General features: G+C 37.7%; 2 protein-coding genes across 3 annotated transcripts; one reads left to right on the top strand and one right to left on the bottom strand.

Moving 5' to 3' along the window:
- The first annotated feature begins 562 nt into the window (after positions 1-562).
- Positions 563-30,694, top strand: LOC113050166 (lethal(2) giant larvae protein homolog 1-like). 2 transcript variants are annotated; one of them, XM_026212910.1, is made up of 24 exons: positions 700-810; positions 1,996-2,069; positions 2,203-2,300; positions 13,368-13,449; positions 13,595-13,725; positions 13,834-13,977; positions 16,810-16,972; positions 17,291-17,426; positions 18,591-18,645; positions 18,728-18,882; positions 19,200-19,417; positions 19,968-20,035; positions 20,188-20,341; positions 21,117-21,221; positions 21,510-21,802; positions 22,643-22,796; positions 22,927-23,068; positions 24,517-24,800; positions 24,895-25,159; positions 25,256-25,370; positions 26,882-26,952; positions 27,302-27,425; positions 27,506-27,607; positions 29,141-30,694. In XM_026212910.1, exons 3-23 carry the CDS (start codon positions 2,266-2,268, stop codon positions 27,582-27,584), a joined length of 2,973 nt encoding a protein of 990 aa, XP_026068695.1. In that variant the 5' UTR covers positions 700-810; positions 1,996-2,069; positions 2,203-2,265; the 3' UTR covers positions 27,585-27,607; positions 29,141-30,694. The 2 variants fall into 2 exon arrangements, with proteins under 2 accessions (XP_026068688.1, XP_026068695.1); XM_026212903.1 differs by lacking the exon at positions 1,996-2,069 and having other exon boundaries at positions 563-810.
- A 3,711-nt stretch (positions 30,695-34,405) lies between these two features.
- LOC113050158 (voltage-dependent T-type calcium channel subunit alpha-1H-like) lies at positions 34,406-119,895 on the bottom strand. Its single transcript, XM_026212890.1, has 35 exons — positions 119,572-119,895; positions 118,140-118,474; positions 83,431-83,542; positions 82,214-82,347; positions 81,770-81,867; positions 69,960-70,119; positions 68,338-68,650; positions 65,920-66,012; positions 64,139-64,922; positions 62,580-62,935; positions 56,311-56,462; positions 55,845-56,030; positions 55,516-55,633; positions 54,517-54,672; positions 52,974-53,061; positions 52,391-52,599; positions 51,539-51,916; positions 49,611-49,711; positions 49,385-49,502; positions 49,195-49,263; positions 48,924-49,108; positions 48,532-48,658; positions 48,323-48,448; positions 48,005-48,094; positions 47,719-47,911; positions 42,851-43,002; positions 42,200-42,309; positions 40,409-40,542; positions 40,242-40,312; positions 39,651-39,729; positions 39,046-39,167; positions 38,644-38,949; positions 37,848-38,016; positions 37,595-37,749; positions 34,406-37,499 (listed from the first exon to the last, which is right to left on the bottom strand). The coding sequence occupies exons 2-35, from the start codon at positions 118,448-118,450 to the stop codon at positions 36,546-36,548; spliced, it is 6,909 nt and encodes a 2,302-aa protein (XP_026068675.1). The 5' UTR covers positions 118,451-118,474; positions 119,572-119,895; the 3' UTR covers positions 34,406-36,545.
- Between the last annotated feature and the right edge of the window lie 24,284 nt (positions 119,896-144,179).

Here is a 144,179-nt window from a genome sequence, read left to right as displayed (position 1 = left end):
TTTAAGCACGTTAAGGGCCCCAAAAGCCCCCGAGACGTTGGAAAAAAATAATAATAATAATAATAATAAAAAATAATCCTAAGGAAAACAATAGGCCTCTCGCCCTTTGGGCTTGAGCCCTAATAATAACAAATAATCCTAAGGAAAACAATAGGGCTCTCGCCCTCCAGGCTTGAGCCCTAATAATAATAAACAGAGCAGATACAATAGGGTCCTCACACCATCGGTGCTCGGGCCCTAATAAACAAAGCAGATACAAGAGGGTCCTCGCACCTCGGTGCTCGGGCCCTAAAACAAAGCAGATACAAGAGGGTCCTCGCACCTCGGTGCTCGGGCCCTAATAATACTACAATAGCATGATTTGATTGGGTGGTTTCTCCATGCAATGAAATTGAATTGCTGCCAGGCAAACGTGTAAGTAAAAACTAATCCAGCGGACTCCTGATCCGTGTTTTCCACACGCATGATGTTCGTGGGCGTGGTTTGGTGAATTGGTCACAGATTCTTGGCTTCTGATTGGCTCTCTTAAGACGTGGTTCATGTGAACTTGCCCTGTGGTCAAACTGCATAAACACACAGCTGAAAACTTGCACGGCTTGAGGAGTGGATACAAAAGAATCTGGAGCTCGCATGAAGGATCACATTGTTTCTCTGCACCGATACACACCGAACGGAATTGATATCAATCTGAGACGGCGCGGGCTGATATTTCTCTGATTCGGCTTCAGGATGATGAAGTTTAGGTTCAGACGGCAGGGAAACGACCCTCATCGAGAGAAAATCAAACAGGATCTGTTTGCATTCAGTAAGGTATGTGGGATCACGTATACTGTATCGTTGGGTCTCCTCTCTATCTCTGACTGTCTCTCTCGCATGCATGCGGTTTCGAGTTGCACTGAAATCGATTAAAGAACATTTAATTCAAGCAAATGTATTCACAAATGATTTATTGTGAACGTGTTCTGTTTCAGTAATTTCCTCTTTATTACCATGCCGTTTCTAATATATCAATGTTTTACAACTTTCATGGCAATATGACAATATAAGCGCACGAAAGTTGCTTGAAACCGTTATTGCTCTATAGGGTTAGAGCACAGTTGCACTTTTATAGCATCAAGAAAAATGTGTTTGCGTGTAATATTCATCTTCATCAATGGAGCTCATTAAATCATATTGGGCGTGTTGTCTATTGTGAGTGACCTCTGAAGTTTTCTCGTGTTTGTAACTTTAACCGTTACGAACAACTGACAATTGACTGACTAATAAACATTTTCTTTATATGATGTATATATGTATAATTTCTATTTAGCTGAATGAGCATTTAATTTAGTTAAACATGAATAACTAATGTTTGTTCTTGAGCCTTGAATGCGTCCTGCAGTGGTGCTGGCAGTTGCAGAGTGAGGATTTGTAGAGCTCTCTGTAATGAGGCTGCTCTTAAATCATAATGAACATGTTACTGCTCTCCTGCCAAAAACATAGAAAGAGTTGGATCGTAGGCTTTTTACTGATGGCCAAACTCTGGCAGCATTACAGCACAATCAGACATTTCCACCCCTTCTCTTCAGTGTAAAACAAAACAGGAGGATGTGAGAGATGGTGTATTATGCATGTTTTTACAGCATTAAAGTCCTCGCTTTTGTTCATTTCTCAAATGCTGCTGATGACATTTATCCACAGATGGTTTGGGAAAAACAGAGCGGCGGTGTGAAATGAAGGTGTGTGTGTCATGTTGATGAAGCATCATGACTGTGTGTAATGTTACAGGAAGGTCCTGTTATTTATCATGTCACACTTTGAAAAGATATCTGCATCCATTGGCCAACTTCAAGCCTGGTTTGGCTTAAATTGGTGTGTTGATTTAGAGAGACGTTTTTAAAATTGCCCAAAAACACATTTCTGTAAAGGACTTTTGATAGCCTTGAAGATGAATTTGACATTGTCTGTCAGATCTACTAAATTTCCTGCCTTGTTATTTTTTGTTGTAAAAACAAGGAAATCCCCTTCCTGACAAGACTGCACTAAATAGATCTACTGCATTGTTATTGTAACATCAGGGCTCATTAGAGGTCAGTGAAGTACCAACTGGTTTCTTTTTTAAGCTCAGCAGAAAAAGAGGGATTTCAAATGTCTATATGATGTACATTACATGTGAGTTTAAGTTGTGAATGTGTGATTTCCAATTCTCTTCTTTTTACTCAGACAGTTGAACATGGATTCCCAAACCAGCCAAGTGCTTTGGCCTATGATCCCAAACTGCAGCTTATGGCCATTGGAACTAAATCAGGGGCCATCAAAATGTATCCTTTTGTGAGTGCTTTATTCAAATGGATTGAATTATTTAGTTTAATCGTTTTGCAGTACTGTTCAAATGTTTGGGGTCAGTAAAGCACAGTAAAGACGTTTACATTGGTACAACAAAAGTTGATTTCAAATAATTCCTGTGCAGAATTCTCCATTCAGCAGAGAATCTTAAGTGTATCACAGTTTCCACAAAAATATGAAGCAGCACTACTGTTATAATAACAAGAAATGCTATTCGAGCAGCAGATCAGCTGAAAATTTAGCTTTGCATCACAGGAATAAATTACACATTGATTGAAATAGAAAGTTGTTTTAAATTGCAATACTAATATTTTGAAATGTCACTGTTTTTATTGTGTTTTTGATCAAATAAATGCAGCCTTGCTGAGCAAAAAAAAGAGTTCATTCAAAAACATGAAAACATCTTAATGATCCCAAACACTTGAAAGGGTTTGTGCACATCTTCTCCGTAGTTTATCTTCCCCATTCAAATAATAATTTAAAAATTAAAAGAATGGGAATTAAGTTGAAAACATTTTTGATTAAATAAACTTAAGATTTTTAAATGAAGATTTTAACAATTTTGTAAGTACTAGCCCCTGTTTGTGTAGATTACAGTCACTATTTTGTGTGTCCAAACTTTTGTGATAACCACTGGCATTTTATGTTAACACCAGCTTCTTAAGCGTTATATTAAACTTTTTACATCCTTCATAAAATGTTGAGAAAGATTTGATCCCTTTGATTTAGATCAATGATACAATGCAGTGAGTCAATGTCCTAATTTACGGTTCACTGATTCTGATGAATTACTCTGGATGTATGACTCTGTTGTGTTGAAGACGTGAGTCATCTGCGTTTGTACACAATGTGACTCATTACATGTTGTGCTAGTCCTCTAAAACGTGGTACTTTGAAAATAAACCTTTTTAAATTGTTATAATTATAGTCGAAACTGTCCAGGCCTGAATGTTTGAGTCTGTTGTGGGTCGAAGGAATGTTTAGGAGGATACTATCAGAATAAAGTTTCGGAGACTCCTTTGGTGAGCTGTAATTATCTAGTCCTCCTGGACTGGACCGGTCAGACAGGCCAAGTATCATAGAATACATCCAACATTCTTTCACAGTCATGCTTGCTTTTTTTCTGTGATGGAAGCTGAGATACAGGCAAGATCAGTGATACTATGGTGATTGAGATGCACAGTACAGGTCTTTGAGCTTTGGGAGGCTGGTAGTGTCAGGCACAGCCCAGCTGAAAGATGCTCAATCCACAGCCTTGATGCACTCAGGGGGGGAGGGGCGCTAGCTGTGGGACGGCCTGATCTGACAACCTGCCACTCACCAGATCTGAGCGAATATCTGTCAACACTTAGAAGCTAATGCCTCGTCCATCAGACAAGACTCATGATGGAGAGAGGACAGGGACTGGTCGGTGTAAATAAAGGAGCTGTTCTGAGATTGAGTAATGAGAGGTTTGGCTTTGAAAGCATTTCCTCTGTTTGGGAGTTGAAGGGAGTGTAGGGAGTGATCAAAGTTTGATTTATAAAGTCTGACTAAATTTTTTTACAAACTATATGTCTTTTGAATAACATTTGGGAATATAGTATTAGTTTAGTGTTGGCGAATTTCTCTCTTCTGTCATTAAGAGTTCTCTTTGAGAGACTTAAAAGCTCTGTTCAGGCGTTTTCTCATTTTTTAATGAAGGAAGCTAGATGACTTGGTGTCACACTAGCTTTTTTTATGAACAATTCTGCACAATGTATTTAAACATGGTGCAGTTATGCTAAAGAATAATCAAATTAGCCAAAATATTTAATAAACCAAGGGATCCCAAAGCTTTTTATGTTAGGACCCAGCTAGAGAGCTATGATCAATCTCAAGATCCACTGAAGAAGTTTAAGAGTGAAAAATGAAGGGAAAACTAAAGTTAATTAACTTTTAACTTTAAATGTAAGTTCTTTTTTTATTATTCATATCATAAGGTTTATAGAAAGCTATGGAAATAATGATAAACCAGAAAAAAGACAACTTTGTGGTACACAGATAAAGAGAAAATATAATTTTGCTTTCTTGATGGCGCTGCAAGAGTAGCTTTATGGCTTACAGTGGGTATAGAAAAGAATCACCCCCTTTTAAAATAATCACATTTTGTTGCTTTGCTGCCTGAAAGGAAGACGGACACAGTTTTTGTTTTATCCAGCTCTGTTTACTCGGTGCAACTAAAAAAAAAATCCAAGTGAAAGCTATAATACAAACAAAACTAAACTAAAAAACAGAATCACTGAGTTGAAAAAAGGATCACCCCCTTGTGTCAGTATTTTGTTTAATCAGCTTCTGCTTTAATTATAGTCTTTTGGGATATGTCTTTACTAACTTGTGATTCTTCTCTATACCCACTGTATATTAAACTAATAAATCATTGACATGGAACTTGCAGATTATTAAGGGAGTCATATGTTGGTTCAGTAGCTGGATTTTAGTGAGTTCATTCAAATAAGGGTTCGTCAGAATGATTGCAGATCAGTGTGACTCCTGAATCTTTTTCAGTGCTTCGTTAAAGTTACTTCTATTCTAACACTTTGCGTTAACCACAAATTGAAAACCGTTGTAATTAACGTTCATGGAATCCGTGGGAGATGTGTAGCCTACTGCATTGTGAAATTAAGGTCTTTCCAGTTCTGTGAAAATATGCTGAATTGTATGCGTGTTGATTCCATGTCAGCCTGCTTACAGTATATTTCTCAAACTGCACTTCTGGCTGAAATTTATAAAGTGCAAGGGAGACTCTTTCCCCATGGGTCATGCTTAAACTTGTGCCGAATCAATAGCCAGATCCTGCTAGATGAAAAGCTAGCAAGATCTTTATGAACAACTTATAAATTGAACCCAGCATACAGTCATTCCAGTATTTTATCAGTTCCTGCGGTGTTATTTGATTAAGCTGTCAGTGCTTTCTTCATTAGTTAGAGAAAACTGGAATGCTGCTGTGGTTTGATAAGCTCCATTTTATCTGGATTGGTTCCAGCTCCAGATGTGTGGTTTGCACATCAAAGGCTGGATCAAAGCCCTGGTCATCTCGATGTCAGACGCCAGAACGGCCCAGTCTGAAGTGCGTCTGATCAAGGGTGCTGTCATCGGAGTTTGTCCAGCACAAACTTTGCAGTGTAATGTCCAGATAGATATTAGTTAGTCATTTGAGGGTTTGGGGGCAGCAATTCCTGTTTAAGAAAATAATGGAAGTAAGGTGGAAAACTGTTGTGAAATTAAGCAGCCTAATTTTTATGCCATTACTGCTACAGACTTTTTCAACATAAATTTTAAAAACCAACCATTGTTTTTTCTGAGCATATTTATCTTTTTTTTTTTTTTTTTTTCATTTGCTGATCTTTTCAAGGCTTTCGTCTTAAAGAGATGCTTACATTTGCCTTTTGTTTATTGGCCTCAGTTTGGTGAACATTGGATATAATAGGAGCCCGTCTGATCATAAATGTGTCTCCGCTGCCACCACAAATTGAGGCGCAGGGGTGGGGACTAAAGAGGAGGACAGACGTGGGGGTTTTAGCAAGGCGAAGTGGAAAGTAATGAGACTGCTGGGATAGAGGAGCTGTTGGAAGTGCCGGGTTCACTCCTGAAGAATTCATGTGGCTGTGCCATAAGTTCACCCTCTGCTGTAAGAGGACATTCCTCTGCACTTTTGTTGCTGGTCCTCATCTCAAAGACGTCTTTTGAAATGGTTTCCGGGGCCACCGCTGGAGCAGGCTTGTAATCAGGATGTGCTTCAGATTTTAGTAGCGACAGCTTTGGTGATTGACCATGTCTGTCGGGCTGAGCCATGTAACGGTCAGAAATGCTTCTGTTGTCGCTTGTGGTTGTGCTGAAATGAGGTGCAGTCATTACTATGGCATCCCCCTCATTTGCTTAGTGAGCATTAGAGCCCATTATCCTAATCTAACAGGCGCCATTTATACTTTAATAGAGATTTAACAGAGATGCATTCATTTAAATTTCCACAGTCCTCGGATTTGTATGAATCATATGGATGGCTTGTTTGTTTCAGTGTGAGAATGGCTCATTTTTAATGAAAGGTAATGAATTTGCCAGTATGTTTATTTCTTCAAACAACAGCTGTAAAGTATTAAATGGTTTGTGTGCCAGAAGGGAATTATTAGTCATGAATTTTGTGGAATCTAATTTACAAGAGGAGGAGCAGTACATCTACTTCCCAGTGTTAACTGACCCTTCGCAAAGACAAAGTTACTTTTGCTTAGTTACTGTTGCTACGTCTGACAAGCCATTGTGCACTCACGCCACACATCATCTTCTCACACAGTGAAAAATACTTTGTGGAGGAAAGAAGAAACTGGCAATGCGCTGACAGACAAGACATAGCCAGTTACTTTTATGAAACAAAGTCTCAGCTTTCAATTCTTTTATTTTTTTTAGAGATTCAAACATTGTATATATACAATTCTAATACTTTACTAATTATTATAGCACAAAATAACCGTGAATGAACATCAGAAGATATTTTTCAAATGCAGAAAGGCATCAATACGCACCACTTCAAAGTCCACTGACGTTAGGTCAGATCACCTGTCAATCAAAATATATAAACCATACCTCTTATATAGACCTGTTTATCGACACAGTCTTTTGCAATGTAGACTAATATTTGCAAACTACTCCCCTTTACCCTATGCAACTGCTGAGGTGGACAGTATGAATAATGTAAACTCTTAATATTGCATGCATGCCGAATAAATACAAGCTGCTTTCACATGTGAAACAAGCCCAGGGCTGTCACGACTAGTACCAAAACAACACTGGTGGGAGTACTAACTGACTAATCGGCATAACTCTTACTGGGTTTTTCTGCCTCCTAATTTAACTCCTTTATTTGTAATTGGTATTAATCATCTGCCAAGAATATTACTAAATGTACTCGTTCTTTCACATGCATTAATGTCTGAAGTTGCTCTCCCGTGTTTGTTATGCTGCTAATGTGCTGTGACTTTAAAAGAGCGTTATTATCCGTTATCATTATCATGGAGATAAAAAAAAATGTGTAGAACCAGTCACACACACAATGCTCGGATCAGCACTTCCGTGATATAATTCTTGGTAGATCTTCAAAATGTCAGTCATCTTTCCTATCATCGGTTGTCTTCTCAATCAAGCGATGAGTGGATCTGTATGCATTGAGTCTTATCCTAGAGCGCTAGCTACTGTATCTGTTTTCCCCTCCCAGCGGCATTACTGCAGCTCTCTGATCTGAGCCAGGAAGTTAGTCTCTTTGCCACTGCAAACACTCAAACATTTGTCTGCTCTAGAGGCATAACCTTATCACAACTTTTTAGTTTGGCAGATTGCCTTATGAAAGACTGATGCTTTTACATTTCTCATTCTCACATAGGGATGTCCTCTCTTCTGACTAAACACAGCTGAGGAAACACTCCAACGCCTCTTCATAGGTTCATTCATACAGTAACTGCTCTATCTTTTGCTGGAGCCGTTTCTTCCCAATGGTTTTAGATGGTGCTGCAGAGGGAAGCTTAAATGTCTCTTTGCATATCTTTTCTCTCATGTGTCTCAACCTAAAGCCATTAGTATTCTGTTGTGAGCCTCACGGACACACACAGGGAGCTCAAAATCAGTCCCCTTCCCCCCATGTAGTGCACTTCAGTGACCGCTAAGCTATCTATAGACCTTTGGAAGCTCAAATCGTGAAGAAGACTCATTTGAATTCTGTTTAATGCTCATTGCTGCCAAACCTTTCTACTTAAAGGGCGTCCATTTATTTGTGAATTGTGGCAAGTTACTGGACGGGAAAAGGTTTGCTTGTGGCTTCTTTTATAAGGACCTTCGCCTGTTTTGGAAATTAGCAGAACAGACGCAGGACTCTCCTCCCAGTCATCTAATCAGTTGTGACATGAACTGAAAATGACCGTGCACTATGGGTAACGCAAAGTTCACGTTTCAGTCTTTCTTACTAAAACTGCAGTTTCTAGAAATGTTTACCAGGCCAAAGTTCAGCTGGAGCTGCAGTATGTCAAAAGTTTCATCGTTTGCTTTTTTTCTTCTTCTTTTTAGAAGGAATCTCAAATTGCATTTATTGCATCTCAAATCAGATGATACTTTAAGCAGGGTTCATATGAAAACATTTGTCGTTTTGGATGTCAAAAATGGTGGATGCTACATTTTAGTGTAAACCGTATGGCTTTGGTCCATCATTCAATGACTCATTCAACAGGCATCAGTTGTAATAGATTTTTTGTTTTCTTTAGAGAAAACCCCCATAATTACTTGGGTTTGTCTATTCAATATAGGACAACGTATGTTTACGGCATTAGAATTTAGACACAATGTCTGCTGTTTGTCACTATTCAGACCGTGAAATTGCATTATCCTTTGCCAACTTGTTTTTAGCGCTTGAGTGAGTAATTGCCAAGCATTGTTGGGAGTATGTCGAGAGGAGATAGCCAGTGTAGCCCCTCCAAGAGTGTGTTTGGTTTATGTTGTGAGAGCACTCTGGGGCCCTGGAAGGGAGTTCTGATTGTTACATGAATTTGACATGTTAATACTCTTTTGTGCTAATGGAGAGGATGGAGAGTAGCTATAGTGTGGTTAAATATTTATGTTATTTGGATCATGATGAATGAAGTTATTTATTTCAGAGGTGTAGTTTCCCTTGTGAAAAAGTGTGCTTAATTGGATTGAATGTGCTCTTGTAGTGTAAAAAGAAAGTATTAAAATTGTACTACATGGAGATAAGATAATATTAATTAAATTAAAGGCCACTTAAGTGTACTTGGAGTATACTTTTCATGACCATGTTTTCTTTTTCTTTTTTCACACTTAAGTACATTGTTAAAAACTGTCCTTTGTTGGAATGTAACACTTTCCTCAACTCACATTGCAAAACATTTCACAAAACAATTTTCTCCTGACAAAATGAGATTTAAGAAAAATTCTGAATGTAAATTTATTATTAATAAAACTACATTTTAAGAGTTTAATTCGTATATACACACACCTCCAACTTGTATCGCGATTAGATTAACATCTCAACCTTCTTGAATTGTCCCATTTTAATCTATTTTCAACTGGCTCGTGGTTCATCGTTACTTCCCTAGCACTTTGCAATGGGTTTTCATTGAAAGTACCTTTTAAATAGTTAGTTTAATCTTTTGTTGTGCTTTAAAATAAGTTAATATGTTGACAAACATACTAAAGCACATGCAAAGTATTTATAAGTTGAATTGTTATTTTAAACTACATTTAAAGTTAATGTTTGGCAACGTCTTCAGCCATACAAGCCTTAGCCAAAATGACATTAAAAGTATATTTTGGTTTTCCATAGATGGGGTCAAAAGAGGCAGCTAATTTGTATTTCATATGTTTAAACCGTAATACTTTTTATTTACTTTAAGTTAAGTGTGTGAATAAAGTTTAGTTTAATTTTTTTTTTTTTGTTCTAGGAAGCTAGTCTCACAAGGGTTATGCATAAATACATTTGTCAAATAAATGTTACCCTTGTTATTCTAAACTCCTTGACATTATGTTGTAGATGAGATGTTTTTGAAAAAAAAAATCTCCTATTTGTATCTCTTAACTGAACATCTGCTCCGGTATATCGGACATCCAGATTAGCAATTTAAAAGTGAACATTTTTCGGTTTGTGTTGACTAGGATCTCTTTCTGTTTGCATTACTGTAAATTCTGTCATCTTTGGCAATAATATTGCTAATCTGGGTCAAATAAATTTGCATTGCTGAATCTTATAGCCATCTAATGGTATGTTAGACTTTCATGGTTTACTTAAATGTGTTTTTAAAATGTTTTTGAGGTGATTTGGATGCCTTCACTAGCTTGTTCTTTGTGTCTTGACAATATCAGGTTCTGTTTTGAGTGTCTGCTTGTTACTTCCAGTGGAAACCCTAGTATTCATGTGAGACATGGAGCTGAAGGAAATGAATTCTGAATGCAGAATTCGGAGCATTTCTGAAAGACCCTATGAGTGTGGATGTGAAGGTCTCTTAAATTAGATTGTGAAGCACACAAGCATGCAAGACGAGGACAGAATTTCCTGTGTGAAATGAGTTGCAATGTATCTTAAAAAAAAAATTCACCCACAAACAGGAAATCACTTTTTTTTTGGTCAACAAACAAAAACCATTCTGTGCCCTGCTCAGAGTGCAGCCTGCGTACCCACGAGACCAGACACATCAGTGCGTGGTGTGGACAAGACCTGATGGGCGATTGTGGGTCTGGATGGGTAGACACTCATGTGCAGGAGAATAAAATGATTCGTGGGACTCCTGCAAAATAGAATTATGCAAACATAAAATATCTAATAACAGCATTGCAGCATTGAGCAATGTAGCCAATCACAGACACAAATATGAAAAATCAGTCCCGTGCAGGTCTCTGGTGCAGCCATCCCGTGGTTTGAAATTTCTCCACACCATTAGCAATGCTAGTTGGAGAGTTGGCTCAAAAAGTAGAGTTTCAATCATGGTACAGTATATTGACTGTAAGGGGAGTTTTTGATGGGAGTAAAATGACAGGGCCTCTCTGTTCATGTTAATGACCTGTGGAGTAATCAGAGATGAGTGCGAGAGAATTTTACAGATGTTTTTGCTTCCCTGTTTAATTCCCACACTCAACACAGAGACCCTGCACTCCCAGCATGCTTCACACACCTTTCTGTGCTCTATGCTTGGCCCCTTCTTTGGTGATACTATTGGTACTATAATGTTATTTTTCTTTTGTAACCTCACTTTCCCTTTTCTCCCTTTTGATCATCTCCACCACTTCTTTCTCTATCTTGACCATTTTCTCTGCCCATTGTGCAGGAGCATGATGTAATCCTTGAGAACGGAGTGGAGCGGATCGAAGGGACACATCTTACTTCACTGTCATTCTGTGGATATCTCCACTGCAGATTCATTCATATTGTGTATCGCTCCATAGTTAAGAGGTTGTTGAGGTTTTTTTTAGTTCTTCTTTAGCTTAAGTGGTATAACATAGTCAAGAGTTTGATTCCCAGGGAATACAAGACCTGATAAAAGCATCTGCCGAATGCGTTGAAATGACAGAGAATTGTTTTTTTTTACCTTCATGATAATAAGAATGAAAGTCCTGTGAAAAGAAAGCTGTATTCCTTGAATGCATTTACATGTACAAAATAATTCACTAACATGACCTTTCATGTTGTCGGGTTCTTAAATAAATATAATTGGTGTTTTCCCAGCTGTTAAAAATTTCATTGTTTAGTGTTTTTTTTTTATTTGTGGCATATGAGCCCCTTCTGCAAATAACAGTTTGCCTGTTAGTGTGTGACATAATAATAGAGATGCTGCCATGGCAACCAAGGTGACTTCAGAATGGAGCAGTTCGTCTGGGGTGCCGTTTCAAGAGCCTGGGTGTGGAAGACCTCATGGGTTTGATTAGGCAGCTGCTGAATTGGCTCTGAGCGCTGTGTGTGAGGTGGTACGGTGACGTGAGGCAGTGCCACACAGTCTGAGCTTTTGTTCTGGACCCAGCAGAGCTGACGGTGTGTCCTGTGCTCCTCTCGCACCATGACTGCATCTCTTCTCATTAGTCTACCCTGCCTCACGAGCAAGTATGTAGAGAGAAGTGGCCTTTGTTCAGAATCATGATGTCCAGTCCATTTGGATCAGTAAAAACAATGACTTTGTGTCAAAATAACAGAAATGTGTGCATTAAAGTGTTGGTTTATTATTAAATATTACATTGAAATAGAAATATATGAAGAGAAAAAAACATTTTGGCTTGCAGGTTATTCCTCAAGGTCAGGGCATTGAATTGTGGAATATGGTATTTAACACAGTGTTGGTTTGTAAACTGCTCATTTTCACCAGTGTGGTGGTCATCTTGGTAAAAGCATGCTTTGCGTGCTTAAATGGTATGCCATTCCAGCCAAACTCGTGCTATTTTTATTTTATTTTATTTTTTTAAACTTATTCATTTTTTCAGATTTTTCTTTACTTTTACTTAAATGTTTTCACCAAGGCCTACAGAAGGTATTCTGAGGATGTCTCTTTCTTCCTGCAGAGTTTGGATTGTATTATGTGAATCAGATTTGACCTAGATATCCACTCTTTTGTTATGAGTGGAAGGCTGTGTAGTTTCATAATGAAAAGCAGACTATAATAGCCGTCCAGAAATCATCCGAGCAACAGTCTCTTCAAGAAAAGCACAATAGACTTTGCCAACTGCTGTTGATGTCAAACTGAAAAAGAGAAGTGGGAGTTTTCTCCTCGTTCTGGAGACATTTATAATCCGATTGAGTGTGGGCCAGTCGTTTTGATTTTATTTTGGCTCCGTTCTTAGTATTTAGTTCAGTGGGCTGTTTAATGAGCATTATATGACTGTAATTAATTCCCTCAGAGAATCCTCCATTTCATGAGTTTAAGTCATTTCTCAGTGTTCACAATCACATTTAGCTTCGATTGGCTTGATTTCCCTCAACTTGATTGCCCAAGAATGAAAGTATGGGCCTGCAAGATATTGTGATCTTTTGGAGCTAAGGTGTTGCAATGCGTGTCTTAAGTAGAACTGCAACTAATCTGTAAAATCAGTAATGAAAATAATCTAATAAATGACATTTTATGATTCGTCTCATGTTACACAAATTACCATTTAGCAAAAACCTTGTCATAACAGCAATAAAGTGATTCAACACCTGGGTTGCCATAAACTATTAAGAGAGGACACGCATGTCCCTTAAAACAGAAAAAGAGACTTTAAGAAAGTATACATTTGTTCAAGTAAATTTACTTTACTGTAAAAGCAATGTGAAGTAGTGAAGTCATTACTTTGTTGTAACATTTTAGGTTTTAAACTGCATTTATCCACCGTGTGTAGCAAGTATTTATAAAGACTCTATTGGAAGAGCATAAGAATTTATACTTGATCATTAAAAAAAAATCCACTCAATAATCAATTATGAAAGCCTAGTCCGAAGATTTTTCCATTGAGGTAGTATGTTTCCAAATCAGATGGGAACCCTTTAAAATATTCCTTGACTTGGCATTAAGATATGGTGCTCCTGGGGTGGAGATGACTGGACTTCATAAAGACATTGCTGCCGTCACTCAGATACATTTCCTCTATGGACAGGTAAGACCATGTTTCAATCATTGTAGCTTATTAGGTGTTTGTGTGTGTGTGTGTGTGTGTTATTGAAGTTGTAGAGGTCTTTTATTTTGAAAGGTACCATTTGAACAGTTGTGTCTTTAAACCGTATGAGTTTTTCTGTTTATAGGGGAGGATACTTTCTTTGTTGGATGATAACACCATTCACCTTTGGGAGATTGTGCAGAGAGAAAACCGCTCGCATTTAGCGGAGGTTCATAGCTTCAACCTGCCTGGCAGGCCAGGAATCGAGAGCACCGGGTAAGGTTTTGTTCCTTATTCTGGTTGCATTTCCCCAAGTTTGCTTAGTGATGCCCTTTATTGTCTTGTCAAACCATGACCTTTATGTTGCTTCCTTCTGTTGTGTAGTGCGACACATGTGACCGTCATGCTGTTGAAGCTGAGTTGTGATCTTCTTGCTCTGGGCACTGAAGGTGGCGGGGTGCACTTTCTGGAACTGCCCACCCTCACCTTACTGAACAAGTCTCTGTTCCAGGATGAGATCATGCAGAGGTGAGAGGTGCCCTTTATTCTTGTGATGGCAAAGCAGATTTTTCAGCATCACTACTCTGTCTTCAGTGTCACATGATCCTTCAGAAATCAATTCTTCAAGAAACATTTCTCATCATTATCTGGACACAGTTGTGCTGCTTGATATTCTCATGGAAACTGTGATACACGTTTTCGCGATTCTTCCAATAGAAAGTTCAGAAGAACAGAATTTATTTAGAAATATTGCAAAGTAAAAGTATTGTCTAGTAAAATGCTTAACCTGTCTTCTACAACAACTCTGAAAAGTATTATCTCAATGTCTCAGGGGAAAGTGAGGATTTTTTTTTCTTTTTTATAAAAGAAAGATGGCAGGGCAGACAGATTCCAAGCACTTACCTCATAAAATAAACATTTAGGGACTTTCACCCCATCATTGCATGAGGTTAAATGAAGCTGCAGCAAGACCTCTTGTTTATTTCTTTCCGTCCTTTGGCCCTGTCTGAGGTGCCTTTGTCACACTTCTCTCATACACTTTGAACTAGGAATGAATCAAACATCCTGATTGGCTGCAGGCTCTTTGGCCATTTTCGCCCCCAGCTGTGGCGGCCTGTTACTCTGAAGTAGGATATATGCAGCTTGAGCTTTAACTGTCCCACTGCCAAGGCACTGACTTCACACCGCCACAGCTAGACATTTGGGCTTCAAAAAGGCCTGGATCCTGGTGATCTTATGAGATCGTTAAGCCACTGCTGTCCATTTATCATTGCATGAATATTTATAAATATTTAATACACTTTTTGTTTAAAAGAAACCTGTTTTTCTTAATTTCTGTAATTTCTGCTGGAAATCACACTAACTATTCATCTTGCTCTTTAAAGACGTTATTTAACTCTGGGATAAATTACAGCTTTCGCAGTGTGCTCTTTTGCAGATATAGCCTGGGCGGTTAAATGTGGACTTTATCTGCTTCTGAGAGACCTCGAACTGCTCATTAACTGAGCACAATTTGGGGTAATGGGCATCCTTTCTGAGCCACTGGTAATAAGTATGTGTCAGCCAGGAAACTACTGAACAAAATGCTTTTGTACGAAGTGCCAAATCTCTTGGGCCCCAGCCGAGGAGTCGTATAAAACGGGGGATGTGAGCTTTGCACACTCATCTCTGGGAATCAGCAGGATCTGGAATGCTATAATAAACTCTGTGGCTTAGTAGAAAAAAACATTATTGTGTTTTGTGGTGATTTGTTTTTCTTTAAGACATGGGGGCATCTAGATTGACATTGTAAAGGAGTTTTAATGTCTTCAGAGTACTTCATATTATAATTATAAATGGTGTGCTTGTAAGCACGAAACCTAACATGCATCCACTGTGGTTTGGCCATCCTCTGCTAACCTCACTGAAGACTAGTTTGGAAAACTATTTTACAATATCATTCTTGTAAATTAAGTGTTCCTACATTCATGAAAAACCTGGGTATATTAAGTTTTATTATTTATTTTATAGTAATAATAATAATAATAATAATAATAATAATAATAATAATAATAGTACTTATTATTATTATTGTTATTATTATTATTATTATTATCATCATCATCATCATCATCTTCATCTTTGAAATTATTTAACATTTAAAATATTTAATTGTATTTTTTTAATCTAATTTAACATTTAAAAATGTAAAATATATGATTGATGTAATTAAATGATTGTATGGTGATGGTTGTTTTGTTTATTAATTTTATCAAAACATATGCTCCGATTTGTCTTTGTAATTGGAATTATTGCCCTATAGCCTTGTTCTGCGCATTTTCAGTTTTTATACAATTTTAATTTAAGAAATCTAAAATTGTGTGATCTTCCTTTTAACTTTGACAATGCTCAAAGTTCTGACTCTATATTTGGGAGGATTCTTGCAATTTCAATGTTGCCATACTAATTCATCATCATCATCATCATCATCATCATATACTGATTTATAATCTGCAGTATATCTTTCAGGAAGTGCAAATCTGTTTTTCTGTTTCTTCAATTTTCTTGAAAACCCCTTCTGTTGTTTGTGTGAAATGTAGTTTCTTGTGGCTGTTCTCACCCGAAGCCAAGCCACCAAACATCTACTCCAGTCCTTCTTTTCCAAGTGCCTTCCTCTTTTCCTCTTTCCCTTCATGGCCGCGTCTCATCCCGACTCTGTGGGTGTACCATGCACATTCCAGCTCTTGAATCCATGCCACCGCCACAGAGGAATCCCGGATTGTTGCTTTTGATTGGTCATCATTTATCCGGCTTTCAAACTGAATTTAAACATGTCAGCGTCTGCTCTGTTACTTTTGCATTGGAGCCATTGATTTTAAATGTTTGAGTTGTTTATTGAACTTTTGTGTTTTCTTTCCATTCACCACGTTAGACTTTACAAACATGAATCAAGAGTAATTGTTACCAAATGTTCGATACGTTGTTCTCAATGTTTAGAGCTTTTTAGTTCATCACTCATTGAACCCTGAGACCTGCACATTTTTCCATGCGAAATGCTTTTCCACACAAAATCTGCGTTTGATTCTTTTGAGAAAAAAAAAGTGCTGACTGAAGTAGAGGTTTTCTGTAACCTCTGATGTGTACTTCAGTAGCGCTCTGTGTTTAGGGAGTTAAGTAGTGTGTACTCCGATTTGGGTTTTTCACCAAATAGAAGTGCACTTGAGCGGCACTACAAAGACAATAAATCTTCCAAATGTTCCTTGGTGCAGCATACATAGTGCTTGGTTTTGTCATCTGTCTGTAGGTTTTCTGAATCTTCAGAATACCCTGAATAAAAGATTGCTATTCGTTATTCACGTGTCTGGTTATTCCCCTTTTCAGTGTTCCAGAGGAGTACAAGTGTGGAAAATCATTGGGGCCTGTGGAGTCCCTGCAGGAACATCCGCAAGACCCTGATAAAATCCTCATTGGTTACAGCAGAGGTCTGGTTGTACTCTGGGACCTCAACAGTCGGCATGTAGTCAACCTCTTCCTGGGAAAACAGGTGGGTTTGTGTGTGAGTTGGTTTGATGTTTCTTGAATGGTTTTCAACACTCTTTTGGGCTTGTGTGGTTGAAAGGCATTCAATTGAAAGAGAAACACAGACATCAGTGTTTTAAGGTCTGTAAATCTCAAATTATTGCACTGTGCACAAAGTGATCAGATCAAGAGATCCGTCCGTGATTCATAAAAACTCCATCTTTAAATCATCGGTGCTTGATGTGAGATGTCCAGATGGTTTAACTCAAACCTTTTGACTTCCTTTCATCGTCTTTGGTCCTTCTTTGATGCTGTGTTTTGTGTGGGACTGTCACTCTTGCAGCAGCTGGAGAGTTTGGTCTGGGAACGGTCCGGGAACAGCTTTGTTAGTTCCCATAGTGATGGCGGATACATGGTGTGGACTGTCAGCAGCAGCAATCCCTGCACCCTTGACCCCGTCTCATCCACAATACCATATGGTGAGCCGAAAATCATATGCCAATTACACACCCTTCGCTTTTTCTCTTTGGCTCTCACACACACAGATTGTTTGTTTACACAGTAAGCTTGTTTACATGTGCAATCATTATGGTCAAATGGTTAAGTTACATTTTCCCTTTGTCTGTCCGTGTCTCATCATACAAAATCATACAAAAGTTTGGGCTCAGATTTGTTTTTATTCAGCAAGGATTCTTTTATTCAGCAAGGATGCATTACATGGAGCAAACCGTGATAGTAAAGACGTTCATTTCAGATTTATGCATTTCTTTTGAACATTGTATAGCCCAGAGGATCCTGAAAATATATTACTATAGTTCCCACAAAAATATTAAGCAGCACAATTCTTTTCAGCACTGATAATAAGAAATGTTTCTCGTGCAGGAAATGAGGATATTAGGATGATTCCTGAAGGATCTTTTGACACCGTAGAAAAAAAGTTTTGCATTACAGGAATAATTTATTTTTTAAATATACTCAAAAAGAATATGGCTCTTTCACATTGTAAATTCAATATTTTTTTACTGCGTTATTGATCAGATAAAGCGTTTGTCGGTGTAAGTGATAAAGTAAGAAAAGTCTTACTAACTCAATTTTTTGAGGCTTATTGTTTTCTGATTAATGTAAAAACATGTTTGACAAAGCCAAGTTACAATCGCATGGTCCAGCTGTACAATTTAAATCAGACGAATGCATTTATATTTACAAAAGACTAGCTATTGTTGTATTCCGACTGAAATCAAACGTTTAACATTCTTGTAAATGCACTTCATGGTTAGGGCTGTTTTTTTTTTTTACGGAGGTATAGTAATTCCAGTAGCCATTAGCTCATAGTCGGCTGGTCATGCTGTAATGTTTGCTTAACTTGCACAATGTCAGGAAATGTTGTTCTATACCAAAGCTTTGAGTCCGTTCGACTTCTGTAATAGGCCATTAAAATCCTACTCCAGACTTATTAAAGGGACCGTAAACCTCAAATGCACCCTTCACTATTAGCTGATGGTTTGTTGACACAAACCGCTTGGAGGATCTGCAGATATTTTCCAATTTTTAACATGTCCTCTGCCAAGATTTCCGTAGTTTTGGTGGTTTCTCTTCAACTCAGTTTGTCGTTCTGTTTTCTTCATTTGCGTTATTCATCTCAGGCCCCTTTCCCTGCAAAGCCGTGAACAAGATCCTGTGGAGGACAACAGAGTCACGGTGCGTGCGGTGATGTGTGAGAAATGAAATCCCATGATGGCATGTTTTCGTTCTCTCAGGAGGGTCTCCTCTGTGTCTGCAGAGCTCCTCTAGTGTTGTTTAGTGGCGGTATGCCCAGAGCCAGCTATGGAGACAGACACTGCTTGACCATCCTCCAGGACAGCAGCCACGTCACCCTGGACTTCACCTCGCGTGTCATAGACTTCTTCACCATTCACTGCACCGATAAAGACAAGGGTGAGCAGGCCACCCATGGGTGTTTAAAGTGTTTAAAGATTTGAGACGGGTGGGTGGTTTGAACTAAAACTTAAGTTATTTTATTTCACTGTAATAATATCTGACATAATACTACCATGGGATATACATCATAATGTCCAGACCTATAGGTTTAAACTCTTACACGGGGCAATCACTAACTACCACTGTTTACCCTTGATCAGGGCACTTGGACCCTGGTTGATTCTGTGGAGCTGTTCCTGTAAAAGTGTATGCGTGTGCTAAATGTTTATTTTTATTTCCTGTGCATGGACTCTAGTTATTTTTGTGCCTCCCAGAATTTGATGACCCATCAGCGCTTGTGGTTCTTTTGGAAGAGGAGTTGGTAGTGATTGATCTTCAGATGGCTGGCTGGCCCACTGTCCCTGCTCCCTATCTGGCTCCTCTGCACTCCTCTGCCATCACCTGTTCATGTCACATCTCAAATGTGCCTCCCAAACTGTGGGAGAGAGTGATCTGTGCGGGCCAGCAGCAGTGTCCTCTGCAGAACTATGAGGTGGCGGAAAAGACTCCATACACAAACCCAAAACTAGCACCTTTTTTACACATGCGCTCTGTTGGTTTAACAGGAAATTGGGCAGAATTAAATATTTCAAAATCAACTCGCAAATTCTGGAGAATGTGTAAAATTGTGTGTTTACATTTTCGTAACTGACATATAATTGGCTTTCATGCTTTTACATGTGTATCGTCTTTCTTTCACTTCTGCAGAAAACTAAACATTTGCATTTAGTATAACATCTGTTATATGTATAACATTAACATCCATAAAACAAGCACCAACCTTCATTTTTGTTGTTACTGTTATATAAATGAATTGATTTAATATGGCACGCTCATACGGTATTTTTAGATTTTATAGCTTAGGCTTTTTTTGAAATGTATTTTATTTAACAACCACCAATAAAACACAAACCAGCATCAAAGTTCTTATTTAATGTTATTTCATTAGAGATGTAAATTTTGCCAGATGTTTTTTTTTATTTTTTCGTTGAAGTGGCCGTGCCGAGTACGCTTTTTAAAAAAATTCTTGTGTGTTTTGACAGAATTGGCCAGTATGTGGAGGGAAAAACTTAGCACCTGATCCAAAGCAGAAAGAGCTTCTGTTGACTGGGTGAGATTTTTATTTTTTATTTTTTTTGTTTACTAATTGGATATCACAATTAAGTTATTCTAACAGCTGCTTACAATTTTCTTCAATTGTTTTGATAAAGTGTCCCACAGTTGTCAGGATGATGCGTGCCTATATTTGTTTTGTTTTTTCAGTCATGAGGATGGTACAGTGCGTTTCTGGGATGCATCAGGAGTGTCGCTCAGACCGCTGTACAAGCTGAGCACAGCCAACATCTTTCAGACGGACTGCGACCACAACGACAGCCTGACGCAGGCCGGGGAGGAGGAATGGCCTCCTTTTAGAAAGGTCCGGGATTTATGGGAGATCTGATGATTTTATTTTCACTTTTAAAAACAAAGGCTTAAATCACATCATCAGAACACAGTGTTATTTTATTTTACAGTGTTGTTTTCTTTCACAACAAGGGCAGCTTTAGCAAGTTTCTTCACCTCTCCCCTTTCTTTTTTTTTTTTAATCCACCTTTTCCTCTTCATCAGCTTCTCCATGAAACACCAACTGCAGTCTGGCATGTGGCCCACTTTAGCATATGGGATTCACACTGGAGTCGATTCCTGTGCACCTTAATTAAAAGCAGACTGTCTGTCTGTTGACTAAAATGCTTTGATTACGTCTGCTGAAGATGAAGCACATTGCTGCTCTGGATGGCACTGCTGCATGCTCTTGTTTTACAATTATAATTTTTTTTTTCTCCACATAACATGCACTTTCCTCTTTTCTTTGATCTAGTCTTTGTCCGCAGCTGTTAGGCTGGGATCAGATGTTGTTGAGGGTCAATGTTTCTAGAGGGGAATGAGATTGCATTATATTGTTCATAATGTGTGTGGATCTATATAGCTGATGGTTTTTCTTTGAAGCTGTATAGATGGGATTTGATTTTCCGTTTGCATGTGGAAGATATTTTGTTTTTCTTTGTTACAGTTAGAATGGACTTTATTTGCTTGGGTTTGTTTCGGTACTATTTTTTTTTCCTCATGAAAGTGATATTGCAACTCTGATTGTTATTCTTCTTCAGTGATTCTTAAGGCTGCACAATTAGTGTTTGCTTTTCATTTATTTCCAGGTGGGCTGTTTTGATCCATATAGTGATGATCCCAGACTAGGAATCCAGAAGATCAGCATCTGTAAATACAGCGGGAAACTTGTGGTGGCTGGAACTGCCGGACAAGTAGGATCACTAGTTTTTAATGATTAATGCAAATATATTTTGAGTTCGGTAGCTAGTTAAGCAGCTTTGCTGTGTGCTGTCTACATAGGCAGGATTCTAATAACAATGAAGCCTCTAAACATTTTTACTGTGAAACACTGATTTATCCCATTACCTTTGGGAAAGCCAGTGCCATTCAAATATGGCCTAATAATGTTGTCTAGATGGGCAGCTCACTAAGTTTTCAAATGGCTATTGTCTTCACAAAAATAAATGTTAGTAAGGTTATTTCCTATACTCTGTTCACAGGTTATAGTTCTGGTTCTTAGCGATGAGAAGTCTGATCACATGATCGATGTGACCACGGTGGACCTGCTCCAGGACCGAGAGGGTTTCACGTGGAAGGGTCATGACCGGCTGCCTCCTAAGAGCGGCTCAGTAGTGTTTGCTCCTGGATTCCAGCCGGTTGTCCTGGTGCAGTGCATGCCCCCCGCGGCCGTTACTGCAGTAACCCTGCACGCAGAGTGGAACCTCATCGCCTTTGGCACCAGTCATGGCTTTGGCCTCTTTGACTACCATCGGCGAAGTCCAGTGCTGGCGAGGTAACTCACAGGGCCATCCGAAGCTGCTGTGTTCTGCTGGTTCAGGAGCACTTTTAATCAGTGGATCAAATTGAAAGAAATCGATCTCATTTGCTTTGAAGATATTTTAGTTATCTGAATCGGCTCGATTTATATATTACATAAATTCTGACCCATACTCAGAATTTGTGCTATGCATTTATCCCATCCAAAGTGCACATACACAGAGCAGTGAACACGCACCCACTGTGAACTCACACCCGGAGCAGTGGGCAGCCATTTATGCTGCCAATTTTTCTTGTGCACACACATCAAGTCAGGCGGGATTTTTAAATGAACAATTAATAATGACGAAGGTAATAAGCACACGATTATCTCAATACGCGTCTCATCTGAAGCTGCGTTTCCAACTATATGTTACAAATATTTCAGGACACAAACATATTGAAATTAAACAAGAAAATAGAAATGTATTGCATGTGAATCCAGTTAATTGTTATTACAAAATATTCTTTCACACTCTGCATCTGCCTCTTGAATGTGTTTATGATAACCAACCTAATAAAAATCCTTAATGTTATTAGCGACAACAATACTAATATAATATAATGATGTTAATTATAATACATTTTATTAAAATTATAATCCTTTATTATTAAATTAATCTAAATTGATTCATTATTATTATGTAAACTGTAATATAAAGTGAATTCAATATTTAATAAGTGATAATTAAGTGAGATAAAGTATTTTTTTATAGTAATAACTATATAAAATAACTAATAAAAATCTGACTTTTTAAAAAAAGGTTTAAATAAAAAGGTTTTTTATAAAGGTTATAAAGGTTTTTTTTTCCATTAGGTGCACTCTACACCCCAATGACTCTCTGGCTATGGAGGGTCCGCTGTCTCGAGTGAAGTCTCTGAAGAAATCCCTGCGCCAGTCCTTCAGAAGAATCCGGAAGAGCAGAGTCTCAGGAAAGAAGCGTGCTGTGGTTTATAGTCCCACTAATAAAGTGAGTGTCTGGAAATCTCACGTACATGCATTACAATCTCCCAGGTTTTTGTCGGTCCAGGCTATGATACTGTGGTTTGGGAGTCTGTTGATTATCAGTTTCCTGTAAGATGCTCATCTCGTTTCGTCAGGTGAAGGAAGCTAACGCTCAGCTGGCGGAGCATGACGCTGAGGTGACGCCGGTGCAGAGACGGATTGAGCCCCGCTCTGCAGATGACTCTCTGTCTGGAGTGGTGCGCTGCCTCTGCTTTGCTGACACTTTCCTCAGAGATGGTGAGACTTGTGGGGGAAAAGGTTTCAAATATGGCTCAGTGTGCAAGTTTGAATACTTAATTGTGTTTTGTTTTGTTTGTGTTTTTTGGCAGTTTTTGTACAACTGATGTGAAATTACGATTCAATGCTATATCAGATCCATCTGTTAAATTAAAACCAACTGGGATGTTGAAAATGTTTTCAGATATACTGAACTTTTTTTCAATAGAGATTATTTGTGAATTATTAAATGTTTTTATAGCCTTAGTTTTAAATAATTTTTTTTTGAATTATCAGTCTGATATCAGATCAGCAAAAGCAATATTTCTGTCGATCTAATCTAAATCTAATTCGAAGTTTTGTCTGTGCTGTGTGAAATGTGTGGGCTGATGTGTATATTGTTTAACCTGGCTGAAGGCTGCTACACTCGCCCACGTTTGCATGTTGAAGTGATTTATGCTGTCGCTCTATATTACGATGTCGGGGTCACAAGCGTGAGGACGCCCCGTTTCCCTTATCTTCAAATATATGACCTCGTGACTCCGACTCTTGAACAATAGTGATAAGATCGTGATTGGGGAGAGCTGAATATATATAGATAGATAGATAGATATATATAGATAGATATATAGATTTTTTTTTTTTAAGTTTTTTTTTTTTTTTAAAGTCTAAGATTATTAGTTATATTGTAAAATAATAGTTTTGTACTTTTATAGATTTTAAAAATGTTATTCATTTCTTTGATGGTAAAGGCTGAAGTAGGCTTTATTCCATATGATCCTTCAGAAACCATTCTAATATACTGATTTGGTACCAAGTAGTTTTTGTAAAAAAAAAAACTGTACAGATATGTTTTTAGTATTATTTAATGGATGGAAAGTTCAAAAAGACCAGCAAGAAGTTAAAAATGTCTTTCCTCAAAATGCCTTTTTGATCAATTTAATGTGTCCTATGAATAAGTGTTAATTTCTTAAAATGAATGACCTCAAACTTTTGAATGTTAATGCTCTTAATATAACTGATGACATGCCCATACATGCTTAGTCTGTTTAGCTTGCTCTTGCCTCTTGTTACACTGTGTTTTAGTACTTGAGTTAAATTTAATAATTTTTATTGTCCACATCAATAGTAGAGGCTGAAAGATGAATTATAAAACATAGTCCTGTAATTAAATGTTAACTTTTTTGCACTTGCCAGATGTTAAACTAAATGGTTCATAATCTGTTAACACTTGAATATTGGGATGAACATGTAAATGTTTATGCCCTGCATGTAACAGTATTATCATGTCAGTTTTTGCTTTTTAAAAAAGGATAACAAATGAGGATTTGTAAAAGTAAGACCAGATCTATGAAACTGGCATTATATCATGCATGTGTTTTGTAAATGAGTCTCTCCAGGATGTCAACGTTTATTGTTATAGATGAATGCCACCTCACTGACGGCATTGTTTTTCCTCTGCTACTCAGGAACGCATCATGGACCTACAATGTGGGCCGGCACGAACTCTGGCTCCGTGTACGCATACGCTCTGGACGTCCCCTCGCAGGAGAAGTTCTCTGAGCAGAGCGTGGAGGCGCTGCTGGGGAAGGAGATCCAGCTCATGCACCGAGCTCCAGTGGTGTCCATCGCTGTGCTGGATGGCCGAGGGAACCCTCTGCCGGAGCCGTACGAAGTCTCCAGAGATCTGGCCAAGGCCCCAGACATGCAGGGCAGCCACTCTGTTCTTATTGCTTCTGAGGAGCAGTTTAAGGTTGGGATATTTACAACATCAAACAAACAAAAAACAAAAAAACTGGATCATTAGATTTATTAGAAGTAAACAACCTTTCTTTTGCTTTCTGTAGGTTTTCACGCTGCCCAAAGTAAGCGCGAAGACCAAGTTCAAGTTGACCGCCCATGAAGGCTGTCGAGTACGAAAGGTGGCGCTGTCGAACTTCACCAGCGTCAGCTCTGAAGAGTACTCTGAGAACGCTCTTGTGTGCCTTACCAATCTGGGTGACATCCACGTGTTCAGCGTGCCAGCACTGAGACCGCAAGTACACTACGACTGCATCCGCAAGGAAGACATCAGTGGCATCGCTTCCTGCGTGTTCACCAAGACTGGACAAGGTTAGTAGTTCGTTCTCAAACAGCATGCCAATCATTTCTAGCTTTGAGCTTTTTCAAATGAATGAGATTCAACTATGTTTCCTTCAATATTATTAGGATTCTACCTGATTTCGCCCTCGGAGTACGAGCGCTTCTCGCTGTCAGCTCGTGTGATCACAGAGCCGCTGTGCCGAGTGGATGTGGAGCGCCCTCACGATCTCTCTGCTCACAGGTAAACCAGAGATTTCTCAGATCAGTTTAACAGTGGTCTTACCAGGTGCGGTGCAGAGTTTTAAGAGACTTGCCTGTCAAGTCTGAATGTGAGATTCCCGGGTATCATCACGGCCACTGCCAATTAAATGATATTTGATGTTCAATATGCAATTATGTTGAGCAGGTTTTTGGATCAGTGAGATTTTACTGATGGTGGAGCTACTCAAGCAATTTCATAAAACATCATCCTACCAGTGAAATTTATATAGTAACCTAGATTTATTAATTTTTCTTCTTTGGTTTTGGATAGTAGGAAATGTATGTTGGGGTGAAGCATTTTACATGGATTTAAAAAATTCTGTCAAAGTGACAGTTGGCAGTAGGGATGTCCAGAGCCAATCTCAAGGATTGGGATCAGGGCTGATTAAGTAATTTTTAACTGTCGATTTATTTGCCATCACGCCGGTGTCATGCAATAAGAGGTGATATGCACTTTCAGTAGTCCCCAACATCCCCATTAAAAGGAAAAAAAATCCTCAAGCGTGACACGCAATGACAGATCAGATCATACGCATTCAAGATTCAGTGTTTAGTCTATTTGCTGTGCACTTTGTGTCATCAATCCGTCTACAGTAATGACTTTTAACTGCCGTCAGACTGTCTGCGAACCCGTTGTCATAACGCGTTGCTGGTTACATCTTGCTTTGGACGACTGACGGATTAGCATTTGCAGGCCTCATGCCTTCTAACCTTATCTCGCTTTTTCCCTTTATGTTGCAACTAATCTGCTTACTGTACATATAAAACACAAGTTTATATCAGTAGTCCCATATTAATAATTGTGACCACACAAAGTCTATCATTGGTAAATGTAAACATGTTACAATGTCTTTACAGTGTGTGCATATATAGAGTGATTGTGTGTGTATACTGTATGTGTATATTTGTGTGTTTGTGTGTGTGTATATATATATATATATATATATATATATATATATATATATATATATATATATATATATATATACAACATTTATAGAATACTACATACTTAATGAATCAAAAGTGACAGTAAAGACTTTTATAATGTTACAAAATATTTATTTTTAAAATTAACGCTGCTCTTTTGCATTTTATATTCAAAGAATTCTGAAGAAATTATGGTTTCCATGAAAAAATTAAGCTGTTTTTAACATAATAATAAATGTTTCTTAAGCAGCAGTTTGCTATATTAGAATTCAGCTTTACATCACAGGAATGAATTACATTTTAAAATCATAAAAATAAAAAATTATTTTAAATTATACAATTATTATACGATGTGACGCTTTTTACTATATTATTTTTATCAAATAAATGCAGCCTTGGTAAGCAGAAGAAACAACAAAAAAGACACTTTTAAATGGTAGTGTACAGATGGGAAGTTACGGCAGATGATCATGTTGAAGAAATGAATCATGTCCCAGATATTTTGGGAGAATAATAATTCTGCATTTTCAGCACATTTCAATCTTGTTTTCGTGGTTCCAGCACGACGCTCCCACCACAGGCTAATGGAACACACAAGACACAAGCAGAGAGCAAGGCTGTTGAAACTGAAGGTAACCGTTCTGCACAAGTCTTGACAGATGGAAAATAAATGTCATTCTTCACCCAACTAGCTGAAATTACCAGCCTTTGTGCGGTTTTATTTGACTGGAAATGGGAATTTCTCAGACTGAAGTCTAATCTATGTACTTGATGTTTAATGTCTCATACAGCATACATTTTTTCTAAAAGTATGATCTCTCCCCTTTTGTGATAATACAAATCACACTGTCAAACCTCAGGAAACATGTTGTATTTCATGAAATGCACATGAAATGCAATGAGTTTGTTGCTTGGGCTGAATTTTTTTTTTTATATATCTCCTTTAAGGGGCTTGTATATATCTCCTTTATATTCTCTCAGGGCTCTTGTATGAAATGCGGAGTGCCTTGTCCTCGTCTGTCCTGGATTCTCCAAACAGCAGTGCTGACATCACTCTGGACACCACTGGCGAGCTCACCGTTGAGGACGTCAAAGACTTCTTAATGTGAGCGCTCTTTACTTCTGCATTCTGGTCTATTAGAGGCGAGTTTATTTTGGGATCCCCTCAATGTTTTGCTTCTTTAGGACTGTGGATGAAGCTGAGAATAACTTCAGGAACATCACTGAAGAAGACGGGAGGCCTTCTGGAATTCTCATCAACTGAGGCGAGCCGGCAGACAGCTGGAGGTGAGGAACATTTACAGCAGAAGCAGACTGTGGTCTGTGAAGAGCAGACAGGGGATTGGTGACTGGATGCAGGGGGAGGTGTGCCTGACTGACTGAGGACGTGCAGATCTGTTCTAGACAAAAATTAATTGGGATGTGCACTTTTTGTTGGTCTATTTAGTGTTGAGGAGGAACAAAATCTACTTTTGGTAGGCTACCACACTACATTTATCAGTAGTGTGACAATAGTTCAGTTGTTTTCAAGCAAGTAGCAGTATAGTGTAAATAGTTTTTTAAATGAATAATAAACAACATCTTACAATATCAAGAACGGCTACAGGACAATAAAACCTCCCAAAATCGGAAGGTAATTCACAATTCTACAGTAAAAATAACTTTACAGTGAACTATTAGGATAACATGTTATTTTTGCACATTTGAACCCTTTCCAGCAGTGACTATGATTTTGAGATCCAATTTTATTACACTGAAGACAATTGAAGGACTTCAAACACAACTATTAAAAAAGGTTCAAACGTTTTCTGATGCTCCAGAGGGAAACAAGATGCATTAAGAATTTTCATTAATTTGAAGATCAAGGTAAATTGTACTTAATTTGTGTTCTGGGCATACAAGTATCTTCTGTTGCTTACGAAGGGCAGAACTAAATGGAAAAAAATTGTATTTCAACAAACCAAGAAAAATTTGGACATCTTTATAGTGTTCAAAAGTTTTCACCCCCCAGCTCTTAATGCATCTTGTTTCCTTCTGGAGCATCAGTGAATGTTTGAATCTTTTTAATAGTTGTGTTTTAGTCCCTCAATTGTCCTCAGTGTGAAAAAAATGATCTCAAAATCATACAGTCACAGATTTTTCTGAAGAATAGTTTGTTTAACTGTTCAGAACAAACAAGGGACTCATGAACAACCATCACAACACCGAAAGACAGTTGTGGATCATCAGGTAACAGCACACAGTATTAAGAACAAAGGGTAATAATAAATTATAAATATATTATTTATAATTATAAAAACATCTTTTATGTACAATATCTTAAGCAGGAGTCAGGACAATACTAAATTAAAAAATGACTTAGTAAAGGATGGTTAAGGTAGGCAAAGAGACAAACCCGTGGTGCTTCCAGGCATCTTCTGTATTTTATTGCCAGAGATTTGTTTGTTGAGAGAATTCTTCCCCTTCCTCCTCCTTTGTGACTTTCTAGATGCCACAGTAGTTTCTAGTTTGCTAATTACTGATGTCAATTTATGCTTTACTTGCCAGACAAAGAGAAGGCTTAAACTAAATATATATGAAGAGCTTGACGGAATGCACTCTTGTGATTTCTGCAGTCCGTATCCTGCAAGCTGATGCTCAGTAGGACATCCGCCTCTCATCCTCCTCCTTTAAGCCCAAGGCATTGTTATCTGAACTGCTACTTAACCTCAGTCATTTTACATGCTTTATTTGCACTTTACCTCTCTGCCTCCTTGTGGACATGTTTGGCAGTGCAGAGTGCCTTAGTATTTAAGCCTTAAAGATGATGTTGTTTTTCAGGAGCAGTTATGGACTCTTCAGCTGAACTCGCTTCTTCTGATTGGGTCTTGACTGAGCTGTTTGTGACTTCGGAAGTTGCACCAAACATTGTTCATGAAGTTTGCACCAAACATTGTTCATGAAGTTTTTACAATGGGAATGTTGCATTTTTTTCCCTGTGCCAAAAGACTGAATGATTAACTCTGCTATCCTCTTTTTTTTTCCACCTTTCCTCCAGTTTCCCCTTTCCTTTTTTTTTTGCTGACATCCATTGGTTTCCATTTCAGGGGCCATAAAATGGTACATTTGAGAGGTGACTTTTAAAGGGATCGGGCAATAAAACAGCCGAGATGTTGCACAATGTCTGTACGCAGATGGGGGGCTACTTGCACTGAGCCCTGGACGTTTTTCTTCGTAGTTTGTCTTTTAACATTCCTCTTGTCACGTCATCTGCCTTCTCACTGTGTGCCGTTTCGTTTATGCTAAATCAAATCAAAATGTCTGGTTTATAATTGGCCTCCTTAGTTGATTTCCTAGAATACATAGCTGCTACTGTTCATCAATCTCTAAGGGTTTTGGGGGTTACCATCTGCACCATCTTTAGGGGGGGAATGAAGTGCCCTGCTCATATATGAAGGTATAACTGTTTGCTTTTTTTCCCTCCTGACAGCCTTTTCAACAATATCTATGATAATGTGATGGTTTGTAACTACAAATCAGGAGTCTATTGAAAAGTTCAAGTTATGGACCCTGTGGGTTTGATTCAGATATATTCCTTTCATTCAGTCATCTTTATTATTATTATTATTTTTAAATAATGTCCCTTAACCACTTGCCGTTGTAAGTAAATTCTGGCAGTTAACTGTGAAGTGTGTATTTTGAAGGAACATCACCGCAGTAATTCTAACCAGTTTGTTTTTGCTACAGTATTAACACGGTATGAACGAGCGAATGACTTTTTTTCTAATTACACAGTATTATTAAGAATAATTTTATATGGCTTATAAGGGTTGGTATTTTGTATTTTATACATATTTCACTAGCATTTATGTAACTAGGCATTTCTAGCACTGCATTTTGTGTGGCAATTATTGACAGTTGTGTAATATTACATAATATTATAAACATTTATTGTAGCTAATCGAGGGAAGGAATCAATGAGGGAACAGGACGAGTGTTGCACAGACATATCTTAATAAGACACAACTGGCTCCTTGGGTCAGATAATGCAGATGTTAGTCAGTTTGCTTTTAGAATTAAAGTATGGCATTTAAAGTAATAGCTTCTATTTACATTGTAATTACAAAGAAAACTGCACATTAATATTTTGCTTGGTATTGACACATTTTCTCCCTGCATATTCAGTTTTTTTGTTTTGTTGGTAACATGTCAGAAGGACCTCACTAATTGTAGTTGTTTAATTTTTGTTTGTATATTTGCTTTACATAACCTTTACTCTCCATCCAGAACCTATCCTGTGAACATGTATTTAATTTGCATTTTTTCTTGTGTAGAATTTTAATTTGAGAGATAGCAATGCTAATGAGATCTTAAATGTTAATAAAGTATTTACTCCACATTTTATTGCATCTTCAGTGTGGTCTGTACTCAAATTAGTAAAATCAAATGCCTGGATTTCCTGGTATTGTGTGTAGGCAAAAAAAAAAAAAAAAAAAAAAAAGATTCTACAGATTTTCTCATTCTACAGAACTGATGACTGGACCTTGCAAAAGCACTTTTTCCCCATTACTTTAATGCATAAAAATAAACCAATTTTAACTTTGTTGTACAATATTTAACTAGAACAGATTCTAAAGAATTAATTAAAAAAAAATTAATGCATTTTGGGATTGCCTTTGATGCTGTGTTAGAATTTGGCCAAAAAGAGGTATTTTAACAGTTGGTAGTATTGGGTAACTTTCTGGAACAGACTTCAAACAAGCTGTGTCTCATCTCGGAGGAGGCCACATTTGTCAGTTGCATACATCATTGAGGTGGACTTATTTAAGAAAAAAATAATATTAAAAATATTGACTCTTATTCCTTGTGAAGTGTAAAATACTGTAATTCTTTTCTTTCTTTGCAATCTAACGGTTTCTTTTCTTAATGAGACCACCTCAATGATGTACGCAGCTGACAAAATGCAACCTCCGAAAGATGCCATTTCTGAAATGAGATGCAGCCATGAAGGACTTATTCAATTTTCAGCAACTTATAAACAACCGTACGAGTTATGCTGCTACATGGAGGTCTGAAGATAACCAAGGTCAATTTAAACCGTTAACGACCTGATTTGAAAAAAAAACGCCAGATTAAATAAATAAATAATTAATTATGAATTATCTGGTGTCTGGAAAAAAACTAAAACCTGTGCTTACTCTTCTGAAGAACACAGAGAAGCTGGCAACTTTTTCCGGTCGACTGTGCTGGAAGCCCATCTCTGAATCTCCTTGCAGTAATACTGCACTCTGCAGTCACTGCTCAGATGTGAGAAAGCCTCTTGTGCTCTGGCTTCAGACGGACTGATAGCGCTCTAGAAATACCAAGGGCTTGGATTTGTACTGATCCATTAAAACCTTCTTCTTCTCTTCCAAAGTTCAGTCTGGTTCTCCCAGCTGCTGGCTTTTCACTGGACTCCCAATGGCTGCTTTAGCCGCGATCATCGAACTGAGACAGCTGGATGGCTCATCCTGAGCAAAACAAGGAAGAGCCACATGGTTAGAATCGTGTATAGAATTATACTGCACATATGAGCTGAACACAGTGACACCTCACCTTCTGATTCGGAGAGCTGCTTGTTGTGTTTAGGGCTTCCTTGACATCTGTCTCAGAAGGACATCTGTCTTGAGCAGCAGGTTCATTGGAGCGGTCAGATGTGTTAGGTTCAGTGCACGATTTCTCCCCACAATGCTGCCTTCTGCTTTAGAGAGCAGTGTCAACAGAGATTCAAGAGTTTAGTATCATTTGCTAATTGTAAAAAATGACTAGATATTATCTGCATCTACAGGGAGAAACTAGCATTTTGTTTACTGTCACTTTTCACTCTCTTTCTATTTTTTTTTTTAAGTCGTGATGAAAGATTGGTTTTAAGGAAAAGGTGGGAGTTTAAGCAGACTAAATGACTGGATTAGCCTTCAATACGAGACGTCTGTCATTTCACTGACAGGTCGAGATATTTGGACTAAAAAAATACACATATGCATGGATATATATCATTCACAATAAGATCAATAACAAGCATTTAGAAAATAGTTTGGGTGAATTTCCATTTCATAACTTTACTTAATAAAGTTTAGGTTGTGTGCTACAACTAAACCACATCTCTCTCTCTCTCTCTCTCTCTCTCTCTCTCAATTACAGTCATTTTCTCTATTAACCTCTAATCTTCTGTTTTGTTTGTCAGTAAGGGACTATCTTTGCACCTTGTTTAAGTACATAAAGCATTAAAATGTATTCACGTAGCTTGAGTGGGCACAATTCAAACTCATTTGTCTGACAGCATATGGCAGACCATGCAAATGTGCTTCTCATAAGGCATGGATTTCATAAAGGACTCTTCTGTACAGTAGATGGCGATGAGCTGAACACATCTCACCTGTCTGTCCATCTCTGGCTCGTCCCACAGTTGCTCATGTGTTCATCCTCCTGGGATATTACACACGACTCGATTTCTCCTCACATTGCTGTCTTCTACTTCAGATTGCTGTTTTTGCGCTAACTGTTGAAATATTACCGTGATGTTTTATTCCGCTAAACACACCAACGCTAATTCGAAATCATACTAAATATGTAACTAATACTGCAGTAAGCCGTTACCATTCTTGGGTAAATTTGTAGTAGTGGGATATGACATGTGACAGACACTCGCACCAATTATTTAATGTAATCATTCTACATTTGTCCTGTATTCAAAACAACAACCCGAGAACGGTGTTTTACGTTCTGACTGTCAGTATCCATAGGTATATCCACACTAGTTCCATGTGGAACATTTTCATTTGAAAGTTCAGTTTATTCCAACGTGTGCAAGTTCACCGTTGTCCAGTAGATGGCATGCTGCTACTGCGCTTGACTAGTCAGAACCCGACAACCAAAAATACTTTTTACAGCGACAGCTTTCAGAATCATCTTTGGGCATCATCATTTTAAAATTAGCTGCATCTTATAACTGAGCATTGATTATCAGGTAAGTAGTGGATAACGCCCCAAAAACCATATTCATATTTGTCGCCAAAAAAATCCAGTGTTGCTAATAAATCTAGCCTACTTGGTTATTTCATATTGCTTTGTCATAATTTTAAAATAAATACTATAGGAATATGAACAACAGATTTCGGTCACCTCACAGCGCTTTAGTGTGATTTTAGAAAGCTTTTTGCACGAGTTTTATGGGACTTGGTACTTTTTTATCTGTTGTGATGCTTGACAGCTTTCAATAGTGTGCCACTGTGCCTCATCTTACTTTACCTTCAATGATTGCAGAATAGCAATGTAAAACGAATTCTTAAAAAATTTCATTTTTTATTCCTTAGAGGGGGAAACATACTGATTCGCATTCTCGTTTATTTTAATGGCAGTTGCTTGGCTGGCGCAGGATCCCCCCAGAAGTAGATAGGCCTACATAAGTCCGAATCTGCCATCTTTAATCATGGGCTCAGTTCTGCCGCCAAGTTTAATGAATCAGCATCCTCCTGAGACATAAATACCATAATAATAATAATAATAATAATAATAATAATGACTAAACCCCTCATTAGTGACTGGGCACTTTAATTTTAAATATTTTCATTCGGCAAAATGTTGTTTACTTCAATTTTACATTTACTTCCATAAGAATACTCAGCCACTATGGAATAAATTGCAATATAATAAAACTAAAGAAACAAAGAAATATTTTGCCAGATGGTTTTACTACATTTACCTGGGTCTTCATTTGGGATCCTGATATTGCATATTTGCATACAGATTAAATGTGGGAGTCAAACATTCCTTTGTTACTGATCATATCCACTTGTTACATCATAATGTATGGAATTCTGCTTTTGAGTCCAAGTCTCTACTTGTTTCAGTTGACAGGTAATATCGATCAGATTGTGGTCATTACAATAAAAGGTAATACAATGTAAAAATATAATTGTAAATACAGTAGCTTTCCAAACACCACTTCTTTATCAGCCAAGTCATATCAAAAGCAAAAAGAAAAGGCAGTTTGCATTAATAAATAAGTTTTAGCTGCAATAACAAAAGAAAAGACAAATGACTATCATCATGGAAGCTTGAGGAAAATGCTTTGATTATTTATTGAAGGATTAAGGACATTAGGCTGCTTAATGGCAAAAGCTCATATTAAAAAATAAATAATTAAAAAACAAAAACCCAGCTAAGAATGTGATTAAGGATTAAACACTTTAAGCAGTTATATACTTCTCCATCCATACAGCTCTATCATTTTTTCAATAGCAATTTAAAAAAAACCTCTCAACAATCCTCTTGCAAAAAACATGGATCTAGGACCATAAGATACATGAAACACTACACACATTTGTCTCAAAGTCCAATATTAGATTGATGTCTGATTATGTCATCAGGTCCATACTTTCAGTTGTAATCATCCATGATTTTTTGCTTACAACTAAACCTCTTGCACTCATCTCAACATAGACTATCATAAAATATTGCATTAGACAACAAGTGGCTTTACTCATTTCTACAGAGTAATACCTTGTAATTACATCTCAGTGCAATTAGATGCAAGACTACAAATGGAAAATATCTGAAAATGTAAATATCAAAAACTTGAAAAACATCCAGATATTTGTATTTCTAAATCTCTCAATAACATGCAACTAATTTGCCCTCTCCATCTTTTGAGGTGAATCATAAATGGAGAAAAAAAATTGAATTAGCACAGCACAGAAGCTGCATCAACTATTTTAAATCTCAGGTGATACATTGTTATTACTGGATATGTAGCTATGTGAGTTATATCATTTAAAGAGCAGGATTCGCAGGCTGTGTTTACTGGTTATTTGCCAAAAACCTCATGGCTTAGTATAACTATACATAAATCACATTGATCACTTCTAAAAAAAAAATCAAAACATAACTTTGTGTTCCTTTCATTAAATAGGTGTCTTATTGTTTCACAAGGGCACAAACCAGAGGTGTCATTTCAAAGCAGAAAAGATATAAAAAAAAAAAAAAATAGATCAGACATGTACTGATATAAACTCCCTTATACCTGGAATGCACTACATGATTTTGGCCCCGATTTTCAGTCTAGAGGAAGTCGACGCTAGTTGCCGAAAGTCAGAGCCAGTCTGCAGATTTGAATTGACAGATTCCATAGAAAATCGCATAGTGTATCGCAGGCTTTAAAAGTCATGTAGTGTATTCCAGCCTTTAGTCTTTGACAGTTCTAAAGTTTGAACATCAGGAGAAACAGAACAAGGTCACATTTACATTTTAATCAGTCTGTCCTTCACATGCAACTTGTGCCATAGCCAAGGGCCACAGAATGTTAAAATAGGTTATGTCGTGGTTAAACTAGGTTATAATGTAGAGTGTAGCAGAAATCTTAATATACATTTTGAGATGAACCTGAGTATGGTAAAGGGTTGTGTATGTGAGATGCACGTTACTGGCTATGCTTGTTTAAAAAGTGTGTAACCTAACTGGGTAAACTTACAGAAACATTTATAGTGTATTGCACTCAGGCTACAGATCATTTGTAGTTTGGTTCTCATTGGATCTATATAATACGACACACCCCGTCCTCCCAATAGAAAAATAAAAATCATCTCAATATCAGTAGACCTAAACAGACTAGAATTGATCCCACAGCTATTTGATTAAAAAATGTACATTCACAAGAAGACAACAGAAGACAATTCATATTGATATGTGCAAAAACATTATAGATCTCTATAAAAAATATGTGCATATGAATAGAGCTTGTTTCTCCACTAATACAATATGTTCTCTATTTACACATTATGAGTCAATAAAATACATAACATGTACAGTTCTTATTAGTTCTTTTAATCGGTATACTCTGTCTCTACAGAAAACATTACCAATGCTCATGACAAAGAGAGGAAAGACTGACAAAAAAGATACAGATGATACATAACACTACACATCCTGAACTCAAATCAATGTGATTGAGCACTGGGATCAAAATTAGAACCACTGTTCCATTTGGAAACCTGAAATTGCATATCCCATGTTCAACACTTTGCCCGATCACAGTCTGATCAATCGCTGTTCCCTGCTAGGATCGGCTGCCATTCCTGGCTGGCTTTCATGATGATATTACATTGGAAAAGAAACAAAGAAAACTTTGGCTACAGAAAGAGGTCGATGTCCCCTGCTCAAGTAGTTGTCGCACCCTTGAGTGTGGATGGTAAAATTTGGCTAAAGTCCCTCATTGGGCTGTCCTGTTTACAGAGCTGAAGTCCGTGGACTCTTCATATCGGTTATCAAAGGGGGACGCCTGCATGCTTTCACACAAAATGCCTGCCAGACCGCCCATTGGGGTGGGGTGTGGCATTGACAGATACTCTGCACAGTGAGAGGGGTGTCGCTCTACTTTGATGAGCGGCTGGGTAGACAGCTGGTTCTCAAGCAAATCCAGAGAGTCCCGCTGCAGGGCTAGGTCATAGGATGGCGTCCTCCTCCGTAGCAACATGCTGCTCTCCGAAAGCTTTTTCATGGATGCAAGAGAAGCGGGAACCTCCGTTTCAAATGGGGGCTCGATGGAGATACATGGAGGGCTCATCTTTTTCTTACGGGGAATGTGCAACGACTGTCCACGCATCGGAACGTGCCTCTTCTCACTAAGTTCTTGACCAAACAGCCCATCATCTACTAAAGAGCAAATCTCAATCGAGTGCCTACGATGGTCATCTGTACCATAGGGTTTTTCCAGAAAACCTTCAGTGTCCTCGGTGAAGCACTTTTTTGGGTCTTCGATGCTTAAGTTGGCAGCACTGCTGCAGTTCTTCACAGGGACGGGAAGCAGCATCCCTGAGGTGGTATAAGGAGACAGGGAGTGACTTCGGGCTTCTGCCTGAACCCCTACCCACAGGCGTGCTGTACTGTTTATGTGACGGACCTCCTCGTCGTTCAGATCAGTGGATTCATACAAGGAGCCACTGGGGCTGGTGCTTCTGCTGCTGCTGGCCAGGCTGGTAGGTCGAGAAAGGATACTGTGCTGTCTATGGGGCTGTTGGAAGGTGCAGACACTGGGAGCATGTCCACATTGGGGCATCCCAGGAACATGCAGCTTGAAGCCACCTGTTGTTATCCCTGCCTGTCTGTCGGGATGGTCTTTGGAGTCAGAACTTTGCACATTGATGGAGTCATTTTTAATTGCCTCCTGAAAGAATAAACATAGGACAATGTGAACATGTGGCCTGCAAGCACTGAACAACAGTGAAGCACTAAATACAGACGGGACGAGCGAGAGTATACCTGTCTGCATAAAGTCCTGCCTATGCTGTGGGTTGGAGAGGGCATGGGAGGGGGAATCTTGGGGAGGTAGTTCAACTGGGAATGGGGAGGAACACCAGGGACCTGGAGTAGGGAATGACTTTCGCATGGCTGGGAATGGACTGAGGTGATAGAGCCTACAGGAAAGGTTAATGAAGACTTTTCATAAGTTTTTTCCCCCTTTTGAGAACAGTACTTATTAATACAGAAAGTCATGTACTCTGATTCTTTATACCTAATTCAAGGTACCCTTGACTGGTTTCCACTTCTTCTAGGGGATAAGGAGCACTGGCTGGCCTCACAGGGCGAAACATGTAGCTGTCATTTGGCAAAGAGTGCATCCTTGACACTGACATTTTCCGTGGAGAGAGCAAATTCTCTTGTGTTCTTTGTTTCCCCATATCCTGCGGAAGAGAAATGTATTCTTCTGCTTTTGTGCTTTTACCCTCACACATAAACTCACAAACCTATAAACACCTAGAGCCAAGCTTGCCAAGTTTATTCACCAGCTCACTGCAGCTGACAAAGCAAATACACTCCTTGCCTGAGCAGCCCATGAGGGGTAACAAATGTTCCTGGCCTCCCCACAGAGCCTCACTTCTCACTGTCCACATCCCCTCTGCATATTTTCTGTGTATTGTGACAACTCAGCGCCCAATAAAACACAAATGCAATTCTCTTGCCCGCAGCTAACTCGGGTTGCTCCTTATAAGAGTTAATGGTGCTCAATAAGTGCAAAACTAAACTGAGAACAAATGGTATGATGTTTCGTACACTATGACCAGTTCATAACACCACCTTCTGTTGTCAAGGACCCACAAATATGATGATCCTCTACTAAAAGAACTATAATATTTTCATGTATTAAAAAATATATTAAGTGTTACAGTATACCCTTGCACTCTGTTGCAGCCCCCTAGAGTTCCCCAGATCCAAGTTTGAAAACCTTTCAATATTCAATTACCATGCATGGCTTAACTAAAATCATTCTTTCTTTTCAACACTGTTTAATAATGATTTCTGAGATATACCTGTCCAGGTGAATCTGGGTGTGCTCCTACATAAGTTGCCCTTCCTTCTGGCCCTGAAGAACTCCCTGCTGAAACGTTGCTGTGACGCCGAGCCATTTCCATCTCCATCTCAATCTCAGCGTCCATTTCAGCATCTTCTTTGGCCTCCTTATTGCTCTCCTCCAGGTGTTTCATCAGTACGGCCACCACCACGTTAACCAGCACAAACTGAGCCATTAGCACAAAGGTGACAAAGTAGATGGGGGAAACCTTGGGGAGATAAGTGAGGCAGTGCTTGTCTTCCGGAAGGCACTCTCGCAGAGTGTCCTGCACATATGCAATGCATTAATGATTAAAACTGCACCACCAAAATACTCTAAATGCAATGAGAAAAAGAACAATGAAAAGTCTCCCCTGTAGTACCTTCATTATGCCATTCCAGTTGTCCCCCGTTGATATTCTGAATAACGTTAAAAAGGCCATTCCAAAGTTCTCAAACGTAGCATGTCTGCTTAATCCTTCACAAGGGTTATTGTCAGTGCACTCTAGATAAAAATATAGGTAAATAATATTTTGACAACAGTCATCTACTTTTTATACACAAAAAGCATAGCTAGACTATCACTGAATGTGTTGCTAAAAGTGGATATAACCTGACAGAGTTCCCTGTATTACCATTAAAGAAGCAAATGAGCTGTTACCCCCAGATATGTCTGACACAATAATTAGCACTGATTTTAAAGTTGAAGGCTAATGAAAGTAATTAGAGAGCTTTCCCTTTAAGAGAAAGCATAGTCCTGTCATTTGTGTTCCAGAGGCCTCTCACATGGATATAACTTATAAGTAGCATAGAAATGTCTTTTTGAGCCTAGAGGCTATCCTCTTGCAATTGCAAGAGCAAGAGCCATGAAGCATTTTCGGGACAAATTGAAGCATTTCTGACCAAAAATGAGAGTGGCAGCTAAGGTAGAGCAAAGCTGTGAAATGGAGCGCTCAGTATGAACAGTGAGCAGGATTGCAGCACTGACCTAGTTTCCCAAAAAGCTCCACGCCAAGTGCCGCATAAATGAAGAAGAGGAGCATAAACAGCAAACCCAGATTTCCCACCTAAAGAGAGGAAGTGCATTATCACAGTATGTTATTAAACAATCAATCACGGGGAGAAGAACTGTGTTATAGATACTTTATCTCCAACTTTTTCTCTTTCCTCCCCCTTGCCTTACATATCCACACAAAGACAAAAACAAATGCAACTGTGCAGTACATCTATATCTCTTTAAAAGCAAAATAACACAAAACAACACAACAAATTCTCGCTGTTAACTAGTTACTTATTTGCATGCATATTACTACCATATTATAGCTGTTTATTAGTACTTATAAAGCACTTATTCTGCAAAAGCATATTCTACATCCTTAATCCTTCCCAATACTCAACAACTAGCGTACTAACAGTTAATAAGCAGTAACTGGGACTTTAATAAGGCAAAAGTCATAGTTAATAGTTAGTTAATAGTGGGAATTGGACCTTAAAATCAAGTGTGACCTAAATAATTTTTTTAAAAAAAAATTATTATTATTAAACACATGAATGAATGTAAAAACACCACATTAGTTACCTGTGGTAAAGCTTGCATAACTGTGTCCAGTAGGGCTCTCATGCCTGTAGCCATCTTCAAAAGCTTCAGTACTGTGGGCAAAAGCACAAAGAGGCACAAATCAAATCCCAGGCTATTTCTAATAGAACATGCAACTTTTTTGTTAACCAGCTAGAAAACTAAAGTACCTCTGGCTATTCTCAGCACCCTCATAATGCGTATGATGGTGGGGTTGATTGGCAGCGCTGCATTCATCTTGATCTCCTCCAGAGTGATGCCCATGATAGAGAGCAGGACTATGGCTAGATCCAGCTGGTTCCATCTGCCAGCAAGTTACAACATCATACAGTTAAAATACAGCATCCAGCAACGAGCGTCGTTTAGCTAATCGGTTTTAGAACATTAGGCAAGCTGAGCAAATAAACCATACACAGATTTATGAGCGTATTGCAAACAGAACAACATAGTGTCGATTGCACCTGTACATGTGCTAATGTGGGATTAATGATAAACAACAGGGATCATGACTCCTTTTAATTTAGCTGCATTCAATGAACTGAAACTAATGATTCATCCCGTTCCCTAAGCATGATATGACATCAGACGCAACATTTTAAAACATGACTTAATCACACTGTCACGCTTAATTACAAAAGTGTTTTACAATGTGTTGGAGAAGTTAGTGAAATGGCCCTGCAATAATATATATATATAATCAAATTAAGGATTCAAATGCTTGATTACGTCCTAACCAAACGCAATGCAATATGATTCAAGCAACAAGCAATTTTTCTGTCCACACCAGATGCAACCTGGCCATGTGATGCAACAAAATCATTCAGTCAATCACTGCCAATCAGAAGAGCATATGCAAGCTCACGGTCCTGCGCTTTCAACAAATACATCTGAGTGACTGATACAGTCTTTGTTATGGAAGACAGTTGGCTTACATTGAGTTTTAACATTTATGTTTCCTTTCATTTGTTTTCAAGATTATTATTATCCATTGTCGCTTTCAGTGTGGTAATAAAGGTCACAAAAATGGTATTCAAACTCACCCTTTTTAACATTAAATTAAGCACATAATCAGTACTTCAGATTATCATTGTCATGTGCATATGTTGTTCCAGCCATGATGTCGCAAATAAAAATAGAAACCATTTCTAAAATAGAATTTACTGTCGCTCGTTGCATATCGCTTTCACGCCGGTTAGGACAAAAACTCTGATTAACATGGAAAACAGTCTGATTCCAATTTTAGCTATATTTATAATATTGCCAAAAGAAGTTAAGCATAATAGTAAGTTAGATTGACATAATCCACCTTTTAATCACTCACACCCTCATTATATTTATATTTTTGATGTACATTCTTCTCTAATTAGGCTAAATGATTTATTCTGTCTGATCTAAGTAACAGTTAGTCACGCTTTGATCTCATGTCTTTGTTGGCTTGAATAATCAATAATCAGTGCAGACCATCTCTGAATGAAGATAAAACATATATTTTGCTGTACACTAAGCTGATGGGGTTTTTAATTAACTTTATCTGGTTAAGCACTTGCAAATTACAGCATGATGCAGACATCTAAGAACACAAGTATACCCAATACACAAGAGAGTGTGAGATAAGGGACAAGGTCACCAAGAGGTTGGGGACCGACAAGATTCCCCATAGACCTTCTTAACGAGACTTTAATATCAGGATTAGAATTAGAATAAGAAGGCTAAGTTAAAAATAAATTGGTAATGAGAATGTAATGGATATAGCAAGTTTAATACCCTTATACCATCTAAAGTGCACACTAATAAACACTTGTGAATACTGCTTGAAATATGTAAACTCATAATATCAATATAAAATGGATTTTATTTCCAGAGACTTCTTCAGTGCAGTATATTGCATACAAATAATGTTAATCTTATTTACAGTGTATTTACATTTACATTAGACAGCGCCATATAGTAGGTCCCAATACCTGTCTTTGAAGAATCTCCGAAAACCAAATGCCACAAGTTTGAGCAAAGCCTCAATTATGAAGATGATGGTAAAGACATAGTTGCAGTATTTCAGTGACTCTTCAAGGTACTGTGTGAGATAGAAACAATGATTTCAGCAGTTTCCGTGCTGTACAATTTAAAGTAAAGTAGTATTTTGTCAATTAAACCACATTAAATAATGCATAAATGTATTTGCATTCTTTAAAAATATCAAACTAGGAGCCAGATTCATGAAAATCTTAAGAAAAAGTTCTTGAGATAATGTAAAATTGGTTTTGGATGTTGGTTTATGTTCATGGTTTCATGTCTTTTATGTATTTATTATTATCATTTATTTCCCATAGTCATGGTTCCTGTCATGTCATGCGTTTCCCTTGCCCTAATGTGATATAGCTATTGATTCCTTTGTTCTATGTGCTTTTAACTTTATTCTGAAGAGTTTTATTCAAATAATGTTTTGTGAATCTGGCTCCAGGTGTCATTTATAACTATTAAAACTATTTTCAGGCTGAATGTTTCACAAAAAAGTTTGTTACTGTAGTTTTCAAATGATGAAATGCAACTTTATGCAACTGTACTGTAGGTCACTAGGTTAAACAAATCAAGATTCAAAGGGTTCATAGACTCACAGGAGGCTGATTGAAATGCTCAATAGACATAGTGACCACATTGATGCAGATGATGCCGGTGATGAAGAGATCCAGGTAGTGGTTGGTACACAGTGTGTGGATGTAGAGCCGGATTGGAGAGTAATCGGCATAGTACGGTCTCTGCTGGGCCTCTGTTGATAGGGTCATACAGACAGACAGCAAAGAAGAGTCAGTGCAGGGTTAACACAAATAAGCCAAATCACTGATGCAGAGGAAAAAGGCACTGGGTGCGAGGGGACGACTGCTGCAGAGAGGACCAGTAATTTATCTCCCCAGCATTGAGATAATATTGCAACATTATTCATTCAAAGTCCTCTCATGCAACACTTGTGCCTTCATGGGTTTCAAGCATGCTGCTTTGGTGAACATGCCGTTGTAAACATGGCAGTATGTGGGAGAACATATGAAAGGACTTCTGTGAGTAGCACAAGTTACAGAGACATATTATTGAGTGTTTTTAAGGAGAGCTTAGAGGTGACTGTTTATCGATTAGTTGTAATGCGTGTGATATACTGGACATGAAAGCAACCATAAAATTTATTTGAGTTTGAATCCATCTTTCTGAGTCTGCCATAAAAGCATGTTTACAGGTAAATAACATTTGCCAAGAGAGAAGCCTTTGAGCTACTGAATATCTGAGCATGCAGCTACAGCACAACCATTACATGTAACATCTCTCCCTAGCAGACACCACACTCAAGGCCAGCATAATAGTTGCACATAATATAAAGTGCACACAGAAACAGTCTATCTTTTAATGTGATGGGATAACGGCAGGCCCAGATGGAATCTGTTGACGTTTTCAACATTTTCTAATCTGAATGAATTCTGCAGGATCTTAAAAGAGTTTTGTACTCTTAGTGAAAGTTGAAAGCTTTATTAGCATTTTGATTTTGAGGAAATCCGCTGAGCTATCCGTGCAGATTCCATGTGGGTCTGAATAAGGAACAGATCCACAGATTGGTGATTTGGATATACTGTCTACAGAAATGTATCAGAACATTATGAATTTCAGATACTTTTGTGTCCTAAAGGGTTTATGTTTTTTATGCCTCAACTATGATCATCTAAACAAATGTGAAATTAACAGTTGTGATATTTATTGCATAAAAAATATCTATTAATTGATTTGTTTAAAATGATGTTCCTCAGTTATAGTTTCACCACACCAAACGGTTTTTGTTAATTGAGTTTTCTTTTGTTAAAAGAAAAATTAAGGTAGATCTCTGTTGTAAGCATAATACTTTTCATCACAATTTTGACTAATTGTGCAAAAAATATAAAAATATTCAATGTATGTAGGATGCATAAATGCAAGCCATTAAATTAGCCTGAATAAATCCATTTGATTTCAGCCATATTAAAGGTGCCTTTTCCATCATAGAGTACTACTGAACACAATACCCAATTTGAGATGTCGTGAATTTTCATAACAATTCTCCTTTGATGTACGATAAATGTGTACACATGGCCACAGTTGAAGAAACATCTGTTTCTCCTTTTCTTCTCTGTCCTGCTTAATGCACTCTGTGTTGAGGACTGTTTATGAGACGTCCTTCGATCTATCCCAGATGAATGCATCGAGGGGATCTTTGAATAGATCCAGGGAAATAAAACTCAACTGCTATGGACTCAGTTATGAGTACTATAAGTCACAGTCACATACACGATTAATCCTTTGACTGGAGTAAAGGCTGGAGGAGTCAAGTGTGACAAACGTAGATAAAACCGTCAGCTTTTATGCTAAAGATCATTTATCAGCAAGCTTTGTCCTGGCAGGCATGGTGCTTAAACAAAGAACACACTTCTTCACATTTATTTGTTTAGTCACGTAAAATCATGGCTGGCATTCTTAGATTCCTCAAGGCTCACACAACCAGAGAGCCCTAATAGTGCAGTGTACTAAACTGATTTAGACAGACAGCCAGACCACAGGCAACTAATATTCAGTCTCTCAAATGGATATTATGATGAAACTTTCCTTGATGTTACATTACATATGTTTGAGTTCAGCATTCAAAATTAATTAATATCATACACACATCCCCCCAACACATCTTAAAAACTGTCACAGAGCAACTGCCTCCTCTCACGTCATTGTTTTCCAGCATCGTGAGGACACCACGCACTCTTTGAATTTCTTACTTCCTCTTTGGATGTAAAGTGGGTATAGAAAACATTCACCCACTTTTAAAATCACATTTTGTTGCTTTGCAGCCTGAAATGAAGACGGACACAGTTTTTGTTTTATCCAGCTGTATTTACTCAGTGCAACTTATAACATCCAAGTGAAAGATATAACACCAACATGTAAGAAAAAATCTATAATAAAAAAAGAATCATTAAAAATAACTTGTAAACCCAGTCAGGTGTAGCTAATCACCTTCTCCGTGGAACACAAAGCCATTTGACTTTCACCTGTGATCAGCTGTGGTCATTTTGATCAGCTCAGCGTGAAAAGAGCTTTCCTGGAGCATTTCAGTCCTTGGCAGTGCAGCTGAAACAAAACAAAAATCCACTATGAGTGGCAAGGCACTGTCATAAGATCTCCGGGATAAAGTTATAGATATGCACGTCAAGTCAGGAGATGGATAGAGAAAAGGCTTTATCAATTCCTAGAAGCACAGTGTAGTCTATTATTAAGAAGTGGAAGGAATTTGGTACAACACAGACCCTTCCCTGGATCAGGACATCGCTCCAAACTGGATGAAAGAGAAGGAGGACACTGAGAGGCAACAAAGAGGCCTACAGCAACTGTGAAGCAGTTGCAGGGATTTATAACAAAGAGCGGTCATTGTGTGCATGTGACAACAATATCACAAATATGGCTTGTATGGGAGGGGAGCAAGAAAAAAGGCACTCCTCAAGAAAGGCCACATGCAGTCACAGCTGAGCTTTGCCAAAACAAACCTTGAAGATTCTGAGGCAGATGAGACTAAAATGTATTTATTTGGCCTCAACTGCCGGAAATCCAATACAGCTCTCCACCCAGATAACAGCATTCCCACAGTAAAGCATGGAGGTGGTGATATCCTGTTATGGGCTGTTTCTCTTACTTGTCAGGATAGAAGGAAAAATGGATGGGGCAAAAATACTGTCTAATTCTTGAGGAAAATCTGCTGCCCTCTGCTAGAAAGTTGTCAATGGGGAGAAGGTTTGCCGTCCAATATTACAATGATCCAAAGCACACAGCAAAACTGAGCTCACAGTGGTTGAAGGAGAAAAAGTAGAATGCCCTTGCATAGTCAGAGTCCAGACTTAAACCCCATTGAAAATCTGTGGAATCATTTGAAGACTGCAGTCCAAACAGTCACCATCAAATTTAACTGAACTTCAGCAGCTCTCCAAAGAAAAGGGTAAATATTGCAAAGTCTAGATGTGCAAAGTTTTTAGAGACAGAGACATATCCCAACAGACTAAAGGCTGTAATTAAAGCAAAAGGTGGTTCAACAAAATAACGACACAAGAGGGTGATCCTTTTTCCAACTCAGTGATTTCTGACATGGTGCTATTTATTTCACTTGGATGTTATAAGTTGCACTGAGTAAATACAGCTGGATAAAACAAAAACTGTGTCCGTCTTCATTTCAGAAATGTGATTATTTTAAAAAGGGGTTATTCTTTTCTATACACACTATATGACTACTAGGGTTTTCAAATGATTAAATTTATAATGTAATAATTTATAGTAACAAATTGTGATTATTTTAAAAGGGGGGTTATTCTTTTTTTATAAGCACTATATGACTACTAGGGTTTTCAGTTGATTAAAATTATAATGTAATCATTTTTAATGATTTGCAGTTTAATTTAATGTATTTAGTGATATTTGTTTAGCAAGTCCTCAAATGAATAAATATTAAAGACATGATGTGATTGTGACAGAGGAGTGAATCCTTCAATATAAAAAGTGGCTTTAAAAGTCACTTTATTATTGATTTCATTATGATAGTACATTATTGATTTCATTTCAGTGTCACTGATCATAAGCCTGTGGTCCATAGCAATCTATTTAGCAATTGACTCTGTCTGAGATACACTATTTTTCAAAAGTTTGGGAAATGTAAGATTTTTTTTTTAAACTTTATACATTTATTCAGCAAGGATGCATTAAAGTGAACAAGTCACAGTAAAAACATTTATTACAAAAGACTTCTGTTTCAAATAAATGCTGTCCTTTTACTTTTGTAGTCACCAAGAAATCGGGAGAAAAGAATTTATCATTTTACAAAAATATTAAGCAGCACAACTGTTTTCAAAATTGACAATAAGAAATGTTTCTTGAGCAGCAAATCAGTATATTAGAATGATTTCTAAAGGATCATGGGACACTGAAGACTGGAGTAATGATGCTGAAAATGGATGGGCTTTCTGCCGCCTGTTATCAGTGTGTTTGGTTAGGTGCGTTAACTCTACCGACTCTTCTCGAGCTTGGTACTTCAACCTTGAACTGCTCTGATGGTAGGAAAACACATTAAATGAACAGTCCTAATTAGTACTAGTTCAAACCTCTTTTAACTGACCACCCTATACACAGTATTCATAGCAGGACGCTCTGCTGCTTTGGTCATGATGCTGACCCCATATGTACTGTGCAAACTTCCCCTGTTGGCTTGTCATGCAGCATTTTGTGTTGCGGGCATCTCATGCAGGAACATGCTACAGTCCATCACAATCCAAGGCTGACATCAGATCGGTGCCAAATTGTGCATAGTTTTTGAATTTCCTCAGCCTTTTGACTGCTTCTGTCTTTTTTTTAAATCTTTCTCTAGCTTTCTCTCTCAGGCTCTGGAAGCAGGCAGTGCTCAGAAAAATAGACTACCGACCAGACCCGCAATTCGCCTTACTCCTGCGCTTTTTCTCCAGCAGTCTCTGCCTCTTCTCCTCGCGCAGACGTGCCTCCTCTTCCTCCTGGTCCTGACGACACTTGTGGAAGTTCTCCACCACCACTCCCACAAACATGTTGAGCACGAAGAAGCTGACGATCAGCAGGAAAGAGATGAAGTAGAGGAGCATCCAGGGGTTGTGATTGCGCTCAGGCTGTGGGCGTGAAGGACAGGAAGATGAACGGCACATCCATCATATGACAAATTAGGAAAGTCATGTGCCAGAATGAGCAAAGCAGATCCAAACCTGCATGTCCACCCCAACAGCGTCCAACCCGTCATACATTATATTGACCCATCCGTCCTTACAGGAAAGCACGAACAGCGACATGAGAGCCTGCAGAAGAGAGACACGTGCCAGCAAAACCATCATTCATTCAGAGCAGTTACAGGGCTCGTAATGACAATCTGGGAATCATTTCAACCATATTACAGCAGAAAATGGTTTCTCGAAGTCCTATAAAAATGAAAAGGCAACATGACCTTACTTTTTCACTCAGCTGATCGCTTTATAATGCTTCAGTGTGTCCGAATCAGTGAATAACGTCAAGTGTGTGACACCTACCTGTCCCAAGTTGTCAAAGTTGTACTTTCTCCGAATCCATTTGTAGTTTGCTCGAATACAATCAAACTTATTGGTGATGTTTTTGGTGTCGCCACCTTCACAATGGTAAAACTTTCCTTTGAAGAGCTGCAATTCATAATATCGCTACTGCGTTAACTGAAAACCCCTCACATTTCTGTTGAAAAGCATGTAGCATCTGAAGCAATTACCTGAACTCCAAGAATGCCAAAGACAATAAAGAAGGCACAGCAGATGAGCACAATGTTCCCAATGGGCCTCAGGGATGTTATTAGCGTTTCCACCACTAGTTTCAGTCCAGGAGCGCGACTAATCACTCTGTTTACGTGAAAAACAACAAAAACAAAGACACAACCTATTTCAACCTGTTTGGATTCCAGGATGTAATGGTACAGTTGTCTGAGTGACCTTTAAGATTGGTAAACCTAAAAAAAAGAATTCAGGGATAACAGACTTTATTTCGCAAAGCTTTAGTAGACTCGGGAGATCACGCAACCACAAAATTAACCTTCAGTTTATTCCTTAACTGGAGCAATGACCACGTGGCCTCAGACAGGCACGTTGTGACCATTCGCTGGCTCACCTCAGCGGCCGAAGAGTTCTCAGCAGACGAAGAACCCTCAGGATGCCAAAGATTCGGTTTCCACCAGTGGAGGCCAGGGAGACCAGAATATCAATGAGAGAGACAGAGACCAGCACCCCATCCAGAACATTCCAGGTGCTCTGCAGATAACTGTGCTTCCCAGCACAGAAGCCGAGGGCCACCACCTTTAACACAAGCCACATCATGTGTGTGAGAGTGTTTTGTGGAAAGAATATTCCTTATATGGAGAGAGAAAAGGCCTAAATCATACCTTCACAGTCATTTCAGCCACAAAAATCACAGTGAAAACATAATTGGAGATACTGAGGAACATTCGCTCCTGAAATGAAAAAACAAACCAAAACGCACACAAAAGGACATGCTGTATCATACATCCAGAAAAGCATGACATCAGCGAAATTTAGATGCAAATGGCCTTGATTACACTTAAGCAAACTTACAGATGGCTGAATAGTGGGCCTTTCCAGAGCAATGGTAATGCAGTTTAAGAAGATGAATACCAATACTATATGATCAAACATCTTGTGAGAAATTAACCTTTGACACATCATTCGAAACCTAGGACAGAATTGAAAAACAAAATTGCGGTACAAAAAGGAATGTGAAACTTTAAAAAAAGGAAGGGAGTAATTGGTCAATAGTTGTCTGGAGACAGCAGATGCTTACCTGTTCTGAGGAGAGAACAGATAAAGGGACCAGTCTTCATGATCTTTACACCACTTAGGTTTATATGCTTCAAACGTCCTCTTGAGACGGAAACAGAAGCTCTATAACACACAAGAAAGAGGAACTACAGATAAATACTACAGCACTAAACATTAACTACAGCATTGTCAGGAGTTTAAAGCGTTTAGGATACTCTGCTTAAAACTTTCGGTTCAATGCTTCAAAAAAGAAGGATTTGAATGGATTCTTGTTTCAATTTGACAAAGTACCATTTTGTAAATCTAACAGCTTACATTGCAAATGTGTTTTCTGCAATATATATTTTGCACAATTGAAATCCTTTTTGTTTAAACGTCTAATTGATTTGCCAGGTACTTGGTTAGAAAGATGGATTAACTTGAAGAAATGACACCTTGAAGCAGAGCTGTAATTATGTGGATGGTAATACGATAGTGGGAAATCATTATAAAAACATTTCCAACTAACTTCCACTTGTTTACTGACACTTTTATGCAGTTTTTATGGACATTTTTACGTACTCAATTATGCAGTTTCAGTAAACACCTTGCAGCATGTTTCAAACAAATGAAACAAGCTTTTTTTGTTGTTGTTGTTGTTGTTGTTTTTACAGCTCATGTGTGAGTCCATGATGCATGTCTCAAATTTCCTTTGCAAGAAATAAAATAATTTCAGGTACAGATTACGAACACAAAAGACAACAGTGTATTTTTTTTTTTTTTTTTTTTACATTTTATTATATTTTTCCTTTAGCAGATGCTTTATTGTTTATAAGTTTTGAGTTGTCAAGTATTTTATGTTTTTAAAATAAGTATGTACTCTCCAAGGATGTATTTATTTGATCAAAAATCAAACAGTAAAAACTGTAAAAAAAAAAAATCAAATGTTTATTTTCTAAAATGAGGTCATGTCGAGCAGCAACCATCCAAACTCTCTTACTCTAAGCCTACACAAAGTGACTAAATCTGTAAATCATCGACTGGCTGCTAGAGGCAGGCTCCTAAAGGGATTCAGTCCCATAGGCTCCCCACGGTAAAATGTCCAACTTTACAGCAGAAAAAAAAAACATGCCCAAAAACATGGTACAAAAAGTGGTTTTGGTCTAGATAGCTAATTTTGCCCTTCATGACAACTGTGAGGGGGGTGAATGTTTTTAGAACGCATCCATTTAAATTATATTAAGCATTAAAGTTTTGTATAATTGAGGGCGTGGCCACTTGAGTGACAGATGGATTGCCATTGAGCTAGGTGGGTGTGGTTTCAGCAACCAGTTTCCGCCTTTTTGCCCATTTTCGATGATGGACATTACAATATAGAAATATTTTGGGAAATAAAAGCACATACATTTTGGATTCTAGTCAAAGTTTTTCACTTCATGAGACAGACAAGCTGTGTAGTTCATTATAAATAATCAGGTTTGTGTTTGCACTGAATGTTTAATCTGTATCCCCTACTATAGAGACAGACGTGTTATTAATCGTTCTCCCGAGTGATGCGCGGTGACATGCTGTCATAATTACAAAAACTCCCATCAGGAGTCCACGGGAGACTTCACAGACACTTCGACCATGTTTTTATAAAGTCTATGGTTTATGTGCATGTACCGACATAGGTTGTGCATGTTGTTTGTATGTAGGCCTGTATTGTAGCCCTGTTGTTTCTGTTTATTTCACAGCACTTGAAACTTAATTTCAAGACGAGGTCTCTTGTGTGAGAAGATATCATCACACTGACACCAATAAAGGTCACACCAAGAAAAACAATTACTGCCTTCAGACTGAAGTGCTGAATCAATTACAGCATGCCAATTAGTTTCCTCACAAGACAAACCCCTGGGAAGACATTAAAAAAAAAAAAAGGTCAGCATTGCCTGACTGTAACGAACAACACTGGATTAAGCCATGACTTACATCATCCATGTCTTCCTCTGCAATGGAGTCTTGTTTGCTGAGGTTGGTGGACAGGTCAGTGGGCAGGTGCAGGCTTCTTCCATTGCAGTCATGGTAGTCTCCCAGTGAGCTGAAGCTGGGGGTTTGGGGCAGTTCAGGGATATCTAGAGAGCTGGGATGCTGCAGTGAGCCCCCACTGATACTAGCCAGCTTCTCCCCCTCCAAATCCTCATCCTCAAAGCTGCCTCTGCCCTCCCCAGACAGCAGAGACTCCCTCTCCCCAGACGTGTCCTTCCTTTTCAAACTCGGCGCCCGTCCTAAGCTGTTCCAGCTTGACCTGCGGCTGCCCCAGTTACTCCCTGAGCCACGGGGGTGGCATGGAGATCTTCTTGGGCTAGTCTGGGATAGTAAAGGAAAATACATTGTCCTAGTGAGATGTTGCATGTTACACATATTTTGCTTATTACTGCAATTAAGTACAACAGTCAGGGACAATTCTAGCCTTTCATTAGTACTGGGGCACATCGAAGAGTGTCCCTATATTTTGATCATCTTTTGATAATGTTTTGCAATTAAATTGACTTCACCTGAGGTACAGTGTTGTTTACAAGCTGTACGCACAAAAAATGCTGCCTTGTCAATATATTTACAAGACTTTTGTCAAGCTCAAAATATTGTAAAATGTTAAATATCATTAATTTTTAATGAATAAATATCATACATATGACATTTCACAACCTGAGCTATGTCATAAAGTGATAAAAGATGACCTCGCTTCCTTTTTAATCAACTACTGTATGCTCAAGCAATCTTTATGTGACGTCACTTTAATGGACACCTTATTGTCATCTGACAGCTGATTTTTTCTCTTACCAGGGATTTTTGATCAAAAGCATTTGGATCTATTGAGATCCCACTGCCCCGTCTGGACTCGGTCAAACCAAACACTGACTCGGGGCCGAGCGAGCTCTTCGGAGTGGGCATGGGGGTGGCAGCAGTGCGCATGATGATTGGAGGGGGCAAAGTGCCTCGAGGATCCACATGCCCATTCGCTGACATCATCATAGAGTACATTTTCAACTCTGTTGGTGAAGGTAAAAAGAGTTATTCGATGATCACCATCCAGTAAATAAAATAAAAAATGATAACCCATGAATGACAAAGTTGTAAAGGTAAATGGAAGAAGGGGATGTTCTCCAGTAGATTCATTTTTTTTTTTTTTTTTTTTTTTTCTCCAGTAGATTCATATACTGCATGTGAAATGCATTCACGGTGACTATAATGTGGCTGTAGAGGACCACTACCCTCTGTAATGGAGTCTGCAATCAACTTAACTATATGCCTGAATGAACGGACTAAGAATAGGAGAAATCTATGTAGTGTAAAAAGTGTGCATGAAAGTCATTTTACGTACATGTTACCTGGTGATATTATTTTATGTGTTAAAGGAAGTAACCTGTAGCTCGTAATTCCCCCATCTTCTCCTCCTCTTCAAAGTTCACAGACCGCTTTTCCTCATCTGTATCTGACTTGTTAGCATCTCCCTGCAAAACACAAGATCTTTCTGTGGACAGCGCACAGTATTTCAGTAACCACTCAGCCCACTAAAGTGATATTAAGGATGTAGTGAAGCCAAACAGGAGCCGTTCTCTCATTGGACGTGGGCCTCTGGCATCAACTTCACTCAGTCGCAGCCTGCTGTGCATACAGACAGATGTTGTGCTCTTATCAGTACACAGCTATCCTGTTAGACCTCGATTACGGTTAGGGTTGTGTAAAGTTGGTGTTTGTTTTAGTCTTTGCAGGTTTACACCTACTAATAACAAGTTCACAATTCACACAGTTCCCAGCATGACAGATGGGCCAAACACTGCAGCACTGTCTCAGTAATGCAGTTTAACCCCCCAGACTATCTGGAGGAAACAGTTACTTTGTTTATGCACAAACCTGCGTCCTTAAGAAGTCAACTTCTTTAAATGCCTGTAGCACCAGTTCAACTTGTGTAGCTCAGGTTTCCCCTCTTCAAGGGTGACTCATTTACATATTAGCTACAGATTTAGATTTTGAAATAAAATATTTCTGGTATGTTAGATTTAATTCTTATTCGAAATGTATTTAATTTCTATTTTGTACATAGTATAAAGTTGTGAGGGCTGTGAAAACATGGCACAAGCTTCTTTGTTGCTTGTTAAGCTAAGTTCATTTAAATCTTAGTGTTCATAAGAAGAAATGAACACTAAGATTTTCGATTGTAAAATAAATCTTCATTTTTAGCTGTAGATTTAGGCATGGAGTTGATTTATTAGTTTATAAGATATACATGTTATTTTATTAAAACAATACATTTTTATTATTTGATTTCATTTTTTTACTCTTTTAAGAGCAAATAATTTAAGTGCATTCTTTATTATAATTCTTTTTTCTTTATTTATTAACATATTTAAAGTGTTCCCATATTTTTAATACTCTTGATAATATTTAGGATATTTGGATATACATTGGCTCTACCTGCAGTGCTGTTTGTGCAATAAAAATGGTCACAAACAAACAATGGAAGGCATTTGTAAATTGTTTCCTATAGCGGATTTAGGGTAAAAATCCACCTCAAGCCCCCCCCCCCCCCCCTTCTTTTAAAGTATTTCATTAGCATTTATTATGGGAAACCACTGCATACAATTCAGTGCATGAGTGAACTGTTAAAATGAATCAAACTGAATCATGAACAATTGGAATGTTTGATTGATTGGATCAAAAGGGTCATTCATTTGCAAAAATGTTTCTGTTTTGTTCGGACTCTCAACAGCTGATAGAAAAACACGTCATGACTGCCAAAATATTATTTGGAAAATGATTCTCAGGTCAAATACATATTTTAATGTTTACTACAGTATTAGTGAGAGCTATAAAGTTCAACCCCCCAGACTATCTGGAGAAAGCAACTACTATGTACACAGATCTTTAATAAAAATAAACAGCTGATACAGAAGGTTTTCTGTTACCTCTGCCTGAAATCCCTCCACTAAGATGGCCACCAGTAGGTTAAAGAGCACATAATTCCCAAAAGTCATCAGGGCCACAAAGTAAAGAGCCGCCCATGGGGTAGTGGAAGCCATTCCATTATAGAGAACCACGTTCCAGTCTTCCTGGGTCAGAATCTGAAATACAAACACAAGCAGAAGAGGACAGAGAACGGCTGAGTACAGAACAATCTATTAATGTATTAATAATAATGTAATAATGAAGTGTGAAATAGAGTCTTGTTTTGTGCATGTATTTTCCAGCATTTGGGGGAAATACAGAATTTGATGCCAGAGGTTCAATCTGAGTGTTTTGTGATGATACTGTACAAACTATTCAAAGTCCTAGATCTTACTGAAGTGAAAGTAATTATCTGTCCCAGTTTAGCAATTAAATCTTTTTTTTTAAAACCGCAAAATAATGTTGGGATAATCTAGTGAGAATAGCTGCATTACAGCATACAGATAAAGTGCAGGTTCAGCAACTCAGCTTTATCACAGGAAATTGTGCTAATGCAAGAAATAATGCAGAAATAAGGCTTTCCATTGTAGTGAGCTGCATAGTAGCTACTATATACCTCAAGATATTGATATGGAGCTAATAAATTGTTTTATGGGATACACAAATATTTATAATATCCTAATTAACCCTAACCTAAGAGAAATAAGTAATTATTTACGGCAGTGTCTCAGAGTGATACATTTAGAAAAGTTGAAAATAATGATCTTTCTTATTTTTTACAGAGTATATAAGGACAGGTCTACACTGTTTGAGGTCTACACAACTCAAAGTTTATAGTTGTAGTATGTTTTACAATACAGTACTAATTTAATTAAATACTATTTAAATTAGTTAGTTGCATGCTATTTCTTTGTAATTAATTGTGAAATGTACAAAAAAATTATTAGTGAAAAGTGGTTCTACACAATTTTTTTTTCAGTGTATGCATAGCTTGACCTCAGCACAGCCTCTGTTCTGACCTGAAACACAGTGACAATGGCCCACAGCAGGGAATCAAAGTTTTTCCTGTCTGGAATGGTGTCTCCATTCTCCATTTTCAGGCTGAATTTGCATCCAAAGAGATGCATTCCAAGAATGCTGTATTGATGGTAAAAGAAAAATGAAATGCATTAACATTTAAGTGCATAAATCCAGAATTATGTTGATGATAAGGCAACAGATTTTCAGCACATGACTCCTCACAAACTAGAATTAATGTTGCACATTGTTTTCTAGAGTCAAGATTACAGTCTTGGTGACACTGTGCATGGTTTTAATTGGTTGAATGAGTTGTAGGTGTGAACTGCACCTGAATGTGAAGATGAAAAGCATTAGCAGCATGCAGAAGGTTGCCACATTATCCATGGTCTTCATCAGGACCACCAGCTGTCTGCGCAGTGCAGGGAGGAAGCGCACCAGTTTGAGCACACGCAGGAGACGAAACGTCCTCAACACTGAAAGACCCCCATCTGCCTGCCCAATGATCTCCCACACACTGTCACAGAAACACATGCTTATATTTGATGTGTTTTTATATTTAACAGTTTGTTACCGTGATTTTTACAGTGATTACAGTAATCACTACCACAAAATTCTAAACAATATATAATTAATAATGTTTACACTCACTTAAAATCCAATATGTATTTTAAAAAGAAGCCCTGCTAAGGTTGTTTTAATTTATTTTAACAATTTTAACCATATATTTAGTATTTTAATAAGTGTTCTATAAGATATAGGTCTATAGACACACATAGATAAATAACAGATCTTACCTTATAACTACAATAATCCCATCAAAGATGTTGTAGGGGTTCTTAATGTAGCCGAAGATGCCAAAGGCCAGCAGTTTGAAGACCATTTCGAGGACAAACATGCTAGTGAAGACGATGTTGCTAATCTCCAGAATATTTGTCAGCTCCTCAGGCTGTGAGAGGAAACAGAGACACACCTCATTACCTTCTGCAGGCCAAAGTCATGCCAAGATACTGCTGAGAATACAACATATGAGTGACCTTAATCACTGACCCTCATAATGACACCTTCACACCCCTTTACTCTCACAACGTCACATGAAACACCTGAGGGTGGGATATTAATAAACTGCACGTTCAAATGATAAATGAGCAGTTTACACCTCTAGGCCAAATAATAAAGATATTTAGAAGCTATTATAATTGTTCATTTTCACACAAACAGCTCCAGAGCTGAGGTTAAACAACCAGAATAAATGCCAAAGCATTATATGCTCTTTTATTGAGAGCAAAGCAATGCAGATCAATCTGAAAGACAGTAAGCTACCACTAAAATCAGTCCATCATGAGCAATTTCAGGGCCAGAGAATTAGTCTCCTACATATGCTGATGTAGACTATACCGGCTGAATAAATTAAGCATTGCTACTGCACTCTTCTGTTCTTTAGCACAATGCAAATCAATAAACTCATTCTAAAGGAAGCATAAATGATACGAGCCTCTTGGTTCTGCTGGCCATTATAAGAGCATTCACCTGGGATCTGCTCACAGTAACACACTGTTATAAAATCAATTCACCAAACTGTTAGACAATTACCATCGCTACAGGCAAGCTTAAAGTCACTGTTAAACATTTCCGTTTAGAAAGATAAAGCCTGCGTACATCTGAGGGTTTCACCGCTTGTGATACCCCTCTCTTATTTCTTAAAGACACATAAAACTTCATTAATGCATTAAATATCATTAAGCAACCTGAACAACTCTTTTACAGAGATAAATTATAATATTAACTAAATTAATATTAATTTATTTTTAATGAATTAACAAAGAACTTTATTGTAAATTGTAATCAATTAAATATTTCTCTATTAAAATAGAGGTTATCTGTAATTATCTGATAACTGAAACAAACCTTTGCAAGTGTAAACACATATCCAACAAATAACTGAAGCAAAACTGCGCTGACAGGTCACCACTAGGGGGCTCCACAGCCTCTGCTGCATGCATTAATCTACATACATTAATCAATGTACTTCATGAATATTTATATACCACTTCCCCAGCGTGTTTGTTACACAGGAACAACAGATTAGTAATGGATTAGTAAGAGAATAATGAAAACCCTTTATTATACCCTCTTCGACTGCAATGTTAGATTTGACAAGCATTTTCAGCCTTAAAGGCATCCGTCTTCGGTTCTAAACAATTTTAGTATCATCAATTTAGTAGGCTATTTGTACACTGGTATTGAAGGAAACAGGAATACACTAAACCAGAAAACATGCCAGCAGTGTCAACATAAAACAGATGGTAATCACATTTTCAGTAGGCAAACTTCCATATAAAGCTTACACTTTATGCCGGGTCCAACAGGTTGCTTTGTGAATCATTATTCCAGAAGCGAACACCACCTCAAGTGCCAAGATAGCTAAAGTGTGAACTCTAATATGGTTTGAAATTAAAATAGGATGCTAATTTGCGAAAACAACTCTGAAGCAACAGATTCAAAAACATACCATGGGGCAAAAACATTGTTTTAGTGTAATTTTCTTCATAAAGTGAGACACGTGCCATTATGCAGTGCCATAGCCTGAGCTCAGTCATGAAAAGTTCTAAATGCAATCTTCCAGTCTGTGCATAATATTTTCCAACAACAAAATAGTTTCGTTTTCCTCAGTGACAGAGAGGATCAGTGCATTTCTGTTTTAAAATATGATAGAATTACACAACACAGTTATGTCTATGATACGTCTGAACCAGACCCTCTAGCTCATCCCCTCTCCAACAAAACCATATATCACAAATCACTATTCCCTAAATGTGAACAGTATTCTGACCACTCTTCAATACACTGTTAAAAATACTGGTTCTTAATTGGCATTGATGGTTCCATGAGGAAACTTTGACATCCATGGAACCTTTCCATTCCACAAAAGCTTCTTTATACTGGAAAAATAGTTTTTAGATTATATAATATTTTTCACGCTAATACCGTATTTTTCTGACTATAAGTCGCAACTTAGTATAAGTCGCATCAGTCCAAAAATACGTCATGACGAGGAAAAAAACATATATAAGTCGCACTGGACTATAAGTCGCATTCATTTAGAACCAAGAACCGAGAGAAAACATTACCGTCTACAGCCGTGAGAGGGCGCTCTATGTTTATTAGGGGTAGACTACAAGAGCACTGAGCAGCTAGAGCGCCCTCTCGTGGCTGTAGACGGTAATGCTTTATCTTGGTTAATTTTTCTTGGTTCATGTCAAATTAATTTTGATAAATAAGCCCCACCTGACTATAAGTCACAAGACCAGCCAAACTATGAAAAAAGTGTGACTTATAGTCCGGAAAATACGGTAGTCTTTTTTTTTCTTTTTAAGAACTTTTCTCTGAAATTTTCTTTGGGGAACACCTACATGAGAAAATGTATGTTTCTCACGTAAATCGAGTTCAGAAAAGTTTGAATATAGTAAATTGACTATTTTTCATACTATCTATCATACATTTATGGTGCTTTGTTTTTTTTTTGAAGCCCTTTTCACCTTGAGGGTAAGTAAACGATGACATTTTTTTTTTATCTTCGGATGAGCCATTTACATTACACACAAATCAAATATTCATCCTAACTTTCCTGAACATGGTCTGTCTGAGTGCAAAGCTAGAAATTCCCACTACCGCTGCATCAATCACTTTTGCTGGACAAAGAAACGGAAACGCAACAACAGTGCAAATGCATGTTGGGACACTGGGCTTTTAGTGGCTGAAACATGGCAGACTAAAGGAGAGTGATGTTAGAAGAGGATACCCGCACTTCTCCAGAGGGAGTCAGCCACTGCACATCTTATTGCCCCCTTCCTTCATCATTTCCCATGATGCATAGTAAATGCAACACTTCTTTATGATCCTCCGAAAGCAGAACGGAATGAAAAAAGGAATGACAAACAACAACAGGTGGGATATTTGAGCTAATGTTTGTAATTTTACAGCTCTAAACCATTGAATGACAATCTGAAGATAAACACAGCATGATGTGTTTGATTGATACAAGTATGATTTTGATGAGAATACTTCAATCTTAAATGAGTATTTGGTGTATAACTTATAAATGTCTATCTTACATCCTGTAATCAGTCAACACTTCTTTTACAGTGTTTCATTTTTTGCTAAACTCAATGAGTCACTGTGTTTACACGTTCTGGAGAACGTGGCTTTAAAATACTTTCAGAAGGAGAACAGCACATCACACTGCGGGATGTGTCAACTTCCCAAAAGTATTCCATGGTCGGCTATTAATTTATCATTTCTATCATTTATCAAAGTGAAATAGTATGTGCAGTGGAGACATGCGTGTGTCTTCAGTGATGGGGTGAACAGTGGGGTAGGCTCTGGGAAGTGACTTTGACTGATGCAGTAATGAAGACTGTCAGTGGCCCCATGTAAATCCGATTAGGTGGCTGATTGACTCTGCTGAGTTGCTGATCTTTCTCCTGCTAAGCTCAGAGCATTCAGTACATAGATCAATGAAGCCAGCCTTATCTCATTACTGTAATCCTCCCTCAATAACTTCTATGGTGACAATGTATTCCAATAGCTGGCAGTACTGAACAAACACCTATATAGATAAACCTTGAACCATTTGATTTTAAGTAAATGGCAATTACTCTGTAAACAACCTGTCTATCACATTCTGCAGAGTATTAACTGCAGTCAACCTCTTGCAGTTACTTTTTTTGGATTTATGCCATATGGCTCGTTTCCACCGAGTGGTACGATATGGTATGTAATTATTCTGTTTTCATTGTTAGAATTTGTGAAAGGTGCCAAAATAGCTAACCTTACCGTACCACTTTTTAGGACCCTACCATTGGGGTACCTATCAAAGTCGTCATGTGCCTAAAGGATGAAGCTAGACTTACTGCAGAACACTGATTGGTTGACAGAGAATCGTCACTTACACGTGCCACAAGGGGAAGCATTTCCTTCACTCGTTCCGCCTTCCTGGTCATGCATGTTTGGGTTTGATTACATCAGATTGCACAAACACAAAAAATAACACTGTATTTTATCATTTTATATTTACGCACAGATACAATGTAGTGATTTCTTTGCGTGAATCAATCGCTACTTTCTGGGATACACCACACCTATGAAGTATGGATACTATTGGCAGTAGACACCGGATCAGGGTGTACTATCCCGAAATGTACCGTGCTGTACTGTACTGAAATGTACCACTTGGTGGAAACCAGCCATTAGTGCGTGTGGACGATGAAAGCCTGTCTCCACCTCAAAGGAAACAATGAAAAAAGTAACTGAGAGAAACAAAGTCACAAAACTTAAATTAATATTGTGAGATATAAAGTCACATTTTGAGAAAAGTCATATGAGATATAAAGCTACAATAGGATTTTTTTGTTGTTGCAATATCAAGAAATAAAGTAAAAATGAGAATAAATAAAATTTCAGTTGTGATATATAAAGTTGCAATATCCTTTTTGTTTTACTCTGAAATGGACACAGCTTTCCATAAAGGACCGCATTTGTGTCACGCTGACAACAATTTCAAATGGAAAACACATTTACAGTGAATAAACATATAATGAAACACTCGCCAGTCGCAAACAAGCAAGCAGCATCATGAATAGATGCTTAAAACCATCATACATACTTAAAAGTATAACCATAACTCAAAAACACTGTTTACAGGATGCAAACCTCACCCACAGAACTGACAGTGCCAACACAATAACAAGCTCTTCCACCTAGAGAAGCAGTTTCACCTCAAAAGGCACTGCAAAGAGGTCTCCAAATCCCAAAATTACCATAACAAGTGTCTGCTAGCTATTTTCAGATTAAAGATTTTACTTCAGAAGCAGACATGCTATCTAGGTCCCACACTGGTATTCAACGAGCGATGCTTTAGTCAAAGAACAACCAATCAATCATATATACTGGACTATAAGTCACACTTTTTTTCATAGTTTGGCTGGTCCTGCGACTTATAGTCAGGTGCGACTTATTTATAAAAATTAATTTGACATGAACCAAGAGAAATGAACCAAGAGAAAAAATCACCGTCTACAGCCACGAGAGGGCGCTCTATGCTGCTCAGTGCTCCTAGTCTAGTTCTCTTGGTTCTAAATAAATGCGACTTATAGTCCAGTGCAACTTATATATGTTTTTTTCCTCGTCATGACGTATTTTTGGACTAATGCGACTTATACTTACTTTCGGACTTATAGTCCGAAAAATATGGTAATCACGTAATTAAATGTAGAATAAAAGGGCGAGTGTAATTTAATGTAATATAATTTACATTGAGCACGATTTTTTCTGGCCTTGTTGACACAAATTTTTTTTGTTACTGTACTGAAAATTCCAAAAAAAAAAAAAAAAATATTTCTAGCAGGATTTGGCACCTGCCCACACTGCCAAAAGCACCAAAAGTTGGTTAAATGAACATGGTGTTTGTGTGCTTGACTGGCCAACAAACTCACCAGAGCTGAACCTCATAGAGAATCTATGGGGTATTGTCAAGAGGAAAATGAAAAACAAGAGAACAAAAAATGCAGATGAGCTGTAGGCCACTGTCAAAGAAACCTGGGCTTCCAGACCACCTCAGCCGTGCCACAAACTGTTCACCTCCATGCCACGCTGAATTGCGGCAGTAATTAAAGCAAAAGGAGCCTTTACCAAGTACTGAGTACATGTACAGTAAATGAACATACTTTCAAGATGGCCAACAGTTCACTAAAAGTGTTTTTTTTATTGGTCTTATGAAGTATTCTAGTTTGTTGAGTGAATTGGTAGGTTTTTGTTAAATGTGAGTCAAAATCATCACAATTAAAAGGACCAAAGACTTAAACTACTTCAGTCTGTGTGCACTGAATTTATTTAATACACAAGTTTCACATTTTGAGTTGAATTACTGAAATAAATGAACTTTTTCACAACATTCTAATCTATTGAGAAGCACCTGTATTGCCAGTGAGCTTTGTTTCCTTACAAACAACAATCAATATTGAAGTAACTGAAGCCTTGTCCGACAATATCAGACAATATCACTTACCTGCTCATGGTATTCAATCCCCATACTCAAGGTGTTGATGAGGATGGCAATCATAATTCCACGATTAAAGTATTTGCTATCCACTATGCGTATCAATCTGTCCCGGAAGTCTTCCCAGTACTGAGCCAGGCGGTTACGCTCCTCCAGGATTTTATGATGGGATGCACGGCAGGGTTTGAACTCTGCTTCATGGGAGAATTCGTACACCACGTCCCCTTCTGATCTGGAGTAGTCTGAATCCCCATGCTCCACATCCATGGTCTCCAGGGCCCTTGCACAATACGGGCAGTTCAGGAGCTCCAGAAGCAACGGACTGGGCACCACACCAGCCATCTGCAGCAGCACACGGCTGTGGCCTACAGCACATGGAAAAAAATGCAAGCAGTCAATAATTTCCTTTAATGCTTTTCAATGCATTTAGGAAACACAAATAAAGTATTGCATTTGTTTAAAATAAATTAGTTGCACAGAGGTCATATCTTACACTTATTTATTTTAAATCAAAATGTTAATGAAGCATTTTCCAAATGGTAAAGTACTTTTGCATAAAAAATAACTATGTAACACAATTAGTAATCATTTTGCTTTTAAAAGTAACATTCATCAACAATGATCACTGATCTGCCTGATTCTCTTGCACATTACTTCCTTATGGATCGAGGACATCTCTCTGCACAATGTAACTCAAACATCAATAGACCCCACAATCAACTTAATGTTTATTAGAATTATTACACACCTAATTAGTTCAATTAGATCAGGCAAGCCAAAAAAAAAACAGCTACTTTGCTAGTTTATTAGTCTATCATTTTAATTCTCTAGCCATGTTCATGAAAAATAAACAGAGCTCTATGTATTCTGTTCAAGTGCTTCACCCTCTCTAGGTCTTATGATCTCCCAATCTTAAATAAAACTATTTGGTCTAATCAGAGGATGTCTGTGGCTCTTATACTAATGTGTTGCCTGAGAATGTAATCATACACAGTGGCCCACTTTAGACTGTGGTAATGCGCTGAAGTGGAGGTGACTCAAGCTGCAGGCAAAAATTACTGCTGGCACAGGCAGTGAATTTGAAGTAAACATGCGATACATATTCCTGTTGACAGAAATCCACAAATAGTCATTCTGCAACAGACTGATATAGAAATGAAAACTGGCTTGAGTGTTAAATGGGTTTAGAACAAGGATTCTTATATTTGAGTTACTGGTTACTGCTTTACTAGAAGCCCCAGCAGACTAAATCACTGAAAACCAACCAATTTTCGCCTCCCATGACATATTAAGCTTTCTACCTATCCGCCCGACAAGAGGAATCGCCTTTTGGCATAACATTTCAAAGGGCTGGATGGCCACAGTTGCTAGTGGTGTGCTGGCAGTCTTACTCCTATAAAGATTGTGTTAATGACTTTAACATTTGAAGTATTGATTTTCTGTCACATTGGTAAGGGGCTGCCTAACAACCCCTTCTCAGACTGCTTTCATTATCCTAAGACAGGCTATGTGAGATGACAACAACTGGACCTGATTCAAAGTGGAAACAATGGCTATGAAAAACTCACTATGTTCTCCCATGAGCTGGTGCAGCTTCTCAAAAGGATCAATCGCATCACATCCTGTATTTGAATCTGACTCCGCTCTTCCTTTTCCTGCAGAAGTGCTGCCTGTGTAGCTGCAAATAAGGGAGGGCAAGATGGTCGGATAATTCATCCCCCCGTTTAGTCGCCCGAGTGCCGGCAAGCCCACCGCAGAGCTAGTTCGCCCTTGCGGGGCCTCCAGAAAGTCACTTTGATAAATGCTTTGCACTGACTGAGTCCTGGAAGAAATATTGTGCATGGCGGTTGGCTGTGAGGACACGGGCAGTTGTGACCCTGTTACGATGGACCTCATTTCCAGAGCCTCAGCGGGCCCCGCAGCGGTCACAGGACTGGGGCTGCCATTGCTGAGGTGACAATGCTGTCGTTGGTGCTGCTGGATGAGGCTGTGTATGGACCGAAGCCAGTGTCCGCCACCCCTGTGTCTGCTGTGACCATTGACCCCCCCGCTGCAGCATCCTCCGCCCCCCCATCTCAGCCCGCTGTTGGGGTTCACCTTCTTTCTGCGTTTGTTCTGCCAGCTGTTGTAGATGCGGGAGGCGCGGCGCTTCACCTTGCGGTACAGGTGGCTGATGTACCTGAGCATCTCCTCGTAGCAGCTCCCCGGCTCAGAGTAGCTGGCGAGGGTGCTGTCGTTGGAGAGGTAACGAGCTCGCTGCTCCTGCATCAGCTGGTTCTCACGCTGCTTTGTTTCAGAGAACTGGGTTGCTATTACAACCAGGCACAGGTTGATCATGAAGAAGGAACCCACCTGAGATACACAAAAGTCACTTTAGTTTACCAACATGAGAAGTCTTTGGAGAATCTCTAATGCAAGTTTTACACTGTGCATGTAGGTGACACATACTGTGTACAGTACACTGCAAAAACAGTACAATTGTTTAACATTATTACAATATAAATTTCTATTTTAATACACTGTAAGAATGTAATTTATTCCTGTGGTGGCAAAGCTGAATTTTAAGCATCTTTACTCCAGTCTTCATTGTCATATGATCATTGAGAAATCATTATTAATTTGCTGATTTGCTAATCAAGAAACATTCTTTATTATCATCAATGGTAAAAAAAAATTGTGCTCCTTAATATTTTTTTTTCACGATTCTTTGACGAACAAAGTTCAAAACAATAGCATTAATTTATTCTTTTGCAACAATATAAATGTCTTTACTGCCAGTTTTAATCAATTGAATCCATCCTTGTTGGATAAAACTATTAATTAAAAAAATGCACCTACCCTAAACTTTCAGTTTTTAGTTCTTGTAGTGTATATTTTGATATATTCTGCTCAATTCAACTTTAGGAACCAAACTGCAATTTAAAAGGCATTCTCAATTCAAATGACTGAATTTCAAATAATATGGCACATTGACATTCAGATCCACTTGTACTGTCACCTAAACCTACTTAATTTACATAAACTACTTTATATTTAACAAATGTACGTACAGACCAGCCTTGAGGAACGTTTACATTTCTGTCAACTGTTATAATTCAGTAAATTCCACTTGCTGTAATTCCACTTTAAATTCAGCTTCCTGAGGGATGTACTGTAGCACTTCATTTCAAACTCTTGAACTGAATTAAATAGTGAATTATGCCTAACCCTGAAAACAAAAGTTTACAGAAATTACACTGCATGTTGTAGTTGCCTGCTGTTACAGTTATGCTGCTGCTTTGCTCTACTCATGTATTTGGTGTGAAAAAGGCTGAAAACAAGAAAAGCTTTCAATTAAGAGTATACTTACTATAATAAGCAATATAAAATATATAAAATTGTAAAAGGAGTGGGCATCCATAACGTAATACATGATGTCCACCCATCCTTCCAAAGTAATAACCTGCAAAAACAGAAGAGAAATTGAGATCAATTGAAGATGAAATGCCTGGGTGAAAAGCCTTACAAGTTTAGCATATTGTCTTTCTACGGGTTTTTTAATAATAAATGATGATTGAGTTAAACACATTCAAATGTAGAACAATCCTATTTTACCCTGACCTGAGGTAAAGTATCAATAAATTACCTTAGTTTAAAACTCAGGTCAAAGAGGTCTCTAATTTTTATCTTAAATAGAAAGTATTAGACACTAAAGCTCTTGTAACTGTACTGCTTCTTCCCATCATCTAGGGATTCGTTTTAAATTGTTTTCAGAGATCTAGACTCTCCAGTAAACACAAAGTCTTACAGTTCATGGCACAGAGTAATGCCAGAGGTCTCATTGTTAGTTTGATCACAGTTAAAATAGTAGTGCAGGGTTAAGTATGTTAGCAGAGTCATTTGTTTTGGAAGTTCTGCGCCTGCAGCACTGCATTTCATTCTCATCCAGCTGTATCATTTAGACATTTTTTAGACCTTAATTATGTTTGAACCCCAGTTCTTTTCTATGCTGTCTACTAGATTACATTGTCTGTAGACACATTTCAATTGTTCACATTAAAACAAAAACATGAATCTCCGCAGTGCATCCAAACAGTTGGCTTTAAAACAGCTGATTCATAACTTAGCCACATTTTACATTATGTAAATGCAACTACTTCTAGACAAACATTTCTACATAAGTTATGGACTGCTTACCAAGCCATACCAAGCTTAATTTTAAAATATTGCATAATTTATTGCATAGATTGTCAGACTAGCAAAGACATTTTTCACACTTTAACTAGTTTAACTGGTCCACTAACAATATCCAACAAACCAGCATCCCTGGAGAATTGAAGAATTTCATGTTTCCTGAAAGCCATGAACACAGCCATCACAGTGCCATTTCCACCACTCCTCAATGAATGCATTACAGTATGTTTAATAGCATTTCACTACTTCACGCTTACATATAATTAGCTGAGGTATGATATGCGTATTTGGCATGATGTCCCTTCCCCGTCTATTCATAAAGTGAACTCAAAGTGAGGAGATGGGGTGGAGGAGGGATGCTGATAAACCGTCAATGGATAGATATAAGTCAGCGATATTTATACTATGGGATTGATTACTTGATTATGGTCCACCTGTGTCGATTAGGTATCTGACACGCTCCTCCCGAATCTTGTTAAAAAAAACGTCATTCTATGATGGAAATGACAATTTTAACATTTTTGAGAATGTAATAGCTTTATGCATCTGAAATACACACAATAAGATAATATTTTCAACTTTTATCAATTTAAAGAAATTACCTAGTCTGAAATGATTCACAAAAATCTTCTTCTTAGAAGTGAAATTTACCTTGATTTTAATTTATTTTCTTCTCATGCAAAGTTTCATATTTCTTTTCAAACATGCTTCTCACCAAGTACATTAACTTTATCAGTGGAGAAATGCTACTGATTTGTGTAGAAATTAATTTTTCAGTTTTCACACAATGATTGTTTAATTATTAGTCAAATTTAAAAGGCTATATTTTTATAATGGATTGTCATTTTTAAGACAGAAAGTCTGGATCTGGAACAACTTTAACAAAAATATACCAGAAATACAGTATATTTAAAAAGGAATTAAAAGCAAATTTATCAGGCCATAAAAGTGCCAATATGTGAAGAAACCTGCTCCCAGAGGTGTCATTTTATGAGTACAATCCAGCTCCTATTAAGATCTTATGTTGACACAGGTGAAAACCCTTCAGGCCCTCTTTTATAATTGCATATCCTGTACCATCATTATAACCCATCCAAAAGGGACACCATGTGACTGACCCACTTGTAACGATCGGACAAGTGAGACCGACATTCATTTCAAGCAGAATGTAGCCCAGGACTCATTGTGTGTCCATACGACGGGCCCAAAGCGCATACGTTAATATGCGATGGGAATCTTTTTCTTTTCTGGTTTCATTTCCACATCATTTCCCATCAAAAAAATCTCATCACTTTCCCCGACCAAGTGGCAGAAATGACTAAAACAGACATTTGCTCAGAGGAGATTCATTATTTGCTGTGGTTGGAGCTTGCTTAACAAGACTGTCTTTTCAAAAGAGTACTAAAGGTTGTTAAAAGCCTCATCTATCTTTGGAATAACTAGGGTCTGTACTTTAGAGAAAACCTAAAACTTTAGGGAAAAGAATAATGACGCTCCCTACTGCACTTCCATTCTCAAAGCACTCAACTAAAAAAAAACATTAGTGGTGTGGAAATGATCTGGATTACAAAACACCATTCCAAGAGGAACTTACCTGGAATATTGCAATCCAGGCATATCCAATATTATCGAAGTTCACAGCCCCTTTGTGAGGGTTGAGCTCCCCGGGTTTACACTCACTGTAATACTGGTTCCAGTTAACACAGCTGCTGTTGCTTGTCCCATCCAGGCTAGAGTAGGCATGTCCCAGGGGAGATGCATTTAAAGTGCACTCGACACCCTCCTTGAAGGGGGGCACCTGACTACAGCGCAGCATGCCATTCTCCTTATTGGTGGAGCAGATGAAGGGGTTGTCCTCACCTTCTTCATTCATGTAGTATGGACTCATTTGTGACAGATTATAAAGGCTGTGGAAACACATGGAAAACAATGTGTAATATATGGCATTTACTTACTAAAACACACTGTAAATAACACATTATATGCTCAGAGGCCACACAGCATCTTCCTTATCTTAACATGTACATGACCCTAATTGTGTGTCAAGGTTAGTCATTCTCTTAAAATATCAGATAAATTCACCTTTGATGACAAGGCAAGGTTTGTGCAGGTTGTAAAATGTCAAGTGGTGTCACTCTGAGTCACCAATACTGAATTAATAATTCTTTATTTTTGTAATATCTTTTTAAATTTGTATATATATATTCAAGTTAATTACGATTACACCACATACATTTTTTTCATTCAATTTAAATTAAATTTATGCATTTAGCAGACGCTTTTATCCAAAGCGACTTACAGTGCATTCAAGCCAACATTTTTTACCTAATGTGTTCCCTGAGAATCGAACCAACAACCTTGCGCTGCTAACGCAATGCTCTACCACTTGAGCCACAGGAACAGTTAATTTTAAAATTGAAACTTAAAATTGGTATAAACGTTTTTCTAAACCAACAGGAATATAAATATTGCATTTCTTCAAGCTTGGCAAATATGTTTTAAACTAGTTTGCAAAAGATGTTTCTTTTTCTTTATCATGGAAACTCTTACCCATCATTGAACCATCTGTATAATAGGTTAGAATCATGTCAGAATTATGTTTTAAAGGGAAATTTCACCATTGGGGTACCTGGAGCCCCCAAGAAAATGTAACTGAATTTAAAACAGAACGCGAGGGTTAAGCATATTCTTTAGAACAAAAAAACTCTGAAGCCACAAAAAGTTTGGGAATATAGTCACAAATTAAACTGCCAAGTGACACAAAAAATGTAATCTACTGTATGCATGTAAAGGCTCATATTACTAAATAAGATCTGGCAGGTGAAAATGTTGTTGCTTTAGCATCTTTGACTCACAAACACTTAGAGAGCAGTAATTTGTCCCATTACATCAAAATATATGACTTATAATTCAACTCGTTCTGACGACTGCAGTCTTTAATCATCAAAGTCTCTCCAGACTTTTTTAATATGCTTTTACCCATATACCTTTGTTGAAGTGTGTGTACCTTCAATGCTCGGGGACTGATGCTGAGCACTGATTTTATGCCAGGGTGCAATGTTCAGTTTACAAGACTGTCATCGGCTGAAATGCCATTGCTTCCGGCAACAGTTGGCTCATATCGGTAGTGCCGACATGCTCCCAGCAGAGAGAGGGGTAAAGGAGGAGAAGAGGGGAAAAAAGCTGGCTGTTAGATAAGAGCAGGACTGTACTTACGCTTTCACGTTATCTGGCATGAAACACCGATTCCTAAGAAGACCAGCCCACAGCTGCACCCCGACAATGCCGAATATAAAGAAGACAAAAAAGCACAGGAGGAGGACGTTGCCTAACATAGGCAGAGTATCAAGAAGCAGAGTCACCAGTATCCTCATACCTGAAACACAGAAACAAAAGAGAAACAGATGCAACACAATTTTAATTGTTGTGTGCTTATTCGATAAAGCTTTCACATTGATTTTACAGGTTTGCATAACATGCTTAATTTTTTAAAGTACCATTATTAATAGCTGAAAGACCAGTATATGAATGAATGAGACAATATTTTGAGATTATCAATTTTTTCATAATATTTTTGAAGGAATTTTCAGTAAACATTGTGAAAAATAGAAGTGCATTTGATTTAATCCATTTTATTTGTAATAAATTATATCTTTTTGCCATATGAACACTTTTATGTTTTTATAACTAAAGGAGCACTAAACTACATTATAACAAACTAGTCAAACATAGAAATAATATCAAATTGACCAATACTGCTGAAATGTTAAAGGGTTAGTTCACCCAAAAATTAATAACTCACCCTCATGTCATTCCAAACCCATAAGACCTAAGAGCTTTCTGTCCCTCCATTGAATACCTATGTACGGTCTACTGTCCATTTCCAGAAAGGTAATAAAAACATCTTCAAAGTAGTCCATGTCGTAGACTGGTCTATTGTGAGCGTGTTCATTGCAGTGTAGTGATGTCTGGTTTGCGAACTAATCATTCGATTTAACCGGTTCTTCTTGAACCAGTTCACCAAATCGAACTGAATCGTTTGAAATGGTTCGCGTCTCCAATAAGCATTAATCCACAAACGACTTAAGCTGTTAACTTGTTTAACTTGGCTGACACTCCCTCTGAGCAACCGGTTCTTGACTTGAGAATGAGTCAATCTTTAGTTTGTTACGTGGCTCGGCTCAGTGTTCATCCTCAATTCTCTCTTCACAGCAGTTCAGTCAGTGTACTGTTTGAGTAAATGAATTACTCTGGGATATTGGTTTATTTGGACTCAGAGGGAGAGTCAGCCACATTAAAAAAGTTAACAGTTTAAGTAATTTGTGGATTAATGTGTAGTAGAGATGCGAACCGTTTCAAACGATTCAGTTCGATTTGGTGAACTGGATCAAGAAGAACCGGTTAAATCGAATGATTCATTCGCGAACCGGATATCACTGCACTTGAACGCGCTCACAACAGACCCAGAAAAGAAGACAATGCTGAATAAAGTCTTAGTTTTTGTTATTTTTGGACCAAAATGTATTTTTAATGCTTCAACAAATTCTAACTGACCCTCTGATGTCACATGGACTACTTTGAAGATTTTTTACGTTTTCAATGGAGGGACAGAAAGCTCTCAGACTAAATCTAAAATATCTTAAACTGTGTTCCGAAGATCAACGGAGGTCTTACGGGTTTGGAATGACATGAGGGTGAGTCATTAATGACATACTTTATATTTTTGGGTAAACTAACCCTTTAAGTGTTTGCAAGTTCCCAGCATGCACTGCAGCATAAATAATGTTGTGTTGTGTTATTTGTTGTGTTTACATTGGTTGATTATCACTGTGATTTGTTTTGAGGTCTAAACTATAGACTATATATCTAATCCTAAAGACACATTTATTTTGTTCCTAACTGAAAATTTGTTAAAACTGTAGTTGCCTTGATGAATTTGTTGTCTGAAAGAGTCATTTTGCATTTAGTGCATGAACTAATTAAAATTGACAAAACAAACGAACATTACTTAGGACAAATTTTAAGACAATGGTTGAGAAAATCCAGAAAATATGAATGCATCAGGTTGTATTGAGTCTTTATGCTTTCTCAATAATTCCTTCGTAATTGAAGAACGACACCTTTAACAAAATTGATCCCACTTGTAATAATGCTTGACAGAGTACAGGAATTGCATATTTAAATGGATGGCTGTGGGACCACAGGGATTGACTGAGTCAGACTTTAATGGAAAATTAAGACTTATTAAACCATTGAACAGATACACATTTCATTATCTCTCATTGCAGGTGAGCTAACCACCACTCCATAGCAACCATACAGCAAGATCCTAGCAACCACATAGCAATGTGCTTACAGTCACTCAAGAACACTTTATCAACCACAAAACAATGCCCTGGCAACACCCTACAGTAGCACTGTGGTGGTGCATTTTGCACAAGAAACCCTCACATTTTGAGTGGATGCAGAATTCTAGCTGTAACGCTGAGAACTACCATAACAAGAAAAGGCTTAAGGAATGTATTTCACATGCTAATATAAACTCACATCGGAACTTTCGGGCAGTTAAAAACTATACTGTTCTAAAGACTACAAACAGGGCTGTCAAAGATATCACATTACTGTATGCATTTCAATGAGTTTGTCTAATGCTGTTATTCACTTTTTTTAACAGTTAACACATTAAATGCATTATCCTTTTCTGTAGGATTGTTAAAAACAACAATGGTGTTCAGCAAAACTATCTACAGTCTTTTATGTTAGAATTGATTAACATTGATTTAAAAATTATTTGTCATTAATTGATATCATTTATTGTTACTTATTTTATGTATATTATCACGTGTGAAAAATATTCCTGGCTTTAGAAGTGAAATGTCATTTGGATAAACATTAAGGAGATGGCCATCAGATGCAACTCATGCTCACTGTTAAAACATTTGTGCAAAATGATATTTTTATTGCTTCTTGCATATTTTTCGAAACTCAAAGTAAAATGTCTAGTCAGCACTGGTAAAGCACACTGAGTTTTATCTGAAAGAGATGAATATCAATAAGGCAACATTGTTTGTTGTACATATCATGGCAGCTTAGAAAGGAAATGTCCGGTGAGTGGCGCTAAAAGGTTAATGCTTTATCACATTTGAATATAACTTAATAGTGTACACTAAATCTACCCTAAACCAGTGGTGTTTACAAAACCAAAAGTGACATAAAAACACATTTGCTGAGGCAACCATGACATTTTAGCTTGCTTTAACTCTTTAAGCTTTTTAATCAAGAGTCTTGACTCATGTTTCATAGGACTTATACCTGAATGCACCACACTGCAAGTGCAATGCTGTACCAGGTGTGCTACTGAGCAAGTTTCCTACATCAGCAATGGCACTGAATGAATTCAGGGTTTGCATTCCCTGTTTACTGTGAATACATTTGAGGAAAACAGAATCTGTTATAGAATCGATATGCAGTTTCGTGAGATTACATGAAATGAATCACAAAAATATTTGAATCAATAAACAGTCTCAAAAAACAAACAAACCAAAGAGCAAAATATCAGTCATGGATGGTAAAATGGTAAATGGACTGCATTTATATAGCGCTTTCAACAGACCACATGGCCATCCAAAGCGCTTTACAATTTGCCTCACATTCACCCATTCACACACACATTCACACACCGACGGCGGTGTCTGCCATACAAGGCGCCATCCAGCTCGTCGGGAGCAGCTGGGGTTAGGTGTCTTGCTCAAGGACACCTCGACACTTGGTCAGGTGGAGCCGGGGATTGAACCACCAACCTTCCGGTTTGTAGACAACCTACATGAACCACTGAGCCACTGCCGCCCACTGGATGCATATGTGAATCAGCTGTGTCTCTGTCACATGGCCCAGTGATCAAGACTGACTGGTGTGAACTATGTACAATGACACACTGAATTTATAAGCCCCAAAGCATCAGCGTTCAGGGTATCTCAAGTAGAATGAATGCCCTGTTACCTACAGATACTCATACTTATTTCAGATGAATCCTACGTCTATCTACTTTCTTGATACAACAAAACAATGGTGAAAAGCAGCAAAAAAACACACACTGCAAACCAAACATCATTGTGAGAAGTGCCCCTGAAGAGCAGTGATGTATCCGGTGGATCCGAATGACTAATATGTTTGAGGTGGGTGTGTGCGGCTGATGTAATTTAAGTGTATGATACGGGGAAGAGAGGGCCTTTAATGGGCCTGTCTAAGTATGTATATCCTCTTGATGGCCTTAATTCCTCCCACCAAAGACAGCGTGGAGTCACTGTGTCGCTCGGACACTTTAATGACCCCCCTAGAGATACTGTACGTGTGATCACATAGTGGAAGAGGATTAACATGCTAACTCACTCTTATGTAAACAGATAGATGAGAGATAGAGAATTGCTCTGTCAAATGCCAAATATCTAGGTTGGTATTTAAATAACAGCTTCAGGTGTGAAATGGCATGTCGGCACTAACAAAATAATATGGACACACACATGCACTCCAACTAACATCCATAATTCACTCCAGAGAATCATAATATCATTTCATACTAAAAGCACTTCTGCTGGCGGCAACACTCCACCCAGACAAATAAATCACGGTATCTCGTCCTCCATCTGGGCAACAGCAGAGTCATTAAAGCTGATGTGGTGGCGCAGACTTACTTATAGTTTCAATCTACAGCTCACTCCAGGGGTATGTCTCAATCCATCTCTTAGTTTAGTAGTAAGTCCACTGCCCAGGGAATCTGATATTTCTATGGCTGTCAAAATTCGAGTGCATTAAAATGTTTGCTGTCCAAAAATGCTACAAAAAACAAAGGGGAATTTCACTATATTCATGTCTATATACACTGCTTTCATACATCTACAAGTCTATATACATATATATGTTTTCAATAAATTTGTATTTTTATTCAGCAAAGATTCATTCATTTGAACATAAGTGACAGTAAAGACAATCATAATGTAAAAAAAACATTTAGGGCCCTATTTTAACGATCTAAACGCAAAGTTTAAAGCACACGGTGCAGGTGCACTCAGGGCATTTCCAAATCCACTTTTGCTATTTTAACGATGTAAAAACAGTTGGCGCGCCCGGGCGCATGGTCTAAACGGGTTGTCCCTATTCTCTTAATGAGTAATGGGTGTTTTTTGGGCGTAACGTGCAATAAACCAATCAGAGTCTCATCTTCCTTTCCCTTTAAGAGCCAGTTGCGCATGTGCCATGACGGATTTGCTATTTACACGTCGGAAATTGGCAAGCTCAAAGACAGAACGCGTCTCCGAGATGAAACAGAGCTGATCATGTGCGAGCAAATAGCCTAATTCTGATAAATGTGATGACTATCCATTATGACATGTAGGCATATATATACCAAAAGTTTGGACACACCTTCTCATTCAAAGAGTTTTCTTTATTTTCATGACTATGAAAATTGTAGATTCACACTGAAGGCATCAAAACTATGAATTAACACTTGTAGAATTATAAATGGAATTATATACAAAACAAAAAATTGTGAAACAACTGAAAATATGTCATATTGTAGGTTCTTCAAAGTAGCCACCTTTAGCTTTGATTACTGCTTTGCACACTCTTGGCTTTCTCTTGATGAGCTTCAAGAGGTAGTCACCTGAAATGGTCTTCCAACAGTCTTGAAGGAGTTCCCCGAGAGATGCTTAGCACATGTTGGCCCTTTTGCCTTCTGTCTGCGGTCCAGCTCACCCCTAAACCATCTCGATTGGGTTCAGGTCCGGTGACTGTGGAGGCCAGGTCATCTGGTGCAGCACCCCATCACTCTCCTTCTTGGTCAAATAGCCCTTGATGCCTTCAGTGTGACTCTACAATTTTCATAGTCATGTAAATAAAGAAAACTCTTTGAATGAGAAGGTGTGTCCAAACTTTTGGTCTGTACTATATATATATATATATATATATATATATATATATATATATATATATATATATATATATATATATATATATTATATTTAATTGTAATATTTTACAATATTATTGTATTATTAATCAAATAAATGCAGAATTAGTGAGTGTAAAAGTCAAAGGTTGTGTTCTGTAAGATGTCAATCATGCACACTGGCTCATCATGTGATTAGCTGAGATGATCTCTGCTTCACAAATCATAGTTCAGGCAGCTGTTTTCTCCTTTCATCACAGAATTTTTGACCAGGATGTATGACTTTGTTTCTACTTTGCATTTGGAAACACTTAAAAACAAAAGCATTTATTAACACTTTAGCTTGGGGACCAATTCTTACTATTAATTAGCTGCTTATTAGCATTCAGCAACATAAAAAGCTTCAACATGTCAAAAAAGGCTGAGAGGAAGACTAAACATCTGGGTAAAAGCAGATCAGGTTTCAGATTGAGTGTTGCTCCCTGCTCACGCTACATCACAAGCGGGGATACACACAGTCTGTGTGTGGTCTGTCTGGGAAAGGAGCATGCAGAGTCGGCTCTCGAGGGAGGCGGAGTGGCAGCTGCACTCGTGGGATTCATAGATGGATCTGGCAGACGGAAAGGAGACTGGTGAGTACCTATCTTCGTCCTCAACCGCCAGATGTGTGTAGATGCTGCTCTGGCTCCACTGCAACTCCAGGGCATCCGCATACTAAAATATATAGACGATTGGTTGATTCTGGCTCAAAGAACAGATGGTGGTTTGACATCGAGATGTCGTTCTACCCCATATAAGAAAGTTGGTTTTAAAGATTTAACGCCAAGTGTGCTTTCTCATTACAGAGGACCACTTATCTGGGAGTGGAGTGGGAGTCAACCACAATGCATTCACGATTGCCCCCTGTTTGGATCGAGTCGATCCTCAATGCATTCACGAGAGTCAAAGAAAGCTGTTCACTCAAGCAGTTTCAGAAACTATTGGGTTTGATGGCAGCTGCGTCATGATGATACCTCTTGACCTGCTGTAGATGAGTCCCCTACAGTCGTGGCTCAAGACCAAGGGGTTCTCCCCGAGGAGAAACCAATTTCGCATGATCAAGGTCACGCAGCGATGCTTATGTGCCTTGGACATGTGGAGGAAACCTTGGCTCTTGTCTCAGGGCCTGGTGCTGGGAGCTCCTTGTTGCCATGTAACACTAGTGATGGACGCATCCCTCACCGGGTCTGTGGAGTGATCGCCATCTCACGTGGCACATCAACTGCCTGTAGATGCTGCCATATTTCGAGCATTGAAACATTTTCTCCCAGACCTAAGAGATCGCCATATGTTGGTGCGCACCGACAACACAGAAGTGGTCACTTATATCAACCACCGAGGGGGTCTGCACTCACGCCGTTTGCACAACCTAGCGTACCCGATACTTGTTTGGTCCCAGGGAAAACTCCTTTCACTGAGAGCATTACATATTCCTGGTAATTTGAATATGGGAGCAGAGCCCACCCAGAAGACATTGCACTGTCCCCTTTGGTTTTCTTTGACTCATCCGGCTCCATTGGGGCTGGATGCTATGGTACAGACATGGCCAAGACTTCGTCTGTACACTTTTCCCCCAATCGTTCTGCTCCTGGGAGTTCTGGAGAGAGTGCACCGGGATGGGGTCCGTCTTCTGCTAGTAGCCCCATTCTGGCCAGGCCGAGTATGGTTCTCAGATCTGATTTCTCTCCTTGACGGCTCTCCATAGGCACGATATTCCACTCCCACCCGGAGCTGTGGAAGTTATGGGTGTGGCTTCCAGTCTCGTAGCATCCAGTCTCTCAAACGAGGTTGTTGAGACCATTCTCCAATCCAGAGGTTCCTCTATGTGGAAACTGTATGCCTTGAAGTGGAAAGTTTTCAATTCTTGGTGAGGAGATTGTCAACTTGACCCAGTTAACTACCCAGTTGGTACACTGCTGGAGTTCCTGCAGGCCTATTTCTCTGCAGGGTTGACCCACTCCACCCTGACTAGTAAGCCAATTCTCAAATAACTATTATGATGAATTTTGTTCTACACACTCAAATGATAGAAGTACTTGCGCTGTCCAATCTATTAAGACTGTGTTTGTTCCCCGAATATTGAGGTCAAAATATAAATATAATGTAGCATCTAGAGAAAATCTTATCATTATTGTGATTAAGTGATTAAACCAGAAAAATGTTAAGTAAATGAACAAAAACAATTTTTAAAGTCACCCAAAGCAGTTATTGTAAATGAAATGATCACAGATAATTGTTTTGATATACTCCGCTTGACTGAAACCTGGCTAAAAACAAATGATTATATTGGTCTAAATGAGTCGACTCCACTAAACTACTGTTATAAGCATTAGCCCCGTCAGACTGGTCGTGGCGGAGGTGTTGCAACAATATATAGTGATATTTTCAATGTTACCCAGAAAACAGAATAGAGGTTTAACTCATTTGAAATACTTCTGCTTAATGTTACACTGTCAGATATGCAAAAGAAATCTAATGTATCTCTTGCTCTGGCTACTGTGTACAGACCACCAGGGCCGTATACAGAATTCTTAAAAGAATTTGCAGATTTCCTCTCAGACCTTCTGGTTACAGTTGATAAAGCGCTAATCATGGGGGATTTTAATATTCACGTTGATAATACAAATGATGCTTTAGGACTAGGCGTTTACTGACCTAATAAACTCTTTTGGAGTCAAGCAAAATGTCACCAGGTCCACTCATCGTTTTAATCATACACTAGATTTAATTATATCGCATGGAATTGATCTTACTGATATAGATATCGTATCTCAAAGTGATAATGTTACAGACCATTTCCTTGTATCGTGCATTCTGCGTATAACTGATATTAACTATATGTCTCAGCGTTACCGTCTGGGCAGAAAAATTGTTGATATTATTGTTGAAAACCAAAGAAAAATTCGCAAATAACCTGCCTGATTTATCTCTACTTATATTTGTACCCAAAAATACACATGAACTAGACAAAATGACTGGCAACATGGGCACTATTTTCTCTAATACATTAGAAGCTGTTGCCCCCATCCAATTGAAAAAGGTTAGAAAAAAACATACTGTGCCATGGTATAACAGTAATACTCACTCTCTCAAGAAAGAAACTCGTAGTCTTGAACGCAAATGGAGAAAAACTAACTTGGAAGTTTTTAGAATTGCATGGAAAAACAGTACGTCCAGCTACAGACAGGCTCTAAAAACTTCTAGGGCAGAGCATATACACAAACTCATAGAAAATAACCAAAACAATCGAAGGTTTTTATTTAGCACAGTGGCTAAATTAACAAATAACCAGACACCACCTGTCCAAAATGCAGCAGATAGAGTCCTCACCAGGTCAAGAAAATATGATCATATTACCCCAATTTTACAGTCTCTGCACTGGCTACCTATTAAGTTGTGTATCAGTTACAAATTATCATTACTTACCTATAAGGGCCTAAATGGTTTAGCTCCTGCGTACCTAACTAGCCTTATGCCACGTTACAATCCATCATGCTCCTTAAGGTCTCAAAAGCTGGACTTTTGGTAGTTCCTAGGATAGCAAAGTCCACTAAAGGAGGTAGAGCTTTTTCATATTTGGCTCCCAAACTCTGGAATAGCCTTCCTGATAATATTCGGGGTTCAGACACTTAAATCTAGATTAAAAACACATCTCTTTCGCCAAGCATTCGAATAATGCATCTCTTAAATTTTTCTGAAAAATCCTGTCATACGTGCACAAACTGACAGTCACCACTTATAAGCTACAACTAAATATTGTAGAAACGTAATTTTCTGTAAAGTTGCTTTATAATGATTTGCATCCTAAAAACCACTATACAAATAAACTTGAATTTAATTGAATTGAACTGAATTGAAGGTCTACATGGTGGCCATTAGAGATGGGTATTGTTAAGGTTTTAACGGTATTACTACTCTTACCGATACTGCTTAACGTTCCGGTACTTTAACGGTATTCTTATCGGTACTTTGTGTTGTGTGTGTGTGTGTGTTTTTTTAAGAACAAGTTGAGAACAGAATTAACATTTCTTTATTTTTTTTAATGTAAAATTAATAATGGGCTTGTCTTGGACCAGAGGTGTTAGGAGGAGTTGGTTGGTTCATAGTAGCTGCAGCTTAAAAAAAAAAAAAAAAAAAAAAAAAAATATATATATATATATATATATATATATATATATATATATATATATATATATAAAATAAAAAGGTTGCAAAATGTGGCAATTGGCTATTTTGTAAACTAACTTGAGGTGCTGTGCATTTAAGCTAGCCAAATAAATGTTAACATTTACATACTAATCTTTCCTTATTTGGAATTTTAAAAACAAGTAGAAAATATGTTGATTTCATTCAAATTTTTCCCAAAAGAAATCAACAGAATTTCTACGTAAGGTTAGCAAACCAGGGAGATTTTTCATTTATTTTAAATGACGTGAACAACGTTGATTCAACATGATTTTAGCATACATACTTGACGTAGATGGGGCAACAACCAGAGACGAGCTAGCTAGGTAGTCGATACACATAATGCACTTTGAAAGATGCTTTGACAGATTGCTTGTGTTTCCGCCCTTACATGCAAATATTGTTTCGCACTTATAACAACGAGGGTTGTCAGCATTAACTCTAGTGAAGTATAACCACACTTTGGAACGTTTTGCTCTCTCCGCCATCGTCACTCTTTGTATTAAGTGGGAGTTTTCGTAGTGTTATGCGTGTACCATGCTCGTTCTTGTTGTGTGTGTGTAACTGACAGACAGCCTCCGCGGTGTGCATGCGAGTTCTTGCAGATCTCACAGACAAACGTCTTAATAATATTGCAAATTAGAAATGTTTGGTAAGATAAAAAGTACACGACAACATTATTAAGCAAAAATACATAGTACATTTTTTTTTTTTCTCCAGTACTGAAAGCAGAACCGATACCGTCAGATCTTACTGATACTACGGTCTTTCATAATTTAGCCCCGGGGCCAGTTTAATACCGGGTTTCGGTACCCATCCCTAGTGGCCATTACGGACTACCACATCCCTCTCTGTGACCAGTCAGTGGGCAAACACCCCCCAGTTTCACGTTTCCTCTGTGGTGTGGTGAGACCCCCAGTACGATCTCGTGTCCCCACGTGGAACCTGGCTGTGGTGCTAAAAGCTCTTTGTAAGTCTTCATTCAAGCCCATTGAAGAAGTTTCTATCTCACAATTAAGACTGCCTTTCTTCTGGCTATTTCTTCTCTAAAGAGAGTTGGGGATCTTCAGGCTCTCTCACTGGCCCCTTGCGCCGGACATGGCAAAAGTGTTTCTCTTCCCTCGTGCGAGGTATACTCCTAAGGTCCCCTCTGTTACACCACAGCCTATCGTACTACAGGCCTTTAGTCCTCCTCCCTTCAGGGAGCCAAACCAGCACAAGCTTAACTGTATGTGTCCAGTGTGAGCACTGGACGCATACGTCCACATATCTGCCCTGTGGAGAAGGTTTGTGTGCTATGGTCCCCCTAAGAGAGGTCTTCCAGCTACAAAACAGACCCTCAGTTGGTGGATAGTGGATGCTATTTCTATTGCTTATGAGTCCTCTCATCTCCCCTCACCATTGGGTGTCAAGGCTCACTTGCCCTGAAACATGACGGCCTCCAAGGCCTTCTTGGCAGGTATGTCTATGCAGGACATCTGCAATGCTGTGGGGTGGTCCATGCCCCTCACGTTTTTCAGAATTTATTGTCTAGATCTGCGAGCCACTCTGGGCTCTTCTGTTCTCTCATCCTAGCTGTGCAGGCTTCAACACTGGGCAGGGATTTTTGAAGCCAAAAAAAGTGCTTCCATCCATCATTAAACTACTCCACATGCTTAGTCTTGCACATGCCCTCTTGAGTGACCGGAAGCTGGAGATTACAGCTTATATATTTTTAAAAATCAATATATTTCTTACACAAATGCATCGTTTCGCTTCAGTAGGCCTTTATTAACACCCTGTGGAATTATTAATAAATAACACTTTTAATCAACTTAATTATTTATCTGGATTTTCTAGCATGACAGACACTTACTAGGCACTCTGTTGATGGCTCGCAGGGGCCGGAGCACTCGCACAGTTCGGATGGCTGACAGGCTCGCATTGTGACCATCCAGTGAATACTCCATCATTCTGAAGAAAGCAGAGCAGAGGAAACATACTGAAAGCATCAGACATTAAAGGTCAATCTCTATAACCTTTCTTTCTGTCAATCTTACATGAGGATAATGAAAGAAAAGAGGTTTAAAAGGAAGTCTTGATGCATTCATCAATCTTGTCAATTTAAAGGTCACTTTAAGGAACAAAGGGGATTTTTTTTTTGGTAAATGAATCAGAGCATTGGGAAATCTCACAGAAATTCTTTTTCCCAACTGACGGCCTGTAAATCGAGCGGCGAGTCCCTTTTGACCAGCTTTACCGTGGTGATAATGGTTGAATACATGAGTGACAAGTGAGAAAAAAAGGAGGGATTCCTCACCCTGCCATCACAATGAAGAAGTCCAGGCGGTTCCATGTATCGCCAAGGTAACACTTTGATCCAAAAATCCCCAGGGCTATCATTTTGATGACCATCTCCACAGCAAAGAAGGCGAAAATGCAGTCATCAAATACCTATGGACATAGATCACATTAATTTCTATTATATAGAATGACAAAACTTGTTTTCTTACAAAAGTATTGTATACCCCTCAAAAAACTTTGCATTCACCTGAAAAAATTTGGGGTAATGCTTTAGTTTAGGGATCAAGTCTCACTATTATATAGTTGCTTATTAGCATTCAATTTACTAGCAACATTTTGAGAGAAGGTCACTTTGACCTTTTATGGTCTCTTCACAGATTCCTGTTCCTGTCGCTGGAAAAATGAAAAATGGGCATAAAACTTTTTGGCACCATTTGAGTGGTTTACAGGGAGAGAGTTAGAAGATCAGATGTTATTCATTTTGTGTAGTATTTTCAGCTCTGGCCCCAGCTGACCCGAACTCCTAATTCATGCTGATGCTAATGTCAGGATCTTCAGGACATACAAATTTCCCACAGTACCGTATATTAAACCCAGGTCGCTTTGGTGGGAGCGTGGGGAGGATTACAGAGAATTACAAAACTACAGAAATAAATGCCTGAGTCTCTGATATCTGGCAAAGGTCCCAGTGACCCCTAAACCTGTGTGTGCCACAAAACATGGCTACATGCCATGTCTGTGCTGAGACAGTCCTAAAAACAGACATTGGACACAAAAATAATAAAATAAACAAAAAGAAAAATAAAAGTTAAGATATAATTTTAGGACCAATGGAGATCATGCGAATTCTGATGTACAGTGGCCCCAAAAAGCACTTGAAGATTCAATTTACAGCATTTTATTATTACTGAGATACTTTCAGAGTTTTCATTTATATTTATTATTATTTTTTATTTTAAAATATCATCAATTATTTTTATATTTTTTATTTTCATCTTAAAGCTTTGTTGTTGTTATTTTTATTTTGTTAAATATTTTATTTATTTTCCATCTATATAAACTTCCCCCCAATTTTATTTTAGTACATTTAGTTTTATGTTATTTAAAGCAACGAAATACCTACAGTTTTAAGTGTTCAAATGCTTTTATGGAATACTTTATCTTGGAATTATGTTTGAAGGAACATTATCATATTACAAGCTTTCTCTCACTGCATAATGTAGCAAGACTTACCTGTAGGACTATACACCACTCAGACTGGCACTTAAGGTCCTCACATGGCTGGAACATGCCCAGAGTCACACAGTTCAGGAGAATCACCAGCATGCTCACATGCTCAAACCATGTGCACAAGAGTCAAGGGAATATATCACAGAGATTATAAAGTCATGGCAAAGCACTGTTACTCCACAAAACATAAAAAGATATATAGAAAATGAATACAAATATTGATTTTACTGATCCCTTACTAAGCTTAGAGCAAATGAGTTTAACAACCAGAGTAAACAACACTATGGATTTGCAAAAATATAAATAAATAATCAAGAACATTATTTGCAAAACGTTCCTTCCTTCTGACTGAATTTTAATGAAACTTTTAAAGCATGATTAAGGAGTGCAAAGCCTATTATTCAGAATAAATAAATATATAAATGAAATAAATCAAGTTTTAAATGTTCTCTTTTTAAGTAGTTTGGTTTCCTCAAATATAAATAAATAAAAAAGTTAGAGGTCTTAGGGTGTCTTAAAAGTTTCACAAACCACAGCACTTACGAAAAGGTAAAAGCTAATACACGTTTCAATAAAACAAGCAAAAAACATGCTTATTTGAGGAATCAACGTTACACACATTTGAGTCTGTAAGATTTTTAAAGGTTTTTAAACCTTTAAAAGGCTGAATTTATAAGATCAAAAATTCATTAAAATATTAATATTGTGAAATATTATTGCAATATTATTTAAAAAAAACAGTTTTCTATTTTAATATTTACTTCTTTTAAATAATTTATGAAAAAATTTAATTTATGAAGTCATTTATTCCTGTGATGGTAAAGCTGATTTGCTGTTAATTAAATATTTAGGTCACACTTTATTTTACGGTCCAGTTCTCACTTTTAACTAACCATTAACTACAAATTTTGCCTCAATAAATGCCTAATTACTGCTTATTAATAGATAGTAAAGTAGTTGTTAAGTTTAGGTATTGCGTAGGATTAAGGATGTAGAATATGATCATGCAGAATATGCGCTTTTTAAGTACTAATAAACAGGAAATATACTAGTTATATGCATGCTAATAAGCAACATGTTAATAGTGAGAATTGGTCCCTAAATTAAAGTTTTACCAAAATTTCTTAGTATTATCAATAATAAAAAAAAAGCTGCTTAATATTCATGTGAAGACTATTGAGCATTTCTTTCAGAATTCTTTAGTAAATAGAAAGTTAAAAAACAACAGCATTTATAACATTATAAATATTTTTACTGTTATAATCAATTCAATGCATCCTTGCTAAATTAAAGCATTAATGTCTTTCAAAAACAAAATAAATCATAATGACCCCATAGAGTAGTGTTTAAGGGGCTCATTTGCAAATAACGAGTAACAGTAAAAATTTAAAATTTATCACCAGTGGAAGAATAATGCTTAAGACATCAATAAACTATATGGCCATAGCAGCCTTCTCAAGCATCCAAGCAGGCATAAAATGCTCTTCTCATTGCTTAACTGCTGAAATATTTAGAGAGTACGACAGGAACAGGGTTATGTGTGTTTAAGCGGCACAACTATTGGTTCCACTGCTGTCTGAGATGTCAGATGGCATAATAGTGATGAGGCCGAAACCAGCTGCTGCTGCTGCTGCTGTCACTAGGCATGACCTATTAGCACTTCCGTTGGTGCTGTCTGTTACACCGAAGATCAAGACCAACGTGTCCATCATGATCAGTGCCCGTCACACATCATGACACCACAAATCAGCACCGACAACACCCACTAGCCCTTGTGGATGCCATGTTCTCGAGATCATCTCTAATCATCTGGCCCGGCTCATACACAATCTTTAAAACAGCTGAGCTTAAACCCTCCAAGGACACAATCAGATATCTTAGGGTTTAAATGACAATCGTGTTACACCAAGGGCTTTGAAACTCATGTTTTATGCAGGTCTACTCATCTAAATTGGGCAAATGACGGACACTTTCTATGCTAGACACAAATGAGAAATCTGAATAACTCTCATTTTCATAAGCCATCATAGAGCTTCAGATTGTAGGCGTTATAATGTTTTGTTCCCTCACAATGGAGCGGTGACTGAAATCAGGTGCTGATGATGAACTCTGGAAAGGCGAGAAATTGAGTGGACTTTAATAAGTTATGCTAGAGGTTAAAAGACCTGAAGGGAACACAGAGCAGTTAGGGTAACTCATGGTCAAAGACACGCTGCAGTACCCACTTACGGTCTACAGTCTGAGCGGCTTAAATTGATAATCTGTCACTTTATAAATAATGGTCTATTCTCATGAAAGGTACTGGCCAGTTTTTTCGGTTCCATGGTCTATCCATCCTCTTAAAAGGTAAATTGAACTGCATTACTACTAAAATAAGATTTTTCCAACCACCAGTCGAGCCAACTCAAGGGAAAGGGGCAAAATGTCATGGAAACCCAACCACTGTAAAGACTGAAAAATAATTTTCCTTCCATCAGCCCACTCCTTTAATATTCCACCATTCTTCTCTCTTTTCTACTACATTCTCAAGTCTTTTTCCAAAATCAAGTCCTGACAAGATGCTACAGTGAAGCACTGCTTCAAAATACTGTGCACATGATGTGTGAAATTTGAGATTTGGGTTTTTAAACTAGCTCATAGACGGAGGATTGTAAAAACATAGCAAACATATATTTTTTGAAAGAAGTCAAGAAGCTCACCAATGCTGACATGACATGACCAAAAAGAGTGTAGTAAAGTTGCTAGTTCAGTTGCGCAACAAAGGCAGGTTGCAGGTCAGCATTAACTGATGATGAGTGTATCACTTTTAAATTTAAAATGTCCTTGCTGATTCAAATATACATTAATAAAAAAACAAAGGTTAAAGTTAAGGTTAAAGGTAAAGATTAGTTGTAGCAATTTACATAATGTTATTTTGAGAGATTACATTGATCTATATAATTGGTCTCTGCTCACATACAGCAATAAGATTTAATTGTGTGTATTCTAAGTAAATCTGATTAATTTATTGATAATCATTCATCTTGTTCACGATATGATGTATTACTCACTGCCATATACTGTACAAACACTTTTCCTGAATTGTAGCAGCAAGAACTGATTCCTTGTCAAAACGGAGCTTTTTTTTTTTTTTACCATCAACAGATCTCCTATTTCCAAAAGCTATGGGTATTAGGGCATCCAGCAGAATGAACGCCTACTAGCGACCAACAATACAGTGACCTGGTGACCTGCAGTGATAAAATGCTATCACTGTGAACGGGGCATTATATAATTTTTTACTCATTCTCTATAAAGGAACAACATAGAAAACTTGGCTTGTTGAGTGTTTTTTTCACTCGAAGCCTCCATTATTGTTTTCAGATCAGCTCTAGTAGTGGGGCTTATCGCAGTAATTTACTGAGCATTCTGCAACATTACAGAAAAGTTGCACGACTTTGATGGCTAGATGGAACTATGTTTGTGCAAGAGATTGTCTGTTCTTGAAGTACTCATCCTGCCAACTAAGTGGGACACAGCCACGGCAGACTGGCTCCTTTTTCATGTTCTCTTGTGAACATCTGCCATATTGCTGATGTGTCTGTGTGTAAGAACAAACCTTCAGCATCGCTTTTCTGTTGAAGCTACAGCTACTGCCCTGATTGAAACCCACTAACACGCTAATGCATGACTCACTAGAAAACTATTGAGAGTGGAAATCACAGTTTGAGCATGAATTCCTATTATTCTAGCTGTTGGCATCGTGTCACTGAATAAATAAGGGATTTAGTTGGCAATTGAAGCAATAGTAATAAGACATAATTAACAGAGGTGTTCATTTACACATTCTATGTGCTAATGTGGGTTTTTGGCACTGCTGTTCAGATTATAAGCAGCAGTTCCTTTATTTCTTTTCTCTGATAGCTGCTGATATTATAACAGCACAACAGTTTGATAAAAATAAAGTAAAAAAACCCCCCCAAAAAACAGTCTTTTTGTTGTGCATATTTCAAAAGGGACTGTTTAAGTTAGCCTGACTACATCAGAGATCGTACTTCCGCTCAATTTCAGTTCGCTTCTATACTAAGTCTGATATAGCAAACCAGCTCCCAGATTATCTCCAACCAACAAAAAGTGGGTGAGCTGAGAGCCGCGATGTAAATGCTAAGCACCGAACTTAAGATTGTAGTTTAGGTTAGGGAAATCTTATTTGACATGGAGACACGGGATACTATTCGTGCTGTTGTGGAGAATATTCCCCGCATTTGCCAACTGAAACCCGAACAAGAAGAGTGTTTGGTTCGCATTTTGAATGTTGTGGCCTTACTACTAACAGGTTTTGGGAAAAAGTTTTATTTATCAAATGTTACCGATCTTCAGCAAGAAACTGGGGAGGCTAAAGTCTGGTCAGTGTCTCCTTTCTTTCCCAGTCCTTGAATATTGCCATGTCATGCTGTAATCTTGCAATTAAGTTGCAGCATTTCCGACAGACTCTAAATGAACGAAGAGCTGTGTTTAACAGAACTAATCCTAACTTTGACAGTTGGCTGCAAATATTTTCTTGTTTGTCTCTACTGTCAAATATTAGTTTAGGTGCACTAATTGTACCGTGATGCGTAAATTTACTTTACATAATCTACAAACGTCATTCACAGCCATCTTCACTCCAGTATTTCGCTTGATGGTTTTGCCGCATACATGTGTGTACAGCGGCGGTTCGAGGCAGCTGAGCCAATGAATTTAAACAACAGACAAGCGCCCCCCCATGAGAAAGTAAACGCTTGTCAATTATGCCCTTCAAGACTATGTCTACGATGAATATTTGGTTTGTTAATTTTGTCAAGTAAAAATTAGATGCATTTTCAGTCAATTTAAAATTGACAAATGAATATGAAAAGACAATACTGACTAAACAGATTTGTTCACAACTGAAAAACCTTTGTCTCAAACAAAAAAAAATAATGCTTTCATAATGTCACAGTAGAAAGAAATCAACCAATGCAGAAAAACTTCCTTTTTTATTAATACAAACAGGCTTATCCTGTTATGTTAAAACTTGAAGTGAGGTTTCCTTTTTCTGTGAAACCCTTCAAAATGACAAATGGACTTCTTCTGGGCGCTGCTTTCACCTTTACTTGGCAGCATCATGATGAAGTCAAAAAAAAAAAAAAAAAAAAGGACTCTGAGCAACAGAAACTGGAAGTCTCCCTATTGACTGTCAATGCTCACAATTGGATTATTTGCTTGTTGCTATTTTAGGAGAAAAGGATTAATGAAGCTATCACACTGATTAAGCCAAGAGGACCGTCACAGCCTGCCAGCTAGACTAATGGGCCCCACTGACACAAGGTTGACCGGGTTCTTCCGATTCAGCCAACTCATCACAATGCAAGTGGAGATGTAGCTCCCCCCTCTGCTGTGCGTTCATTAGCAGAGAGCAAATTTAGTCAAGGCAGTCTGTATTAACATTCTCCAGTAGGGTCTGAGGGTCTAGGGCGTCAACCTTTGAACTATGTCACTTACATTATATGACTACAAAGACTACTCTTGTGTTGTAATTCTGAGAAGCATATAAATTAAAAAATTGACCAGACTTACCAGACAGAATTATTCTCTGATTGACAGTGTGCCAAACAGGATGTAAATAATGACCTGAAGTTAAAGAGACTGAGAGTTACAGTAGCTCACATGGGGGTGACATTTTGAAATTAATGTTGATATTTTTGAAAAAAAATACAAATATTTTTGTCCTTTTTTTCATTCGTCTGAAAGAAAAAAGTCATATGCACCTAGGATGACTTGAGGGTGAGTAATTTATGGGTTACTTTTCATTTTTGGGTGAACTAACCCTTTAAATTTATGTAAAGATAGAGTTATTTGTTCAGTAAACCACAGTTTAATAAAAACTGCTGTACAGAAACCATACCAAACCACGACATCAAAACCGAGGTACGTAGCTGCCAAGGTCAATATCAAGATGGCCGCCGAGTGAAATTACTTGCCTTAAAGGGACTTTGGGGAGTCGTTAATGGAGCCAGCAGATTCCATGCATTAAAAACATTGAATCAGCATACCATTCATGAACTATAAAACTAGAATGGACTGGGTCCTGGCCTTGAAATACAATAAAGGCTCCCTTCTTCAGTGGATGTATAAGGCTATGATATTGTAAGCAGCTTCTTAGTAATAATATAATCTCATTCTGATTTCCTGTGCTCTCCATTCACCACCACTTAACGTCATTAATCCTTTACATTAAATACTGCTGAAGGCCTGACCTCTCTTATTATCCATTTATCCAGCGGTGGAATTAGCCAACTGCCAGATGTCAGCAGTAACCAGTATAAGCCATCACAAACCAGCACAAACTAGAACCGAAGTTGGCCCTTTCAGCAAAGAATGATAAAGTACTGGATTCCACAAGCTGAGTGGCTTTTAATGATCATAGACCTGGATAAGTAAAGGGTTTACAGAATGAACTTGCAAGACACAAGGAATTTATCATTGTCAGGTGGCTGAATTCCCACGACAGATCCAGCGGAGGCCAGCTGAACTGCATGAAAACCTGCTGATCAAACCCAAACCATCATCACTCCTCTTAATCTCCACAACATGTCGCTAAATACTTTCATTCACAGGTCGTTTGATTCGTACGTAAGGTGAAATGGTCCCGGGAGCAAAGACAAACTCAAATTATCAGTCACTGCTAAACCAGAATCTATGAATGCTTTTGTGGGCATAAAATAGAGGTCACTGTGTTTGATTGACAGGCAAAGTCACTCCTAACATAGTAAGGTGACACAAAAACTCAAGTTTCTTAACAAATTGCACTGAAACAGCTTGTATAGTACATCATGTGCTAAGTGCATAAGGTCATCTCATGCATTATTCGTTAAATGCAGTATCAATATTGCAAGTGCTTGCCATTTTTTCAAGTTTTCTCATGATTTACACTTTAAAAAATATATTTATTAGCAAAAATTTGTGTTGAAAACACAAAATATCTCCTAAATGAGGACACATGAGCTTTGCATTTCCAATCAGAGATCCTTAAAACCTTTGTAGGAAGCACTGCAAATTTTAGCCATTTTACACACCATTTAAAACATCTGTCCACAGGGTTTATAAATGACAAAACCTAGCTCTTTTGAAAACCTGTTCAACTAAATAAAATACTTTGCTATAAGGACAAAAACAGATCAATTACCACAGTGCCCATGATTCTTGGAATAACATTTCCAGCCTTTAAAAATCAATTATCGTGGATCCTATCCAGCATAACAATATCAGATTACAAAAATCATGTTATACTCAAAGGTTGCGCAAAAAAGCTCCAGACCATCATTCCCTGAAAGAAGTGCTTTTACTCCACCAAGGACTACAATTAGCACCTTGTTGTTTCCCAGGAGAAGGATGACATTTTTTTTTTTAAGTGCAAACATTTATCTCATAGCAGATGACGAGCGATCACATCTTCCATGGTAAAACATTTAGCTAAATGCAGCTACAGTACGTACTGTACATCTGAGAATCAGGGAATATTTTTCACAAAAGGTTCACATTTCAAATTTTTTTCAATACATAACTGAAATTGTTATCAGCAGTGCTGAAGCTAATACGACGTTCCCTGTGGGCAAGTGCTGCTTTACACCTATATACATCATGTGTAGATTCACATCAGTGAGAATGATCTAGAGACCAGGCTAAGGTGAAAGTCAGAGCACTCAACGCACATGTGTGACGCGTGTGAGAACCATGGGCTATCCAGGAATAGTGCAGCATCTGGAATTATAGCAGACACCGAGTCGAACGCTGGCTTCACTACCAGACCTCCTCTCTGCTAAAGCAAAAGTCTGTTTACAGAGGACATACAGCAGCAATTAAACAAGCCCCGTTTGGTGCCCCTCCACTGCATCCTTGAGCTGAGATGCCATTTATTTCAGCTGAACCATCGCAGCCACTGCCAGCTATGTGCCTAGTAATCTGGATTACTTCTCCCGTCAAATGGGAGAAGAAACAGACACAACGGTGACGTTAAATAAAAGGTTACTGAGTTTTTCCAATGTTCAAACTTCACAGAGACTGCAAGTGGACAGTGGCTGGTATTTAGCACACAAGTACACTTCTAAGATAAGAAATCAAGTACACAGTGTGGCAAAATACTTAGAATACATAGAATAGAATAAAACAAACTATACAAAAAACCTACATATACTATACTAACATGTACACACACAAAAACCCTTTTCCCATTAAATAAAATGTGTATCACTGTACTATTGTGTATTACACTTCTGTAAATCAGTACTAAATACTAAAGGTTTTTTTCTTGTTTGTACATGACTTATATTTAGAACGGCTGCTTGTGCCAGCTAAAAATAGGTGCATGATGCCCATTTTTGTGCAGCAAATTAAAAAGGCCATCAGGAACAGAGACAACAGAGAGAGCCAACATACTTCTTGTTGATTGCACTTATTACATTGGTTATGAAAAAACGCTCTCCAATGACACCGTTTTATAGTTTACTGGTTGCTTGGTAACAGCAGGAACAGCCGTTGACTGGGACAGGCCATCTGTGGTGTGACATACCAGCAGAGAAATGATTTATACAGGAACAGATATTGGAATCACAGACTGACACTTTATCATTAAAGACCGAGATCGGCATCTTAGATCCAGCCCACCGAGACTACTACCACTAGAGAGACTGAGACGCTGCAATGCTGTTGTTTTACGTCTTCTGCACAATTTGACTTTATTGCTTAAAAATGAATACCACTGACATTGATTGAAAAGAGATATATGAAATAGAAACTGTAAGCAGTAAGCAGCAGATGGGTGTGAGGCACAAAAAAACTACTAGCACTAATAACATAAAAAAAAGGAAATCACAGGAAATTTGTATTTATTTATTCATTTCAAATAAATGTACTGGAAGTACTGTAGAGCTTAATTAACAAATATCCTATACCAACGTACTTATAAAATACCTGTTAAGTTATGAAAACTTTATTTCTGAATGTTCTTTGAACGTTCAAAATGTCCATGTAAAAAAAAAAAAAGTTTGTTATACAATTATTATGTGAACAATCTCAATCGTACCATTTTGCAAGCATTATGGGATTGTTACTTTTTAATGTTCTCTGCATGTTTTGAAGTAGTCGCATTTCAAAACAATACATTTTACATCACATTTGAAGCTAAAGGTGTGCGAAATTAGAACATTATAATAGACAATCATTCTATTACTGTTACTGTTACTGGAGGAAGATTTGTTGATAACGTTGAGAGAACCGTTCTGAGAATGTTCCTGTTAGCTGGGATGTTGGCAATGGTAGGTTTAAATAGCAAGATTAGTTCACTAATTACATTATAGTTAGTGAACTCTTTGAAAAAGATGATCTTTGTTCAACCCTGTAAAAGAGCAAATTTAAAGGGTTCATGAACTGAGAAATCAAAATCCCTTGCTCTTTTGACAAATAAGAGGTCACTATACTATACTAATACCTTGTAAGTTTCAGAACTCAAAACTTCCTCTTATGTATAAAAACAGCTTATATTGAAGCCAATAAGCCAAAATGACAGGTTATGGAATGTGACACTTTATGACGTAATAATGTGGCTAAGCACCGCCTCCGCAGAAGAAGATCAATGCCTGCTTCTACACTCTGCCTGTTTAGCTCCGCCCACCGATTCATGGACGCAGTGTAAGTAACAAGAGGGGCAAACACAGATCTACGCAGAAATCACACCACACCTTTAACAGAACAGAAAATAGACTATTACTTCTAAAATGATAAAGAAAACGTCTTTGTATTGTCTTCCTTCTGATGCCAACGTTAGGAAAGAGTGGATGAACATTATTTCTTTATTCAGAACTTGGTCCTTTGTTCACTTAACCACAGATTAAGGCACAATTGCAGGATTTTCAGATTGATCAAAACTAAATGATGTTGTGCCAAGTCAACTATATCGCATCCGACAGTAATGTTGCATAACACAACTGTTAGTAACTGAGTAATTGGTCACTATAACTTTGCCTGTTATTACAGATAGTTTGATATGTACTGAGTATGAATTAGTTTTTAAGCTTAATCTCTGCAGTTTACAGAAGGTGACTGTCAGCCAATCATAGCAGTGGGCGTTTACTTCAGAGTCTAAAATCTTAAAAGCCTATTTAAACAGAGCGTTCCAATGAGGGCCATCAAAACAGGACAGAAAATATCCTTTTGCACTTTTGAACACAGCCTCAGATTCAGTAATCTCAACCGTTTTGCAGCAAGGAAAAGAACCTTGCTGAAATTACCCCCAGTTCATACAAGAGAAGTAAAAGAGGAGATACAGAGAGGGAGCACAGAGAAAAATAATCACATTTGTTTCCTCTTTGGTTGTCTTCACAGGAACACTTGTCTGCCTCAAGGATGATGCCTAAGTGTTCAGATGCTTCCCTTCCTACAAACCTATGCTGTCTAATTTGAATTAAGAGTCTAGACTAAAAACAAGATAAACACCTTAAAGAATTATTACAATGCTCTTGTCTTTAATGTGCCTATCTTCAGTTACTCCATTATCGTATCCATTGCACGCACATAATTACAAACAGTGCTCTGTATAAGTGCAGTGTGGTTTGTTGCATCCTCTATTACTGGCACCTCATCACCGCTGGCAGCATTCAATAAGTTCATTGCTGATTTTTCTGTTATCATATACAGCTTGAATTAATAATTAAATCGACAAATTACATCTATACAGTGAAAACAATAGTGTCTGATATCTCCAATGCTCCATAGCCTATAATCTTGTGCACCCTGAGTCCTTCATACTGTTCATCCTTCAGTGTTTTATTTAAAAAGACAATAAAGGCAGAGATAAGAACCTCCACAACTGAATAATGGTGCAAGCATGGACATCACCTCTTTTAGAACTGATGGGGTGGTTTGGCCCAACATTTTAAGGGGTATTTCACACAAAATCCCTTGTAACCCTTTCATGTTACACATGGATAAAATTTTTTAAATGTTTATGGAATGTATTGATATTTTAAGCCGGTCACCACTCGTCTTTATTTACTTTAATTATATAGAAAAGCATGCCTAGAAAATTATTTAATGAGCTATCCTGCTGTTTGAACAGAATGCAATGATGTGGAAGTTTCAAATTTCAATATTTTATTCAGAATACAACATAGATGACAAATCAAATGTTTAAACTGAGAAAATGTATCATTTTAAGAGAAAAATAAGTTGATTTTAAATTTCATGGCATCAACACAACAACAAAGTTGGGACAAGGCCGTGTTTACCACTGTGGCATCCCCTCTTCTTTTTATAACAGTCTGCAAATGACTGGGGAAATTGCTCAAGTTTAGGAATAGGAATGTTGTCCCATTCTTGTCTAATACAGGCTTCTAATTGCTCAACTGTCTTAGGCCTTCTTTGTCGCATCTTAATTTTTATGATGCACCAAATGTTTTCTATGGGTGAAAGATCTGGACTGCAGGCTGGCCATTGCAGTACCCGGATCCAGGGGCGTCGGACTGGGGGTAAAACCAGTACTGATTACCAGTACTGATCTTGTGCAGCGCCCCTGCCCGGATCCTCCTTCAATGCAGCCATGATGTTGTAATTGATGCAATTCCCTGAGAAACTCCTTTCTGATATTGCTCCACTATTTTTTGCCGCAGCATTTGGGGAATTGGTGATCCTCTGCCCATCTTGACTTCTGAGAGACACAGCCTCTCTGAGAGGCTCTTTTTATACACAATCATGTTGTCAATTGACCTAATAAGTTGCAAATTGGTCCTCCAGCTGTTCCTTAAATATACATTTAACTTTTCTGGCCTCTTGCTACGTGTCCCAACTTTTTTGGAAAGTGTAGCTCTCATGAAATCCAAAATGAGCCAATATTTGGCATGACATTTCAAAATGTCTCACTTTCAACATTTGATATGTTATCTATATTCTATTGTGAATAAAATGAGTAAAAAAGTTTATGAGATTTGTAAATTATTCTATTCCTTTTTTACTCACAATTTGTAGTGTACCAACTTTTTGCAATCGGGTTTGTATAATGTAACCCCTCTGAAAGAGAACGTGGGATATATTTTGCGCAGCAGATTGAATTTTAGCTAGACAAAAGATTTGTCACATTGTGCACTTTAGGGTCTTTTAAATGTGGGACGGGCACGACAATGGTGTAGAAAGTCTGTGGGAGATGAAAGCGCTCTCTATATTTTGTCCCACATCTGCTGACGCTGAACAGTATTTCCATACTGTATGTCCCTTGCCTGATTTGTGTGTGGAAATTAACAACTTATGTAACATAATTATTACAAATGGTTCAGAGGTGGAAAGGACAGCTTAATTATTGTGCACCGTTAATTCAAGCATTTCAGAAGCAATGCTGTGCCATGGACCAAAACGCATAATACAATATGACACTATACATGATGAAAAAAGAAGCAGGTGCGGATATCAATCACAAATATTAGAGCCCACGTACACTAGTAACCTCACATCAGCTGAAGCCTTCCATAAACAGATAACATTTAATGAAAACAGCACCCAGATTGCTAAAAGCAGGAACTAATGCTCTCTTCCAGTGGAGTTGGTATATTCATAATTAAAAATTCTGAGCACATGAATGACCAAATGAAAACATATTTTCAAGTGGGAAACTCTGAATTCTAGATAATACACAAGTTGCCAATGTGTGTTGTGGAAGAAGCTTGTCGGTTTAAAACATGGTGGAAACACCAATCTATAATATAGATTAATAAAATGTATCTCTAACATATAAACAGAGATCAGTAAACATAAAACAAGTCTGTAGTGAATTATAACAAATGATTTAGCAAGTTATTTTTAATCTAACATACTTTTTGTTAACTGTTTTAATAGTTCATCTACAAATGCTTGAAATGTTTAAGGTGTAGATGATTTTGTTTCTTAATAAAAAAAAAAAAAAAGGAAATATTTAGCATTACATGACTTGCTCACCAATGATCCTCTGCAATGAATGGGTGCCGTCAGAATGAGAGTCCAAACAGCTGATAAAAGCATCACAATCCATCAATCAACATCCTGTGAGGCAAAAAGCTGCATGTTTAAAAAAAAAATATTTTTCAAAGACATTTTAAACTTCAAACCGTTTCTTCCAACTAACATATTTTATTCCATAATAATATTCCCTCCATTACCTAAAGTTGTTTCGTCTTAGTTAGGAGAGAAATATGCACAGCTCAAGCACTTTTGTTCTTTTGTTTTGTTTAGGCTACTTCTGCTTATGCTTCCGACTTGAATGAATCACATCAGCACTCCTCCATTACTTTCCATGTGCTTTACTCAAAGCTAAAGGTCATGTAAATAACACATGCATTAATCTTTAAAACAACAGCTTCTTCAACTTGATCCCAGGTTTTCCTCAGTAAATAAATATTTAACAGGCACACTCTCGATCAATAATCCGAGGCTACATTTGTGCAGTAAGTTCTATCACTAGCGCAGTGGATGGGAATCACATACGTAGACACGCAATTAGCACGACTCCTGGTTGCCATGGAGATATGTGACTGTGCATCTGCTTGAATGAGAAATTCCGTTTCCACAGTCCGTTAAAACGCCCACGTATCCTTTGAGCTGTTCGAAAGCTCCCCTGCGCATTTTAGCACCCTGACAGATCCACAAAGTCTGCGTCGATGCGACACAGTCTAACTCCTGCATTTTCACAAGCGCAGAACTTTTTTTGGGAGGGGGGCGTTCAGTCACATATACCTCGAGGGATAAGAGGATAATGGTTTGCGGCAGCTCAGACTATATTAATCAGGACGCATGGCTTGGGGTTTCTCTTCCAGTGAATGCACACATGCGTCAGTTGCGCAGGAGAGATGTTTGGCAGGTGCTGTCACGTCTCACCCTCCTCCATACTCTCCAAAATGGAATCCAGATCTACGACTGTACTCGTACAGATAATAAAACCAAGACTATGAGGTCTGCCAAAACTTTGTCCTTCACTTCTCCTTCGTTTTACAGCGATGATTTGCTTTCCTTAATGTACTGCCCCAACCTCTGACTTACCAATGATACATCTCCTTCTAGAGACCTAGAACTACTTAAGCCAACAAATCCCCTCTCTCCGCAGGGAGCACACACACGTGAAAACACATACACGCATGCATACGGCAGAAAATAAGGACGTAAAACACTGATTTTTTTCCTCTCGAGTGTCTAAGAGTTGCACAGTGTTACACAGCAGACTCTATCTCTACTGTTCTGCCTTGATGTCCCAGGCAAGATCTCATCCTCTTAAGCATGTTTGGATGAATAGGTTTTTATGGTCAATCCCAGCTGTAAGCCACACCAGAGGAAGAGAGGACAGAGGAACCTGCGTGGGCTTTCAAATAAAGGCATCATCACCCTGCGTGCTACTCTTTCAGGCTCTGGAGACTGCTGAGGGGAACCGGTGCCCACAGTGGGCTGAGTTTCAAGCCGAGCTGATAAAAAAAGACACCCTACTTTGGCAGAAGTGTCATGATCATTCTGACTGAGAAGGTACTCGCCCCCTCCAATTTCTGAGTGGATTTTGAATGCAGCCTCTGAAGAACAAAAAAGTGTCTCTTTGATAATTATGCTGCCTTATTATAGTAAGAAGTGGTTCTCTATAAATCACTGTGGCAGAAATCAACCCTTCACGTGTCTAAATTCAATCTAATTCAGTCACATCTTTTCCTATGGAGCATTTATAAAAAATGTTGAAGCTACTGTTTTACACACAATGACAAAAGCACAATGACATGAGATAAAGCAAAGGAAACAATTATTTTTAAATTGTAGTTTAAAATGAACTATACAAATATTTTTGCAAATGTATTATTTGCATTCATGTTGGTTTCATTTGGGTTCAATCAATTCAATATAAATAATATTAAAATATTGTGTCATATAACCTAGAACAAAAGTAATTTATATTATTTTTTAAAAAGCTTTTAAGTGGTATATATATATAAATATATATATATATATATATATATATATATATATATATATATATATATATATATATTCCAATAAAAAATATGTGTTGGAAATGTAATCAAATGCACAAAACACTCAGGTCTGGTTCTGTGGGTGGACTATCTGCCGTCTCTACAGTCGATCTACTGCAGCACAGCTCTGCTGTAATGAGCCTCAGAATTATGTGGGTTCCAAGGCGCCACGAAACAAGGTTAATAAATAACTTACAGCCTTTATCAAATATTTGTGCTCAAACAGCCTCCAGTACATCATAGATGTGTTTTATCTCCGTCTCTTTGCCCAGCTACTTTATCTCAGGTTATTAGTTCATTGCACCAAAGCAGCAATATGATGTGCTAATATGAAAAAATGGAATCCGTGTGCAAGTAAAATGAGACTATGATACCTCCCTGTGACTACTGCACAAAGCCTTTTCTTTTCTCATGGCCCTAGACTGACAAATGACAGTTACATGCTGGTCACAAATGCGTCATGACTGGAAGATGCTGTCGGCATGTGCACAACTGTGTCTTTTTTTTCCTGATGGTGGCACAGAACCTTTCGGTTGTGGACACTCCATTAGGACATGATTACATAATTTGCAACAATGTTAAAAAAGACACTTTAAGCTTTTTAAAAAACAAGGTGAAAGACTTACTGGAAAATGCTGAAATTAACTGTCAAAAATGCTGATGGGGTAAAGACTTAAAAGGCCGAGTAGACAAAATCAATGTTCATACTGAGTTTGTCAGCACAGACACATCTTTGTCTTTTACTTTGATGCTTGCAATAAAATTGTAAACTTGTTTCATCACTGCATTCAAGTGCTAAAATTGGTTATGATTAGTTAAAAGGCTCACTCAGCAATGTTTTATTTATGTTGTGCTGGTCGATACGGTAGTCATATTACACATAGAGTGGATGCATCATCACATGAGCATGAAGGTTTTTAGTTATCGATTGCATTGTATTCCATGTAAAATAAAGTTCTGCATCTTGTATTTGGCTACTGGTGGGACTAAATATTTACCGATATGATTTAACCTATATGCCATTATGATTTTAAACATAATTTTCAAGGGTACATTTAGGGAAAAAAAACAAAACACTAAGTGCAATCTTTTATAATTAAGTAAAATAATTCTATAAAGATAAAAAAGGGCTATGAAATTGATTAATTACACTTAATTGCGTCCAAAATAAAAGTTTGTGTTTACATAATATGTCTTTGTACTATGTAGATTTATATGTAAATATAAATAGACTCAGATACATGTATATATTTAAGAAATATTTGTGTATATGTATGTATATATTAATCTTTATATATGATTTATGCCATATATAAACATAAATATATATTACATATATTCCTTAAATATATTATATATTATGTAAACAACATTTTATTTTGGATGTGAATAATCACAATCAATAGATTTGACAGCCCTAAAATAAATTAATGAATTAATAAAAAAAATAAAAAAATATACGAATAAATACTTTAACGAATAATGAATAAATACTTTACAATGATCAATTTTAACAAAAGAGACTCTTCAGTATTATTTCCATAGAATATTTATATTCAGTTTATTCAGATTAAATTGTTTTAGGCCAGTTTTACATTGTGATAAAACACATTATTAAACACATAACAGTATGTACTTAATCTAAGCCATATTGCTGCTACACATTTGCTGGACAACCTTAATTGACCCTGATTACATTTTACAAACTGAATTTGCCCAGCTGATAATTGATAATATTGTTCGTCATCCTTTATTTGACAGCAATGGGCAAGATTATGATTTGATTTCCCCCTTAAGGCACAGAAGAAATAAAGCATTAGCTCTAACTATGTGCTGTGTTCAATGGTCTGTGTTTTGTCACATTCTTTCTTATGACAGAGGCCAAGACACATGGGTGTCATATCCTGCAGCTCAAAGCAAATACAGACATTGCCATACATTTAAATGGACAGGGTTTCCCTGCCTCTATTTTTCTGATTACTCTACTGACAGGACTCCAAGAGTGCGTCACTGCAGATTGTCTAGCCCCACTTGATGGACTAACCTGGGTATGTATGCAACTAAAAGCACTTTTCCAGCACCACACAGGATCTTAAAACTCATTATAGCCATCACAAGGCAAGCTTGCAAAACGCCCTACAAGAGGTGCTCAATGATTACCATTAACATATTCCTGCGGTCTGAATCACACAAGAGTTTTCATTTGCATTTTAGCAGGAGTCCTCCAGTGTGTAAAACCTTTAAGGCAGACAGATAAACTCACACAGAGCAGATAAAAATTCATCTAGTACAATTGGTTTCTGTACAACAGTTTATAATACACAAAATCCTGCAAGCTTCCCCTAAGGCTTATGCAAATGTATGACAGTGTGAAACCAATATAGGTGATAAAGTGATACGGCTCACCCCTTGACACACTGTAATCTTGAATTCTGTAACGACTGTGGCAGACATTATGCAATGCTAGCACTATGATTTCAGCAGCCAATTAGGAACTTCCTGTAAGATGGTGTAACAAAACCTTTGTTTTTCCCCCTAGACATTGCATCCAATAAAACCCACACAAAATAGTATGGGTTGTCAAGTTTGGTCATGCAGTTTGCATGGCTAATTATGGGTGTGTGGCAGAGCAGTGGTGCTAATGCCACCTCCACACTCAGCGGCACCATGATCAGGACCTGAGATTCAGAGAGGAACACCTGTAGAGATCTGGCGCATGGTTAGATAACACCGCTCTGACACAGAGAAGCTCAGTCTGGGCAAAGAAAGGTGTGTGAATGTGCTGTGTATATCTGTGCTAACACTGTTAATCTCGTTTGGTCTTTGACTTTCTTAATCAAAAGCTGGTAATGCCTTTTCAGGATTGTCTGACTCAAACTCAATACATTTTTATAAAGGTGACCAGATTTTTATATTTAACATTTATACAAAATGAAACCTGAAATCTTTTTGTATATATCTTTACTAAAACAATGCTGATAATTCTGGGCTGGCAGAGTGGATTGAAAAAGGTGGACTGACAGATTCTGCACTGAAATGTTTTGGAAAGCAGTAAAACTTGAGTTTAGGGACCAATTCACACTATTAACAAGTGGCTTATTAGCATGCATATTACTAGCATATTGGCTGTATTATATTTATATATTACTATCATTTAGGGTCAGCAAGATTCTTATTTTTATGTTTCTGATGCTCACAAAGACTAAATGTATTTGATTTATATACAGTAAACCAGTAATAATGTGTAATATTACTACAATTTAAAATCATTTTCTATTTCAACATGATTTTCAAATGTCTTTTATCACACAATCTTTCAGAAATAATTCTAACATGCTGATTTGGTTCTTAAGAAACATTTCATATTATCAATGTTGAAAACAGTTTTGCTGCTTTTTGTGAAAAAAAAAAAAAACAGTGATATACTTTAGTCAGGAATAGAGGGTTTAAAAGGACAGCATTTATTTGATTTTTTTTTTTTTTACATTATGAATGTATTTACTTTTACTTTAAAGACAACACCTCTGTTGCATAAAAGTATACATTTCATTAAAAAAATAACAATTAATAATGCATTTTTAAATAGGAATTTAATATTCTTGATATGGTATTAATGCTATATTTTCATTTGTATTTATTTATTTTAATTATGCATGTGTGATATACAGTATCTGTTTCAGTGAGGTACTGTAGCAAGCTGCATTGTTCACTGTGCTGGAATAATAATGGTCATTGCATAATGTGTAGCATCACTGAGCACTAATGTTCCAAGAACAGGTTCAGTGTGTCATGAGATACTGCGATGATGTCTAAGTGTTCTCGATGGCATGTGCTACACCAGGCCAGTTCTCACAGGTACTCTCAGTTAATCACAGGTATGCAAGCATGTGCAGTGTGTGAAGAATGCCTAGACAGCCCGCTCCTCTCCCATTTCAGCTGTCACACATGGACAACATAAGTCTTGTCAACATTTACATTTTCTCTTTTCAAACCCACCTATCTCTCACCCCCCAGCAAATGGACTGCCTGTGGCGCAAAATATCAGTGTAGTACGCTGAAAGGTCAATCCTGTCAGATCACCCCAAACAGCCTGTGATTAATCAGAGCGGACACGTCTCAGTGCACCTCACCCTGCAACCCCCCCCCCCCCAAAAGCAAATAATTCAATAAAAAACATCAGTCCTTTAAAATGAGAAAAGCTTGTCTGCAGGCCAAGCATTGTATAATAATTTACCTGTCAAATTAACCTGCTAATTTAGTGATTAATCATAAAAAAGAATAATAAAAAAACGGATAAAAAAAAAAATGTTTTATGCGCCCTGACCTGTATGTAATTTCCGCAATAATGAATTTTCCTACCACAGGAGCAATTCAAGCTTGAAGTACCTGATTAAAGGGGTAATTTACTGCTGGCAAGTTATAATTTTTATACAACTTGGCTGTCTATGCAGTAGAAAGGCAAAAAAAAGTTTCAGTTCTACATAAATAGAGAAAACAGAGCTGTGGTGTTCCATACCGTCAAAAACTCCCATAATTCACTTTTCCTTTTGGCGTCGCCCTGCTGTTGACCTGACTATTTATGGGCGGGAATACAAAAATGCAGATGTTTGATCTGTAGTTTTAACAAAATCCCTGGAGCTGTCAAAAGTCACATTTTATGTCATCTAGTGAACTTTTTCGGGGGTATCTGGGTCTAGATAACATGGAAAAAGAGCACACATTGTTCATTTATTTTAATAAAGTGGTTCTCTTCACATTTACAGGGGAGAAACTTTGAGGTGGAAATATTTCCTCCTCTCATCCCATCGCTCCTGGGGTTCCTCAAGGTTCATGTCTTGGCCCTGTTTTGCTTTCCTTATATGTTCCCTCAGGTATTAATCTGTCAAAATCATGATGACCAGTTTTATTTTCCTTTAAAAATCTGATGACAAAACTGCCATTGAGATGAAAGGAAATGCTATCACTAGATATTTTACACCTTGTTCAGCACCAATAAATATGTATCAACTTTTTATTATTGTTTTTCAGGCAACAGTGTACATCATAATACTCGCAATGCAAGCTGTATATTGCTGCATTCATTGCTCATCAGCTTTTAGCTAGCCTAATCATTTCCACTTGAGTGCATTTGTTTGTTGTTCCCTTTAGTGCCTTACTGAAAATATAAAAGCATAAAATATAATTCAATACGAGCCAAAAAAAAAAAAAACAGGATGCTGCCAGCTTGATTTTATGGCTCTTTTGTCAAATAACAAGGGAAAAGCTACTATTCAAATTATATGACGGCCTGTATTTTTTTTTTCACATTACATGTTATGAAGTACAGTAAAAAAAAAAAAAATACTGTCTCAAAGATTGAAACAGGCCACCATTGATTGCTGCGTGCTCATGGTCATGATCTGTCACACAACCACAGGGTCACTTACACCTTTTCAAGTGCAAAACGCATCTTGAAGGACCTGCAGAAAGCTTCAATCTCAGATTCATCCCCTTCTGTGAGCCGAGGACTGCCGTAGGCTTGCATGGTGTTAATAGTTTGCTGCTGGATCCATTCACAGAGGCGCCGCAAATATATCTCCCTCTGTCAACCAGATTTAACTTGCCGGTGAAGCATTTCAGAGCAGCCCCCGTACTTCTCAGAAAGAGATATTTTCTCACTTCCTGTGCTCACGTTGTCCTCCAAGTAAGGACACAGACAGATTGAGGAGGATACGGTGAGGAGCACACAAGGCCTCCTCATCCCAAGCTCGTCCCTAAAACAGCACTTGAGAAGTTGTTTATGCATATTTCATCTGAGCATGAGCGCTTCCAGAACAAATAAGAGTCAGGCAGGCCTCTTGGCTGAGATCTGACGCTTCCCCCCCTTTATTAGAGGTAAAAGAAAATGTGGCTGATCTTGAGTCTATGATCCACTGTGAGTTGACTCATTACAGGCTTTTTTATCTGGCATCCTTCCACAGCAGACGTGGCGACACACGCTAATGTATTGCGGGAAACTCTCGACGGTCTGAGTAATCGTGCACAAGCCCAGGTGAACTGCAGAAAAGGCCTGCAGCTAAAGCAGAACTAGTTACTATCATGGCTGAATGATATGTGAGAGCTCCACTGCTAACTTTTATCCCAACGTTGCCTTGGTTACGAGCCCGGCAGACTGCAGCAGTGTTGCCGGATTCAGTGCATTCGAATAAGAGCAGATCTGGCTACTCTTGCCTAGGGTCCAATTAGGGCACCTTTCTTTGAGGTTCCAGGGGATCGGAGAATTCCCCCGTCACCATTAGAACCGCTGGTGTCCGTAGCCTGACAAGCCTGTCAAAAAGTAGCACAGAGCAGCAGCTGGAAGAGATAAAGCCCTCCCGTATTACACAGATAAGGGACTAGAGTGTTGCAGCTAGGATTCAACACATACACACATGCTTATGTTCATTACTACACACTATTGCGGCATTATTCAAAGCTGACATACTGTACCACGGACAACAGGATTTTCCCTGCTCTTTAGAAATAAAAGATGCATGCCATACACTAAAATGAACTTAAATGAGCTTTTATTACAGTCATTAACTTTAAAACCATGAGAGTATTTACATAACAGCTATTTAGTGTGCATAAACCAGTGAAAAAAAATAAGTTCTCTAAAAATAAGTTTTAATATTTTATTCAGTGTTGTTCTGTGGAAATGTAAAGTACAATTTTATCTTGTTTTATGGATACTTGTTTTTTTACTACTAGAATGCAGAACAAAAGTAAGATGAAGAACAGGATTTTTGTAGTGTAATACATTCCCTTTACACAATTTTGTGGTTTAATTCTAGTGCCTAAATATGGACTTGAGCAGAATGTTCTCAGGATGTGACTGTTCAACTTTAATGCCCTTAGAGAGTAAAGACACTCAAATTATGAGCTGCCTGTGATTTCACTCCGCTCCACGCCTCAACAGACAACAAAAATGAGAGTAAAACGATAAATGAGAATCCATATAGAGTACTCCTCTCAAGCCCTTTAAAGCACAGCAGGAAGTAGTGAGCAGAAGGGCCCTCTGACATTGTGTTGAGTGGCACACATAACTTAATGACTTTCATGCTATATTTCATAAAAGAATTTCATGAAGGCATTCTAAGTGTTCTCACAAAGTCTTCTAAGCCATTGTAACATGTAATGATGAATACATTACCAAAGTCAATTTACCCTCTGAGGAAGGAAGTTTCAACAAACTTGTGTACTTCATTTAACTTATTGTGTCCTCTGGATAATTACAACAACATAAACATAAACAACACCTCCTAAAGAGCGCCAAGAGTGGAAATGATGTGATGTGTTCATTACCCAACTGGCCCTAACCACCAGAAAACAAATGCTTTTGACTACCAGAGCATAAAATAGAGCTGTGAGTGTGTGAGAAGCCATGGCAGCGGAGCCTGGCCTCTTAATTACATTTCCCTGACAAGAGAAATGGTGCTGCTCTGACGTTCCACTGCACTGCATATTATTATATTAAATGAGGGGGTTCCAGCCATTCCTTTGTTCATTTCGGTGCTCCATAAGTGCATTTATCTTGCTACCCCCAACAATTCTTCCATAACCATTACTGGTCGACAGTGTGTAAGTCAACATAAAGTCACAGAAATGCAGTCACGATAAAACATAGTCATCTGAGGATGACACAAGTGACCGCCGCACAGAGTTGACACAGTTACAGCTTTGTTTTTGACAGGTGTATAAATCCTATCATAACTGAGGCTGCAAATAAAGACGCAGCGTTCGAGATATGTGAGCTGACACGGAGCAGAGTCCTGCACATGCTTGGGAAGAACACGGTCTCCATAGGGAATTTCCATTATCAACGATCCCAAGGTTGTACTTTGAGCATTTTGGAGAGGCGTCTCTGAGTACCATTACTTAGTGAACCTTTTATGGCAGAACTGGGATCTCAATAATGGCAGCATTTTTGAATACCTGGAAGAACAGGAAGGGCTTTCTGCTGCCGTCTGTGGAGAAACAGCTCATTGCTCTGCGTCTAAAGGCACAGGCCATCCCAGAATAGACTAGATTCCTCTTCAGTGCACTATTTGGTTGCTTTAAGATAAACGTGGCAGCATCGCCAAAACAAAGCATCTCTGTTGGAACACATTGAGCCATGGTGCTCAGTGCTCAAAAGTGACAGTAAAGATATTTATAATGATATAAAAATTATATTTTTAAATTCTACTGCTGCCGAGAATCCTTTAATGACAGGAGTATCGGGAAGAATTCATAAAGGGAGCGTTCAGAGCAATCCAGGACTATCAGAGGCCCGTCTGGGCTACATTCCAGCCGTTACTGCAACTATGAACAATCATTCAAGCTTCTCATTACTTTTAAAGGATTCAATTACAAGGTAATCAAACCGTGGAGAACGGCTCCTCAAAAGTATGTCAAGATAAATCTCAGTCCTAACTGTTACTTTTCACAAACCCTCCCAGCACACAATCCAATCCATCAATGCCTTTTTCACATTCGTCCATGTAAAACAATGCAAATACATAAACATTTGGCCCTAACAGAGAGAGATTCTTCACAGCGAGGATTAACAAGCTGTACTTCACAGGATATAAACAGTGGGAATGCTCTTCTGTCTTCTCTCATGGAGTTTCATTACGTTTCGAGCGCTGGCCCTCAGCTGACTCCTCTCAATTATGTAAGTCTAAACTGAGCATGACACACTCTAAACTTGAAGAAGTGAGTGAATAAAGGTGGGCTTAAATTGAGAATCACAAACAGCACACGAGGCCACATCATTTTTCAGTAGCTGTGCGAAAGTCGCATGTATGCAGAGCTTCACGGAAACCCGTCATCCTTCCTCCCTGGCACAGGTCTGGCGGCAGGCGGTTGTATTTGGACAATCTGCCAGAGCGTTTGGGGGAGGAATGCTTACAAACAGTAACACTCTCAGCACAGACAAAGGAATGTGGCATTTAGTTTAATTTATTTTCTGATACCTTGGCATTTTACATTTATTACACACTAATACACTCTGATCATTTACCTAATTAGGAACTGAATCCTGCCCGTCATGCAAACATTCAGCTTCTCCGAATAAAAAAACAAGTAACACACGTGTGTAAATACAGCCTTGATCCCGAGTAACTGTAAAACAAGCAGCCTGAGCCGTTTGTCTGTGTTTCCTGAAGCCCCGCGGGTGGTCTCTTTGTAAACCCGGTGAGTTACACTAGTAAGGGTGCCAACTAAGGACCGTCCTCAGAGACTTGATTTTAAAGTCAACCTCCATAAATCAGTGTGTCGCAGTCCCTCTGAAGTATCTCTCATTCGTCATTAAGCTGTGATTATGAATTGGCCAAATGTGAGTTTATTTGTATCTAATGTTAAGGTCATACACTCTGATTTGGCTGTGGCACACTGAGGTGCAGAAGGCTCAAATAGAGATAGTTCTGCTGATAACAAGGTGAAGCACAGGGAGTTAAATATGAGCAAATATGACAGCTGTATTAAAATAGCTCTCACTGCCATAGGACAGTTCTGTTACTCGCACCACTAAGATGATTTATGACATGGCTTCACAGGGTATTTCTTTTCTGCCCTCATAATCGTGTTAACAAAACGTCCACTGCTGTGGGCCCACGTGTGACTGATATAATCTAGCGCCTCTACCCTGTAAAACATGAGTCTCAGATCACATATATAAAGTAAATATATATATATTTGTTGTAGTTTTTTGTTTTAATAAAAGTTTTAAAACAAAACACAGCTCAATCATCAAAGAGCTCCTCTACTAAAATTTTAATCCTAAACATGAGATGAAACACATAATACTGAACCATTTAAACTAAATTAAGGAAACAATCTGCTAAGGACTTTTAATGGCACAACTGGAATGACTTAATCTAAAAAGTAATTTTTTATAATTGTATTTTAAGTCATCACAACTTTTGACATTTTTAAGACATCTACTTAAAATTATAAGTTAAATGAACTCAAAAAAGTATGGAAGCCCATTTGTGCACCACATAATATAAAACATATTAATAAATAATACATTTAATTTACAAATATATAACAAATAGTTGTGACGTGTTTGTGTGTGTGTGGCAGAAATGGGTTTCCATAAAAAAGCCATGCAAATTGTTGCATTTAATTTTTAAGTTCCATGAACACCTTCTTTTTGTAATACTGTAATTTAAAATACAATGTGACAATATCCTTGGGTAAGTGCTGTAATGATATCCTTAGAGCGTAACAAGAAGAGACACATGGCCAGAAGCGGCAGACAGAAATAGTGAAGTTTGCCTTGTTGCATATAATGACGGGTCAACTTTGGCCGTCTTGCTGTGCTAAACAACGAGATGGGCGGCACATTGTCAAGACAGGAAGTGTTAGCACTGGTCTGACTTTAGGGCCATGAAATGGAACAAACAAGATCAGGGCATAAGCGTAGGCGTCCTGTCAGATAAGCTAATATATTCTCTGTGGCTTGTAGCTGTACCTCATGGCTACCGGAAACATTAGCAGAGCACAGAGCGCTTCCACAGATAAGATGACTTCATCTTGCTCCTCAAACATATCACTATCAGCAACTTAGAAGCCACTTCAGCTAATATAAGCATTTATTGTACAATCACTGGTTGTCTTTGGTCCATTTCAAAAGGATATTTATCACATACAAGTGGATCATGGCAGACCAAGCTGGCAAATGTGAGCTTTTATACAGTAATAATAAAGCTCCATCTGGCCTTTAGTGGGAAGGCTAATGAATATCAATATTTTTTTCATTACATCATTGACTTTAACTAATGTGTTTTTAAATGGCTTCTGAGTTATCATAAAATGTCAGCTCTGAGCCATTCAAATGATGTCAGACTGGTGAAGATCTGACTGTAAAACGAAACAGTCAAGTTCGACATAAAACAATTTTAACAATCTTTTCCACTTTTTATAGGATAGAAAGGTTCCAAACTTCCAATGATGGAACCATAGTTATAATAATAATAATTAATAATAATTATTAATAATAATATAATAATAATAAAAAGAGTGTAGAGAAAACCTTTTTTTTTTTAAAGAAAATGAATAAAACTTTCAAGACAGCCCTACCATGAGCTCAGAGATTAAGTAATAATATATGCATCTAAAAAAAAATCACATTAATAGTAAACATTACAGTTAAGAACTACACTACAGATAATCCTGAAGAGATCACGCAAAAACTGTTTAGCAGCGACCTTCAACTCCTTTTAAGCATTTTGAAAGCAGTCCAGTTTTAAACTTTATATTTGTATATATTTTAATAGTTTTCAATAAATGTAAAATATACTATATTCTACAGTTGTTCCGAAGTCAATTCTATTTGCACTGCTTCATGGGATACGTAGTTCATTCCTTCATAAAAGGTATTAAAAATACAGTCTTGCAGCTTTGTCTTTTTGCTCCAATTCAACATGTAATGTGATCCATTTCAGAACTAGTTGATTTGATTCATGACTTAAAATCTTTATTATGAAATTAAATGGAATCCCAATGGAGAAAACTAATGGGAAAAATAGCTCCGGGATCAAGGCTGCTGATAAACTGGGAAATCTAATTTCTGATAACTAGCATTTGGAGTAAAACACCGGATAGCACATCATCACATTAAACTGAGGTTCAGAACACTCCTCTAGAGACCCTTTTTTGAGCCCTTAAGACTTTAAATCTGAAGATTCTACTGCAGTTTATTGTTTGCTTGGCCAACACAAATGAACTCGGCAGGTTAAATATTGTTCCAAATGGAATTTTCATTCTCCATATTTTCCTCCACCACCCCAACTCCCCTTTGCCCCCTCTCCACACCATCTCATAAACTAGGTCATTAATAATGTATAATATTGACTCAGCAAAGCCCATGTTTTCGGGATGAAGGGGTGCTGTACGTTCTCTTGATGTGTGAGGCATGAGCTCGTCTGTTGCCTGGCAACCAGGTAGTTCCTAGTAAGTGCTTCTCCTGAGAGAAATCCCCTCTCACTATAATGCAGTGAAAGCCCAAAGTGCCGCCCACAAGCCCCTCCTCACTCACCTTTTATGAAACTACCGAATGCTTCATTTCCAGTACACACCAATCAAAATACTGCGCGTAAGCACTATCTAAAAGTTTAAGCTGTAATGGGATGCCCTGAATTTCACGTATCAATGTGTCATATCATAAAAGCTCTATTTTAAAATAGATCTTAATACAGAATGGCCATGGTTTTTCTGTCAGACAGCAAAATACTGTCAAAATTCCCATCATAAGTCCCATATAAACTATGGTCCACATTGCCATGACAACCTCAGTGTGGCGTACAAAGACTCTGCCGTTAGCACCAGCTTTTGCAATGCAGTTTTTATTAATTCATCAGTTTCTGCTTTCATCATGCACAGAGAATGCAGTACACAAACTCACATGATTGACAGCTAAGCAGGAACTGTAGCTTACATGATGAAAGACTGGATGAGGCAGGTGTGAAGATGTGGAGAACAGTGCTCAACGAAGAATATTATTCATAGTTTCTATCTGACTATGAAATCACTGGACCTTTTCTTATACAAGCAAGAAAATGCACTTCTTTTAAAAAAACCTATGACTTATTTCAAAGGGATTTTTCACCCATATATGAACATTCTGTCATCATTTGCTTCCCCTCATGTTGAACAATGAAATTCAATGGGGTCCAAAACAACAATGGATTTTTTGACATTTGATTTGAACATGATTTGAATGAGACAAATATGTTGCACACCCATGCAAATCATTCTTTCCCATATAAGAAGTGTGGTAAATGTTAATCATTTAATTTCTGGAAAAGGCCAAATGAAATGATTTCAGATATGCCATCGCAACTGGACTACTTTCCATCCAGTCTGAACTCTGATATCTCTGGCAGTAGATATAATGCTGCACAAAGCGAATCCAAAACACACAGAACCGTCTTTAAAAATGGATATTATTTTTATAAGCTCTACATCATAAGATTGTATATTTAGAATTCTTTAAAAGAGATCTCTTGCATAAATTATCCACACAGAAATCTCAAGACAAACAAAAGGAGAAGGATGAAAAACTCAAATAAAAATTTTCTCTCCAGTGCGTTTAACATCTGCTGAACCAGAAACATAAAACAATGCTTTATTGTCATCTCCAATAAACTGAGCCTTGCCCTCCTTGTGTCCAATTGTCACTCTCAATGTACATTTCAAACTCTCATCAACACCTGATCCGCAGCTTTTAACACACTGTCATTTGTGTGTGGTCTACATTCAAAGTGTGAGATGGCAGCTGAATCAACACAATAACGAAACATTTGTCAGAGAGGAGCCCGGCTTGACAGGATACTGGGATTTGGGAATGAATGCTTCAGAAGTGGCTCCTCCTGTCACAACTGGCTTTATAAGCGAGACTTATAGAAGCTCAAATACAGACATGCGCCATCAAATAAAAAGTAGAAGTGCTATTGAGACTCATTTGTCGTTTTCACAGATGGGAAATTTTTCCATGCCACTGTTGGCTCTTTCAAGAGGCTAGAATATATCTGTCCCCCTCAACTGGAGCGGGTCCCAGCTGGTCACCACTCTCCAGGGAGGACCATTGCGACCTAAACAGCCACCTCCCACCAGCCCCTTAAATATCATCCTTTCAGTTCTCACCTCGTATAAACACTTCACAGAGCCAGGTGGATTTCAGGTTCACCAGAGGGACCAGGCCACGGTAGCCTTCAAAATCGATTGCCACTTAGTTTTTCAATTATGCCCTTTGCTTTTCTGCTTTTTGTTTATAACCGTCTGTTGAGAATAAATCACACAAGCCTATTGCACCACACCTTACATGACCAAATCAATAACCACTGAGACCAACAACACCTTGGAGACTGTGACATAAAAGATATACACTGGCTGTCATTGAGTGAAAGAGCAGAAGGATTTTGTCTCGTTGCGGGACTTGTTGGACATAGTGAGTGCATTAAAGCTCACTCATAAATAGGTTAATAAAATATGCAACAGCATATTAAATAGTCAAACATTTTTTACCTGGTCAGGATTTGCATATTCTTAATCAAGAGGATTTATTCAAATCTATAAGCTTGGCTCATAAATATTAATTATGTGATGTGACATGCATCTTAATTTGCTAAAAAGAAGGTAAGTAGTTGCTAGTCATAGTAGGGATTTATCTACTTTAGAAAAATTACTTAGACAAATGGGTATATACAATAAAGAGAATACACAGGTGGACTTTTAAATACATAAATGTGTTTTAAATGTGTCATAAACATGTTTATATGAAGTATAGAAATCATTCTATAAAATATCTACAACATAAACATAATATTAAAACCTACATTAGCATATGAAAGGAAGCAAATTCACAGCTGAACTTTAGGCTAATAAATCAGCTTTCGTTGTCAACAGGATTTTCATATTTAATCATGGGAGGAGGAACAAAATGTTGAGGGGCATGTTATAAAACTATCAGATGTTATTGATGTGATGTAATAGCACAATGATTTGCTGAAAAGCAGGTAAGTGGGTGCTTAAACGCTAACATCTTTGTTGATGAACTCGGCTGGCAAAGGCTGTGACTCCATTTGGTTTGTTATCTGTCCAAATTAAGTTGTAATATTGTGGTTATAACTGATTTATCTCTTACAAGATGTGTTTGAGTGTGCTAACCAGCTAGCAAAGCAGTTCAGTTTACCAAATCTTAAATAAAGCAGATTAATTCCCAGCATACTGATTTGAATTAGTTCTTTATACATTTTTCATGCTTAACTACTAATGCATTGTTAATATCCTATGTTTCTCATCAATACAGTTTAATTCAAATCTTGAATTACTATCATATACCTGTGTTTGTTGACAAAATTGACAAGCACTGATTAGCACTCATTACATCAGTTTTACATTTTACTTTGATTAAAATTCTGCACACATATCAATAGAGAGAACTGTTGCTAAGATACACTTTTTCTTACATACGCTGTCTCTGTTTTTAAATAAATATTCTTTAAATCACTTGAGAGACTGCTGTTCCAGCAAGCAGCATTTTGACAGCAGTCTGAAGCTAAAGTATTGGCCATCCTAACCCCAACATGTGAAACCTGTCCAAATTGCTTCTGGGGAACAGACTGCCACCTACTGTATCATTTGTTATCTTAAAGGCAAGTCTAAACTACACATCCAGATCGTTGGCCCTCAGTGACTTTGGCACCAACAGGTGTTATTTTGTCATTGTAAAGCCTGAGACCCATTATCATTATCTAGACACATCATAAAAATGCCATCCAAGGCTTTTACCACCCTTGAGTATCAGTATGAAAGTTTAAACATGCATCAATATTTACAGTCATGACCTGACCCATGAAGCTCGCATGTGCTGCAGATGCAAAACGTTAAAAAGCTTTTTTTTTTGCGTCATGTGTACAGGCTTTACTTTAAAGGCACAGATGTCCATTCCTTTGTACATTTCTGTACATTTGAAGTCATAAAACAGCGAGAAGACGTTGACAGCAGATTTGTACAGGCCTTGTTAGTGTCACACCATTGCTCTAAACACTCTGCAAGCCGCTGGCCTAAGGATATACAGGAATCCAGCTTAACTGATATTAATCCTCAAACACTCCTCTAATCAGCATGCTTTGGCTGTAACTGACTCCTCTTCTCCATATGCCCTAGACCAATAAATCATTCAGCTTCCTTTCCTATAGTTGCATTCAAAGACTAGAAGTTACACAAGCACAGATTCAACCACAACAGCATTAGATCTCCGAACATCCACTTTATTTTCATCCTTTAAACACAATGCAGATTTAATATGACCATCCTGAATCAGAATGGACTGTAGGCTTCTGACCTGAAGCTATAAGTTCATTTGTTCCTGTCTGTTTTGTGCCCTGAGTGGGGTTTCAAAAACTAGAACACGCTGAGAGACTGCAGTCTCTCTCTGGTTTCTCTCTGTCTATCATCCTTTCTCTGCTAACACAGACTTACTTTGTTTCTTTGTGATGCACAACCTATGACCTAACCCACAGAACCGAGCTTCACCGTCAAACTGAATGATCCACAACCTGAACACATGCTTTCATTTAATGGTGAGAAGTTGCTCTAACCTGAAAAATATAAAACCTGCAGCAAGACAAGCTGACTTTGTGCTAGTGTACAGGAAAACAAAGCCTGATAATTGAGGAAATGAAACCAATAGCCATCGCTGTCGTTTCTTGGCTAATTTGCACCTTGTACGATGCTGACCAAAATCAGGGATTATTTAAATGATAACTTTTGATGATATTTGTTTCCTCATGAACACGGAAGCTCATGAAATTAATCCAGTTTTAATCCAATTGCATCCAGCTAAGCCGTCTTTCTCAATTTGCACATCTTTTCTTAAAGAGACAGTTCACCGTCACACTCAACTCACCCTCATGTTGTTTTAAACCTATGACTTTCTTTTTTCAAAAACAAAAGGTAGATATTCTGAAAAAGATCTTAGTTTATTTCTGTCTTTCCAATGAAAATAAAAGAGGTATTGTTTTGGACCCCACTGACGTCCACTGTATGAAAAAAAAAATTGTCAAAGCATTTTTCAAAAAATCTTTGTGTTCCTCAAAAGAAAGCAAGCCATACAGGTTTAGAACAACATGAGAGAATTTAGATTTTTGAGTGAACCATCCCTTTAAGACATTCCCCACTTGAAACAGCAGGCTTCCTTAATATGTAGAAGGAGAAAAACTATGTGAAAAGTATATGAAAAGAGCAGTATGTCCGAATTCACAGTATTCATAAAACTGTAGGAGGAAAGTATCTGTATTTAACTTACTACTTCCTGTAAGATTCTGATGGACACTTTAATATCCCAGTGAAACGACACAAATGGCGCTGGCAGATCACATGACTGATGTATTATGTCTGGACTGTGTTCATGCTACACACATTCATACTTACAACATACTTTCAGAAATCCAAAAGAAGTACTTACAGTACTCAGAAAGTACCCTTACGCAAAGAAAATATACTTTCCTAATATATGAATGATCAATATATTAAATGATATAACGGTGTATTAGAAAATATACATAATAACATGTTGTGTAAATATATTACAATATACTGAATTGCCGCTTTCATACACTGAAAAATATGTGACCATATATTTACTGTACTTAAATATCACAATGTATGTAATTTTATATTTAGTAATGCACTTTATAATATATAAATGTACATGTGATAAGATATGGTATTGCATGAGTATATATATATTGCACATACATTTATTCATATAGTATATACACATTTATTTAGAAATATGCATTTCTTATGTTTAAGTTGTTTACAATGTAAATGTTTGATATTTTAAAATATAGCTTGTTTACAGTAACATAAGCTCACCTTCTCATATTAAAGGACTATAACTGTCCTGGAATGTGCACAGCCATTACCTTTTAAATAAAGTAACATATAGTCTCTACTCTTCAGCACAATGGTAACCTCACAAACGTACACAGACAAGAAACCCTTTTAAATTTCTAAATAATACAACATTAAACATTAACAGATCTCCCCCATAATACTATTGAGCAAAAACACATTAAATAACACTTCATTTTAACATTTTTACTTTCCTTTAACAGTCTTAAGCAAAGCATGCTGGGAACTAGAAATCTGCTGTAACTCATTCTGTGAATGTCTGTGTATACGTGCGTACATACATCCACATTTATATGGGAAAATGTATGTGCAATATCTACTCAATAAAGGATAAAACTTTATAAATATTAGATGTACTTTTGTCTTCATTTCTAAATATTGTATGTATCAATATAAAGCCTTACATTGTCAATGCATAAACTGCTGTATATTGAAAAATAGAGGCAATAGTGTCCTATCTATGGAAGTGTATTATGTAATATATTACATTATAGTTTGCAGTGTATTTCTGTATATTTTTGTTATGTACGGGGTATGTGACTTTGGACGCAGTCGTGCACACGCACATGGCATCATGCCTGCTCTCAACAGACTGAACGTTGTCACTGTGGTCCAGGTGTATGTATCAACAGGATACTCGCATGGCAACATGAACATTCCACGCATGATCTATATCTGAAGTCACAAAAACACATTTACACCTTCCTTTCAAACAGGACTGCATATTCAATTGTGTTTTGAGAGCAGCTCTTAAAACAGCTCAAGCTGACATTTTACAAAAAAAAAACACCTAGCCAAAAATGATAATATATAAGTGGAGTCAATCCAATTTTTTGGAGGAGAGCTGACAGCTATTTAAAAAAAACTACACACACACAGTCCTGGTTCTGCCATTGATATCTAAAATATGTCAGAATACGGATTAATCATCACCTCAATAAATAAGTGTTATGGCCTCACTACACGTGCCTGAGGGCGGGAAAGCTCATGTATGACTAATCAAAATAAAGTGATACATACTTTCATCTGACAAGCACGCTTGTTTGCAGCCTTCATTCTGCACTGCTACACTGACAAACAGAACTGACCCAAAACCAACACACAAAAACTCACTTTTTTGGTTAGAAGCAGAAGAGAGATCAAAAGGTGTAAGAATATAAATGACCCAAACATCTGAATAATACAACTAATAACCAGCCATTTTAAAAAAATCTAATTTCTAATGGGGTTTGATAAATGGCTGATGCTCCATACATTTCAATTTCAGTTGTTTAGTACATGTCTAAATAATCTGTGGAATGATGCAGTGAGGGATATTGCCGTTTCTCTAATATTGCACACAGAACTGCATTCTTGGTGCGTAGATCCTAATGGTGATTATAATAATCCAAAAGACCATCCATTTATATGCATTATATGCAAAGTGTCCCACCATCAAAAATGTAAACAACTCACATAAAGAAGGAAAATGCATTTGCACATGACATTAAGTAGTCCGCAAAGCAATCATGGAAATAATAAAAATGTTCCACATCCTCCAAATGCTTTCTATAGCAGAACCACATGACAGAAAAAAATCCATTAATCATGGGTGTAATTGCTTCACTTTACAGTTGTTAGTCAAAAAGCGATGAAAGATATAATGCACTCCAGACCACAATGTGACCATCATTAATGTTATATGTAAACAATTACAACAGAAAAATAAATTTGCTTTATGGCTAAGCAACAAAAAGCAAACCACAAAATGGAGGGAAGTGCAGTGCATAAATGATGCCAGCAAGCCCAATTCATCTTTAAAAACAAGAAATCATAAGCTCTTTATTTAATCTAGATCATAAAGCAATATCTACAAAGTGCCAGGCTGCATTTTGTGCATAACTTCTGAAGAGACTCAGCAGAGAGCTTGAGTCGCCCCTACAGCTAATGAAGCTATTTATAAAATAGTGCTCTTAATTGCAACCCTGCCAAAAGGACGCATCTTTGGGAAGCCAACACCGGAGGGAGAACGAGATCAGCTCTTATTTGAAGTTCCCTGTCAAAATACACGCAGGAAACTGCCTCGGCAACCAGCCAGCCATTCAGCATACACCTACAGATCTTAATTGATACTGAAGTCCTGTCAGGTCCAAGAAAAACGAAATAGGAACCGATCGATTATTGTGTCTGATTAGCGTCACAGTCTACCGTGTACTCTTCAAAAAACCACATACTAATATTCTAAACAGTAGTTTTCAGATGGAAACATTAGTTAAAGGATATGGGTTGCAAACCATCCTTAGACACCAGCTCCTTGGACGAGTCGTCTGTTTGATGCAGAAGAACACCACTGGCGCGAGCGCTGGGTAGGGGGGCTGCTCCTCTTCATCGGAGACCAAATCTGGAGTGGGGTCCTGGGCCCCGGACCCCTGTGCCTGAGAGCTCTCATGGACGGGGATCCATGTGCTGCCCTTTTCCTCATCATCACCAATCTCCTCACTAGGACTGGGTGCCCGGTACAGGGCTGAAATGGGAACTCTTACCTCTCCTCTCTCCAAGTAATGAAAGTGTTCTCTCCCCTCGCCATCAGTCATGATAAAGCATCTGACAATGGTATCCTACAGTTAACAGAATAAATATGTCCAATGAACTATGACTGTATGGCAAGCTGGTTTAACAATACTTCCTTAATATTAATTGCCATATTTTTTTTATGTTACCAGTATTTACTTATTACTAGTAATAATCTAACAGAAACTATTATCTTCTTCATCTTCAGTAGTAACTATTCAGTAGTTATGGGTACTTATTATAGCCGAGGCTATTAGCTACTCAGTTAAAAACTAGTACTTATTCATTTGCTATTAGTAACTATCTCAACAATAATAAGTAAATGTTTCACTGTAAATGGTAACAAATAACAGATTTTCCATTAAATTCTACAGATACCTATAGTTATAAATAGCTATAAATAACTATTTATGACTAGTATGTACATCGGTACTTCTAACTATTAGGTACTAGTACATACTTGTAGTAATTATTAATAAAAGAGTTTGTTCCATAAATGTCACTATTAAAATGTATTATCTTACTAGTTGCATTTCTTGTTTTATGTAATGACTGGTCAGATGGTTATATTACAGTTCAATTTAACAGTAGAAGGTTACAGTAGAACTATACATAGTAAACCATTAAACAGATAGTAGTCACTATTTAAAGAATGAATAAGTACAACATCAAATTATTAATTACTAGTGAAATAGTGACTGTTAAAAAAATCACAATAGCATTTGAAAAAAATAACCAATTCATTTAATTTGGTACTAATTTAGCTTATTAGTGTATCGAGTTGAATGTTACATCGGCTTGCCATAAGATGTATTACATGAAGGATAGCTGATTGTCACGGTTTGTACAGTGAAGAGATAAGCGCTTGTCAGATTCATTAGATAGATAAATATCAAGCGTCATCACCACAATTTCCTAGTTTTACATACATAAAGTAAAAGGAATCATGAATCGATATATAGTCATTAAGTTGCTTAAAAACGTTTTGAAAATTATTTATACCTCAACAAATCAGCGAACAGCTGCCATGGAAAATAATGCTCTTTTTATATCTGCCTACAGTATTTCCGTTTTTTTTCCTACACAAAAATATATTGTGACGGAAATTGACTTTAAGCACAACTTACAAAAACAAATAAGTTACCTTATAGATAAGGAATTGAAGGTTCCCATAAGCATCTCCTTTACTTTCAGTGTTCCGCAGAAAAAGACGTTCTGATAAGAGACTGAGACTCGCTGCGATCCATTTGTCTCTTTCAAATGCAGTTCTCTTTCTAACATTCGTTCGGTATCTCACTAAATGCAGTTTCTGCCTCTTAACGATGAGTAAGTCCTTCGATTTTCTTTAAAATGAACAAATCTTGAGTGATTTATCCCCAAACATGCCAGAGTGTCTCAGATGTGAAGCAGGAAAAGCCATTATCCAAAGACAAAACTGCGAAAGGGTTTGGCGCATCTATGTTGGTCGGGATTCTCCGTTGATGTGACACGCCAAACTTCTAGTGAGCAGAGCGCGCGAGCACGTGACGCTTCATTTGGCTTTAAACGCATTACTTCACACCTGAAAGAGACTGTTTTAAATTTCTTTTTGAAACTTGATTTCTTTAGACATGCTGAAATATGATTATAAATAAATTGCATTGACGATGTAGTCTATCACCTGAATAGCAAGGTAAACATCTGACTACAGCTCACCTATTAATAATAATAAACAATAAAAGTCTATTCATTAAGAACTAATTCGGATAAATATGTTCAACATGTTAGTGATACTCACCTTTGTTTGGGTGCAAGCCTTTTATGTTGGCAACAAAATAACTATTTTCATATCACATATTGCATGCACATTTTATTTTAGAATTTAAAATCCATTTTAGAATTTATTTAAAAAGAAGCAAAATACTTACTGTGTTGGAGCTGACATTTCAGTTGTGACAGAAAATACTAGATTTTCTTAAATAATAATAATCACTAGAAGCTGGTTGACCTTTTTGAATTCAAAGTAAATGCAGCATGGAAAGAAGCCTTCAGTATAAAGTATTACTTTTATAATATCTGATTTTATAAATTATTTTATAAATATCTGCTGGTGTTAAAAAAGCATTTGTACCTTATTTAGGGCTAAAGGTGTCCCTTTGAGGGTACTGCCCCAGTGACAATATTAAATCCCTAAATGTTTGATTATTACACTTTTCCTCTGAGAGTATAAATTGGGCGCATGTTTTGCATTAAAAATATATTTTAAAAATCGAATAATAATTGTAAAAAAAATATTATATACATATAATAAACTGTGGTGTGTGTGTGTGCACATACATACATATAATACTTCAATGCTGTGGTTTTTAACATTTCATAGAAGTGGGCTATAGGCTGGTCAAACATGCCATTGAAAATGTATTCGAAAGTGCTCTTACATTTAATAAATATCTGACAGGTTCATATGTTTCTGCACAGTATCATTAACTGTCTCTGCATGCTTTCCTATGGTTCTGAATAATAAGCCATTGTTTCAGTATAAATCAATATTGCCACCAAAAGTGTTAGATGTTAAGACAATCTTCAATAAAATCCCTGAGAAACACGTTTTAAAGTGTACCGTATCACTGTTTCCATATCCATACTCCCAGCAAATTAACTGTCATTTTGAAGAAAATCTCCTCCAATAGATCAATTATTTCACACAGATAATCAATTCGCTGCTCTGAGGAGAAGGACCTCTTAAGCTCAGGGTAAGCACATGCTCCCCAATGATAACAGCACTGGGGTTTTACTGGATTTAGATTGCATATGTGCTGTGCAACAGCAGTGAAATATATATGGACTGAATGCATTATTGAGAGGCAGTGGGCGAGTCTACATGCTTTCCTTCCACGCTCAAGTTATCTTGTAAATGAGTACAGCGAAACATAATTAAAATAAAATGCTTTTAATGATTGTCACATGAGCCCAGCTACTGCAGAAATATATTAACATCAGACAGAAGAAATAAATCCAGGCCATTTCATGTGCCTTTCTAAAAACTTTATAGCTTTTTTAAGCTATTACAGTAATAATATTTATATACATATCTGATTATATTTAAAAAAAATTTAAACTACATTTACACTACATTATACTTTATACATATTATACATTCTGGGACACTCTTGATATATTACAAAACAATGTTTGTGTATATTTTTCATACTGCATTCTCACTATTACTTATCTCATGTTTGTAATAAGGAACAGTTCATTGCTAGTCATTAATGACTTACTAAGCTGTGTCAAGTCTACACCATCACTTCTTTAATAGAGGAAGATAAAGACCATAGATCTATTGACAAGTCTGGAAACAGCTGTCTGTCTTAAATTGGATTTGATGATTGCTGGGGCCAAGGGGTTTGCACAGTTTTGGTGAGCGTCCAACAGTTGTGCTGTGTCAACTAAAGCTACTCCAATATCTTGGTGAGAGAATCTGATGCATGCTCACAGACGGGGGGATGCGAGCAGCACTATCCACCTGTCAATCATCCCTTGGGTGGTTTATCCTGTCCCAACCCCATTTGCTCCTCCATTCCATTGCATGCCATTTGAAAGGATTCTAGAATTTTCTGTATTCTATTCTTGCACAGTCCATATTTGCAAGCACTATCTGGTATCATAACAGAGATATTTGTATCAGATCACAGAGAGGAGATTCAGCTTGATTTCACAGGCCTTCTTCTTTTTACCTCACATCACACACTCATCCATGATGTACTTAAATATTGCTCTTATCCCAGTGTTATATCAGGTGTAGAAAGTAGGTGTACAAATGCAAGGAGGCCATGCAACTTAACTCATCCTCACAAGACGGTAGATATTTTATTAACGCCATTGATGGGACAGAAATAAATAATCCAATGGGCACCAATTCCATATATATGGTTTTCTAATCTGCTTTCTAATTCTCCAGTATAGAAAGAGATAACTGAAGACATATCAACAATAAAGATGCAACACCACCATCTGTGGATGGAGTTATTATGTTCAATCTTTTGTGAATGAGATGACAGAAACATTTTAAGCATCCATAGGTAGAAAAATGTTGGTAATGAGAATGGCCTTCACTGATTCACTTACAAGCTGAGGCTGGAATAACATACTGGAATAATAAGTGAAGACCAAAATCAAGCTGATATTCATCCACCGAGCCACCAACGTCGGGTCAGCATCGTGTAGTCACAAAAGACATAGCCAGTAGTTCTCTAGACTAGAGGTTTAATTTTTGTCACACAACCTGTTCATGCTGGCATCTGATTTGGCAGTTTAGCAAGTGACATAAATTTGTACCAAAGTACTGCAGATTGATTGAACGCTCGACTTTTGACATCAATAACTTTTCCCTTTTCATTTTATGTTAAGTCTATAAAATCCAACTAACCGTACAATCACACACAGCAAAAAAAGTATAGGCCATATTACTTATCTATATTATATTAATGGCAGGGCAGGGCTTAAGTATAAAACGATATACGTCATCAGAGAGAGGTCTGAGGTTTTCACCAAAAGATTGAGTTATGACATATTATATTTAATTATATTAAAGTCATATGACGTTACTAAAAAGAACATTATTTTGTGCATTTGGTGTAATGCAATGTTCTTATGCGGTTTAAGGTAAAAAAAAATTCCACATACTGTACATTAATGTTGCTCCTTTATGTCACACCTTTCTGAACCATTGATTTTTACAAAGCTCATCGTTCTGAAAAGCGAGGTGTATGCTGATTGGCCAGCTATCCAATGCGTTGTGATTGGCTGAATTCCTCAAGCATATGACGGAAATGTTTCACCCCTTACCATACTGTGATGCCGTTCCCCAGCACAACAAGACAAAAACAATAAAACCAAATACAAACAAGGCTTTTATTGCATCGAGTGGGGATATAATTACTGATTATAATGACTTATACTGTGTTTTTACACATTGATATCGTGCTGCGTAAACATAAAACCCATGTCTTCATTTGTGATCAGAGAAATCACAAACAACAGCAAGCGTTACTCTACACTGCTCAAAACTTGCGTTTGAATAATCAGTGGAAAATTCTTTAAATATGTAAACATCCTTCTAGGCTTTGAGTCAGAAGCACAAGACTATCCTTGCAAAGTTGGAATTGCCCCACTTTATAGAAACAGACACCAGCATTGGACTCTACTCTCACAGGAAACAGTCTTTGTCCTCCGTCAAATGCGCTGCACACATCTGAATATTTGCGTTGAACTGTTCTGGAAAAGTGTTGTAGATTCAACTTAACCACTGATTTCTAGTTGTGTCCGCTTTTGGAAGACCAAACAAAGTAGTTGCGCTTTCACAAGGAAACACACAGCGTCTCCACGACATGACGGGGTCAGCAACAGCAAGAATAAAAGTTACACCCTTTTTCTTTGCGTGAACATTTGTGCTGTGTTATGCAAATCTACCCACATCGTGACGTAGACATGAGGGGGGGGGGGCGTGTTTGAATGAGCCGTTTGAGCCAGGGGGGTGTGGGTGACTCAACTTAAAGAATATCTCTTTGGATTTGAGACTTTAATCTTTGCAACTTTACAGATCTTCTTTATGCATCAAGAGCTTGTAACACTCCAAAGAGAAAGAAAAAACTTAAATCGCATCATATGACCCCTTTAAGAACTACAAGTTGAACAATGAACAAACTTTTTGTTGCAGATTAAGCTGGAGGCTCAGCTGGAACTAATTTGTACAGGATACTTTTCTTTCAGATAGAATCGTTAGATATGATGTAATCTGCACATTATATCCCATGCTCTTGATCTTTGACATCAGCACCTCATTTGCCCAAAGTACAGGAGGGGCAAAGGCTAAACGTTCCACAGCATAGGCATATTATACTTCATAAAGCCTATTTCAGATTTATTTTGGCACTGCGAGAGCTATCATGAATCTTTGCACAGGGCTCTGGGGAAGCTGTTGAAAAACTGATAAGGAACTGTGTATTACACAAGCGATCACCCACTCTTATGATGGAACTAAATCATGAACTGTCATGTAGTAGTTGTAGGACCTGGAAAGATATCTCATGGTTTGGGGTGGTCCACTGTACATCTGGCCTTGAGGAGAACTCCATTAAATATACTGCAACACTGTCCTCTCGTAATCTAATGTCCAAGCAGGAATGGTTCACCCACAAGTTTGCACTTTACACTGTCAGTAAGAAGGACAGGAAGAGTACAGTGTTTATCCATTAGCTTCTGGACCTTTAGTACCACTGTGAATTTGATTACTGTGCTTTTGATTAGGGATGGAACTGACAATTATTATCTTGACAAAAGCGATAAAGTTATATGAGATTGCATTGGCCGTATGACCCATGAATTAAATATATATTTACTCTACTGTTAAATGAGATTGCATTGGCCGTATGACCCATGAATTAAATATATATTTACTCTACTGTTTAAATGTTTGTGGTCAATTTTTTAACCATTGATAATAATACTAAATGTTTCTTAGGCAGCAAATCAGCATATTATAATGTTTTCTGAAGGATCATGTTACACTGAAGACTGGAATTGTGACATAATATGTACATTACATTTTAAAATATATTTCTATAACATAAAAAAATCTTTCTGACCTGTATGTTCTCAATGCCCACTTTCACACAAAATAAGAATATAACATCCCCAGTCTCATTTAATAAGCAAAATGTGGTACCCTCTAGGTCAATCTATGATATGATTTTTTAATGTTCCAGAAATATCTTCCATTTCATAAAAATATTAAAATATAAATATATATATATATATATATATATATATATATATATATATATATATATATATATCAAAAAATTAAAAGAAGAAAAAGTGGAGGCTGCATACAAGGATCATTAGAAAGAGCTTCAGAAATTGAAAATGTTAACCAAAAATAAATAAATAAAACAAAATAAAATTCAAGTCACTATCTGTATAATTTAAATTTTTTAAGTGTTATTTTAAATAACGTAATAAATCAGAGACCAAAAAAAAGACAAAAAAAAAAGATTGTCAATGGTTGCACAATTTCTTTGCAAGTACAGCTAAATCTATTTAAATACAATATTATGGACAAAATATCCCCAGCATTTCGCTGAATAATCTGTCAGAAGACACGAGTCACCTCTTCCCTCTGTCACAGCAGTTCACACTGCCAGGGTTGGACAACATTTGTAAATCAGTCACTGTGCTGAGCAGTTATCCAAGGCTTTGAGATCTCCAGCGGGGTTTTCTTTGTGAAAGCATGCTCATTAAACTTTTGTCAGATTGGCCTGACTGCGTTGTTTGCTAAACACAATGTAAAAGGCACCATGCTGTCTTCATGAATCAAACCCAAGAGAACATCCTCTCACATCAGGAAATTGCAACCAACTTCTTTTATTGTATGAAATACTTTTCATTGTAGGGGAAAAAAAGCTGGGAAATTTTTTAAATAAAAAAAAATATATAAAAAATATATATATAATTCTTGGTATCACCAAAAATGTTTTTTTTTCTCTCTCTCTCAATGTCAGAACTATTCTACAGTCTCAGTTTCACCAGCCAATATTTTATGACAACATTGAATAACGTGACACCTCCATGACGTGAAAAATGGCATGTTATATGTCCAGGATGCCACCCTTGTCCCAGGATTTAACTGTCCAAATTATGAAGAGGGATCCACAAAGCATCTATTCATCTCAACTGAATAATACGCACAAAAACCTGTCAGCAGACACTGTCTCCCAAGAGAGAGTGATGGCTGTTTCCTGGAATGGGCACGAGTCTAGTGTCGATGTAATGAGAAAGGACAACGCTATACATTCTTTAAACCCTATACAAGATAACTTTACACCTCGCTGGTATCGTGACAAGAAGACGCAGTGATTTATGACACAGACATCCAGCTCCATGTAACACACGCTCAACAGCAGTTTCCAGTGCATGTCTGTAATATGCACCACAGATCAAAAGGGTTTCCAAGACACCTGGCAGAATCCTGTGTCAGCTTGTTAAAATCCTCTCCTGATGCAGACGTGGAAAAGGCATTACCGCAAATGCACTTTTTGTCCGCTAATGGAGCTTCTGTGAAGCTGCATGAATCACCAGAAAACCAGTGACATGCAGAGAAATTGACACATTGAACATGTGAACATGTATGCCAAAATAACAGGCCCTAGGGTCCAGTGAAGGACTTAGTGATAATGACTCCTGCAGTGGGGATCTCAGGAAGAGTGACAATTTGAGAATTTGAGAGAGGGAAATTTATTAAAAATCCACAGTGTCATTTCACTTCTCATATTATTGTGTGATGGAAATGACATTTAACATATTTTTTCGAATAGAACAATAAACCGTTTTGAAAGAAATCATTTTATTCAGCAAGGATGCATTAACAATGATTGAACTAAAGCAATAATGTTACAAACATTCAGACTTAAATGTTTTTCTTTTGAACTTTGTATTGATCAAATAATTTAGAAAAATGTGTACAACAATTTTAAGTTGCACAACTGTTTTTAACACTGACAATAATAACAGATTAGTTTTTGTTGAGTGTCAAATCAGCATATACTTGTTTGAGTAATAGTTGCTGGATTTTTTTTTTAAAGGGTTAGTTCACCCAAAAATGAAAATTATGTCATTAATGACTCACCCTCAAGGGAACTGCATTCTAAAACAACGCAGACGATACATCCACATAAACGTCTCTATCAGCAGATGCAATGCAGGTCATTTGTAGAGGTGTTGAACCCTGTTTGACCTGCTTGAGCTGGTCAACTAGAGTCAACACTGCAGTCAGCAAAGTAACCCAGGGCCTGGACCTGCTTCCAGCAGCAGGGCTTTCTAATGGATTTCTCAGTGACGTGAAAAACCTCAGGAGATGTGTGAACCTTCTTATTCCTGTTTCTGCGCTCAGTGTGTGAAAACATCACACAAGGTTTAAGTTTCACACGAAAACTACTCGAGTGATGCAATACATTTGCAATGGTGACACACACATTTACTCTGAAACTATTAGATGGTGGATGAGTAGAAACTGTATGTATGAGGATACAGCACAGCATGAGAGGAAGAACCATGCAGACACTGAAACATTTATTAGTATTTTTCAGTTTGTTTATGGTTGTGTGTTTCTCATACATTTTTTTTATTTTTCTTTAAATTTTGTATTCAATATATGTAAATGCATGATATATATTAATACTTCCTATATTTAGTGTTGTATATTTATGGTTGTGGATGCTTGTTACTCACACTATATAAAATATAGAGAGTTGATACGCTCGAGGGCACCCAGGTTTGCACTCCCAATCCCATTAAAGATATTGCGATTCCATTCCTAAATGTATAAATATTTTTATATATTTTTCAATTTTTCATTCAGTATGTTTAAATATATGTAATATTAATATTTCATACATTTAAAGTTGTATATCTGTGGCTATTTTTCTCATGGGTCAAAATAGTGTAGCACTTTGTGATTTTGTTGAAATATATACATGTAGTGCGTTATAAATAAAATCATTATTTGATGTGCTCGTGGGGACCCAGGTTCGAGTCTGGGCGGGTCATGTTGCAACCCCATTCCTCAAAAGTAAATTCATCAAATAAACCTATAAAAATGAAGCCAGAATTACAATAAATGGACTAAAATGTATTCATCCAGCTAAAGTTTTTCTTTTGAGGGCCGTTCTGTAGCACAATGTTCATTGCGAGGCAGCGACAGTGATCATATGTACTAAATGCATCTGTTATGTTGGCACAGTTAAGCAGGCATCTGGTCTTGTGGTTGGTGTATCAGCTGTTGACTCAGTGGACTGCCCCTGTTTGTGGGCCACTTGCCCAAGAGCGTCCAACAATCGTCATTACAGAGAGATCAAGCATGGCCTATTTGAGCCTCCTCGGAGGATGATCACCAAGGTTAGCCAGGCGTACAGCAGCTGAGAGATCTCTCGTCTCTCTATCGCACAATAAAACCTGTTTTGTGAATGTGCGCCGTGTCCACTCCGGGTGATCTGAGCGAACTCTGCTCTGCTTTGCCTTCCTGAGCTGTCAGGGCTTAGAGATTTCACAGACTGTGAGATGTCTGCACAAAAAGATCGGTGAGAAAAACACACATTTCTTTATGTAAACACACCGTTTGGCTTGAGCCTGTGGAGGAGGGGAGGATTCAAGCTGTTCTTTAAGTGACAGCTTTTATCTTGCTGCATTATCTGCAAGAACAGTTTTGACAGTTTCAACAAATGGGTCGCTTATGATACGCTATTGAGATTTTGCTGTCAAAACAATATCATCAGCATTTCTGTTCTTGCACTATCCCTAAATGCATTTTGATCAATCTTTCCATTGTAAACACCATAACCCATATCATATGAGCTATCATAATGCTTAGTGTCAATGTCACAATTTCAATCATAGCCGTGAATGCAACATTTCCACATATCATATCAAGCTCAGATGAGGTATGCAAGTACCAGTGCTGGGTAGTACCTGATTATGTGCAATCTGGATTACATCATTAGATTCCAAAAATACTTGTAATTAGCTTATATACTCGTAATCAGACTAAAGTTACTTTTTAATTGATTACATTATTACATACTATTCGCATTCTCACATTACATACAGGTAAACAGGTATAATATTTCATATTTTATTAAGGGTTTTGATTGTTGCAATAAAAAAAATATATATATATATAATATATATATATATATATGTTTCAATTATTAGCCAATATAGGAAACTATGTGTCACGGTTTACGCTGCCGGAAGGAACACGGAGCCGAGGATAAACGAAATAAGGTTTTATTTTCCAACATAGGTGTTATCCAAACATGGATCACAGAGGAAGACACACGTAAGTAGCCTGTTAGTGAGGTAGTGAGGTGACCCGACAAACCAGAACTGAAAGGACAAGGCTTATGTACAAAAGGATAATTGGGGAAACACAGGTGGCTGGCATGACTAAATTAACAGGGACATGGAACACATGAGGAATAGAATAGACATACCTGGGAACTAATCAAACTAAACACGGAAGACAGAAACTGGGTCACAGGGGCAAAAACACTAAATGAGTCCAGGTGTGTGACAGTACTCCCCCCTCCCTGTAGGTGCGTCCTCGCACCGTAGAAACAACCAAGGAAGGCGTGTGTGGGAACTGGCTGGTCTAGGAGGAGGAGAGAGGAAAAGGATGGGAGGAAGGACAGGAGGATCAGGGCCGGACAGAACCAGCGAAAGTGGAGTAGAGGGACCAGCAGGTTTGGGAGGAGGTGGGAGAGGGAGGCTGGGAGGGAACACAGGAGACACAGAAGGTTCAGGGCTGGGTGGAACCAGCGGAGACACAGAAGGTTCAGGGCTGGGCGGAACCAGCGGAGACACAGAAGATTCGGGGCTGGGCGGAACCAGCGGAGACACAGAAGATTCAGAGCTGGGCGGAACCAGCGGAGACACAGAAGGTTCAGGGCTGGGTGGAACCAGCGGAGACACAGAAGATTCGGGGCTGGGCGGAACCAGCGGAGACACAGAAGATTCGGGACTGGGCAGAACCAGCAGAGACACAGAAGATTCAGGGCTGGGCGGAACCAGCGGAGACACAGAAGATTCGGGGCTGGGCGGAACCAGCGGAGACACAGAAGATTCAGAGCTGGGCGGAACCAGCGGAGACACAGAAGGTTCAGGGCTGGGTGGAACCAGCGGAGACACAGAAGATTCGGGGCTGGGCGGAACCAGCGGAGACACAGAAGATTCTGGACTGGGCAGAACCAGCAGAGACACAGAAGATTCAGGGCTGGGCGGAACCAGCGGAGACACAGAAGATTCAGGGCTGGGCGGAACCAGCGGAGACACAGAAGATTCGGGGCTGGGCGGAACCAGCGGAGACACAGAAGATTCAGAGCTGGGCGGAACCAGCGGAGACACAGAAGATTCGGGGCTGGGCGGAACCAGCGGAGACACAGAAGATTCAGGGCTGGGCGTAACAAGCGGAGACACAGAAGATTCAGGGCTGGGCGGAACCAGCGGAGACACAGAAGATTCAGGGCTGGGCGGAACCAGCGGAGACACAGAAGATTCAGGGCTGGGCGGAACCAGCGGAGACACAGAAGATTCAGGGCTGGGCGGAACCAGCGGAGACACAGAAGATTCAGGGCTGGGCGGAACCAGCGGGGAAACAGAAAACTCAGGGCTGGGCGGAACCAGCGGAGAGACAGAAGATTCATGTCTGGATGGAACCCGCGGAAATGGAGCAGAGGAAATGACTGGAGGAGGGAGGAGTGGGAGACTGAGAGGGCAAACAGGGGAGTCAGGGCTGGATGGAACCAGCGGAGAAACAGGAAAATTAGGGACTACCTCCATAGACCAGTCCATCAGATCCAGAACTTGCTCCATATGATCTTCAGAGACTGTATACAGCTCACCCTCAGTCGCAGGAGTGTGGGCAGGGCTTTCCTCCACGCCCTCGATCTCCACGAGGACTCCCACGATGCACGGTGTTGCCGGCTCACACACCTGGTCAGTCGCGCTCTCGAGATCCTGCTCCCTGTCAGTGGATGGCTCGGGCTCTGCGGCTGCGGTGGGCTCTGGCTCCGTGTAGCGAGTTGGTGGCTGGCTGGTCTCTGGGTAGGGAGTGGGACTGGCGAGATCCTCTATGGGGCTGACGGTGAAAGATGAGCCATTTCTCGCCAGAGTCCACTCCACGTATGCGGCAAAATCCTCCCGAGGACCATCTTCGGGCGACAACGCTCTGCACTTGGAGTTCAGGCTGGTGTTGTAGAAGGTGCAGAGCGCGTCGTCCGGGTAGCTGGTGTCATTGGCTAATAGAAGAAACCGTCTGGTATGATCCTCGAGAGAACGTCCTTCCTGCTCCAGCATGAGGAGGAGGAATCCGGGGCTATAGAGGGGATCCATAGAAACTACGAAAAGAAAAGACTATAGAACAAACGGAAACAAAACGGAGGGAAAAACACGCCGATTTCGACTTTCTTTTTTGGGGTCGGGTCTTCTGTCACGGTTTACGCTGCCGGAAAGAACACGGAGCCGAGGATAAACGAAATAAGGTTTTATTTTCCAACATAGATGTTATCCAAACATGGATCACAGAGGAAGACACATGTAAGTAGCCTGTTAGTGAGGTAGTGAGGTGACCCGACAAACCAGCACTGAAAGGACAAGGCTTATGTACAAAAGGATAATTGGGGAAACACAGGTGGCTGGCATGACTAAATTAACAGGGACATGGAACACATGAGGAATAGAATAGACATACCTGGGAACTAATCAAACTAAACAGACAGGAAGACAGAAACTGGGTCACAGGGGCAAAAACACTAAATGAGTCCAGGTGTGTGACACTATGATGTGATACAATGTTTAATGAAATTCATGTTGTTAATAACAACGAGTGGAATATATTTTTATATTTTATATTATATCAATATGTTGCAAGATTATCGTATTTAAATCAATTTGATAAACGAGTTAGGTCAAAAGTAATCAAAAAGTAGTTTGATATATTACCTGAAAAGTGTAAAGTAATAGATTAAGTTTCTAACTACAATTTTTGTCAAGTCATTTGGAATCTGTAACCGACTACAATTTGGAAGTAATCTGCCCAGCTCTGGAAAGTACCACCTCAGCCATCGATCAACAGTGAACATTATCCAGCGCTCAGACTTCTCATAACACACTATTATTGGAGAAGCAAGAGGTCAGCCCTCAATAACACATACAGAAAGGTAACCAGTCTCTTTAAAGGCCAGTTCGGAGAACTTCATGACCCTGAATGCAATTAGCAACCGTAGTTTATTGGGCTGTCTATAATGCGTTCATCAGTATGCTGTTGCCATGAGTAGCTACCTGTCACTGCACCACAACTGAAGTGAAATATTCTTCACTTTGCTTTACTTAGTATTCACTGATGTACACGTCTGCATCTCCACCGAGCATTATGGGAATACTGCATCACCACAGAGACTCATTTCAGCCAGTGCTTTGTGTTTAAAAGTGGCCAATCAAATCCAGCTATTTTATATAAACTATCCAGCTTTAAAGGATAGACTCGAGTTGGAAGTGTGTCCTCTACAGAGTGCCGTCTGATCTGCTGTGGACTCGAGTGAGCGTGGAGTGGTGTGCAGAATGCCGCTCTAATGTCGTTGAGAGTTTAACAGCGGTGAGCTACAGTTACGGGGAGAAAAGGTGCAATAATACTCAGCCTGTGACTGCACTGTGGTGAAGCAGGACAGGTGAAAGCAAAGTTGCTAAGCAACCTTTGTCCTAGATATAGCTTTCCTTTTTGCCTGTATTATTATGTTTTGAATATATATAAAAGGATATATCCTTTCATAAATGGTGAGATGTGTGTTTACAGGGGCTCCATGCAATAGATGAGTGTGTCAGATGGGCATGTTAGATATAGCTGACAAAGGAAATCAATGTTTATCAGGATTGCTGTGTCCAGGATACAAACAAACTGTCAAAGTGCTACGACAACATGAGCTTGGATGTCATTTTATTCCACATCATAGACCCCCTTCAACTTCAACTTCAATTGCATTGTATATGTAATACTGTATGTTTACATTGATTTCATTGATGTAGTAATTAAATATTAAATAATACTAATAGAGTTTAAATATAAATACCCCAAATAAATGTGAAATAATATAATGATTAAAATTTGAAATATATATTTAATATCTAATTTAGGATATTTTTATATAAATAATAAAAGCAAAAAAATATATAGAATTAATTAGTTCAAGTTAAATAAAAATAAATATTAAAAAAATTAGATAAATATTTGTATTTATTTTTAATAATTTAATATAATTTTTTTGCTGTTAATACTTAAATATGTTGAATAAAAGGAATATACAAATATTTCATGAATATATTTCAATATAAGATTTTTATGCAAAATAAATGTTATATATTTTTATGTGTTTATTCAATATATTTTAACATTACATATTAATATATTTATTTATCATTTTGCATATTGTTATATATTTAAAGTTAAAGTTGCAAATTGCATTTATGTTGTGCAACAAATAGTCTGCATGAGATGCATGAAGAAAAATCAATACAGAATATCAATTGAGCAGGTTACAATTGCAACTGTCATCTTTCCTTTAAGTTTGGATAAACACTGTGACATCGGGAAATCCAAAGAAATGGGACCTGATATCTGCTGCTAACCTTCCTTTAGTGTACAGCTATTGCACAAACAAGAATCCAAAATGGGAGATGCTAGGATGCCATGAAATGCTGAGTTCTTCTTGCACCAGCTGAAAAAAGTTTGAGATTAAATATTTCATCAGATTGTGATGACACAGTGCACGAGAGACAGCAATAAGCATGAGTTTGCGCATTTCCGCAGGAAATTATTCCTTTCCTCCGTGCACAATGCTGCCCCTGACTTTTGTTTTGTTTTACACCAGTCAGACCCAATATGGGTCAGGCAGCCCCCTCCTCGCTCATTCCCACCCCTGCAGTTCCAGCGGCACGTGAGTGCAGCTTTTGCTGGAATGCTTAAAGGCGCTCCCTTCCCTGCTGATTGCCATGTGATTCATCTTTTATTTAAACTCCAACTGAGAATGAATATGTGAATACATTTAGCCTACTCGCTCATCATTACTGCAACTATTTACATAAGCACTGGAAAAAAAACATATTCCTCTGCATGAACCGCATGCTTTAATAAGAATATCTGGAAATGTTCATGAGAACGGATTTATTCCTGATTTTATGGAGAATACAATGGCTCTGTTTATTTACAGTGTTTCCATGGTTTGTGCTTGCAGCAGGAGGCAGCGACGGAGACAGCGAGAGAAGCCATTGGATGTCAGATATGAGAAGACAGTGTGTGGGTGTGCTGGGGTTAGAGGCTTGTGAAGCACAGGGCCCTGTTAACACCATCTCTCCCTCCCTTTGTTTGTGCCACACTGGAGGATCTCTGCTGTTACAAAAGCTCACCCAATGAAGCTCAAAGGAGCAGATGGCGCTCAAAAGACCTTAATGAGATATCAGATGATAAGAGTTGACAGACGCATTGTCATCCGGTCCCCTATGGAACATTACACTGGTAACATGTTGGCAATCTCTTCAGATAGCAAATATCAGTATTATTCCATCTCCAGTAACTACTTCCCATATAACTTAAAAACTGGATGCTGATATCAGCGGTATAGAAAATTTAAATTATCAATGAAAACTTGAGGAATTATCCTACTGTAGTGGTGATTCACATATATGTTGGCTATATATATACACATACATATATATATATATATATATATATATATATATATATATATATATATATATATATATATATATTAACAGACACAATTCACATTCACAAACCAGACATTGGTACTCTTGTACAATCTTTGGTAGACATAAAGATTTTCAGTGAATTACGATGTAAATGTATCTGTTTCATTCACAGTTAGTTTGTGACACCTCTCAGTTCTTTCCTTATGTGTTTCACAGGAAAAAAAGCATCTCAAATGCTTGGAACGACATGAGTAAATAATGAAAGCCTTTTCGATTTTGAAAAGTTGATAAATGGATATCCCTTCACCCACTCCCCCATATAATCAACACCACAGAAGATTTAGTTTACAGACACATCATCATCCATTTCCCTATGGAACGTTAGATCAGTACTGTAACATGATTTCAATCTCTTGAGAGACCAGTCGTCAATATTTCTTCATTTCCATTAACTAGATAAATCAATGACCGGTATAGGTGCTGGCTGATATTAAGGGTCCAGTGAGGGCGGTCTGAGGATTTTCTGCTTTTTACAGTGTTAGTTAAAGGGTTAGTTTCATCCGAGAATGAAAATTTGTCCATGTTCTAGATGGACGTTGGATGAATTTTCATTTTCGGGGGTGAACTAAGCCCTTAAGGTCACGTACAAACCCTGGGTTAGAACCCCAACAACAAACCGTATTTATTTATGAGCCTATATATGCACTCAGGGTGAAACTGCCTCTCTGAGGATGTTTAAGTAGCTGTTGGTGCTGTATACATAAATCATACTAATAGATGGATGGCACTTGGAAGGAGTTGAAATGTTATTTACTTACAGCCGTGTTAAAACGCCAACCATACATTGACTACACATGGGCGCCAGTGTGACTGCGCTCTCTGCTCTATGCTGTGACCTTACATAATATGACACGCACAGTCAGTGGTGCTTGGGACTAGCCAAAGGCTGGAAGCCAGACGGTGAGGATCCTGGGCCCAGCACTCTAAAACTAGAGGCGCTGTTGGAGTGGTAGTACACTGTTATCACACGTCTCACTTATTCTCAAATAAATCATGCAAATGAATGGAATCACATGCACAAAATATATTACACAACACCACTTCCATCTGGATTACAGCTCATTTAATTGACATGGAAGAAGGAAATCACAACACCTGCATATTTATACCCAAGCATTGCAGAAGAACTGATAGTGTGAGAGGATCAGATTCACTGGCACTGCTATGTTCTTGTCATGCTCAGTTAAAGCTGTGCTGTGGAGGATGTGTGTGCCCTGCGGATGGGGAGGAAATGTCCATTTCGGCTCTGAGGTGTGACCTTGTGCTGAGTTCACCATAATCAAGTCTATTACCAATCAATCTTTGTCCAAAACTAGCACTCAAGCCATACACAGTCCTAATGCTGTACTAATTACTAATTTATCATTCAGCTCAGGCTTTTATTGTGGTACTACAAAGACTGAGTGAACATTGATTCTCAGTATTTCACTACTGTAGGGCTGTACGGCAGCAGTGCACCACACACTTCCACTGCATTATTACACTCTTAAAAATAAAGGTGCTTCACGATTCCATAGAAGGACCTTTTGTCTAAATGGTTCCATAAAGAAACTTTAACATCTGAAGAACCTTTCTGTTTCACAAGAGTTTTTTTTTTTTTTGATGGAATAAGGTTCTTTAGATTATAAAAAGTTAAGAAAGTGATGGTTCTTTAAAGAAACTTTGACTGAATGGTTCTTTGTTGAAACAAAAATGGTTCTTCCTTGGCATCGCTTTGAGCAACCTTTTGAAGCACCTTTAGGTTTACATAAACCATTTACCTTTTCTGGGACTAATATTTATGTATGTTTGTAATTTATATGATTTGCATTGCTTTAGATTACAATACTACAGCAACAAGCAAGTGTATTGTTTTTTTTTTTTTACTACTAGCTACTTGCCATCCCACCCTCACATTCAAAGATCTGTGTTTACATGAACTCATTTTTCAAATGATTGCAATACACTTTTAGATTCAGGAAGTTCTGTTCATTTTAAAAATAATTTTTGCAATTCAGCTCATAAATTCATTCACATGACATGTGCAATACATGTATTATGACCAAAGACATAAAACATATGCAAACATAGGCATCATAGATGTTTTGAATCTGTTTGAAAAATTTTTTGTTGTTTGTTTTTTTTTGTTCCTGTAGCTCAATTGGTAGAGCATTGTGCTATCAAGCGCAATGTTGGGGGTTCGATTCCCTGGGAACACATGATATGTAAAAATTGATAGCCTGAATGCACTGTAAGTCGCTTTGGATAAAAGCGTCTGCTAAATGCATAAATGTAATTTTTACAGATGCTCATACAGATGCTCATACACAGTTATATTGTATGTTTCTTCTTCTAGCGCTCCTCTGTACATTTTTATATGTTTCTATCTATGACTTTACTGTCTGGAGGAAGCACAACATAAGAACTGTACTGTACAGTGAACCAGTGAACCTGAAAAACTATGAACTTGACAAATCATCCGGAGTTATAAGGACAGTCGCTCCTGAACAACCTGGATATCTTGCTCAATGGCACATTGAGAATGATAATATCAAGGATTGTCCCTTACAGGTTTTGAGCCCAGAGCTTTAACCACTAAACTACACAGCCCATGTAAACTACTCTTCGAAATTATATTTGGAGGGTAAAAGAAAACTGCATAATGGATCACACTGCTGCATTTCACTTGACTGAGATTTAAAGTGTCCTTAATTTAATTCCTGAAAATGCTGTATTGAGTAACAAAACCGGTTTTCCAAAAGGAGGTGAATGGTACAAATGCCTCGGCTGATTTAAAACAGCAATAAGAGTGGTGCAGAGTTGCAGTACACTACACAAACAAGAGAAGCATAACCCCTGTAGACCTGAAGCTCAACGTGAACCGTATTTACATACGTTGTGCTGGTGTACTGCAGATGCTTAGAAAATGAAGGTGGAGTGCAGAGGATATATTTCCAAATTAGGCCACGGAGGGGGAGGAAAGGAGTATGACAGCGCAACACTGATTATCTGAACATGCAGAATTCATAGCGCTGATGTTCCACTGAGGATCTCAGCAAAGCTCAGTGAAAAAAAAAATATTGGAGAGGTTTTTTTTGTATCAGTTTAGCTTTGGGTCATGGTAAAAAGAGAAGTATTGTTTCTTATCGACTGCAATTACATTTTTATTTGAAATGGTTGATATCCTATTTTTCTGCGCTCTCTGTCTTTCCATTGCCGTCCCTCTGTCCTGCAGGGGCAGTCTGTGGAGACACTTATTGGCATTTCTTGTGGAATGCTTTGAAGTGGGCTCTGATGGATTCAGTGGGGAAAAAGCATTGCCGAATTAAACCAACAATTTTTTCTTTCCTGATTAAATTTGTGTAGCAAATGCCATTCAGTTCTTCTCTTTAAAAAAAAGCTCTTGGTAAAGATTTTTTTTCTCCAGGTTGTAGTAGAACTAGCATGGGAGAGGGAGGTTGGGGGTAGTCTGATAAGTTAGTTGCTATGCAACAAGACGGTTCTGTATGAAAGCATTAACATCCTCTCTGTAACGGAACCGGGTGCTATGAAAACACTCGCTCTAGATCAGCGATCACACAGGCGTTTTGAATCTTGTTACTCTTAAGATAAGAGATTATTTATTTGAATCTTGAACAGATCTAAATAAAGAGCGAATATCGGAAGCATTGCCTAAATCCCACCTGAAATACGCATCAGAGAAAGTGGAGAAGACGGCAGGGAAGTACGGTTTGTCACAGTTATTCACTCTTCCCGCGAGAGGACCTTATGAACTAACAAAGACATCCACATGTTTCTCTTCTCACAGTCTCCCAAACCACAACACTGATGTGAATCAATGGTTTTGGTGAACTTTTGCTTCGCTCCCTATTATGATGCAAAAATACAACGAAAAGACTTCACTGAAGGGCAAATTCACTGAACTGTTGGGAAAAGTAGAAAATATCTAAAACGCAGTGTTATAAACTCCAGCAGCTTAGCTCATGCATATTAATTGGGTAGTAAGGTAATAAATGTTAATTATGTTTCTTCACAGAATAAAAATTTGGTTACAATGGTTTCTACATGGTACAAAATTCATCTTTTTTTTTTTTTTTGCACAATTTATGAAATATATAAAATGCCCCATATTGTCCCAAAAAGTGTTAGAAGGGAATTCAGAAATGTCTCAAAGTGGAGTAATGGTTAGGCACCATATTCACTAACCACCACCCACAATTCGGTTCAACCCAATGCAAATGCATTGAAATAGTGCTGCTCCATCAATATTTAAATTAAATCATTGTCAATCTTTACTGCACAAGGACGCCTTCTTTATATGGAAATGTGGCTCATTACAGATTTGCTACCTCATGCTCAGAACCAACCCACAAGGTCAGAAAAAGCATCATGTAAATTGTAGTAAGCCAAGTTTTTGAGAAATGCATTTCTGTCTTCACCTGATCCACAAAATAATAATAATAATAATTTACTGACACTCATGTTGTTCCAAATCCATAACACTCTTGTTCATCTTATTCACAAAGGTATATATTTATAATGAAACCTGACAGATTTTTGTCCCTTTATTAAAAGTACACAGAAAGGTTATGTGTACTGGATGATGTACTTATTCAATGGGAAAAAAATCAAACATGTGGGTCAACATTCAATAGTTTTCACTATATAGTGGCCACACATTACAACAAGACTCGCTTCAAACAGAATAACTAGAAAAATGTTGGTGACTAATTTGTATGATTTGCACATGTTTGGAACATCATGAAGGTGAGTAAATGATGGCAGACTTTTCATTTTTGGTGTACTTTTCCTTTAAGACATTACCAAGGTCACCAAGTTCTACTGGAAAAAAACAGGCATTTCATTTCAAGTGAGAATTAATACTACAAGGGACAGCGATTGATTTCCTTTGTCAACTGCGATACCTTTTCACATAGCCCAGACACTGCAGCTTGGCAGCCTCAAACTCTCTTCATCACACGTCGCGAATATACAACCGTGAATGAAATCTTTGAAATAACAGTCACATGAGTCACACGGCAGACTACAGTCAGGACTCTCTGCCATCAAAACTCCCAGCCCGTCCTCTAGACTCACCTGCCTCCATGTTCTTTTCTGTAATGATCTGGACGTGTCAAAGCACTGACCCTGTTACTGGCTGTCTGAAATGGACCCGTTACATCACCATTCCACTTGCAAGTTCAGGTTTTCAAATGGATTTCAATCGCTTTCATTTAAAGACCAATGAGATTGTCATTGCCCTCAGAAGCGATTGTTGTATTTTGAACTGCATGTGTCTTTAGATTGTGTTCTGTAAAACTGAGATGTGATACAGCCTGGTTCCTTTGAAAACAATTATTGGGTTTTCACAGAAATATTTACTCTTCCAGTAAAAGCCCGCCTACCCCCCGCTGTTCACTTTTCATCTTTATTCAATGCAGTTTTTCATGCTGCTTCTATTACGATGATAGCAACACACTTTTTCATGGATCTTCAATAGAACTGTTTAACTGTAGTGAGAGTGCTTAAAAAAATAGAAAAACTGATTAAAAACACTGTTGTAAACCTCACTTCAATATGAATAAACCGCAGCTGAGTCCAAGTACAATTGAGGAGATAAACACTGAGTGAGAGATGGATTTTCAGTAACAGCGTGAGGTGTGGACAAGAGGAGAGGTGTAGATGCCGACAGGGTTTGCTTTCACCAGGGACTGTGCTGAAAGCATTATTGCTGTGAGAGCACAAACACATATAGACTCATGCACAAAAACAATGCACGCTGCCACTATACTAGAGCAAATTATCCGGTTCTTTACAAAACCAGTGCTTGCGATTCAGATTAAGGTTGCTGTGATAGATTTTCTCTTCAGAAGTCTTATCTAACAAAGGCAAAACTCTCATAAACTCTGTCTCAAGCCAACACTTGACTGTAGAATAGTGAATAGCAGCTAGCGCAGTGTGCACAGTGTTCAAAAGTGTGTGTGTGTGTGTGTGGGGGGGGGGGCCCTGTCTGAGAGCAGAGAAAAATCTAGCAAAAACAACTGCAACCTCAAAGCGGACTTTCCTTCTGAGTCCAGGCTTCAAAGTAGACTGGCCATGTTCAGTGGAGGCTCTGCTTTTCCTGAAATATAGATTTCAACGCCTATGAGATTCTGCCTACCATTTCTTATACACTTCTTAAAAAGGGGCCATGGTTGTTTCAGCAAACTTAGGGCTAAATATCTGCTGCAGTAATGTTTATTTGTTAGCAATTTTTCAATATTAACAAATGCTTATTGGTATACACTCTCACAACGGCATTTTATCAATTAAAAAAATATATAAATGCACATAAATGCATATATATATATATATATATATATATATATATATATATATATATACACACACACACACACACACACATATTAAAGTTATCAATAATACTTTGTTTTTATGTAATGCATAATATATAGTTGTTTGTAATGACAATATATAGAATATACTGTGTAAATAAATATATTGTGTAAAAGATAAATAATAGATGCTATATCATGCCTAATAATATTTCATTTTTAAATATACTATTATTAATACATAATATTATCCAGAACTGCTTATAAACATATATTATTTTTAATATTAATATTAAATATATACATTTTCCTCATTAAAAAGACTTTTGGCTAATTGCTTATTATATTTTTATTATAATTTTATTTACTGTAAAAGTAATTATTACTAGCCAAATTGCATTTTTATGAAAGCTTTAACAAATTGAGAAATAATAAGAAAATTAAGATGAATGTACTGTAATAAACATGCATAATAGTACATAGCACCCTGACTATGATGCCATTAATATCTGAGGTTAATCTCAGGTCATTACTGACTGGCCACAAATTATTCAAGTAATCTGAGGTCAGCTGTGCTCCTGCAGTATAGGCCGGACATAAATGTCATCAGGAACAGAATCAGTAAATTTACAGATCAGGCTTTATTTTAAATGGACATCAGTTAAATGAGGTCGTGACCCACTAGACAGGAATGTGCCGTTTAATTTGATCTGCAGAGTCAGAGGCCTCTTCCTCAGCATGTGAATTTCCTTCACCTTTAAATCACTCAACATCTTTCTTCTTTTTATTAAATGGCAGACGGGTTATTTTCGTAGTCACTCCACATTTCACATTGCAGACAGTTTTGACAAAGCAAGTAAAATGTATCGCCATCTCTTGCAATAATTGGAAATGTCATTGTTAATGATACAAAACTGTGTCTGAGAGTCTGCTCTCTTGGATCTTCTCCTGTATGGGTGAAAGTTAGAAGTCTGAGAGCATATAAATTAAGCCAAATTGCACAAATCAAGTAATATCGGGCATCATATGTCCATAAACTGTCTGATTAAATGATTCAGGCCAAGTCAGTCCAACTGTGGTCCACAAAAGATTTCCAAATGGTTTGTAAATCGATTGTTTGATGTAAATAAAATGGATAAAAATAATAATTATAATAGGCAGATATTACCAACATTAAACTATTATGATTAATTTGTGATCATTGCTTTGTTATTTGTCTATTTCAAAATGTAATTTATCGCAGCGATCGCAAAGCTGAATTTTCAGCATCATTACTCCAGTCTTCAGTGTCACAAGCTCCTTCAGTAATCAGTTTCATATATATTGATTCGCTGCTCAAGATTTTATTATTATTATTATTATTATTATTATTATTTTTCTCAATACTTAAAATAGCTTAATATTTTTGAACTGTTAATATTTTATGGAAACCATTGTACTTTTTTCCCCCAAGATTCTTAGATGAATTGAAGGAAAGAATAGCATTTATTTGATGTTTTTGTAATATTATAAATGTCTTTACTGTCACTCTTGATCAATTTAATATTGAATAGAAGAATTAATAAAAAAAGAGTGATCTATTAAGTGTTAGTGTAAGTTCACACCCCTTCTATGCTATCATATCCTCACTAACATCAGATCAATCCGGGAAAATCAGTAAACATCAGTTACGGTAATGCCCGAGACAAAACCATTTATGTGCTCCCAAATGAAAATTCACTCTTTCATAATTTATCAAATGGAAAATTCCTAAAAGCATGGGTGGGAAAGATTTATCTGTCATGCAAAATTAGGGAGTGGTCCAAATGAAAGGGCTTTGACCTGCTGTAATGTGACACATGCAGATCCACAGTGACCCTCTCGTCTGTCTGAAACAGACCATTATACTGTCACAGAGCTGCACTCCAGCTAATGGAGGGGCAATATGAATGATTAGCCCTCATAATAAAAGGCACTCGGCTTTTGACCATGATTGGAGTTTAGAGGGAAGGATATAAATCAATACAAATTTTACATGATGTGTATTCAAGTTGGGACTCAGCTTAGCTTTCTGGAGAAACAGTGACCTAGTATTTTCAGATGCAGCTCATGGATGAACTATTTTACAGGATGGCAGCTTCAGTACATAAAAATCTCAAAGTCATTCTATTAAACAATATTATATATTTATGAGCTTTTAAGCCATTATACGCAGAGTCGTAATGGAACTAAGTGGATGTATCATAACCTAATGTATTCTCTTTAAATACTGACCGAGCAGATACATGAACTTAAATGAAACAAAGTTTAAATCTACTCACAATCTAGTTTCAATCAGACTACATCATAGACAAAACAGATGTGAGGGTCAACGATGTGCAGGTGTGTCCACAATAAAGAAAAGGATTGTTGTTGAAAAAAAACAACTAAAGATTCACTAAAACTAAAACCAGAGAACAAAACATTTTATTTACTTTAAATAACATAAATGTTAACATGAAATAAAATGTTATGCTAGTTGCAAAGTCAACAATTAATGTATACATTGAAAATATAGCTATCAAAATTACAAAAATAAAACAAAAACATGCTAACATTTAAATAAATAATTTAAATAAGTTGAACTCAAATTGAAATGAAAACAGAAATATAAAAACAATCCAAATATTACCAAACACTACAACAATATCTCAATGACTCTTTAGTTTTCAAGGTGAAAAGTAAAAAAATTGTTTGAACAAAATCATTAATTATTTAAAAATATTAATCTATTACATATTATATATCTGGGAGTCACACAACAGAACACTTCGCAACAGACCTTCCCTTCCCATTCAAATTTTTAAACAGATATATCAACATTTATCATCATTAGGGTCTGCAGGGGTACTTGTCTTTGTTATTATTGCATATTAAAGTACATTTTTAAATACATATATCAAATACATGATCATTCTGTAAGAGGCAAATCCAACCCACTGTGTGAACTGCATTTGTTTTTTATTTTTTTGTTACAATTAAAAAAATGGCCACGTCACTGACCCATAAACTGTGTCTGGATAAAGCCACGTTATTATAAGCTTCTTATCATCTTCAAGACTAAACA

Source organism: Carassius auratus, chromosome 3, assembly GCF_003368295.1.
Source record: "Carassius auratus strain Wakin chromosome 3, ASM336829v1, whole genome shotgun sequence".
Classification (NCBI taxonomy): Eukaryota; Metazoa; Chordata; class Actinopteri; order Cypriniformes; family Cyprinidae; genus Carassius; species Carassius auratus.
This window is presented reverse-complemented; position numbering and strand designations above follow the sequence as displayed.

Bases quoted from the DNA above. Each gene is read 5' to 3' on its own strand.
- LOC113050166 (XM_026212903.1), top strand. From the start codon at position 730: ATGATGAAGTTTAGGTTCAGACGGCAGGGAAACGACCCTCATCGAGAG. The intron at 811-2,202 runs GTATGTGGGATC...CTTTTTACTCAG, and splicing joins ATCTGTTTGCATTCAGTAAG to ACAGTTGAACATGGATTCCC. The intron at 23,069-24,516 runs GTGAGACTTGTG...TCTGCTACTCAG, and splicing joins TGACACTTTCCTCAGAGATG to GAACGCATCATGGACCTACA.
- LOC113050158 (XM_026212890.1), bottom strand. From the start codon at position 118,450: ATGACTGATGGCGAGGGGAGAGAACACTTTCATTACTTGGAGAGAGGA. The intron at 53,062-54,516 runs GTAACAGAAAAC...TGTGTTTTGCAG, and splicing joins TGGAGGGATTTCAGGCAGAG to GGAGATGCTAACAAGTCAGA. The intron at 47,912-48,004 runs GTTTGGATCTGC...TCACGCCCACAG, and splicing joins CTGTTGGGGTGGACATGCAG to CCTGAGCGCAATCACAACCC.